This window comes from Thamnophis sirtalis, unplaced genomic scaffold (assembly GCF_051295495.1).
Source record: "Thamnophis sirtalis isolate CommonGarterSnake01/CBP01778 unplaced genomic scaffold, rThaSir2_p1.2 scaffold_6, whole genome shotgun sequence".
NCBI lineage: Eukaryota > Metazoa > Chordata > Lepidosauria > Squamata > Natricidae > Thamnophis > Thamnophis sirtalis.
Genome location: NW_028261386.1, coordinates 130239734 through 130368455, shown reverse-complemented (window position 1 = coordinate 130368455; position 128722 = coordinate 130239734). Strand labels below are relative to the sequence as shown.

Genomic DNA, 128722 nt, shown 5'->3' with positions numbered 1-128722 from the left:
TCTTTTTTTTTTTAATGAGGGAAAATCTCTTTTGCTCATCCTGATTCCAGCTCGGGAAGGATACAGAGATGATTCTCTCGCTTAAATTTTAGGGACTGGTAGAAGAATAATAGAGGAAATGTTCCTTTTTATAAGAATGTTTGAAAGTTTATTTTATTTATATGCCGCCCTTTTCCCCCGAAGGGGACTCAGGGCGGCTCACAACTCAAACCAGGGAAGGGGGATACAAACAAAAAATTAAAACAACACAAAACAATACATAATTTAAAAACACAAATCCAAACTAGATTTTAAGGCATTCAAAAGTACTATTTTGGACTATGCTATGAAAAGAATCAATAGCCGACATTGTCTATATACCAGTGGTGGGATTCAGCCAGTTCGCACCTATTCGGGAGAACCGGTTGGTAACTTTCTAAGCAGTTCAGAGAACCGGTTGTTGGAAGAAATCTCCTTTTGTGTTTTTTTCCACTTTACAGGGCTAATCCTGTAAGGAAGGCAGGAAGGAAACATTCTGGTGTTGTTTCTAGCCTAATCTTTGTTGCCCTGCTTACAGAAATTGTCTCTCCAATTAACCCTTATTACATTGTAACAGCTAAGGCAAAGCGCCCATTGACCTGAGTGACATTGAGTTGGCCACGCCCACCCAGTCACATGACCACCGAGCCCCACCTACCCAGATGCTCATCAGGGCAGAGAACCGGCTGTTAAATTATTTGAATCCCACCACTGCTATATACATTGTAAAATGGGTTAGGGTGAAGCTATAAAGTTGCTTACACAAATAATCCTCAATTTAAGTTCGCAACTTAGTCCAAAGTTTATGTTGCTAAGTGAGAAATTTGTCTAAGTGAGTTTTGCCCCATTTTACAACTTCTCTTGCCAAATTTGTTAAGTGAGACACTGCAGTTCTTAAATGAGTAACACTGTTGTTAAGTGAATCTGGTTTCCCCATTGACTTTGCTCATCAAAAGGTCGCAAATGGATCAATAACATCAATAACAATAGCAATAGCAGTTAGACTTATATACCGCTTCATAGGGCTTTCATCCCTCTCTAAGCGGTTTACAGAGTCAGCATATCGCCCCCAACAACAATCCGGGTCCTCATTTCACCCACCTCGGAAGGACGGAAGGCTGAGTCAACCCTGAGCCGGTGAGATTTGAACAGCCGAACTGCTGAACTGCAGTCAGCTGAAGTAGCCTGCATTTAACCACTGCGCCACCTCGGCTCTACATCACTCGGGGGCACGGCAACCGTAATAAATCTGAGTCAGTTGTCAAGCATGCAAACGCAAACCACGTGACTACGGGGAAGCTGCAACGGTCACACATGTGAAAAATGGTCATAAGTCACTTTTGTCAGTGCTGTTGTAACTTCGAATGGTCACTATATGAACTGTTGTTAAGTCGAGGGTTACCTGTAGACTGTAGTATTTGACCATCACACCATTCAGAGGATCATCTGGAATTTGGTATGTTTCTGTGTAATGAATTTGGTTGCTGTGCCTTTTGAAATGGAAATTTCAGATGGATGGCAAGGATCATAAACTCAGCCATCTTGAATACTGTGGAGTTTTCATCTGAATAAATGAGGCGGGAAAGAAATGTTGTCACCGGAACAAGGATCTGTAGTGTTCAGAAATCATATCATTTCTGAGTATAGAATGTGTTCAAGCTACTTTCAAATGTCTTAGGCAGTTAGATCTACCTTCAAATGTTGGTTTGGTGCCATGATTATTATTTTTTTCTGATCACAAAAATGTTGAGTATTTACAAAAAAAAATGTTTGTACATAATATTTGAACTGCAAATATTTAAGTTGTTCTAGTTGGAGGTTTGCTTTCTGTACATAGGATATTCCTTCTTTGGGGTTGAGATGAATGCGCATCTATTTTTCTTTTTTAAACATAATGTAGGATATGTAGAAAATTATTCATCTGTCTGGCACAACACTGGCACACAACTCATGCTGAAATAAGTAGAAGTGTTTCAATATTAACATTATTTTTCTGTGTATACTAAAAGCTCTTGATACCGTGTTTCTCTGAAAATAAGACAGGGTCTTATTTTCTTTTGAACCTTGAAATAAATGCTTGGCCTTATTTCCGGGGAGATTTTATTATTTTTTGACATGCAGGAGGCAGCGAGATTTGTCACCTCATGGCTGCTACTGTGTGGCAATATTTTCAGGGAGGGCTTATTCGCGGGAGAGGGATTATTTTAGCGCATGCAGTCAAAAGCCTGATTGGGTTTATTATCCGGGGAGGTCTTATTTTTGGGGAAACAGGATAGCACATGGCAAGCAGACTCAAAAAATTCAGCAGTCCCAGAGAGATGTGGATTGACTGAGGAAAATATTTATCCCAGACTGTTGACTGAGCATTTACTATCTGTAGTGGGGAAAAAATCATTTGTTTGGAAAAATCACGCGATGTTTTCAAAAGAAATAAAATGAAACTATATATTGTACAAAACGTTTTTTTATGTGTTGTTATGTCTATTGATTACTGGCTAGAAGAATTGGCCAGCAATTCTCGCATTTGAACTTTGGTATACAGAAGTTATCATTGCTGTAAATCAGCCCAGTGTTTTGCAAAAGTATTCAGAAATGTCCACTATTTTCTTCTTTCCTGCAAGGATTGTTTTTCCTGATGGAATAAAAAAGCAAACTGATTTCTGTGTTTCATGAGCATAGTAATTTAGGACCTTTTCCAAAGCTTCATTGAGGCATTCTCCTAAATACTTCAGGAAGAATCAAGGGCTGAATATTCTCTTCTCTAGTAGAGACACGCATTGCCTCTCCTACTGATCCACAAATTGGACGAAATGCACAAAAAGAGCACAAGCAGAGGCTCTCCCTCAAATCCGAAGCCCCACAACTGGACATCACCTCATAAAAAACTAGATGTGCCACATTCCCATGGGCAGAAGAAAGGTGTGGGTCAGTGGTGGGTTTCAAAAATTGTTCGAACCTACTCTGTGGGTGTGGCCTCCTTTGTGGGAGTGGCTTGCCGCCCATGTGACCGGATGGGAGTGGCTTGCTGCCCATGTGACCGGATATGAAGATGCCGACGACACTTGTCAGAACCACCTTAAATTACCTCAAACACAGCACTGGCATGCATCAGAATATGATGTAAACTTGTTTTTTGAAAGGCATCTTTGGTTTGCGTTAAAACAACTTCAACACACGCAATGTTCTGATTGCACCACAAACGCAGTAGTCATCCTTACCTTTCACAGAGGCACTGAGTTTTATAAATATGAGCATGATAGTGTAGAATAATCATATCCAAGGATCAGTGGTGGGTTTCAAAAAAGTTTGGAACCTCTTCTGTAAGTGTGGCCTGCTTTCCGGGTCCACTGGTGGAACCTCTTCTAACCGGTTCGGTAGATTTGACGAATTGGTTCTACCGAATAGGTCCAAACTGGTAGGAACCCATCTCTGGTGTGGGGAAGACAGGGAATTGCCACAACCCTATAAAGCGCTCCATGGTAGTGGATCTGGCTATTTGAGAGACCGCCTTCTGCCAATTACCTCCCTGCGTCCCATCAGATCGCATAGAGTTGGCCTCCTCCGTATTCCATCCGCCAGTCAGTGGCGACTGGCAACTACTCGGAGGAGAGCCTTCTCTGTTGCGGCTCCGACACTATGGAACAATCTCCCCATGGAGATTCGTACCCTCACCACCGTCCAGGCCTTCCGCACAGCCCTCAAGAACTGGCTAGCCCGTCAGGCCTGGGGATAAGTTTACTTTTGCCCCTCCCAAATGCTGAGTGAATGTTGAGTTTTACTATTTAACCTACTTTTGTGCACATTCCTTTTTGTATTGTCCTACACTCCCTTTCCTTTTTGACTGTAAGCCGCCCTGAGTCCCCTCAGGGAAAAGGGTGGCCTATAAATGTCTAAATAAATAAATAAAATAAATAAATAAACCCTGTTTTTTACACTACTCATGTTTCTATAATGGTAACAGCTGAATAAGAATATTACTTGAATCATGATTTCAGCATTAGATATCTAAAATGGAGGTTTACTATACACAGAATATTTGGAAAATGACTGCATTAGAACAAAAGACAAACGTGTTCCTAGTTTTCAGATTAAAGATTGAGTGTCCAGAATGGGGGGGGGGGACAAAGGAGGCCACACCCACAGAGTAGGTTCGAACAATTTTTGAAACCCACCACTGTACCCAACATAGGGGAAGTTAATCCAAAATACAATTAGGATAAACATTGAAACAACAACGGACTTCAAGAACTGGCGTGTATTCATGGCTGCTCTTTTTACTTGTCCATTTGTAAAGTTTGTCTTTGGACCGAACTGCTTTTTAATAGCTAGGCCAAGTGACACAATTGTGAGAGAAGATGCAATGTAGGGCTTTGTTGTTAAACATAGTAATTCTTGGGCCTAGACCATTGGTTTTAAAATGTGGTCTTGGGATTTCATCTTGTTTAAATATTCAGGGGCAGTGTTTACTCATGCATCAATATAAAGAGCTCCTTTCCTCTGGAATCCTTAAGTGTCCAGCTGGATTTGTTGCTCTTGTTATATTTGAATGATGCTGTGTCTTTTAAAAAGAGCGTTGGCCGTGCCAATAAATAAAATAAAGGAAGTGTAGCAGGGGTGGGTTTCAGGCGGTTCGCGGCGGTCCCCGCGAATCGGTTGGTCGGCGAACCCAGAAGTAACTAACTTCCGGGAACACCGAAGGGTCCACCCGCCCGCCCGCGTTTCTTACCCGGTTTTGACGAGTTCTGCGCTTCCACGCATGCGCAGGACACATACAGCGCCGGCACGATCCTCCAGGAGCAGCTGGAGCATCGCACAGACGCTAGTACGCATGCGTGCACTGCGCGCGTGCACGAGGACACCGCCGGCCCCGTTCCAACTGAACCGTTTGGAACAGGGAGAGAAACCCATCCCTGAAGTGTAGTCTGCAACAAGTAGTTACTCTTTCTTCTGTGTCTTCTCGTCTATACTTTTCTGATGAAAGTGTAAAATACAGATTTTATGTAAGCCTGGAAAAGGGGAAGAAAAGGGGTTCCACCACAAAACCGCGGTAAACTAAAGCGTGTGTGACTAAAGCGCGGTGACAAAACCGCACTGTCAAAACCGTGCGACAACAGCGCGCTGACAACAGCGCGCCGACAACAGCGCGCCGACAGAACCCTAAACCTAACCCTAAACATAACCCTAAAAATAACCTTAAAAATAACCCTAAACCTAACCCTAAACCTACCCTAAATCTACCCTAAACCTAACCCTAAACCTAACCCTAAACCTTACCTTAAGTTAAATCGCACTTCTGTCGGCGCTCTGTTGTCGGCACGCTGTTGTGGGCGCGCTTTTGACATCGCGGTTTTAGCACCGCGGTGTTGTCGGCGCGCTTTAGTCTACCGCGATTATGTCGTGCCATGAGAAAAGGAGAATCAAAATGATCAAAGAGGAGGAACTATACCTCTCAGAATTGAAATTAGCACTTATGAAGATGTTTCATTTTTAATTTAAGGGAAAAAAAGGCATGTAGTGCATGTTTGAGAGGGAAGAAGAGGGATATGATCTGTAAAATGAGATGTGATCTTTGATTTTCGTTTGCACTTGACACTTACGAGGTCCTTCTCCATTTGCACTTAGTGCAACCCATGGATGCTTGTTCTGACCCTCACCTTGTTCGTTCTGAAACAGAAGCCAAATGAAGCCTGCAAAGGAATGTCTTTATCAGTCCCGGCTGCGAGCCCAAAATACTTTTCTCCTTTATTTATTAATAGAACAAAAATGGTATATAAAACAATAGAAAAAATACAGAACAGAAAAAATTTTTTTTTTCATTTTTCATTTTCCCTTTATTTGTATGCCGCCCTTTTCCCTGGGGGGACTCAGGGCGGCTCACAGTTCAAAAAAAGGGGGGGGGAAGGACAAACAATTTCCAACATAAGGACAATACAACATATTAAAAGAAACACAACAGTCACACAATTCGAGTGGGGTCAGAATCTTAACCCCAGGCCAGCCGGGACAGCCAGATCTTTAGGGCGGCGCGGAAGGACTGGAGGGTGGTGAGGGTCCGAATCTCCACGGGGAGTTCGTTCCAGAGGGTCGGAGCAGCCACAGAGAAGGCTCTCCTCCGGGTAGTTGCCAGTCTACACTGGCTGGATGATGGAATTCAGAGGAAGCCTAATCTATGCGATCGTATCGGTCTAGTGGAGGTAATTGGCAGTAGGCGGTCTCTCAAGTACCCAGGTCCAGTACCATGAAGGGCTTTGTAGGTGATAAGTAGCACCTTGAATCGCACCCGGAGATCAACAGGCAGCCAGTGCAGCTCGCGGAGGATAGGTGTTACGTGGGTGAAACGAGGTGCACCCACGATCGCTCGTGTGGCTGCATTCTGGACTAGCTGAAGTTGCCGGATGCTCTTCAAGGGCAGCCCCATGTAGAGCACATTGCAGTATTCCAGCCTAGAGGTCACAAGGGCACGAGTGACTGTTGTGAGGGCCCCCCGGTTCAGGTAGGGATGCAACTGGTGCACCAGGTGAACCTGGGCAAATGCCCCCCTGGTCACAGCTGACAAATGATGTTCGAAATGGGGAAGAAAATGGGGAAGAAAAATATCCGTTGCCAATATGTGGACATGCTCAGAATTTTGAATATATGCCACAAAATGGCTGCCATGTTGCTACAAGTAACATAACAATTACTTACCAGAAATTGAATAGGATGTTTTTCACCTCTGCTACTGGTCTTTGACAAGGAAATCCCTAACACTCTCTCCTCTCCTCGTAAGCAAAACCTTTGAAAATGACTTTGTAAGTGAAGTACTGTACCCCCTAGGCCTTGACTTAATTTCCATAATTTCATATACGTTAAGCTATGCTGTCATATGTAGAGATAGAACTCAAGAAACACGGATACAAAACTTCACCATTAATGGCTTTAGAGTAAGGATTTGCTCGATCGTTTTGTTCCAAATGATCTTAAAAAGACTCCCGGCCATTTGAAGAGACAGCTTGCATTTGTCATCCTCATGATGCCTAAGTTGGTTTTTTTTTTTAAACTTTGTAAATAATGCATTTTATAGCATCTCTGACTAATGGTTAAAGTACAAATATTTTCCCCAACACCAAGAATATTCTTGTGGCAGACGGCTGGCTGAATCTGTGTGGCTTCTTTTTTTAGGAGTTTTGACATCAATGTAGACATAGATAAACACTCCAGACAGTCCTGCTCCGAGTTTCAAAACATCTGAGGCAGCCATCCTGATAGCAATTTGCTGTTATACTCAAGAAAGAATGGGGGCCTGGGATTTAGCTTTATGTTGCTTTGCAATCATGATTTGTACGGAAGAGCTATTTGCCTCCAGAAATAATACCCTACACAAGGACTGTTCTCCAGATTGTTCTGGAAGGAAGAGAGTCAGAAGAATTCCCCTCAGAAGAAGCTACTGCCGGCTGAGAGGCTGTTGCCCAGGCAGAGATGACAACTGCATCTTTCAATACAATGTCAGAAATGCCACATGCTATTGTGATGAATTTTGTACTTCGGAGCCGCCTGATTCTATTGACTGTTGCCCAGACTTCTGGATGGTTTGCCACAAGCATGCTCCAGAGCATTTAAGACCACAGGAACAGCAATGGGGTAAGTGTTCCCACCTCCATTTCTACCAGGCAGAGGAGTTAATGTCCTTCTGGAATGTGACCGACTGAATGCTGTAAAAAGGTTTGGAGTCTTGAAGGAGCCTTGGAATGGCTTGGCTTCAGAAGTTGTGATTCCATTCCATTCCATTTATTAGACTTGTATGCCGCCCTATTCCCCAGAGGGACTCAGGGCGGCAAACAGACATATAGGAAAGGGGACAATACAAAAAATGAATGAAACAAGACAGGATACAGAGACAAATTAAAACTACACAACAGTCAACAATTCGAGTGAGGCTGGGAACTCATTAGCCCCAGGCCTGCTGGAACAGCCAGGTCTTAACGGCTTTGCGGAAAGCCTGAAGGGTGGTGAGGGTCCGAATCTCCACGGGGAGATCGTTCCAAAGGGTCGGAGCAGCCACAGAAAAGGCCCTCCCGCGGAGAGTCGCCATTCGACATTGGCTGGCTGATGGTATCCGGAGGAGGCCTAATCTGTGGGATCTGATTGGTCGAAGGGAGGTAATTGGCAGGAGGCGGTCTCTCAAGTACCCAGGTCCAATAACATGAAGGGCTTTAAAAGTAACGACTAGCACCTTGAAGCGCGTCCGGAGTCCAATAGGCAGCCAGTGCAGCTCGCGGAGGATAGGTGTAACATGGGTGTAGCAGGGTGCACCCACAATCGCTCGTGCGGCTGCATTCTGGACAAGCTGAAGTCTCCGAATGCTCTTCAAGGGCTGCCCCATGTAGAGCGCATTACAGTAGTAATGATTGCTCCATCACTGGAGGTTCTCAAGAGGAAACTGGACAGTTTGACAGACAGTTTGACAGACAGTTTGTCTGAAATGGTATAAGGCCTCCTGCTTGATCAGAGGGCTGGACTAGAAGAGCACAAAGGTCCTTCCAACTCTATTATTCTGTTATGAGTATTCTTTTTTTTTAATTGAAAATTTTGAGAAAGAAACCTTTTGCAAATGTTTACCTCCCTCCCCCTACCCTCTCCACCCAAACCCCACCCCCCCCAGTCTTCCCCCCACTCCCCCAACTTCCCAGAACCAATACAGGGTATAAATCTTTAACAAAGATATTCTAAGATAAACTTAAAAAAAGAAGTTAGTATCATCTTTCATTTGAGCTTTAACTCCTCTTTGCTAGGCTAACTCTAAACAGATTATATCATTCCTTGTTTCTTCAGTCATAAACTATCTGGAATTTCTTAGTCCCGTATTTATTTTGAGTATAGTCAATCCATCTTCTCCATTCCAGTTTATATCTCTCATTTGAGTGATCCTTGAGATATGCTGATATTTTAGCCATCTCTGCTAGGTTTGTTACTTTTAATGTCCATTCTTGAACAGTAGGCAAATCTTCCTTCTTCCAGTATTGGGCCACCAGCAGTCTTGCTGCGTGTTATGAGTATTCTTAAGAGCTTGCAGTAAATGTGTAGAAAGAAGGAAGGGAGAGAGGAAGTTATACTGTAGTTTCCTGCATTTATCTTTTTTTAAAAAAATACTAGTATCATTTATTACAAAATACATCAACCATTTAAAAGAGCCAAGGTGGCGCAGTGGTTAAATGCAGCACTGCAGGCTACTTCAGCTGACTGCAGTTCTGCAGTTCGGCTGTTCAAATCTCACCGGCTCAAGGTTGACTCAGCCTTCCATCCTTCCTAGGTGGGTAAAATGAGGACCCGGATTGTTGTTGGGGGCAATATGCTGACTCTGTAAACCGCTTAGAGAGGGCTGAAAGCCCTATGAAGTGGTATATAAGTCTAACTGCTATTGCTTTATTGCTATTCCTCTTTATTTTTATAAAAGCAGCATTGGGAAAATGGAAGAGGATAAACTGCATTATTAATACAAGCTAATAAAGTGTTTAAAATTCAGTATCACCATGCACGGCTGCTTCATCCGCCATTAGCATACCCTTGAAGCTTTTATTTCAGTTCTTTTAATAAGTTCTGCTCATTTGGGAAGCTGGGTCTTTCTCGCTTTCCTAAAAATAAAAATAAAAACGTGGCTAGCAAGGGCTAAAAAAGAGCTATTCCTCTGAGAGCTCTATCTTCTCAGCTCTACAAGTGACTGAAGGCCAGACAACTGTTCCCAAAATGAATAGATGGAATGACTTTGCTCCTATGTGTGTCAAATTTAACTGTTAAACTGCCCTTTTCCGCTCTCTTCTGTTTTTAACTTAAAAACTAAATATTGCTGGATAGGTTTCCGGCTGGTTTCAAGAGAATCCTTTTGACGGTATGTCAGCTGTTTCGAAATCCAAATAGATAGCAAGATAACAGGATTAGTAACAGCGATATCATCTGACCGCATAGTTGATGTGGCACCTGAAGATTAAAAGGTTGCAGTTTGTCAGCTCTGACATATTTAAACTGAGTCAGGCCATTGGACTGATTTCCTGGGATTTTAAAATTTGTTTTTATTTTATTTTAGAAGAGTTTTAGTGAAGGCTTTTTTTTTTTTTTGGTCTTGATTTACTACCGTAGTTGAATCCGAAATCTTTTGCATGAAAATATCTTCTGTCATGGAGCTCATCTTGTCTTGTCTTGTCTTATCTCCTTTCCTCTCCTCTCCTCTTTTTTTTGTGTGAGCCAACGTTGATTCCTGGCAACTATCTGGACAGGACTCTAGAGTTTCTTAGCGACATTTCAGAAGTGATATGCACTTGCTTGCTTCTTAGGGCTGAGAAAGAGCGACTGGCCCAAGGTCACTCAACTGGCTGTATTTCTCGGGCAGGACTAGAACTCTCAACCTCCCAGTCTCTAACCTGTTGCCTTAACTATTAAACCAAACTGGCTGTCAGCACCTCTTCATTGAGTAATTAGGAAGGAAGACCACGAGACTCCATAGGTAGAAATCAAGTGTACTTTTACTAATTATAAATGATTAGCGGCGTAGCAAAGCGAAGTCTGATCATTTAGGCGCGAAAGCGATTGATATATAGAATAACCCATTCCCCACCCCTTGGCATCCCAGTTACAGTCCAATCATAATTCTCCCAAGTGTCAGGTGTGAGATAACTTCAAAAGGCATCACTAAGATGGAATGTCGGTGCCGTTAGCCTTGGCGGGAACCTCCTCCGCATGCGTAGTCTGACAGGCAGCAGAAACTCCAGAATCTTCCTCCAGCACAATTAGTAAACCCCTCCCAAATACCATGCCCTCCCTCCCCGTTTCAATGGCAGCCGAAGCAGCAGCAAAGCAGAGGCTGACACTGGCTTTTGACATGGAGCTACAGGTTCTCATTCAAATATTGTCTATGTAGCTTCCATAAAGTCTCATACCAACAAATTGCAATTCTAGAAGCTCTTACTGCAAGAAGACCGATTATGGATTTCTACCAAATGAAGGGAGGCAGGTTTCCACGTGTGCCTGCAATCTGAAACCAATTCAAATGAATGGGACATAGCAGGATTTACTTCTAAATAAACTGTAAGAAATGTTGGAGTGAGCAGAACTACACTAACTAGCATTTTAAGCAAGGTATGTTAGTTTTCAGCTATGGTTATGAAATACCACAATTTCCTCACTTCATAGGAGCCATAGTAGTGCAGTAGTTAGAATCCTGTATTGCAGGCTAATTCTGCCCCCCAGCTAGGAGTTCAATTCTGACTGGCTCAAGGTTGACTCAGCCTCAGTTCCGAGGTCGATAAAATGAGGACTGTTGTGGGGAATAGACTGACTCTGTAAACCGCTTAGAGAGGGCTGTGAAGCACTATGAAGGGCTGTGAAGCACTATGAAGCGGTATATAAGTCTAAGGCCTATTTCTATTGCTATAATTCCATTTCAAGAACATCAGATTGGAAAAATCACCGTGAGAATTGCATGAGTACCTTTCTTCCTGCATGTTGAAACTATAAAAACTTGGTCAATATTTGAAAACCTCTACATATCAGATGTTGCTCATGATAAATGGGGGGAGTTTTGATTCAACTACAACAAAAATCTCATGAAAAGCAAAAGCAAAAAAAGAGAGAGTATTTTCTCTCCTCATACATCAAGCTCTATAATCCCTATTGAGTACAAATTGCATTTGGCAGTTTCCCAAAGCATGATAGTCCAACCTCAAGAGCGCATTTTCTTCAAGCTGGCAGTCTGCTGTGCAGTTCTCCTTGCCAAGGGGTTGGAGAGCATTTAATTACTATTAATTGGGGCTGAAGCTCCCTGGTGTGACTTCAAGCATATCAGAAGATTCCTGTCCAGATCTTTGGTAGGTTTAGTAAGTTCAGTGGAAGAAATCTCCTTTTGCTTTTTTCCACTTTCCAGGGCTAATCCTGTAAGGAAGGCAGGAAGGAAACATTCTGGTGTTGTTTCTAGCCTCATCTTTATTGCCCTGCTTACAGAAACTGCCTCTCTGGTTAACCCTCATTACATTGTAACAGCAAAGGCGAAGCGCCCATCAACCTGAGTGATGTTGAGTTGGCCACGCCCACATGGGCACATGACCACCAAGCCACACCTACCCAGCTGGTCATTAGGGCAGAGAACCGGTTGTTAAATTATTTGAATCCCACCACTGGAGTGGCCCAAGGTCATCCAACTGCCTTTGCACTTATGGTGGGATTGGAACTCAAGGGCTCCGAGTCTCTAGCTGGGTGCCCTAACTACTACCCCAAATTGGCTTTTTAAAAGAAGTACAAAGCATAAAATCAGAGAAGGGAAAGTTATTTTCAGAAAACGGTTCTTCAGGAATGAAATAGAAGCAACGTTAATGGAAAGTAGAATGACTGTTGAATTCCATTACAAGGATTGCACAGGTGGGCATCCTTCTGAACACCTTTTACAGAGATTCCTTTTCTTTAAGTCATCCTTTTTCTGCAAGGATGAATTATTAATTCAGCTCGCTGATGCAAAAAAATTAAGCCTTCCACTTGACATGTCTAAAGGTGGGAGCAATTTTCTAACTATTCCCTCCTTTTTCTATGTGTTACGTTGACAGGTTGCTTCAAAGATGGCCAGCATCATGAAGAAGGAACAACATTTAAAGATAACTGCAACAGTTGGTAATGTGAAAGGAATGAAAAATCTTCATTGATACAAGTGATTAAAACGCCCGTCACCCTAAACTCACATTAATTTGAACGAATGCTCCCCTCATTTATGCAAAGCAAAGAGAAAGCATTTTACAAAGGATTAGCTGATTACAAAGGATTATAGGGGGAAAATGTCAGGAACAAACGTAATTTCTAATGTTGGATTTTCCCTCTTGTCAGAGGGAGCCCTCTTGTGGAGTACTGTGAAGCCGTTACCATGGCAACTCTGCTGTGCTGTACAGCAGAAGCCATTTTACAGCAGCACAGTAGAAGCCATTTTAAGGCACCACAGGCTATATGTTAACAAAACACACACCCTGAGGGGTTTTAGGGGTGTCTTACCCCCACAATATTTTTTCCCAGAGAGTAAGTCATCTGTGTGCCAAGTTTATTTGAAATTGCTTGAGGCGTTCCAGAGTTATGCTGGAAAATACACACACACACAGTCATTTTTATATAGATAGATAGAAGAGCCGAGGTGGCGCAGTGGTTAGGGTGCAGTACTGCAGGCCACTTCAGTTGACTGCTATCTGCAGTTCAGCGGTTCAAATCTCACCGGCTCAAGATTGACTTAGCCTTCCATCTTTCCGAGGTGGGTGAAATGAGGACCCAGACTGTGGGGGCGATATGCTGACTCTGTAAACCACTTAGAGAGGGCTGAAAGCCGTATGAAGCGGTATATAAGTCTAACTGCTATTGCTATTGCCAGCCTGCATCAAAACAGCCCATGAATTACTTACGAATATGTTGCTGTACTGCTGGTGCTACAATGTGGATAAACTGGTACTGTAGGAGTACATTTACGGAGTTTGAAGATGGAACTGCCCACCTGATAAATATTTACACTGGAAAAAGAAATGTGGAGATGAATACCAGTAAGGTGCTGTCAGGCACAAACAGCCAAACCCACACACGAAAGAGTTTAAGCTAGCTACTTTATTGTTCTATTACCTATTTCATAGGAATCTGGCAGGTTCTCCTAGATAAAGCTGAAAGGCATTCTGGGGGTGTCAAATCTTGCCCTCTTGTGTTTATGTAATGAGTCTAGGCTAATTCCCTGTTTGATGCCTCCTCCCAACTAGGACAGTTGCTCTCCAAAAGACACCCTAGATTTCCTGGCTAGGTCTTATGTCTATGACATACAAGAGCACAGTACTTAGAGATTAGTACTGCATGGCTAACTCACTGCTCAATCCTGACTGGCTCGAGGTTGACTCAGCCTTCCATCCTTCCAAGATTGGTAAAATGAGGACCTAGATTGTTGGGGGCGATAGGCTGACTCTGTAATCTACTTAGAGAGGGCTGTAAAGCCCTGTGAAATCGTGACCCGTCAAAACCGCGCTCGACTAAGCCACGCCCGATTAAACCGCGTTGCTGACGTCATCAACAGGGCAACAACAGCCAGCACGGAGAAAGAAGGGCGCTTTAAATAGCGCTTTGAAAGCAAGCCGATTCAACTTAAGGTAAGGGTTAGGTTTAGGGTTAGCTTTAGGGTTAGCTTTAGGGTTAGGTTAAGGGTTAGGGTTAGGTTTAGGGTTAGGTTAAGGGTTAGGATTAGGTTTAGGGTTAGGTTAAGGGTTAGTTTTAGGGTTAGGTTAAGGGTTAGGTTTAGGGTTAAGTTTAGGATTAGGTTTAGGGGGGTTAGGTTTAGGGGTTAATTTTAGGTTTAGGGTTTACAGCGTGCTTCTGTCTCCGCGCTGTTGTCGTCCTGTTGATGACGTCAGCAACGCGGTTTAGTCGGGCGCGGTTTAGTCGAGCACGGTTTTGTGGTGGAACCCTGTGAAATGCTATACAATTCCAAGTGCTGTTGCTATCGCTTTGTGAGCATGAAAATTTCACAAGCAGATCACTTGAGAACCATCTACGTGTTTCATCGACAGTGTTTGGTTCTCCATAATTTTGTTTTTTTGTTTTTCATTAAAAACTATTCTCTGTTCCCTTCCTTTCAGCGAGTGTGTAAACAGTCATTGGAGATGCACAGATAAAACGTGCCTCGTTCAGCCCAAATTAATTGAGCAAATCAACAGTGGGACCTATGGGTAAGCATCTTGATTTATGTGACGCTGATGCAGATAGCTTCCCCTTTAGTAACAGAGAAAGTCACCTCAAGGCTGGATTATTGCAATGCACTCTACATGGGGCTACCCTTGAAAAGCGTTCGTAGACTACAGCTAGTCCAGAATGCAGCCGCGCGAGTGATATTGGGTGTACCAAGATACACCCATATTACACCTGTCCTCTGCGAGCTGCACTGGCTGCCAATGGGTCTCTGAACGCAATTCAAAGTGTTGGTCATTACCTTTAAAGCCCTACATGGCTCAGGACCAGTGTATTTGCGAGACCGCCTACTGCCACATACCTCCCAATGGCCGATAAGATCCCACAGGGTGGGCCTCCTTAGGACGCGGTCAGCCGGACAGTGTCGGCTGGCGGGGCCTCGGAGGAGAGCCTTCTCTGTGGCTGCTCCGACCCTGTGGAATCAGCTACCCCCAGAGGTCCGGACCTCACCCACCCTCATGGCCTTCAGAAAAGCTGTTAAGACCTGGCTGTTCCAGCAGGCCTGGGGCTGTTGACTTTACTATGTAGGGTCCAGCCCCAATTAGAACGTATGCGTGTTGGAGAATTTTTAAATTTTTTATTTAATTTTTTTTATTTTGTTTGTTTTCTTTCTTGTTCTGTGTAAGCCTCCGGGATTGGGCAGCCTATAAATCTAATAAATGAATGAATGAATGAAAGTATCAAGTGGATTGTTGCCATCATATACTAATTCTTGTGAATGCTACAAATGAAGTCCTGTATCAAATACAGGCCAGGGGTGGGCCATAGCTAGTGTTATGGCCAGTTCGGAGAACCTCCAAATCCCACCCCTGGCTGGCCTTACCTACCCCAACCTGCCCTACACCTCCCAGCAGTCTCCACATGGCCCATTTTGGATAAGAAGTAAGTGCAGGGCCCACACGGAGGCTCGGGGAGGGGGAGGACGGGCCTCCTGGAAGGCCTCCGGAGCCCGGGGGAAGCACTTTCATTCTCCCAGAGGCTCAAGGAAAACCTCCGGAGTCTTGGAAAGGCGAAAACGCCCCCCCTGACATGAAGCAGGAGGCTGATTAGGCCACACCCACCCTGGCCACACCCACCCTGCAACTGGACAGAGAACCTGTTGCTGAAATTTTTGAAGCCCACTCCGATACAGGTTTTCTAACGTAATTTAATTTTAGAAATAAATCTACAAAATCAGTTAATCACCAAACAGCAACAAAGCTGAACCGTCCAGAGTTTTAAGTTTGCAAATATTAAAACTTTGCAATTTATGACTTCAAAAAGGAACAATTTCCTGTTTCCACAACTCTTATTCCTTATTATTCATTCCATGAGATAGGAATCTATGTGGCCGTCCTAATGTAATGATGGAATGTGCTACACGCATATTGCCAAGATTTCCCACCAACCCACCCTTCTGATCTAATTGATTTCGCAGGAGAGGAAAAAAGCATTGACATTAATCGTAATTTTAGTTTCCTGCTGTGATAACAGCCTTCTTTGATAAGTTTATGCACCATCATCCCCCCAAAAATTATTCTTATCAGAAATTAACAGTTCTTTTGGCTTCACTTTCTAATAATAGTCTGTCCTTGTGAATTTATAATTATTAATTGAGAATAATCATCCATACATCTGAAGAAGTGAGTTCTATTATTTATTAATATGAAAGATTGTACTGGCACCAAGTTTTTAAATAAGGTGCCATCACATCAGGGACTAGAAAAAGTCAAGGTGATAACCACAACCGGTGATCAAATCTCGTTCCTTTTTTATATATGTTAACTAGGGCCTTTCATAGCTAATTGTGGCTGCAATATTGAGACGTTTTTATCACAAGGCAGACCTGTTTCAGACGGTATTCAAAATATGCAATATTGAGTGAGCCACTTTAAATTTTTTTAAAAAAAGCAAAACCCAACAACCCTCATATTAGCTAGGTTCACACAACAGGCCAACTTTGTGACTGAATAACATCATTTTTTTTAATACACACACTATACTGAATCATGAACTAACCAAGCAGGCTTTGTTCCCAGAATGTTCTAAGCCAAACACATACAGGTAGTTCTCCACTTAAAAGCCCAAAACTAGGACCATTAGGTTGTTGTTATTAAGCAAGGCACCTGTGTAGCTCTCCCTATTGCAGTCATTATGCGGAAAATGTGGTGCCATAAGAGGTGGAGAAAGCCCTGGATTGCTGAACTAATGGTTATAAGATGAGGACTACCTGTTCTGACCCCCCTCGTCCCACACCAAAACACTCCGAGCCAAAGATACTTTATGGAATTTATTAACGGACAGACAGGTCCTTGGCAGCAAACTGGCACAGACAAGCCTTGGCAGCAATCCAGCACAGATAAGTCTTGGCAGCAATCCAGCCAGTCAAGCTCACAATACTGTTCTCCAACATTAGTTAATGTGCTGACTTCTGCAAAAGAGGTGTGTGCACAAGCAGTCCTTTTATAGTCTGGAGATGAGCCTAATGACCACCAGCTGAGTGCAATTATCTCCTGTAACTGCATAACTGTTCCTTACGCCTATTAGCTCTCTGGTGCCGCACATCTAGGAACAACTCCCTTGGTTCCTCCCCACTGCTGATGTCTGGATCACACTCCCTTGTCTCCTCCCCACTGGTCCAAGGCTCAGGCGCCTCCTGGTGGCCAACCAGCCTCTCTGCTCCCTGCTCGGAGTTGGAACCCTGTCCAGGGTCCTCCACATCCTCCAGAGCCGACTCATAGGGTCTCTCGCTGTCGGAGTCTGTTGGCAGCTCCAACGGCTCCTGCTGGGCCACAACAACTACCTGTACCCAAAACATCCCTAATAAAAATTCAAATCAACCAAGCTCAACATATGGTGCAAATGAATGCAATTGCTTGAATTTTAATTGATTGGCTAAGCAGATCACTTTAACACAACCTCTGGCTATGATAGGAGTGGAGGAGAAGGCGATCCTGCATTTCATCTCAGCTTTCCCATTTTGCTCCCTATTATTTGAAGAACATTCTCCAGTTGATTAGAATGCGAAAGGATGGGACCATTAAGAATCTTTAGAATTTTTTAGGATCAGTAGAATTTTGAAACTGGCCTTTTAAGGATTCCTGGATGGTCCCATCCCTTCCCTAGGCCACTTTAAAAAAAAAAAAAAAAAAACCTAAGGTCTATGTCAAATCCAAAAACTATCAAATGAAAAATAAAAATGTAAAATCATGGGACAGATTCATATTATCGACTATCGTGCTTCATAAGTTCCAGAATCCTGAAATAATTGATTCCAAGCGCACTGATTGTAGGGGAGAAAATAATCACCTTTGTTGACATTAGCATCAAGTTGAAATGAAATTTGGAAAAAAAGACTTGTAAATGAGAGCACCTCTGGAGCAGGCAGAGTTTAAAACAGCCACATTTTAAACACACCTTTGCATACAAATACAACAGGGACGTGCAGTCACTAGAGGCAAGGGAGGCGGAGCCTCACCAGTCTCCTCAGGAAAAAGAAAGAAATTTAAATATTTTTTTAAAATAATTAAAGCCAAGATAGTTGCTACCAGATTCCCAGTCACAGCAGCTTGGTGTCTGCTTAGTGTTAACCAAAGCAGGAGGTGAGAGAACTCGGGGCCTCCTTTCCATGAGGAATTTTTCGCCTTCTAAAAGTTAAGAAAGAGTTAAAAGGCAAAGAAGTTCAGATGGAAAAGAGGCACTAATTCTCCCGCCTCCTGATCTGGAAGCAGCAAATCATGTCTTCTTGAGCACGCTTACGTTGGGCGGGGCGTGCTTCAGAGGAGAGAGGAGTGGGAGAGAAGGAAGAGGCTGGCTCTTTGCTGCAGACCTGAGCGCTTGGCATGCCCTGCCGCCCGCCCGCCCGCCCGCCCGCCCGCCCGCTGCCCCGGCCTGCTTCTCCAGGCCGGGGCAGCGGGTGGGCAGCAGCATCTGGGGCGGTGGGGCAGTTTGCATCGCGGGAGCCGCCAAGCGCCTTTGCTGCAGACCCGGGCGCTTGGCTGCTCCCGCGATTCAAATCCCCCCCCCGCCGAGGCCGACCTCTGCCCTGCTGAGCTGCTTCGCAAAAGGATGCCCAGCTGAGCCTCACCAGGTATAAACTTCACCGCACGTCACTGAAATACAAAATACGCATACTGTACATACCTGATGCATTCTATCTATTTGTGAGACAGGTGGAAAGCTGATAACTACAGTCAGTTCTGGGGAATGAGCTTGAAAGAAGGTTTCAATTATCGCCTTGGCACATTTTACCCATCGGCTGCCCTGCTGCACATGCGACCTATCACGGTAACTCCGTTTTCTCTCTTTTCTATTCAAAGTGCAAACATCACTTAAGGCAGGGCTGGGATTCTACCGGTTTCGGATTGGTTCGGGTGAACCGGTAGCTCTGATGATCAGCTGGGAGTGAACCGGTTCACCCTGGTGATCAGATGGGCCCAACCGCCCGCCTGCCCTATTTTCCTACCTTCACCTCAGTGGTGGGTTTCAAAAATTTTTGGAACCTACTCTGTGGGTGTGGCCTCCTTTGTGGGAGTGGCTTGCCAGCCATGTGACCTGGTGGGAGTGGCTTGCTGGCCATGTGTGTTCTCTCTCTCTCTCTTTTTTCTTCCTTTTGTCTCTCTGTTCCTTTTTTTCTTTTTTTCTTTCATCTCTCTCTCATTCTTTTTCTTTCTTTTTTCTTTTTTTCTTTATTTATTTCTTCCTTTCTCTTTCTCTCTGGGTCAGTCTGTCTGTCTGTCTGTGTGTGTGGGTGGCAGTGGTGGGTTTCAAATTTTTTTGGAACCTCTTCTGTAGGTGTGGCCTGCTTTCCAGGTCCACTGGTGGAACCTCTTCTAACCGGTTCGGTAGATGTGACGAACCGGTTCTACCGAATAGGTGCGAACTGGTAGGAACCCACCTCTGCTTCACCTTCTCAATTGATTCACGCAGCAGAACACATTGCCCTGTGAATCACCTGTGTGACTCCTCTGAAGAAACCCAGAAGTGAAGATTTCTTCAAACTGCGCATGCACGCCCGCAAATCGCACGATCACTGAACTGATTGTTAAACCGGGAGGATCCTATCACTGCTTAAGGATTGGGCATGTCCCAGCTGTGGCCCACAGGCAGCAGGTGGCCCTGGATCAGTGGTGGGATTCAGCCAGTTCGTACATATTCGGAAGAACCAGTTGGTAACTTTCTAAGCAGTTCGGAGAACCGGTTGTTGGAAGAAATCTTCCCACTTTACAGGGCTAATCCTGTAAGGAAGGCAGGAAGGAAACATTCTGGTGTTGTTTCTAGCCTCATCTTTATTGCCCTGCTTACAGAAACTGCCTCTCCGGTTAACCCTTATTACCATTGTAACAACTAAGGCCCATCAACCTGAGTGACATTGACTTGGCCACGCCCACACGATCAAATGACCACTGAGCCCTTCCTACCCAGCTGCTCATTAGGGCAGACAACTGGTTGGTAAATTATTTCAATCCCACCACTGCCCTGGATAGCTGGTAATGTAGCCCCACAAACATCTACCATTGTTATGTATTTATGTACATTAAGTATATCATATATATTTCTATGTGACGCAAGGCAATTTGGTTCCACCACAAAACCGCGCTCGACTAAACCGCGCCCAACTAAACCGCGTCGCTGACGTCATCAACAGGGCGACCACAGCGCGGAGACAGAAGCACGCTGTAAACCCTAAACCTAAAATTAACCCCTAACCCTAAACCTAACCTCCCTAAACCTAATCCTAAACCTAACCCTAAACCTAACCCTTAACCTAACCCTAAACCTAACCCTAAACCTAACCCTTAACCTAACCCTAAACCTAATCCTAACCCTTAACCTAACCCTAAACTTAACCCTAACCCTTAACCTAACCCTAAAGCTAACCCTAAACCTAACCCTTACCTTAAGTTGAATCGGCTTGCTTTCAAAGCGCTATTTAAAGCGCCCTTCTTTCTCCGCGCTGGCTGTTGTCGCCCTGTTGATGACGTCAGCGGCGCGGTTTAATCGGGCGCGGCTTAGTCGAGCGCGGTTTTGACGGGTCACGAGGCAATTTCACTCAATAAAAGCCCAGGCAAGCCAGATGTTGGGCACTCATGCTATAGAGAAGAGATCTTTTTGTGTGCAACACCCAAAGAATGTATCATTTATAGGCAGTTGATAATCAAGACCACCATCTACGATTGTTTCCCCCACCACAATTGATTTTATTTATTTATTTATTTATTTATTTATTTGTTTGTTTGTTTGTTTGTTTGTTTGTTTGTTTGTTTATTAATTATTTATTTATTTGTCTTGTATGCCGCCCACTCCCGGAGGACTCCGGGCGGCTCACAAAAGACAAGGGAAAGGGGGGGGAACAAGACAAAGACAACATATTAAAAACAAAACCAACATTCACAATTTCTATGGAGGTAGATGCTTCTCAGCTCCCCCCCAGCCTGCTGGAACAGGTGATGGGGGATTATTTTTACTCGGGTAAATATTTGTAACGAAATGCAGACTTTCCTCCATTTCCTCTTTTTAGAGTGCCATTATATCTGCACTTCATTGCAGCCCCTGGATAGCAGTGGGGCAGCCTTGAGTCCTATAATGTTCTGCAGCCAAATGTTTCATTTCTTTAGGAAAACACAGCAGACGTTGCAGACTTCCCTGAATTCTTTGTGGCTTCCTACGAATGGCCAGGCTGGATTCATGATCCTTTGAACCAAAGAAACTGTGCAGCATCTTGGGCGTTTTCCACTGCAAGTAATGTGCTCTTTTGGCTATGTTTGTAGAATTCCTTGAAAGAAATTCAGAGACGAGGTTCGGAGTAGCAGAATAAAGTTTCTTTTATGATCAAAAATCAAGTTTAGTAGAAAAAGACGGTTTGCAAAGCGTGGTGGAACTCAACCATGCACTCACAAGAGTCACAAGGAAGGGCCACACCCCTTACAGAAGCGTAACAGCAATTATACCCTCCCTAACTCCTCCTATACCTACGTCAGCTATACCTGACGTGGCAGGTTACAAACCTTATCAAACAACACAATTGCCCTAACTTTACCATATATGGATATTCTTGGTTCACCGAATGTGGGTGTTCTCTGCTTAGTTTCAAGCACGTACTCATGTTTCTTGCACATGCTCAGTAAGCCTGCTGTTGAATAAGAAAATTTTAAACTTTCTGGAACTTCCCCATTCAGCTACATTGATGTTGGTGCCTAGAACTATGATTGAACAACACCTGCCTTAAACTTACCGTGACTTCTCGCTCGGTGCATTGAAAAGACAGCAATTCCGGTTTATTTTCTGTTTCTTCTTCTTTGTTCTTTCTTTTGAATAAGAATGTCGAGAGTACTTCTCCCCCATCACCCTTCAGAGAAACAAAAATCTAAAATGCTAGCCTCGATCTCAGTAGATTCTTTAAGAGCTGAGGTGGCGCAGTGGTTAAATGCAGCACTACAGGCTACTTCAGCTGACTGCAGTTCTGCCGTTCGGCTGTTCAAATCTCACCGGCTCAGGGTTGACTCAGCCTTCCATCCTTCCGAGGTGGGTAAAATGAGGACCCGGATTGTTGTTGGGGGCGATATGCTGACTCTGTAAACTGCTTAGAGAGGGCTGAAAGCCCTATGAAGCGGTATATAAGTCTAACTGCTATTGCTATTTATGTGCGATCAAAAAATAAAAGTATGCAATCAGATACAAGAAGTAGATGTTCTTTATAAAGAATATTGCAACTATGGATAAGATCTTATAAAAATTAAACGGAACTAACTTCTTAACTCATCCATATTGAAATAACCCAGTTTTAACAATAGGGAATTTGGTTAGATATAGTAAATGTATGGCATTTCTTGTAGGACAACTATATTGGGGCAACATGGGTTTCATTCTTGACTATCCATTGGCCAAAGGTCTTCTGCTTGAGCAGGGAGTTGGACCAGAAGACCCCCCCAAGGTCCTTTCTAACTCTGTCATTCTATAATGACATTCTTTGTATTGGCGACCACCCGGAGGAGGGCCTTCTCTGTGGCTGCTCCGGCCCTCTGGAACGAACTCCCCGCGGAGATTCGGACCCTCACCTCCCTCCAGGCTTTCCGTAAAGCCGTTAAAACCTGGCTGTTCTAGGAGAAAGGGAAAGGCAGAGGAAGAATGGGAGGGAATGTAAGAGTAGGAAAGAGGGGAGGAATCGGAAGAAGGGGGGAAGGTTAAAGGGGAGGAAGAGTAAGGAGAGAAGGGAAAGGAGAGGTGGAAAGAAGGAAGGAGAGAAGAAAGAGAAGAAAGCGGGGTAGGAAGGAAGGAGGGAAGCAGGGAGGGAAGCAAGGAGGGAAGGAGGGAGGGAAGGAAGGAGAGAAGGAGAGAAGAAAGGAAGGAAGAAAGGAGGGAAGAAGGGAATCTAAGAGAAAAGAAAGAAAGGAAGGAGGGAAGGAGGGAAGGAAGCAGGGAATGTATGAGAGAAGGAAGGGGGGAAGGAGAGAGGAAAGGGAGGGGGAAGGAAGGGAAGGAGAAAAGGAGAAAAGAAAGGAGGGAAGGAAGGAGGGAAGGAGAGAAGGAGGGAGGGAAGGAAGGGGAGTGGGAGAGAAGAAACGAGGGAAGGAAAGAGGGAGGGAGGGAAGAAGATGCCTAACTTTTGATGTCTATAACGAATTTGTTATTATGGAAATGTCTCGAAACGTAGTCAAATGTAAAGCAAAACAGTGGTGGATGTTGTATTGTCTTTTGCAATCTATTGGCTGTTGTATTTTTCTTTTACTAATAAAAAACAATAAAAATTAAAAAAAAAAACCTGGCTGTTCTGGCAGGCCTGGGGTTGACGAGTTCCCTTCCCCGCTCGAATTGTGTGACTGTTGATTGTTTTTAAATTTCTCTCTGTATCTTGTTTGTTGTGTTACCTTGTTGTATTACCCCCCCTCCCCTGGGTTTGTTAGCCGCCCTGAGTCCCTCCGGGAATAGGGCGGTATATAAATGCAATAAACCTTTAACCTTTGAAAAGCCAAGGTGGCGCAGTGGTTAAATGCAGCACTGCAGGCTACTGCTAGATCAGCAGGTCAGCGGTTCAAATCTCACCGGCTCAGGGTTGACTCAGCCTTCCATCCTTCCGAGGTGGGTAAAATGAGGACCCAGATTGTTGGGGGCAATATGCTGACTCTCTGTAAACCGCTTAGAGAGGCCTGAAAGGCCTATGAAGCGGTATATAAGTCTACTGCTATTGCTATTGCTATTTGAAAAGCTCTTGTATCTTCACAGTCATCTACAAAAATTAAGGAATGCTAGCTGGTTCCACGTCTTCCATTTCAAAGATTTATTACTACCTCTCACACAGGGAACTTTATAATTGATGCTTTTTCCATTGGACAGGTGTGGCTGCGGATAGAATAGCAATTCATTCCCAAGGCCGTTTCACGGACAACCTTTCCCCTCAGAATCTGGTCTCTTGTGCCATCAAGAATCAGCATGGCTGCGAGGGAGGGAGCCTAAGCAACGCTTGGTCCTATATCAAAAAATATGGGTAAGTAAGATTGTTATTGTTATTCCTAGAAGTAAGAAAGGATCAATATTACGATACACACACACCATCCCTTTTCGAGAGATGAGACATTTCAGGATGGATACCAGCTATTTCTCAAGGGTGCATTTTCATGGGAAAACAGACAGTGTAACTGGTGTTGTTTCTGTGATACTGTTGAAAGAAATGTCCTTCTGGGTTCAGCTCCAAGTGGGGCAAAAGACACTGGAGACATGGAGGCTGCTTGGAAAGATGGTTTATTGTTGGACAGAGCCACATGGCTTGAGCCCTGAACAGAAAAGGAGATCACATGCTTCAACGTTGGTGGAGAAGAAGAGAAGGGCCGAGGGAGGGGCTTGCTAGGCTTTTTATAATCTGTTCAATCCCACCTCTCTGTTTCCTGTTCCTGTGTAAGAAATGTATTCTGACTGGTTGTCAGACTCCCATGGTGCCATGCAGGGGGCTACTCTCTAGGCTGTGATGAGTTCTCAGTTGCCTTGTGGTCAGTTGAGTAATATCCCTTCCCCCTACAGCTGCAGTGAGGAGAAATCTTTATTATGTAAAGTGGGCTAGCTTGGCCATCTTAATGGCCCATTAGCTGGGGATGGGCAGAAAGCTATAGGCAACTATTGTCTTTTAAAACATGTTTCTTTTCACATCCAGAGAAATATTCTGCCTTTTCGATATTTCCTAGGATATTTCCTTTTTCTGGGAGAGGGCTGGATGATAACTTCCAACAATACAAAATGTATTAACCCATGTTGACAGGCTGAGGGCAACTCGTTAAATAGCAGTTAGCAATAGCAGTTAGACTTCTATACCGCTTCATAGGGCTTTCAGCCCTCTCTAAGCGGTTTACAGAGTCAGCATATTGCCCCCAACAACAATCCGGGTCCTCATTTCACCCACCTCGGAAGGATGGAAGGCTGAGTCAACCCTGAGCCGGTGGGATTTGAACAGCCGAACTGCAGAACTGCAGTCAGCTGAAGTAGCCTGCAATGCTGCATTTAACCACTGCTCCTCCTCGGCTCGGTTAAAGGCTTTAAGACTCCAGCTGATTCCTGTTCACCATCAGATGGTGGGAAACAGTCTAGAATCCCAGGAAGGAGGGGCTCCTTCCCAAAGAGACAGTGGAACTTCGAATGTCTTGATAGGCAGGAAGAGAGCTAAGCTGGCCCTTCCCTAGCAGTTCAAAGAGTACAATATATCTCTAGCGATGCAAAAGGTTGCTTTTTTTAAAACTGGCACAGAGAATCATAGCTGCCCCTATATAGTGTTTGTCTGCAAATCACAGTGAGCCTCTGTGATTTGTAAACCACACTTTCTGGGTTTATATGCCGTGTGTAGTCAACAAAATGTGGATATGGAATTTCCTACAGTGATTTGAGGTATTTGGAACGCATAGATCAACCTACAAACACCTATAGAGTGTATCACAGAAGTGAGTACCCCCCCCCTCGCATTTTGTAAATATCTATGTATATCTTTTCATGTGACAATATTGAAGAAATGACATTTGGCTACAATGTAAAGTAATAGCAATAGCAATAGCAGTTAGACTTATATACCGCTTCATAGGGCTTTCAGCCCTCTCTAATAGCAATAGCAATAGCAGTAGACTTATATACCGCTTCATAGGGCTTTCAGCCTTCTCTAAGCGGTTTACAGAGTCAGCATATCGCCCTCCCACAGTCTGGGTCCTCATTTCACCCACCTCGGAAGGATGGAAGGCTGAGTCAACCTTGAGCCGGTGAGATTAGAACCGCTGAACTGCAGATAACAGTCAGCTGAAGTGGCCTGCAGTACTGCACCCTAACCAACTGCGCCACCTCGGCTCTATAAAGTAGTGAGAATACAGCTTGTATAACAGTGTAAATGTGCTGTCCCCTCAATAACGCAACATACAGCCATTAATGTCTAAACTGCTGGCAAGATATACTTAAATATTTACAAAATGTGAGTAGATATAAAAGAGCCGAGGTGGCGCAGTGGTTAAATGCAGTACTGCAGGCTACTTCAGCTGACTGCAGTTCTGCAGTTCGGCTGTTCAAATCTCACCGGCTCAGGGTTGACTCAGCCTTCCATCCTTCCGAGGTGGGTAAAATGAGGACCCGGATTGTTGTTGGGGGCAATATGCTGACTCTGTAAACCGCTTAGAGAGGGCTGAAAGCCCTATGAAGCGGTATATAAGTCTAACTGCTATTGCTATTGCTATCTATCTATCTATCATCTATCTATTTATCTATCTATCGGATTGTTGGGGGCGATATGCTGACTCTGTAAACCGCTTAGAGAGGGCTGAAAGCCCTATGAAGCGGTATATAAGTCTAACTGCTATTGCTATTGCTAAGATATAAGCCTGTAAGCTTATATCCATCCTGGAAAGTAATTACATATTAGCTTTTCTCCAACTGTAACTCATTTCACTACTCTTTATAAATGTTAAATATCCTGAATCCTTTGTGTTGTCCATGTGAAAGTACATACAATAAATATGAGAAAGAAAAATCCAAACAGTAACATAACTAAAATATGATAAAAAAAAGATTTCTTGTAGCACATATTTTGAGTTGATCTAAATAGACAGTAGCTCTGCAACAGGAATAAAACCTCATCAGTGCTTGTAATTATACATGATGGGATGATATGACAGATTATAGGTGAAGAAAATTACAGCTGTCATTCAAAAACAGATCTGAATTCTGCTTGTTTCTTGTAGGCTAAATACTCTATTGCAGCTGTGAATAAAACAGAATAATATGCAATTATGCAACTATTCACAGTGATGGACATAAAAATAGAGTTTATGCCGATGAGATACTTATTTTCAAAATTGGTTTGACAAGGTTCTTGTCAAAGGTTCTTAAGAACATATAACTCATTCTCTCCCATAAAAAGTACAGGCAATATTTATTTTTATACTAATTTTGTTAAATATAATAACTAAAAGTTACAAAGGAATATAAACTAAAATAATAATAGGAAAATTTGTATTTGTATTTGTATTTCATTATTTGTATGCCGCCCTTCTCCGGGAGGACTCAGGGCGGCGAACAATTCAAGGGGGAAAAAGGGGAACATAAAAAGACAAAATACAAATAATAAAAGTAAGCAACAGTCGCACAACCATACATGTCGAGAGGGGAGGGGAACTCATCAACCCCAGGCCTGCCGGCAAAGCCAGGTTTTGACGGCTTTTCGGAAGGCCTGGAGAGAGGTGAGGGTCCGAATCCCTGCGGGGAGTTCATTCCAGAGGGCCGGAACTGCCACAGAGAAGGCCCTCCCCCGGGTAATAGCCAGATGGCATTGGCTGGTAGATGGCACCCGGAGGAGGCCAACCCTGTGAGATCTAATGGGTCTGTGGGAGGTAATTGGCAGCAGGCGGTCTCTCAAGAAAAGTAGAAATGCAGAAAAGATGGAAAAGTAGAAAAGTAAGTTTTAAAAAATATAGTAAAGAAAAAATAAAATATATAAAGATATGACTTCCCCCTTCATCACAATAAGTGTAAACTATTTTAGTAAGTTATCACCTTGTCTTAAAATACAACAAAAATATCTTCCTTCCATGTCTCATATCTTACCTATAAACAAATCCTTAAAGCCTTGTCATTCAGTTCTGGTCAGCAAAAGTCCATTAAGGATTACCCAAGATAACATGGTATCTATGTTAACTTTGATCAAATAAACCAACTATATATTCCTTCCTTTTACTTTTAGCAAACTTGAACTTTAATCCCTTCAAATAATAAAACTCGATTTCTTTTCATTTTTTCTCTGTATCTTCTCACATAGTTCTTTAAAAGTTTAACAAGTCTATTTGGCAAATTCAAGGTAGGAAAGTTTCCAGGTCAGTTTGATTTGTTATTTGTTATTATATCTCTTTCATTATTAAAACATAAGGCAGTTTCATTTATATTTATAGTGTGGCATCTTTTCCATATCATTCTTGTTACCTCTCATGTTTAAATCCACTTTCAGATCAGTCTCACTATTCAGGGGAGGAAGGGAAGGCTTTGCACAAATTTATCAATCATTTCACGGGATCGAGAGTAGGGCAAATTTGACAAGGCCAGCAAGACCAGGTCAAAAATGTTAAGGTAGTGGATGTGAGTACAGGGCAGAAGCTCCACCTCTTTGTACATGCAGGTGATTGCCACACATACAAAAGCGATGAGGCTCAGCAGAGGTAGTATTCAGCAGTTCTGACCAGTTATGGAGAACCCGTAGCGGAAATTTTGAGTAGTTCGGAGAACCAGTAAATACCACCTGTGACTGGCCCCGTCCCCATCTATTCTCTGCCTCCCGAGTCCCAACTGATTGGGAGGAAATGGGGATTTTGCAGTAACCTTCCCCTGGAGTGGAGTGGGAATGGAGATTTTGAAGTATCCTTCCCCTGCAACTCCCACCAAACCATGCTATGCCCACCAAGTGTTGTAGCCCAGCAGGAGGCGTTGGAGCTGCCACCAGACTCCGACAGCGAGGGGCCCTATGAGTCGGCTCTGGAGGATGTGGAGGACCCTGGACAGGGTTCCGACTTCGAGTAGGGTGCAGAGATGCTGGTTGGCCACTAGGAGGCGCCTGAGCCTTGGACTAGGGAGGGGGGAGACAAGGGAGAGTGATTCAGACGCCAGCAGTGAGTTGCTCCTGGATGCTCGGCACCGAAGAGCTAATAGGCGTAAGGAACAGTTGCGCAGTTACAGGAGGTAATTGCACTCAGCTGGTGGTCATTAGGCTCCTCTCCAGACTATAAAAGGACTGCTTGTGCACACGCCCCTCTTGCAGAAGTCAATGCAGGAACGAATGTTGGAGAACATTATTGTGAGCTTGGCAGGCTGGATTGCTGCCAAGCCTTATCTGTGCTGGATTGCTGCCCAAGCTTGTCTGTGCCGGTTTGCTGCCAAGGACCTGTCTGTCTGTTAATTAAATGCTGTAACTTATCTTTGGCTCAGAGTGTCTGTTGGTGTGGGACGAGGGGGGTCAGAACACCAAGCCATGCCCACAGAACCGATAGTAAGAATTTTTGAATCCCTCACTGGGGCTCAGTCATGCAACCATGGCTGCCATCTTGGCTTTTCTGACCCATAACCTCGTCTCCACACGCTCCTCTCGAGCCATTGGCTTATTTGAGTGGAATTGCTTTGCTATTGCTTTCCTTAGTTTTTTTTGATAAAGCTTAACTGCTATTGTTTATATAATTCCTAACTTATAATTTACCTGCAGCATTTGATAATTTATCAAATATATATCAGTTTAAATCTTACAGATTTGTAGTTGTATGGAACAAACATTTAACGTTATTCTGAATGATCAGTTTCCAGCTACAGCCTGCGGTGGGTTGGGGGGGGAATTCTCCGTGTTTCCATGACACTGTGCAACTTTAACCAGAGCAAAATAAACAAAATGACAAGGAAGATGCTTAGGAATGCCTTTCTCAATAGTTATAGTTAGTTTACTTCAAAAGGTGTTTGAAGCTGAAGGAAATCAGAAGCCACCGTATTATTCACCAAAGTGGAACGAAGATACTGAAGATTTTCTCAAAGGATTTTATTTTCTCTTTTCTCAACTTCCCCCTCAAAATTGTTCACAGATAATTGTCGGTGGTTAATTCTGAAAGGAAGAAGAGGAAAAGATATGAATCAGAACTTTCCCACATCTGCGGTTTTAAAAGAACTTTTTCAGAATAATAGCTGCATAACAATAGGAAGCCTTAATCCTTTTGTATCTTGAGTTCTAAATATTTTCAATATTCATTTATGGAAGGAAGACAGGAATCTTGTTAGCACCACTTGACAGAACCCCTTAATTATTTATTTGGGATTATGAAAATGGAATTACTGATTTTGTTTCTTTCTTCAAAGAATCTACCCTCTCATACTGTACGTATATCAGCTTGCACATTGACAGTATAATATAGAATCTGCCATTTAGGGGCTGTAAATAAACTGTAAATATTTCTGAAGACAAAGAATGAAGCTTTGACATGTGCAGGACAAATGTCATAAAATATCCATGCATCTCCACGGGGCTACAAGTCCCTGGGATCACAAAAAGCCTAGTTCTATTGTTAGCTAGAGTGAGATGGTGACTTTGGATATTGGGTGGCATGGAAGCCGTATTATCAACAGCATCTCAGAGATGCTTTTTCAAAAGACAACTGGACTTTGCTTCTTCTTGACGATGTTTCTCTTCTCATTCAAGAAGCTTCTTCAGTTCTGAGGATGCTTCTTGAATAAAAAGTGAAACATCTTCAAGAAAAAACAAAGTCGCCTTTTTGACAAAACATCATTGAGAGCACCATGACCCTGGATGACCCAGAATCTCCATAAAAATTTATCAACAGCATAATGAACATCAGTCTCTGTTTGAAGGTCGAACTCTCTGTTCCAGAAAGTTTAGCCCTTGTCCCTGAGATCATCAATAGGTGCCCTTAACATGAGATCCAGGATGCTGTACCATCGCTAAAATAAAAGCCAACTCTTAGTCTAGACCAACTTCTGCTGTGTAAATAGTCTGAGATGTTATCCTGCCCTTTGCCTTAGGCCTTAAATCCTTTATAGTGCTTGAAGAATGATCTAAATACAAGAAGAAGCTAAGATCAATATAGAGATGTTATTAACCCTTTTTTTTAATTTCTTATTTCTCAATATATTTTAGACTGTGTTTGTTAAAAATCTATACCGTGTACGGGCTCTGGGAAGTCGGGGGGGAGGGAGGTGGGGTGTTGGGGGGGAGGGTGGTGGGAGGGAGGGATATATACTAGGTTAGATACGATGGTTTAGATCTCAATGTAATGCGATTTCACATGTATACTGTTTTTCTTTAATTTCTCTGTAAAAATAGGATAAGTTAAGTACATTGACATACAGTGGAGGTACACCAAGGGGAGGAGGAGAGGGATAGAAGAAAGATGGGTAGAGAGGGCGGGAGAGAGGATGGGAGGGAGGGTGAGAAGGAAGGGAGGGAGGGGATCGGGAGAGAGGAGTGGTAGAGGGAAGTAGGGTATGGGGGATGATGGAGGGAAGATAGAAAGTTGGAGGGGGTGGAAGAAAGAGGTGTACGGAGAGTGGAAGAGGTATATTGGCTTTCTATTTTGGGGGGTATTGTTGACAAGAGGAATTGCTGCGATTATTGTTTAATGTTGTATGGCCCCAGCTATGCACATTATATATGTGAGTGTATGAAAATGAAAATGGAAAATAAAAAAAAATGCAAAAAAGAAGAAGATCTAATCAGTGTTTAAAGTCAACGTCAGTGACTTTAAAATGTTGAGCTTCAACTTCAACTCCCAGATTCCTCAACCAACACTTTCTAGGCATCGCAGTCTACTTCCTTCAGTTGCAATCAGCATAGCTAAAAGTCAGGGATGATAGGAACTGCTAGACTAAACCTCTTGTCCCAGGGACTGACCCAGATTAGATCCTGCAACATTATCCCGGGACACAGGTACGTATATTTGCCTTCACTCATGATAGGAGCTGTATGACAAAACATCTTGAAGCATTGAAGAAGGCATCTCTTAAGACGAGAGTGCAGACTTCAAAAGTATAAGATCTACATTTTTGTGCGTCCTATTTAACTAAGATTAAGATCCACAAAATATTAAGTCAGGAAATGTAATTCAATTACTTCCTGTACTGCTTCAGCCATACACTAGCATGACTCATATATTAGTAGAACTCTTATCACTGGATAAAAGAACGCGGTGGCTTAGTGGCTTAAGGCGCTGAGCTTGTCGATCAGAAAGGTCGGCAGTTTGGCGGGTCAAATCCTTAGCGTCGCGTAACGGAGTGATCTCCCGTTACTTGTCCCAGCTTCTGCCAACCTAGCAGTTTTAAAGCATGCAAAAATACAAGTAGAAAAATAGGAACCACCTTTGGTGGGAAGGTAACAGCGTTTCGGCATTTAGTCATGCCGGCCACATGACCACAGAGAAGTCTTCAGAAAGTGCTGGCTCTTCGGCTTTGAAATGGAGGTGAGCAACGCCCCCTAGAGTCAGGAACGACTAGCACATATGTTCGAAGGAAACATATGTTATCACTGAATTATTACAGATCACAGAATCAATGCACTATTTAAGAAGAGGTTTTTTTATTGCCATTGTTAAGAAAACACAGAAAAATAGAACACGTTGGTTTCCTCCATAAAACATTTAATATCAGACCCATAGGTAGCCTTCTATTATAACCCTTTCCAAATGGGATCTCAGGAATCCTGCCAGCTGTATGGAAGGTCTGCGTCAGACCTCACAATGTAGCTGCCTTATCTTGGCTCAAGCAAAGTAGCCAACAAAACCTAATAAAATAGCTTGTTAGGAAATAACTTTCTTGAACAGAATTCCAGAGCTGTTGCTTTGCAGAACAATCCCATCTGACACGGTGGCGGAAAGGAGTCGGTTTCTTTAAGATAAAAAGGATTCCTAGGGTGTACATTTTGAACTATGGGATATAAAAGCTTTCCTGGCTTCTGAGTGATTCAGAAAAAAAAGAATAAGTAATGCGATAAATGCTTTCAAGTTAAGAGTAGGGGAAAAAATGAATATAATAAGGTATAGACTACCTTCTTTTTTGAAAGATACCGGCTTGATCATATCCTCTTACTAACTTATTGCTTAGATCAGATTTTTTTAAGTTTTTTTATTTTATCAATTTCATATATACATTCACAATTATATAATCTCATAACTGTTATTAATAATATGTATTTATAACAATTTTCCCCTACTGTTGACAATATACTTGAAGATTGCTTTTTTAACATCCCATAGATCCATCTTATCTTACAACAGTCCTACTTCTTCTTCCCTCCCTCCCTCTTTCCTTCCCTCGTTTCTTCTCTCCTACTCCCCTTCCTTCCCTCCCTCCTTCCCCTTCCCTCCTTCTCTCCTTCCCTCCTTCCTTCCCTCCCTCCTTCCTTCCCTCCTTTCTTTTCTCCTTCTCTCCTTCCTTTCCCTCTTCCTTTCCTCCTTCCTTCCCCCCTTCCTTCTCTCCTACGTTCCCTCCTTCCTTCCCTCCTTTCTTCTCTCCTTCCTTCCCTCCTTCCTTCCCTCCTTTCTTTTCTCCTTCTCTCCTTCCTTCCCTCCTTCCTTCCCTCCTTCCTTCCCTCCTTACTTCCCTCCCTCCTTCCCTCCCTCCTTCTTACCCCCAGATTTTTTTTTTCATTTTGATATATCTCACCTAGTATGGCATATTTCATAGGTACCAGAAAAATGATTGCAGAGCCAGGGACAAACACAACGTGGCCTCAGTCACCAGGATTCACTTTTTGAGAGATGCAAATAGGATTTAGCACCTGGTTTCCAACAGGGCTTAGATTCTGGCAGTAAGAAGGCGCTTAACCTCCTTTTTGCACAGCGCTGATCAAGATGGGCTCATATTTAATTCCAGGCAGCTACGCTGTAAGTTGAAAAATAGTTTTCCTTCAAGTTATAAGGTATAAATTAATTTGAAAGGCCTTCGCTTGAACAGGAATCGAATCTATATTCTAACACAGGAATGTATGCAACCAATGACATGGAAGGAGAATGCAAATCTCTAGCCTCTCAATATATATGTGTGTGTGTGTGTGTGTGTGTGTGTGTGTGTCACAATCCCTGGAATGCCCAAATATGGGAGGAAGCAGACTGCTTCCATTCTCTGTCTATCGGCTCGTCACAAGAGACCATCACGACAGAAAGCCATTATTTTTACTGTTGCCTTTGTTACATTTGTGTTGCATTTGTGCTGATAAATAAATAAGGTGGCGCAGTGGTTAAATGCAGCACTGCTGGCTACTGCTAGATCAGCAGGTCAGCGGTTCAAATCTCACCGGCTCAGGGTTGACTCAGCCTTCCATCCTTCCGAGGTGGGTAAAATGAGGACCCAGATTGTTGGGGGCAATATGCTGACTCTCTGTAAACCGCTTAGAGAGGCCTGAAAGGCCTATGAAGCGGTATATAAGTCTACTGCTATTGCTATTGCTATTAAATAAAGGGAGACTAGTATAGATCTATTTCAAGCTATTCAGCTCTCATCAGCTAGCCATACCCTTACACAGGTTGCACAGGTTCAAATCCCAGTAAGGGTATGGCTAGCTGATGAGAGCTAAATAGCTTGAAATAGATCTATACTAGTCTCCCTTTATTTATTTATTTATCAGCACAAATGCAACACACACACACACACACACACACACACACACACACACACACACACACACACACACACACACATATATATATATATATATATATATATATATATATATATATATATATATATATATACACATACACATACATACATACATACACACTGCGCCACCTCGGCTCTAATCTTAATTGGGTTTGTTTTTAGGATATTCTAATTTTTTAAAAACTTTGTAATATGTGTTTTTAAATGTTGTACGCTGCCCTGAGTCCTTGGGAGAAGGGCGGCATATAAATCCAATAAACCAAACCAAACCAAACCAAACCAATTCCTTGGATAAAATCAGGAATCCTGTCTATTTAAAACACTTTTTAAAAAAATATATCTATTTGTATTTTAATCTAAATAGGCTGGTATCCCATGCCTGCTACCCTCTGTTCTGGAACCAGCTTCACCCAATGACTTGCGCCATTACAAGCCTGTTTGATGCTGAGGGGAAAAGACAGGCTACAAAGCCATGTCCAAATCAGTTTGAAACATCAAACCGCATTTATCAGTGTGGCTCTCCCTACCGAATCTCTTCAAAGGTAAGCGCTCAGCGCGAGTAAATTTCAACTCCTGCGATTTACATTTGTCACTTCAAACGCTGGCAGTTTCCTGGTTCTTCTCAAAGTCCATCGATGCAGATATTTGCACGTGCAGAAGTTTCTTTCTCAAAATGGATTCATCACCGGGTAAGGGTATCAAATGAAATCCTTTCTCCAAGGAGAACGTGGTAAAATCAGATCAAACTGTGTGCTATACTTAATAAATGCAGTGTGCCCTTTTTCTCTAAATAACATGTCCAATTCAGAAACATAAATACGATGTCAGATCTGCAAGCCATCTTTTCTTTTTGGATTTCATGCCTGCCACACTTTTTACTGTGGGAAAATGGGAGGGGGGATTATATAGCAATAGCAATAGCAGTTAGACTTATATACCGCTTCATAGGGCTTTCAGCCCTCTCTAAGCGGTTTACAGAGTCAGCATATCACCCCCAACAATCCGATAGATAGATAGATAGATAGATAGATAGATAGATAGATAGATAGATAGATAGATAGATAGATAGATGATAGATAGCAATAGCAATAGCAATAGCAATAGCAATAGCAATAGCAGTTAGACTTATATACCGCTTCATAGGGCTTTCAGCCCTCTCTAAGCGGTTTACAGAGTCAGCATATCGCCCCCAACAATCCGATAGATAGATAGATAGATAGATAGATAGATAGATAGATAGATAGATAGATAGATAGATAGATAGATGATAGATAGCAATAGCAATAGCAATAGCAGTTAGACTTATATACCGTTCATAGGGCTTTCAGCTAAGGGCTTTAGAGAGCTAAGCGGTTTACAAAGTCAGCATATCGCCCCCAACAACAATCCGGGTCCTCATTTTACCCACCTCGGAAGGATGGAAGGCTGAGTCAACCTTGAGCCGGTGAGATTTGAACAGCCGAACTGCAGAACTGCAGTCAGCTGAAGTAGCCTGCAGTGCTGCCCTCTAACCACTGCACCACCTCGGCTCTTATATGGAGTTGGGTGATATGTAGCCATAACAACATTCTTCTTAGAAAGTCAAGGTCACTTTTGTCTCTGCACCTGGCCGGATGTGGATGAGAGGGATTTGTCTTCATGGCAGTGAAAGATTGGACCATGTGATGAACGTGTGTGTGTTGGGGCAGCATCTTGAACTTTCTTGAACTTTCAACAGGGTGGGATCTTGAACTTTCAACAGGGTGGGAAAACCTGGAAGTTTCAGATTTGGGTTTTCCCAGATGTGCCAATATGGCATCCCTAATAAAATAGAACTTTGAGGAAACACGAGCCTTGCAGTTTTATTTCATTGGGGGGTGTTTTTTTGGAACCCCTGACATGAGGGCAAAAATAAATATACCATTTTTTTTTGTGTTCCAATTCTAGGAGGCCGATATAATGAGAGAAATCAGAGAAAATGGTCCAGTGCAAGGTAAAGGAAAGCTTGATTTGAAATAAATTAATAAGCATGGCATGCATAAAAGCAAACTCTTACCACAGACCATTCTTAAGAATATTCGTTGTCTGTGTTATTATTTTTTGGGGAGGGAATAACAAAAATAACACTCATTCTTCCGAAGGTTCCGCATATGACTCAGTTTCAATTTGCGTAGTATTTGCTTTAGATGATTTATCACAATCCTAAACCAAGATGGCAAAATAGCAAAGCTTGATTTATAGTGTACTCCTCCACGTGTCCCTTCAGAAGCTAGTGCCATAGGTTCAGTGAAACTCATCGTTCATAACTATATCACTCCAAAACAAGGAACGTGGATTAATGATGTCTAGATCTATATTTATGGGTATTAAATGTGGAGGGAAGAAGCTTCAATACCATCATATTAGATAGGAGTGGGCAATATTTGAAGAATCAGGAGTCCCGGCTCCTGATCTGTGTTGGAAACCATCAATCAGCACAAGAGAGACTGATAATTTTTTGCCTCTTCTATTGGTCAGCTGGAAAGCGCTGGCTGGTTCTTGACATCTTCAGCATTCTGAGACCAGCAGGAGCAGAGGTGGTATTCAGCAGGTTCTGACCAGTTCTGGTGTCAGGTGCTGCTTCATTTAATAATCAGGAAAGCAACCACTCAACTCCATTTGTTTGAAATTAAGTGTACTTTTACTAATTACAAACGAATAGTAGCAAAGTAAAGCTGAATCTGGTTAATTAGGCGCAAAAGCAAAGAATATCATGTATAATTCAATCCCCTCCCCTTGGCACCCCAGTCCATAGTCCAATTATAATTCACCCAACTTTCAGGTGGGAGATATCTTCAAAAAACATCATCAGGGTGGAATGCTGGACAGTTAACTTTGGCGGTAAACTCCCTTCCTCCACATGCGCAATGAGATGGTCAGGACAGCGTCTAGAATATTCCTCCAGCACATAATGATTCCCCTCCCAAATACCATGCCCTCCCTCCCCGTTTCAATATGCAGCCGAAGCAGCAGCAAAGCAGAAAACCGGCAATGAAAATTTTGAGAACCGGTAAATACCACCTCTGACTGCCCCCCTCCTGAATCTATTCTCTGCCTTCTGAGTTCCAGCTGATTGGGAGGAAATGGGGATTTTGCAGTAACCTTTCCCAGGAGTGTGGAGGGAATGGAGATTTTACAGTATCCTTCCCCTGCCACGCCCACCAAGCTACGCCCACAGAACCGGTAGTAAAAAAATTGGAATCCCACCACTGAGCAGGAGCTACAAAAGAGGTCATGCAGGTTGGGTTCAAATAGCGTTGGAGAAGTGGTGGAATAGAAATGGTGTGTTATTGTATCAGGTAACAGCTAAGGAGTCCTCTTTGGTTTTGAACTGGGCATGGGAAACCCCACCAGTTTCTCAGAGGGATTTTAAATTCTGAAATTGAGGGATAGAACTAGAAGGATGCCACCTTAGCTTGGCGAACAACCTGATGGGAGGGAAAAATCAACCAACCACTTCATGCTTGGGTTCCTGTTGTGGCCTGGCAGGAGCCGTTGGAGCTGCCACCAGACTCCGACAGCGAGGGGCCCTATGAGTCGGCCCTGGAGGATGTGGAGGACCCTGGACAGGGTTCCGACTCCGAGCAGGGCGCAGAGAGACTGGTTGGCCACCAGGTGGCGCCTGAGCCTTGGATCAGTGGGGAGGAGACAAGGGAGTGTGATCCAGAAACCAACAGTGAGTTGTTCCTGGATGCACGCCGTCGAAGGGCTACTCAGCATCAAGAACAACTACATAATTACAGGAGGTAATTATGCTCAGCTGATGGTCATTAAGCTCCTCTTCAGACTATAAAAGAGACTGCTTGTGCCACGCCCTTCTTGCAGAAGTCAACGCTTGGACTAAAGAGAAACGAACTTGGCAGGCTGGATTGCTGCCAGAGTTTGTTTGCATTGCTGCCAAAGTTTGTCGGACTTGCTGCCAAGGTCCTTATCGGTTTGTTTATTTGGCTTTCAGCCACTGAGAGTCTGGACTTGCTATTAAAGGACATTCTCATTAAGCATGTCTCGGCTTTCGTTACTGGACGGAGGAGGGGGGGGGTCAGAGCAGGTTCCTCAGAAAGGGAGATTTAAGAAGTGACACTTTAAAAATACTAAACCTGAGGAGCCTCATGGACACCTCTGACCATTGCATCTTTAGATGGATATTAGAGACTTGGAGAAAAGGAGAAAAAGAGGATTCAAAATTACTGGGGTGGAAAGGCTGTTTTACAAAGAAAGGTTAGGATAGCTGAGGCTTTTTAGCTTGGATGAAGTTGAGTCAGAGGTCGAGTGATGAAGGCATATGACATCATTCGTGGCAAACACAAAAGGGGCATCCATAACAATTATGCTCAAACAATGACATCTGTGCATGAGTCATTCTACAAATGCCAAGTATGTACTTGCATCACAATGTCTCACGCATACCTACCTGATCAGATTCCTTGATGAGCGAGCAGTCTTAGAAATTTACTAAATACAGCTTCTGCATGTAGCTGTTGCCATCTCCTTGTCCGCCCACGGACACCTGTGCAAATATTTCTCTCCCTCTCCCACACATTAGCATATAAGTTCTTAAAATGAAGGGAGATTCTGAAACAATAAACGTGCTTTTTCACATTGTTAAACTTTGGAATTCCCTATCATTGAAGGGCAGATAATGGCAGCCGGGTTGGATGATTGCAAAATGGGTCTGGAGGAGTTCTTGAAGGATGAGGAAATTTACAATGTCTAATGCTAATGTTTACATGGATTACAGGCAGCATGACTTAAATACTGACTGGTGGGAAGGAAACTAGGTTATGTTTAGCCTAATGAAGAGAAGGCCCAGGGGAGAGATGGTAGCTGTTTTTCTAATACTTGAAGGGCTATCACAGGGAAGAAGGCATCTGATTATTCTCCAAAGCACCTGACGGGAGGAGAAGAAACAATGGGTGGAAGCTTGTCAGAGAGAGATCCAACCTGAGAAGATTAGACTAGAACAGTGTTTCTCAACCTTGGTGACTTTAAGTCCTGTGGATTTCAACTCCCAGAATTCCCCAGCTGGAGAAGGAACAATGGGTGGAAGCTTGTCAGAGAGAGATCCAACCTGAAAAGATTAGACTAGAACAGTGTTTCTCAACCTTGGTGACTTCAAGTCCTGTGGACTTCAACTCCCAGAATTCCCCAGCTGGAAGAACACTTGGGTTTCTTCCAGCCTTCAGATTCTATGATATGATTCTATTACAAGGAACAGGGATAATAACTGTCCAGTCTAGGCACCCAGGAGCTTTTTCGATGATGGCTGAATGACATATAATACAAGACTAGACAGACCGAAGTCTTCTCTTACATTCTAATGATTTTCAATAGGAATCCTAACATGAAAGAAATGAAAGAGATTCTAACACGAGAGATACGAGGGAATGGTAAGGAAGAACAGATTGTAGGTGTGAGAGGGATTGGGGGAGACAGAGTCAGATGTTTCCAAAAGGGATGTAGCTGAGGTGGCGCAGGGGTTAAATGCAGCACTGCATGCTACTTCAGCTGACTGCAGTTCTGCAGTTCGGCTGTTCAAATCTCACCGGCTCAGGGTTGACTCAGCCTTCCATCCTTCCGAGGTGGGTGAAATGAGGACCCAGATTGTTGTTGGGGGCGATATGCTGACTCTGTAAACCGCTTAGAGAGGGCTGAAAGCCCTATGAAGCGGTATATAAGTCTAACTGCTATTGCTATTGCTAAAAGCCAAGATATAAAAACAAGGTGAAGTAAACACTCCATTTTGACCAGATAGAAATTAAGGAAGAAAATGAAGGAAAAGAAACAAATAATCTGTTTTCTCAAATTGATTGAATGATGCTTTGTTATGGTGCGGTAGCCCAGGGGTGATGCTCTCGCCTCACAACGAGTTTGATCCAAGGTAGAGGCAGATATTTCTCTCATTGGACACAATGAGAATATATCTGCTCAACAAAACTCCGCATTGGCAACAGGAAGGGCATCTGGCCATTAAACACACTGCTAGCTCCATTCAGTTGCCCAGACTCCATCCCGCAAGGGCTCGTTAAAAGATGATGATGATGATGATGATGACGATGACGATGATGATGATGATGACTGAATGATGCTTTATTGGCTGTCTGAAAGCAGTGCAAGTTTTCCTTTCCTTATATGCTTGCATCAGGCTGCGGTGTACAGACAGTGACATTTCAGTATCAAGTTTGATATGAAGTTAATGACACCTGTGTTAGGAATATAATTCTAACGGTTGGGTTGGCAATATATAAATCATGTAGCAATGCTGTAGCTGTTTCTTTAAAGCATACTGTAAAATGTGATTGGTTGCTGTTTTCCTCAATCGGCCATAAGAGGGAGCCAGAATGTCTGTTAGCTCTCTGTTTTATTAGATGCTGGGCTGATCTGATCTGAGTGTTTTGGAAGCTGGCTGTTAGAAAGTGCCGTGAGCTATTGTATGTTTTGCAACTGTTAGGAAACTTTGTGTACCAGACTGATTATATGATACTGGACTATATTATTTGGATTATCCCTTAACTGAAAGGCATTGATGACTGGCTGTCTTATCCGTGTATGACTTGGACTGTTTGATGGACTCTGATATCTCTATTTCCACGAAAGTAAAAGCCTATTGAAACTGCAGTGTCTCTGTAATGCTGGTTCGTGTGTTCTCCAACACAACTCTCCCAACGCTTCTCTGAACGTACTCGCTCTCCCAACGGGGGAGCTTACATAACAACCTGTTTTGTGCCATTATCACACAAAACAAGCAACTTACTCTACTCGTGTCATGATGTCCGATGGACCTACATCAACCACATCATTTGTGTCATGGCATCAGATGGACGAATCATCATTTCTCTTCTTCCCGCAACAGATTTTTTCTTTTTAATCACACACCCTTTTATCTATCAGTCAGAATAGGAGTCTCACTGCTTTCTGTGTTTTAAGTGAAAACGTCAGAACAGTCTGAACAAGGTAACCTAAGATGTGGAAGAAATCAATTGATCAAACTCATGTTCCTGCATAAAATATTTAAATTTGGGGAAAGCAGGCTGGAATTCACCTGGGATTTTTACTGTTGATTTTCTGCTAACACCGAGGTCTCCTGCGAATTATTTGTTTATATTTAAAGCTTTTAGGCTTAGGAAGGATTGCGAAATAATTTCCATCTATTAAAACGATTACAGATGTCTCTGTAATGAAAACTAGTTGAAATTAGAATTACAGCTATCTTTTTTTTTTTTTTTTTTTTGCCCTTTTCCACTCACTGCTCCCCTTCAGCCGTCATGAAAGTATACGATGATTTCTTCCTTTATAAGAGCGGGATTTATAGGCACACCAGTGGAAAACCACAGCGTGAGCGCCAGGAGGGACTCCATTCTGTCAAATTAGTCGGGTAAGTGAATCCATGGCTGTTTCTCCTTGTCGTTTCCGATAATGCAGGCATTGCTCAACTTACAACCTTTCATTTTAGCGACTGTTTGAAGTTGCAGTGGCTCTGACAAATGTGACTTACGGCCATTGTTTCACACTTAAGATTGGTGCGGCATCCTCCCTGGTCATGTGATCAAAATTGGCATCTGGCATGTATTTATAAGAGCCAAGGTGGCGCAGTGGTTAAATGCAGCACTGCAGGCTACTGCTAGATCAGCAGGTCAGCGGTTCAAATCTCACCGGCTCAGGGTTGACTCAGCCTTCCATCCTTCCGAGGTGGGTAAAATGAGGACCCAGATTGTTGGGGGCAATATGCTGACTCTCTGTAAAACCGCTTAGAGAGGCCTGAAAGGCCTATGAAGCGGTATATAAGTCTAACTGCTATTGCTATTTATGACAATTGTGGTGTCCTGGGATCATGTGATCCCCTTTTGTGACCTTCTGACAAGCAATCAACGGGGAAGTCAGATTCACTTAACAAACATGTTACTAAGTTAGTAACGACAGTAATTCACTTAACAACCATGGCAAGGAAAGTCATTAAATATGGTAAGACCCACTTAACAACTGTCTCACTTAGCAATAGAAATTTTGATCGTTAGTTGAGGACTACCTGTATATAGCAATAGCAATAGCAGTTAGACTTATATACCGCTTCATAGGGCTTTCAGCCCTCTCTAAGCAGTTTACAGAGTCAGCATATCGCCCCCACAGTCTGGGTCCTCATTTCACCCACCTCGGAAGGATGGAAGGCTGAGTCAACCTTTGAGCCGGTGAGATTAGAACCGCTGAACTGCAGATAACAGTCAGCTGAAGCGGCCTGCAGTACTGCACTCTAACCACTGCGCCACCTCGGCTCTTTTGAGGCACATAACAGGCAGACAATGAATTTTGCATAGGAACATGGAACATCCTTCTCTTGATGCTTGAAAGTTAGGGTTAAGCTGAGAGAAGCTTTCTTAAGAGGCTAAAATTGACCACAGCTACAGAATAGTGACAGTGGTTTATGTAAATGGGATACATGCTGGACAACTGGATTTCAGCCAATGCAACATGTTGTTTTCTGCACTTTTCTTTCTATTGCAATTCAGCTGTCAAATTTCATCTCCACGACGCCATCTCATAATAGGATGGGTGGATTCTTATACATGAAGCTACAGTGTGCAGATTGTGAAAAGTAACTGATGAGATGCATTAAGGCATAGCACATTAAGATGCCACATGCTAAATTGTACCACTTAAACAGGGACTAAGATGAGGAGTAGCTTATCAAGAACTGGGCTGCTTGCATACTGAGCCAGCTCCTGGTTGATAATCTGTGCTTTATACTTCCTTCTAGTACCATTTCAGGTTGACCAAATTGGTCATTGCTATTATTGGTATATGTGCTTGTATAGTTGATCCTTCTTCAGCAGTGGTGGGTTTCAAAAATTGTTCCAACCTACTCTGTGGGTGCGGCCTCCTTCTTCCACATAGTTCCCTTCTGAGCACTCAAGAAAGGTTATGGGCTAATTTGAAATTTTCTCTGCTTGTAGCTTCAAAATCAGACTTTTGAGTACTTTATTTGAGGGTTTTAATTCTATGCTAAACGCGGAACATTCTAACCTGTATCAATTTCATCAGAAATATTTCTTTTATCCCCTTGGTTCCCTTTTTATGTTCTATTTTATTTTGCATTACACTTCAGGGGATGAGTTTTAGCTTTTGAAAATGAAATCAAATTTTCATCCAGACCTTCTCCTTAAGATTCTCCTTAAGTATTTGAGAGACCGCCTGCTGCCAATTACCTCCACTAGACCGATACGATCGCATAGATTAGGCCTCCTCCGAATTCCATCATCCAGCCAGTGTAGACTGGCAACTACCCGGAGGAGAGCCTTCTCGGTGGCTGCTCCGACCCTCTGGAACGAACTCCCCGTGGAGATTCGGACCCTCACCACCCTCCAGGCCTTCTGCGCCGCCTTAAAGATCTGGCTGTCCCGGCTGGCCTGGGGTTAAGACCCTAACCCCACTCGAATTGTGTGACTGTTGTGTTTTTAAATGATGTAGTGTCTTTATGTTGTAAAATGTTTGTTCTCCCCCCCCCCCTTTTTTGAACTGTGAGCCGCCCTGAGTCCCCCCAGGGAAAAGGGCGGCATACAAATAAAGGGAAAATGAAATGAAAAAATGATTCCTTCCTGTTCTTCCCCTTGGGCAAGTGAGAGGGTGATCCCTCTTTTCTGAGGGACGAAACTAGCATTGTTGCTCAAGTATTCTCAGTCCACAGCCAGTTGTGTGTGTTTTCCAACTGTGTTGTGAGGTGGCAGTGATGGATTACTTATCTTCTTCACCAGCAGAAAATTTAAATACAGTGGAAAGAATGTGCTGGGATAGATGTTCTCGTGTGAAAGGAAAATAAAGATAAGCCCGATTTAGAAAACATTGTGGTGATATGTCTGTGGAGATTGATCATGGTTGTCAAGAGACAAGTGGTTTTTCGTTGATAACGTTTCATTTCTCTGCTTAGAGCTGAAGAAGCTTCTTGGATGAGAAGCGAAACGTCTTCGAAGAAAAACCAGAAAGTCCACTTGCCTCTTGAAAAAGCACTTTTGGAACTGGTGATATGAAATCCTGAGTTACTTAAGTCCATCTATAAATTAGAGATCACAGTCTTTTATCTTTCTTTTTTTTAAATATATTTTTATTCTATTCATCACTGTTTTAGCAGTTTAGAGATGCAGCCATTTTAGTGCACTGTGAAGGAAGACTACTGGAGACCATAAATTCCCATCCCATCCTGTTTTGAAATTGTCCTTCTGTCTATATATGCCTTGTCTTGTTTGTGTGAATGTTGAGGATGGAGTTAATGGCGCAGAAGAGGGAGCTGCGAAGAGCAGGGCTTGTAGGACATTCTTTATACAGGAAGGTCAGGTTTTCTTTGTTCTGTTGGATATCGCACATCTCTATTTCTATTTTCAATTTCAATTTCCACTTAGAAATTGAGTTGAAATGGAAATACTATTGTAGGATTCGATCCTACATGTTGCATTATCCTACATGAGCTACAACTATAGAAATGGAAATATATTTTTTATTCAGTCAAGCGTTTGGTTTACTGAGTTTAATACTGTTAGCGCTGACAAGGGTAATTACTCATTTTGTCTCAGAATAACTGATTTGGAAGGGGCCTTGGAGGTTGTCTAGTCCAACCCCCTGCTTGAGCAGGAGTCCCTAGACCATTCCAGACAAGCGGATTTCTTAAAAGCTTCCAGTGATGGGGCACCCACAACTTCTGAAGACAAGCCATTCGACTGATGAATTTCTCCTTAGTTCTGGGTTGCTTCTCCCCTTGATTAGTTTCCATCCTTGCCTTCTATGGCAAGACAAGGCGGCTTGTCATCTTTGAAAAATAAGTCACCCCCATCTTCTTTGTGTCACCTCCTTAGATATCTTAGACACTGCTATCATATCACCCAGTCCTTCTTTGACAGTGGATAGGACAGTGGATAGGACAGTGATAGCAAACCTTTTTCGCCTCAGGTGCCAAACCCCCATAATTTAATGCCCCCTGTGCCATGCCCCCTGCGCATGTACACAGGACCTCCCTCTGCCCCATGCATGTCCGCACAGCTTTCTTGGAGCCTGGGGAGGGTGAAAATGGCCTCCCCCCCCAAGAGGCACACCGGAGGCTGAAAACAGCCTGTTTCCCGACTTCTGGTGCGCTCAGAAGACCCGAAAATCAGCTATCTGATGCGCGCATGTTCACCGGAGCTGAGCTCATGTGCCCACCGATATGGCTCTGCGTCCTGTTCGCCATCACGGCAATAGGATATCCTGTTGCCCTCGATCCTGTGTTCTGCCTCTGAAATTAATCCTTGGAGCAGATGTCTGTGTTAAAAAAATAGTATCCTTATGAACTGGTCTGTGTCTCTTTTTTTTAATAAAAGGTTGAAATATTAGTTATTAGGTTTTGCAATAGATCAGTTTCAGCACAAAGCAAGGCACTCCATGATTTATTTTGTTGCTGTCTTTTATTGTTGTTAATTCAAGCTGGGTAGATGCAGTTGTGGAGTTGACTGAGAATAGAAATAAGGCCAAGGTTATGCATTCTGATTTCTGTACAGATAGTGCAATATGAAATAAGTCATTGGAAACCACAGCTGCACTCACACGGAGCAAAAATCCTTCAGCCTAATAGATTAAATGGAATTACTTGAGCACCCTACATAGTGCTTGGCTACAACACAAGGTCACCTATTTCTCAAAGAAGTGTAACACAAAGTGTTATTTGCCCATAAACCACAGAATGATGGCAACATATTCACTCTTGGGAACAAAATAAAAAAAGGATTTGAATTGTAACATTAAAGTTGCCCCCAGGCATATATACATATATATATATATGCTTCAGTGGTGGGTTTCAAAATTTTTAGAACCTCTTCTGTAGGTGTGGCCTGCTTTGTGGGAGTGGCTTGATAGCCATGTGACTGGGTGGGAGTGGCTTGGCAGTTATGTGACCCGTTGTGGCCGTGTCCACCTTGTAAAATGTGGTGAAACTCATTTAACAACGCTCTTGCTCAGCAACCAAAATGTTGGCTCAGAAACTCTGGTATTTGAAGCACACAAGACTTAAAGCTGTCAAGTTACAAGACCCTTGCACCCCTAACCCTTTAGAAAAAAAATCCAGGGGTGTTCAAACGTGACAGCTTTAAGACTTGTGGACTTCAACTCCCAGAATTCCTCCTCTTGCTCTTCATCTTGATCATGTGCGGATGGACGGAGGGAGGGAGCTGGAACCGGTTCAAAACGGCACTGTAGATTTGTGGAACCTCTTCTATAGAAGAGGTTAGAACTGGCAGGAACCCACCCCTGATATGCTTTCTCTTTGAATAGGTGGGGTATGCTAGAAGATGCCGAAGGACAATGGCAAAAATATTGGGTAAGTGCTTAGGAGAAAACCTCTAATCCAAATACAGTTTATTTGTGCTGGTTTGCTTTTGAAATCAGCAGGAAAAGTACTTGTAATTAAGAAACACACACAGTTTTCAGCAAAACATATACCGACTCCATAATCAAGGAGTGGACCAACCTAGAAATCAGGAGAATATACCGCTTCATAGGGCTTTCAGCCCTCTCTAAGCGGTTTACAGAGTCACCGTATCGCCCCCAACAACAATCCGGGTCCTCATTTTACCCACCTAGGAAGGATGGAAGGCTGAGTCAACCCTGAGCCGGTGAGATTTGAACCACCGAACTGCAGCTAACAGTCAGCTGAAGTGGCCTGCAGTACTGCACCCTAACCACTGCGCCACCTCAAAGCAGATTACATATTCTGAAAAACAGTACATGCGTCGGTTCCACCACAAAACCGCGGTAGACTAAAGCACGCTCGACGAAAGCGCGTACGTGACATCATCACAGTGCGACGAAAACAGCATGCTGTGAGCGGTAAACTTAAAATTAATGCGTAAATCTAAACCTAACCCCCCCAAACCTAACCCTAACCCTAAGCCTAACCCTTAACCTAACCCTAAACCTAACCCTATACCTAACCCTTAACCTAACGCTAAACCTAACCCTAACCCTTAACCTAACCCTAACCCTTAACCTAACCCTAACCCTAAACCTAACCCTTACCTTTACGTGAATCGCCTTGCTTTAAAAGCGCTTTTTAAAGCGCCCTTTTTTCTCCGCAGTCGTATTTGTCGTGCTGCTGATGACATCAGGTACGCGCTTTAATCGGGCGCGCTTTAGTGGACCGTGGTTTTGACGGGTCACGCATGCATCAACCCTAATCTCTGTCATTGCCTTGCTTGGTTGCTGATAAGGTTTTAGGACATTTTAAAAACGTTATTTATTATTCTTATTATTCTTAACACAAAACAGGGGGAGGGGAAACAAGCACAAAAGAAAAAAAAATGGTCAGGTAACTCCAGTTTCAAAAAAAGATATCATGAACTGATCACAGTTTTGTCCAACAGCAGCTAACCTCTTCAGGAAGATTCGCTTTAGGAATATAATTTTAGAAGTCTCGGATTAGATTTTGTCATTTAATCAACTCCAAGGTTCTTGGAAACTTTGATGTCTCTGCTGTCATGCTGGCTGGGGAATTCTGGGAGTTGAAGTCTACCGTCTTAAAATTGCCAAGTTTGGAGACCCTTCCTTAAAGCAGTGTTGTTTTTTTTCAAACTTGGCATCTTTAAGATGTGCGCTCTTCAACAAGTAATTGCCCTAAGCTTGAAAAACATCGCTGGAGAGTTATCTTGCAGTATTTCCTTTTTGCAACGTCTTATCTCTCAAAGAACGAGGTAACATGGGACATGTAGTGGCCACTCCAAATCAGCACACGCTCTATATGAAAGTAACCCCTTTGGAGAAGGATGTGTCTTTAATAACACCTTTTCTTGTCTCATAAGGTTCTGGAGAGTGTCAGAAGAAGAAGTCTATATTTATTAGGCTCTCGGTTGAGAAGGGGAAATTTAAACTGTCTCTTAACACACACAAATACCCAATTTACTGCAATACAGATGAAGATGATCTACTTGGCATTATAAAAAAAAAGGACCATTAATTTCTAATTATTCATCAGCCTGAGAGAGAGTTACGAGAGGTTTTTAAGTAGCTCTTTAAAAGAAATATTTGGAAGTGACAATCTAACTGGAGGAGGAGAGGGCAGGACAGTGAATATCCCAGCTCCTCTTTTGCATTCTTTTTCTTCACATTTATCATAATTTGACTGCGTTTGCTATAATAAAATATCTTCTCTTCTCCACCCCTAGATTGCTGCAAATTCCTGGGGAATTTCCTGGGGAGAAAACGGTTACTTCAGGATTTTACGAGGACAAAATGAATGCGATATTGAAAAACTGATCCTAGCTACCAAATGCCACCTTTAAGAGATTTTCATTATGACCGCTCTTTTGTTCTACATATTTTTGTACAAATGGAATATGTAACCTCTAACCTCAATATGGGCATACTTATAGTTGTTATTTCCTCTTCTCCAAATATGCCGCATTTCTATGTCAGACGTAAGATTTTTGGTGGACATTTAAATGTGAGTCCAGCATGGACTTAGCTTCACTTCTCTTGGTATTTAGATGATCATATTCATTATTGGAACAGTCCAAATGCAATAAACACGGAATGAGAAGAATTGGGTTGGTCTCTTTCTTTTTTTCTGAATTGTGATCAATCTTAAGTCTTGTGAGATTGTGTATTTTTAACCACTAGAGTCCCTGAGGGAAATGCATTAAAAAAGAAAAAGAAAAACAGAACTGGCTTGCTTCAAAAAAAGCAGATGAATATCATTATTTAACTTTATTTATAATCACATACCTTTGTATCCTGTCTTTTGTTGAACATATTTCTTTGCATGACTGTTCTGACCCCCCTCGTCCCACACCAACATACACTCCGACCCAAAGATACGTTACGGCATTTAATTAACAGACAGACAGGTCCTTGGCAGCAAACAGGCAGAGACAAGCTTGGGCAGCAATAAACACAGATAAGGCTTGGCAGCAATCCAGCCTGCCAAGCTGACAGTAATGTTCTCCAACATTCATTCCTGCGTTGACTTCTGCAAAGAGGGGTATGTGCACAAGTAGCCTTTTTATAGTCTGGAGAGGAGCCGAATGACCACCAGCTGAGTGCAATTACCTCCTGTAATTGCGTAATTGTTCCTGACGCCGAGTAGCTCTTCAGTGCCGGGCATCCAGGAACAACTCACTGGTTTCTGGATCACTCTCCCTTGTCTCCTCCCCACTGGTCATGTGACTGGGTGGGCATGGACAACTCAAGGTCACTCAGGTAGATGGGCGCTTCGCCTTAGCTGTTACAATGTCATAAGGGTTAACCAGAAAGGCAGTTTCTGTAAGCAGGGTGATAAAGATTACACTAGAAACAACACCAGAATGTTTCCTTCCTGCCTTCCTTCCTTACAGGATTAGCCCTGTAAAGTGGAAAAAAACAAAATGAGATTTCTTCCAACAACCGCTTCTCTGACCTGCTTAGAAAGTTAACAACTGGTTCTCCCGAATAGGTGCGAACCGGCTGAATCCCACCACTGGAACGCTGCAATGGTCACTTGTGAAAACGGTCACTTTTTTTCAGTGCCGTTTGTAACTTTGAATGGCCACTAAATGAACTATTGTAAGTCGACAACTACCTGTATTGACCCCTTCCCCAGGTATAAAGCAAAGAAAAAGAAAACTATAAAATAATAAATAATAAAAGAAAGAAAGCTAAAGAAAAGAAACAAAAACATACAGGGCATATATTCGCAGGCACATATACACGCGTTAAGATTTTACAATAAACGTTTCAATAAATGGAAGCTATAATTTATTAGAGCCATCCAGAGTTAGTCTATACCAGTGTTTCTCAACCTTGGCAACTTGAAGATGTCCGGACTTCAACTCCCAGAATCCCCCAGCCAGCGAATGCTGGCTGGGGAATTCTGGGAGTTGAAGTCCAGACATCTTCAAGTTGCCAAGGTTGAGAAACACTGTCCTAGTCACTGCCTGCAATGGAGAGGTGGCTGGGAGTTTCTGGCAGTTGAAGTCCAGACATCTTCAAGTTGCCAAGGTTGAGAAACACTGGTCTATACTGATAACTTAGTCATTCATAAATTGCTGGTGACATCAATTCGGCAGTGTATTGGATATCTGGAGCCATATGTTTCCATTCCCAATGCTGAAAGAAGAATGTTGGAAAACCCCTTTCTCTGTCCAGATGTCAGCCTCCATGTGGTAGGAATAAACTTCAGAAGCATGTGAACATCTGAAAATATTGAAACACTGACAATTGAAGTCATTCATGTGATCCCTTATTTCCCCAAATGGGAACAATTTGTTGGACACTTCATTCAATGAAACAATTTTATTGCATCTTCAGCAACATGATTTGAGGTCCTACTAGCTGCAGGGAGAGTCATGAGGGGCTTCCACAAAAGTGTTTTTGATTCAGAACTGCAGCTACACTTTCTGGTTCTAATAAAGTTTCCTCCTTCAAGTGGCTGCCCCGGGTTGCAGAAAACCTGGCACGGCCGCCTTCCCATTAGCAAAATAAAGTATATTCAATTGAGAGAAACAATAAATGTATTAAGATTAAATTGCATCCAGAGGCAAAATTATATATATATATATATATAGGCATGAATGCAGCACAAATTCCTGTTCTCTAAAAAACAAAAACCCATTTCCTTTTACAACCGTATTAGCAATTGCACTAAAGTGATTTCTAAGCAAACCCGTCAATAAATTTTCCCTTAAATTAATCCAGGACACTTTGGTTAAACCGAAAGATTCAAAGATATTTTCCCCATCAACTTTGCACAGACGGAACCATACAAGCATTTATTTCCTCGCTGCACGTAAAGATGTCACACACACACACACACACACACACCGCCTTTCCGACGTATACATATCTCCCCCATCCGGGCCTTCCCAGGAACAGAGGCAAAAAAGCTTTTTCCTTGAGGATTTAGGATTCTGCTATTTTAGACCCATCCTGGAGCAGTTTTAAGCATTATTGCCAGAATTACTGGCAGGCATCGAAGTACTAAGGCCAGGAAGAATGGGCCTTAGATGTCCCAAAGGTGGTTTTTTTTAATGTTTCCCTTCTCATCTAAGAAGCTTGAAGAGTGTTCGAAGACTCCAATTAGTCCAGAATGCAGCCGCGCGAGCAATTGTGGGTGCACCAAGGTACACCCACGTTACACCTATCCTCCGCGAGCTGCACTGGCTACCTATTAGTCTCCGAATCCGCTTCAAGGTGCTGGTCGCTACCTATAAAGCCCTACATGGCATCGGACCTGGGTACCTGAGAGACCGCCTCCTGCCGATTACCTCTCTCAGACCAATTAGATCGCACAGGTTGGGTCTCCTCCGGATTCCATCTGCCAGCCAATGTCGGCTGGCGACTCCCCGGGGGAGAGAGCCTTCTCTGTTGCAGCTCCAGCCCTCTGGAATGATCTCCCTGTTGAGATCCGGACCCTTACTACCCTCCCGGCCTTCCGCAAAGCCACCAAGTCCTGGCTGCTCCAGCAGGCCTGGGGCTGATGAGTTCCCAGCCCCACTTGAATTGTTGTGACGGTTGTGTTGTTTTTAATCTATGTTTTTTGTATTGTTTTTGTCTTTGTTTGTTGTTGTATTCCCCCCCCCCACCCACCTTGTTTGTTAGCCGCCCTGAGTCCCTCGGGAATAGGGCAGCATCGTGGCACGACATAACCGCGAACATCAAAAGCGCGCCAACAACACCGCGGCGCTAAAACCACGATGTCAAAAGCGCGCCGACAGAAGCACGATTTAACTTAAGGTAAGGTTTAGGGTTAGGTTTAGGGTTAGGTTTAGGGTTAGGTTTAGGGTTAGGTTTAGGGTTAGGTTTAGGGTTAGGTTTAGGGTTAGGTTTAGGGTTAGGTTTAGCGTTAGGTTTAGCGTTAGGTTTAGGGTAGGTTTAGCGTTAGGTTTAGGGTTAGGTTTAGGGTTATTTTTAGGGTTATGTTACAGCGCGCTTCTGTCGGCGCGCTGTTGTCGGCGTGCTGTTGTCGCGCGGTTTTGACGGTGCAGTTTTGTCACCGCGCTTTAGTCACACGCGCTTTAGTCTACCACGGTTTTGTGGTGGAACCGGGCAGCATACAAGTGTAATAAAAAAATAAATAAATAAAACCTCCTCCCTGATCCTCCCCCACACCCTTACGCATCTAGACGGATCCTCCCTGACCCTTTCCTGCACCCCTATGCATCCCCTCTCTCCCTCCCCCACCTGGCAGCAGCCTCTTACCTGCAACTTGCGATTTCCTGCAGGCTTCACCATTGACAACTAGGACAGCGGGGATTGCCAACACGCGATGCAGTCGTGCTTTGCAACTGCTATGCCTAATGATGGCAATTCCAGTCCCAATTGCAGTTGTAAATTGAGGATTGCATGTAATCCATGGAAGGTAAGAGAGAACTTGCTCTGTCACTTTCATGCTTAAACAGACTCATCAAGAGCAGGAATAAAAGGGATAAAAGGATAAAAGCCTTCTAATAGCATGGGAGAGAAATTTTGGCTATGAGATTGAAATGGGCAAATGGTGGGATCTATGGAGTAAGACTATTAAACTTACGATATCTACAGCGTTTAAAGAAAACATATACAAGATGGTTTATAGGTGGCACTTCCCCCCAACGAGGTTAGCCAAAATGTTTCCTGGGTTATCTCCACTGTGTTGGAAATGTGGAAGAAGGGATGGCACATTCTACCATATTTGGTGGTCCTGTATTGAGGCCATGAAATGCTGGAGAAGGATTCAAAACTGGCTAAAAGAGGTTACCGGGGCAAGCATGGAATGGAAACCTGAGACTTTTTTTTACTAAGCATAAAACCAGAAAACATGAGTAAATCTATATGGCATTTGAGCCTACATATAATTGTGGCCACAAGAATAACCTATGCGCAATTTGGGAAATCTACTACCATACCATCGGAAGATGCCATAATGAAAAAGATTTATGAGTGTGCAGAAATGGACAGAATGACGGGTTGGCTGAGGGACAAAGGAGAAACGGAACATTATCTTAGCTGGAACCTATGATATAATTGGGCGACAAAGAGAACCGCAGGGACTTAAAGCTGGGAAAGTTAAATAGCAGCTCTTAACAATGGGAACTAAAAGTGAACATGGGTATTGTAATAGATCCCTGAATTTTGTAACGAGAAGATGCTGGTTAGAGACTAAACAATGAGGAAGAAAAAAATGTTGGGCTGTGAATGACTGTCACGGGGGGGGGGGGTGTTTGTATGTGGGTTTTTTTTTCATTAAAAAAAAATATTTTCCATTTTCATAACATATAATCAAATGTATACTATTACATAGCCAATATCCTATTGTATTAAGTAGTAATTACATCAGTTCCTCTTGTCATCAACGCCCAGAAAGATTAAAAAACCCATTATTAGCTCTTCTGCTCTCCATACACCTCTTTCTTCTATCTCTCTACCTCCTTTCTTCCCTCCATCATCCTTTTCTACTCTACTTCCCCTTCCTTTCTCCTTCTCTTCTCTCTTCATTCCACTCCTCCTTATCCTCCTCATCTTCCCCCCTTACCCTCTTTCCTATCCCTCTCTTCCTATCTTTCTTCTCTCCTCTGCTTCCAACTCTTCTACATCCTGTCTTCCCTCCATCATTTTCTACTCTACTTCCCCTTCCTTTCTCCTTCTGCTCTCTCCCCTTACCACTCCTCCTTATACCCCTCATCTTCCCCCCTCACCCTCTCTCCTATCCCTCTCTTCCTATCTTTCTTCTCTCCTCTGCTTCCCACTCTTCTACATCCTGTCTTCCCTCCATCATTTTCTACTCTACTTCCCCTTCCTTTCTCCATCTCCTCTCTCCCCTTACCACTCCTCCTTATACACCTCATCTTCCCCCTTCACGCTCTCTCTCGACCCTCTCTTCCTGTCTTTCTTCTCTCCTCTGTTTCCCACTCTTCCTCTCCTTCACTTGGTGTATTCCAACTTCCGAGCAAACTCCATTCTATGTTGATGGTATTTATGCTTCCATATCAATATACTTAACATATCTTAGTTTTAAAGAAAAAAATAAGAGAAGACAGTACAGGGTTTGTATGTCTAAAGTTGTATTTGTATTTATATGTCTTATTAAAAAAAAATGTATAACCAATAAAGATTATTTTTTTAAATAAAATAAAATAAAAAGAGCAGAAAATGCCAGACCATTTTCTCCCCCTTCAGACAGAAGCAGAAATCTCAAACACTCTGCTATTCATAGATATTTTTCGGTCCTATGAGTAAAGACTATAAGCACAAATTGGGTTATTGACATCATTCAGAGGACCGACTGTAACCACCGTTCATTCAGAGCCAATGCAATTTTGAACAGTCCCGGAACGAATCATTAAAAGTCGGGGACTAGCTGTACATGGCATAGAGTTGAATGGAATTATTCAAGGAACACTTACAAGTCCCTTCTTGGAAAAGAAATGCCTTTCCCTTTTAAAACCTTGGCTGCCAAATCTTGGCAGTGAAGCATGCCCCCCCCCCCTGCACTGCCCCCCCTCTTTCTGGGAAAATGTTCAATAGTGGAAAACTTTCCTGAAGGGGGGAAAAAAAATAGACAAGATAACATCTTCCTGCTGTTGTTTCGGAGACGGCCTTTGATGGCCATACAATGAAAACTGTGTGCCATTAGACATTAAAATACCAAGTACGCATAGCAATTAGCGTATGTATCTGTGTGATGTGTGTCAGGGAGATAGGTACCGCTAGGAAGAGTAATTATAGAGATGCCATAAGTAGCTGCTCTGTGAAATTTGCATACAGCATCTGGCATGGCTGCATCTCTCCCAAAATACGCATTTGCCGTATCGCGGGCGAGCCAACGAGATGTGAGTCTTCAGCATTACGAGCAATTATTTTGTCAAAACGAATCCTAAAAGGTTGAACCCTTAATGCAGTGTGAACTGAAAAGAAGGATATGATCTGACTAAAAGCTGACAAAACTACCTTTTGCTCATCCTTCCTATCTGGGGTTTTTTGGGGGGGTAACAATTACCTTCTCTGTTTGTTCTTTAATGAGAAGAAGCAGGAAGCGTTCCAGTCCGTATCATTTGGAATGGGAATGAGACTTCCCCCCCCCCCCTCCTGTCACAATGAGGTGCTTTGCATTAAGGGCAGAAAGCAAAGGAGAGGAAAAAGGAAAAAGGGAATCTTAGAAAGTTTCTGACTATCCACAGAGACTTTTACTGACTTCAAAGGAAACAACACAATTCAACTATAATATCTAGAGCTGCTTAGGGTGTTTTAAAAAGATGGCATCAGCTATGGCTATAAGTCTAACTGCTATTGCTAACTCCTATAAAATGTTTCCCTGCAGTGTCAAGATATAAATGAAAAAGTAGATTGGACAGGAGAAAGTCAGGCACTTCAAATCTTCTGGGAATTGCTGCATTGAGATTATTGAATATTGAAAACAGGCACACTTTTGCAAGCTCTCCAGTCCACATTTCTCCTGGCTGTTCATTTTGCAAAGTGCTTGATTAGTTTGCCAGCTGATATCTGAGTGTCAGGGCCATGTTGTCCTTTTCTTTTTCAATTCTCAAACTTCTCTCCCATTTTCTTTTCTTTGGTCCATTTTCTCCTCCTGTACTCGTGAATTATAAAGGCTACTTTAATCAAAGCAGTGCAAAAATGACTTTTTGACATGTTGCTATTGCATTATAAAAACAGTGATGCGTTAAATCAGTGTTCAAGTTCTACTGAACTGAGTTTTATTATGAAACACCCATGTTTAAGTTTCTACTTACTGTATGTTCGTTGACTTATAAAAGGAAAAACTGGGGAAATACCTGTTAATTTTCCTTTTTGTAAAAATATTTTTTATTAAAGTTATCAAAATATAAAGTACAAGTGAAAGAAAGATAGCGGGACAATGGGGAAGAGGAAAAGCAGTGTGTAGCAGCTGCCAAAAAAGCTCACACAATTCTAGGCTGCATAAACAGAGGGATAGAATCAAGACCATGTGAAGTGTTAATACCACTTTATATTGCCTTGGTAAGGCCACACTTGGAATACTGCATTCAGTTTTGGTCGCCACGATGTAGAAACGATGTGGAGACTCTAGAAAGAGTGCAGAGAAGAGCAACAAAAATGATTAGGGAACTGGAGACTAAAACATATGAAGAACGGTTGCAGGAATTGGGTATCTCTAGTTTAATGAAAAGAAGGCCCAGGGGAGACATGATAGCCATCTTCCAATATCTCAGGGGTTGCCACAAAGAAGAGGGAGTCAAACTATTCTCCAAGGCACCTGAGGGTAGGACAAGAAGCAATGGGTGGAAACTAATCAAGAAGAGAAGCAACTTCGAACTAAGGAGAAATTTCCTGATAGTTAGAACAATTAATCAGTGGAACAGCTTTCCTCCAGAAGTTGTGACTGCCCCAACACGGGAAGTCTTTAAGAAGATGTTGGATAGCCATTTGTCTGAAACAGTATAGGGTTTCCTGCCTAAGAAGGGGGTTTGACTAGAAGACCTTCAAGGTCCCTTCAAACTCTGTTATTCTATATTCTACAAAGGAGAAGAGAGAGGGGTAAGATAAAAGAAACTGGATGGCGGGGGGGAGAGAAGTATTAACTTTGAATTTCCAGCATAGCAAAAAAAAAGGTAATAACATTACAGCAATTTTTACTTTTACATACTTAGTATATACTAGCCATTTCTGTAACACCAAATTTATATAACCAGCAAATCCCAATGTCAGAATTTCATATATATATATATTTTTCTATCTCAAGCACAAAATCTAGAAGCGGTTTCTAAGAAGAAATGAAATCGGATGCATTCTTTTCTTTGATTAAAGTCTTCAATTTGGCCATTTCTGCCAGCTCCAGCGATTTTTCCAGTGATTCTTCCAACATGGTAAATGTCCACATTTTCCAATTAAGTGTAATATTCATTTGGAATTGTCAGCATTCAAACTCACCCACATGAGCCATACAGTCAGCAAAGTAGCAGTAGTTCTGCTGAGTTATTAGAGGTGAATCATCTTATAGTCACTAGAGGGAGTTACAGTTTACAATAGCAATAGCAATAGCAATAGCAGTAGACTTATATACCGCTTCATAGGCCTTTCAGGCCTCTCTAAGCGGTTTACAGAGAGTCAGCATATTGCCCCCAACAATCTGGGTCCTCATTTTACCCACCTCGGAAGGATGGAAGGCTGAGTCAACCCTGAGCCGGTGAGATTTGAACCGCTGACCTGCTGATCTAGCAGTAGCCTGCAGTGCTGCATTTAACCACTGCGCCACCTTGGCTCTAGTAGACACCCAAATATACATTTGCCCTGAAGGCTGAAGTCAAATAAACATCTTCATGCAAAAAGCTACTTGAAAAGCAAGTGTTTTATAATCCACCTGAAGGCTGTCACTATTGGTGTGAAAATGAAAGCTTCATTGAGGGAGGGAGGGGGGAAGGGAGGAGGAGAGAGACGGAGGGGAGAGAGAAAGAGAGCTATGATTACTCATAGAGTCCCTGCACACATAAATTGAGGGTAACTTCAATATAGTCATTGCTCTAAGCGGTTTACAGAGTCAGCATATTGCCCCCAACAACAATCCGGGTCCTCATTTCACCCACCTCGGAAGGATGGAAGGCTGAGTCAACCCTGAGCCGATGAGATTTGAACAGCCGAACTGCAGAACTGCAGTCAGCTGAAGTAGCCTGCAGTGCTGCATTTAACCACCGTGCCACCTCGGCTCCAATATATCTTCAATATATCTCACAGCATCTTTTTTTTAAAAGGTTTCTATTGAGGTCTACTATCTTGAGAGTGTTAATGGTAAGGTCATATGTAAATAAATGAGTAAGTAATGAAAGAAATAACTGGAGGTTTTCATTTCAAATTATCACATGTCCATCACTTTGGAAAGGATTTCCCTCACTTTTTTGGATCTTATGTGTTGAGTGTGTGGCCGAGTTATATTAAGATTGCTGGAGGCCAGTGAATGGAAATAGGAAGGTTGTTATTATTGTTATTTTTTTTAAAGGCAATCTTTTGAAACTGTAATGAAACTGAAATTGGGGCAAGCCCAACATTACCTAGCCTTACCTGTAGGACATAGAAGAAACAGCTAAGCCTGTTAAACCTGTTCACTTTCCCAGGCTGTTGGCATTTATCTGCTAGGATGAGAACTTGATATCAGGAAGAAACCTGGATGCAGTTAACTCCTGTATTATGAGATAGCAATTGCAAATATATCAAATCAGAGTTATACATCTACGTTCAAAGTATCCCACCTACAGTACTCTCCAGAAATCTCAGTCTTAAACCCTCTACAAGTTGCATAAATAAATTTGAAAGTTACATTAGAAAGACCTCCACAGAATCAGCTTGTGCCAATTCTATGGGGCTGCCCCTGAAGAGTGTTCGAAGACTGCAGTTGGTCCAGAATGCAGCCGCGCGAGCGATAATGGGTGTACCTAGATGGCTACCTGAGAGACCGCCTCCTGCCATTCACCTCCCAATGACCAATAAGATCGCACAGGTTGAGTGTGCGATTAAATTTAATTAATTAAATTTAATTCATTTAATAATGATCTCTAGTTTTAAAATGACACAAGATAGTTAATTACTAGAATTCGTTGTCCTTATCCTCGTCAGCCATTCAGTCATATCTGACCCATTCTATGGATCAGCTCTCTCTCCATGCCCCTCTGTCTCACACCATCTTTTTCAGATATGCCATGGTCATCCCGGTGCCATCCTTTATAGTGTCCAGACAGTGGGTGCTAGAGTGGCCCTTTCTTTAATTCTAATTGGAACAGTGGTGGGATACAAATAATTTAACAACCGGTTCTCTGCCCTAATGACTATCTGGGTAGGTGGGGCTCGGTGGTCATGTGACTGGGTGGGCTTGGCCAACTCAAGGTCACTCAGCCTTAGCTGTTACAATGGTAATAAGGGTGAACCGGAGAGGCAGTTTCTATAAGCAGGTCAATAAAGATTAGGCTAGAAACAACACTAGAATGTTTCCTTCCTGCCTTCCTTACAGGATTAGCCCTGTAAAGTGGGAAAAACCCAAAGGAGATTTCTTCCAACAACTGGTTCACCGAACTGTTTAGAAAGTTACCAACCGGTTCTCCCGAATAGGTGCGAACCGGCTGAATCCCACCACTGAATTAGAACTACAACTTCATTTTGACTTTATTTACTTAATCTTATAGTAGGATGGTTGCAAATCTATTTGCTGCTTTCTTTGTGTCTTTTTTCTTCTTGCTTCTTTTTCGTTCCGCTTTCCTGGGGGGGGGGGGGGAATCAACAAAGGTCAATCCCTTCCATTACCATCATTGTACTTACATAAACAGAAGGATATAGGAAGTAGCCATGCAATAATTTGCACTGAAAACTCAATGATTATAGTAAACGGTTGAACATTCATACTCATAGCTGCTAGTTGCAGAAAAATGATGCCCATTTTCCTTTTTTTTTCTTTTTATCAAGTTTTTATTATAATACAAAATACAAAAAAAGTAATATCTTAAATAGGATCCACAAATAGATAAGAGACAATTTGAAAAGTGGCAGGATGGGAGAAGTAGCTGTTTACCTCAATTTCATAATACTATATAATTACTTTGTTAAATCATGATCTTATTTCTCTAATCCACTTCTTTACATTGCCTCTAGATACCAGAAATAATATGAATACCATCCTTTTCAAATATGTAGCTTGCTCTAACAGTAACATATTTCACAGACAGCTGTACCAAATATGGAGAAGTTAATTCACAATGAAGCAGCTTCGTTAATGAGGATTTCACCCAAATTTGAGCAGCATTGTTGAACATGATTTTTTTTACACTGAATATGTCTATCAGAATATTAAATATAAAGCAAAGAAACTTCTTCAATGCTAAGGACATTGGAGCATTAATATAATTAATGTTTCTGCTATATATATTAAAACACAACTGAACCATGACATTTGAAATTAAAGCATAACTATTTTAAATTAGTAATGCTATAATCTTCCTCATCAATAGAAAGTACACACTATCTAAATCTGCCATTATTTATATTTTATCCTTATTTTCTCTCCTCTCATATTAATATTTTTCACTTCTGTATAGGACTATAAGCCATTTTTAGTGTTCTTTCTAAGCCAAAATGTAGCAAATAATCTGTTAAAACAAGCAAGAAACCTTAAAATTAATGTTTAATTGCCTATAATGCACATTAATTTTCTCTGTTGAGTTCTTAAGATGGATAACTGAAAGTAATTTCTTTGAAGGAAAAGTTTATTAGTACAGTAGGAAGACTCATTTGGATGAATATTGGACCTGGGTACTTGAGAGACCGCCTGCTGCCAATTACCTCCACTAGACCGATTAGATCCCACAGATTAGGCCTCCTCCGAATTCCATCCGCCGGCCAGTGTCGACTGGCGACTACCTGGAGGAGAGCCTTCTCTGTGGCTGCTCTGACCCTTTGGAATGAACTCCCCGTGGAGATTCGAACCCTCACCACCCTCCAGGCCTTCCGCAAAGCTGTTAAAATCTGGCTGTTCCGACAGGCCTGGGGCTAAAGAGCTGTTGCCCCCGTCTCGAATGGTATGACTGTTGTGTGTTTTTAAATTATGTATTGTCATGTTTTGTTTTTTTTTTTTGTCTGTACCCCCCCCCTTCCCAGATTTGAATTGTTAGCCACCCTGAGTCCCCTTTGGGGGAAAAGGGCGGCATATAAATATAATAAATGAAATGAAATGAATATGACACAAACACCTCTCTTTCTCTTTCTCGGAAATTTATCTGCTGAATTTAATGGGACTTATTTCCAAGTCAGTGGATACATGGTGGAATCCTGGTAGCAAATACCAAAGGATGGTAATGTTGATGATTACCATCTCTTTTATTTATTAAACATGAAACTCAGTCAACTGAACGTTTAAAAAGGCATCACAAATATCCTTGACTGGCGCTGATGGTTGATTTGGGTTGCTGCCAGCATCCTAGGTATCAACCAAGTATCTTCTTAAAATTATATTATTATTGTTATTAGAATGAAACAGAGAAAAAGATAAGAAAAAACCAATTTGTTGAGATGATGCAGACAGTGAAATCTCTAGAACTGCCCATTCCCCCTACCATATTTTTGGCAAATGGAAACTGTGACAAGTCAATGTTCGGTGATACATGAGCCTGATTCATGAGTATACAAATCAGGGATTTCTTGCCATTTCCAAAACATATCAGCAGCTATTCAGACATGGGGAAAGTATGATTCTGGGACACTGACTGAGCTTCTCGAGGCTGGTTTGTCTGCGGTGTCTCCAAGGTCCTTCTAGGCACCTCCCAAATGAGAAGTGAGAATAAAGTAGAGCTGGAAGGGACCTTGGAGATCTTCTAGTCCAACCCCCTGGTCAAACAGAAGACCTTTATAGCATTTCAGGCAAGTCCAGTATCTTCTTAGAAACCTCCAATGATGAAGTACCTCCAACTTCTGAAGGCAGGCAGTTTCATTGGTTAATTGTCCTCACTGTCAGGAAGTTTCTCCTTAATTCCAGGTTGCTACTCTCCTTCCTCTTCTCTCCTCTCTCTTCCATCCATTGTTTCTTGTCCTGCCCTCTGGTATTTTGGAAAATAGGTTGACCCCCTTTTCCCCCCTTTAGGATGGTTGCAGTATCCCGGGGGTCACACAATCACCCCTTGCAACACTATAATGCGAACTAAAAATAAGGAAGATCCCTTTACAGTGGTACGCCTGATCCAGTGGTGGGTTTCAAAAAAAATTTGAACCTACTCTGTGGGCGTGGCATCCTTTGTGGGAGTGGCTTGCTGGTCATGTGACCTGCTGGGAGTGGCTTGCCGGCCATGTGTTTTCTTTCTCTCTCTCTCTCTTTCCTTCCTTTTGTCTCTCTGTCCCTGTTTCCTTTTTTTCTTTCATCTCTCACGTTTTCTTTCTTTTTTTCTTTTTTCCTTTCTTTCTCTTTCTCTTTCTCTTTCTCTCTCTCTCTCTGTGAGTCTGTGTGTGTGTGTGTGTGTGTGTGTGTGTGTGTGCGGGTGCGTGCGCGTGTGTGTCAATGGTGGGTTTCAAAAAATTTTGGAACCTCTTCTGTAGGTGTGGCCTGCTTTCCGGGTCCACTGGTGGAACCTCTTCTAACCGGTTCGGTAGATTTGACGAACCGGTTCTACCGAATAGGTGCGAACTGGTAGGAACCCACCTCTGGCCTGATCCATTATCAAAATAACGAGGAGAAAAAGGTGCAAAACAAGAAGGCATGTACAAAAGACTCAGACATGAACCTCCCTAATTCACACTGCATGTAAGTGTAGGAATTGAAACAAAACCAGATTTCCAAGATTCGGTTACTGTAGCCAGTATTAACATGAGTAGTTTGAGTTCTCTTGGGAAGTCAATTTATTGGTCCATATTGTGGCTGACATTTTGCCATGACTGGGTAACCGGCTCAATTCTACACAGGGCAAGAATTGAAATGGCCTCTCTTGGTTCAAAAGGGATGAGGGAAAGATGTAATCAAAACTTGGCAAATAAGCAAGACATTGCCATCTTAGCATCTTCATTATTCGTGAAACACGGCCTGAGAGTGAGAGTTACGGATAATTTTTTTTTTAAAAAAAACCCACAAATGTCATTCCAGAACACGTTTAAATTCGAATAACATAAATATGCCTCTCTTCTTTCCTAAATAAAATAGTAGGTGACTTTTCTCATTTCTACAAGCAGGTTGCCAACCATTGAAGCTTCTGTTTCAAAAAGAAACCGGATGGCTTTTTTTATTCCAGTGGCAAAATTTTGCCAGCTGTGATCAGACTGTAACCCCTTGCCAAATTCTTCCAAGAATATACACCCATAATCCAATTTTCAGAAATGTGATGAGAAAACCCAAACAGACCCAGACAAACATACAATACATATAGTTTCTTATCTGGATAAAGAGATAATGAGAAACTGAGAAATGAAATAGATTAAGTTTATTGAAATAAAAGTGAAGATAGGCAAAATTGTGTCCGTTCCGCTCAGTGTTGGGAACTTTCCATTGAAATATGAGGTTGTTTTTTTTAAATGAGAATTTTGAAAAACAAACTTTTACAACTATTTACTTCCCTCCCCCACCCTCCCCCCAACTCCCCCAACCTTCCCCCCCCCCCGACTTCCCAGAACCAATACAGGGTATAAATCTTAACAAAAACAATCTAAAATACACTTTAAAAGAAAAAAAAGGTAGTTAATAACATCTTTCAATTGAGCTTTAGCTCCTCCTTGCTAGACTAGCTCTAGACAATTTATATCATTCCTGGTCTTTAATCATAAGCTATCTGAAATTTCTTAGTCCCATATTAATTTTGAGTATAATCAATCCATCTTTTCCACTCCAGTTTATATCTCTCATTTGAGTGGTCCTTGAGATATGCAGATATTTTAGCCATCTCAGCTAGGTTTGTTACTTTCAATGTCCATTCTTGAATAGTAGGCAAATCTTCCTTCTTCCAGTATTGCGCGACCAACAATCTAGCTGCAGTTATTAAATGCAAAATCAAATTAATCTCTACAATTGTACAATCAGTAATTATGCCTGTGACTGCCATTTTGATTCTTTTGTCCCTTCCTCACAGACAACCCTGGATCGTAGAAAGTGCCTTCCCTGCCAGTTTGGTTCAGAAATACAGCAGTTGCAAAGCAAGCAAGATACTTGAAGCTGAATGAATCAAGAAATGAATCTCTTGTTTCTGTGATACATTTAGATGCAATTTTATACTGATTTATTTTGCAGTAGTTTTAGCTCTTAACATGGGCACTTGCTCCAAAGGAAATGAAATGTGTTGCTCAATAATAAATCCAATCTCAAAACAGGAACGGAATGACTGGTTTCTACAATTTGCATCTCAGCTTCAGGCAAAGGTAGGAGGGAACTCAAAAAGTTTTACATATACAAATTGATAATGGCCTTTCCTGTTGTTGGCGACATTCATATTTCGAAGCCTCCAAACACTGCCTCCAAACTACCTGCAGAGTAAAGCTATACAAAGAATAGTATAGCAGCATCCAATCCAACTGTGTGATAGAGATTTAGATTATTTGCATTTGTATGCTGCCCACTCCCTTGGGACTCTGGGTGGCTTACAGACAAGGCAAAGGGCTTTTTGGGCTGAAAAAAGCCGACTCGGCTTATACTCGAGTCAGTGAAAAATTTGCCCGAAATGGAGGAGAAAAAGGGGCGGGGCCATGCCGCTGGGTGAGGCTCGTGAATGGCCCAGCGCCCCTGTGAGTTTCCCCTCCCTCTGTGTCAGTTTGCCGCGCAGCGCGCACCGCACCATCCCCCCTCCTCACGTTCTAATATAATGCAGGGCTGTCTTATGATTCCCCTTCCTCCCCCTCCTGCCGCTCTGCAACGATGTCCCACCTCCTCCTTGTTATGGCAAGCAGCCACATAGCTATGTCCCACCTCCTCTGGTACAGTGATCCAATGATAGGAATCACTGTGCCGTGTGTCATAGGAGGCGGGACATCGCTCCCGCGGCTGCATGGGACATCATCATCACAGCGGGACATCAGCATCATGAGGTGAGTGAAGTATTTCATTGAATACACCGCTAGTTTACTGTTTTTCTTTGAAATAAATATTCAAAAACATTATTGGTATCTATTTTTATTTTTGAAATTTACCGGTAGCTGCTGCATTTCCCACCCTAGGCTTATACTCGAGTCAATAACTTTTCCAGTTTTTTGTGGTAAAATTAGGTGCCTCGGCTTATATTCGGGTCGGCCTATACTCGAGTATATACGGTATATAAAAATTAAAATAAGAATACAATTATTAAAATTTCATACCATGTATACTGATTAAAATGGGGCTGGATACAGATCAACAGCCCCAGGCCTGCCGGAACAGCCAGGTCTTAGTAGCTTTACAGAAGGCTGGAAGAGTAGTAAAGGTCTGGATCTCTACGGGGAGATCGTTCCATAGGGCCGGAGCAGCTACAGAGAAGGCCCTCCCCCGGGGAGCCGCCAACCGACATTGACTGGCAGATGGCACCCGGAGGAGGCCCAAGCTGTGTGATCTTATTGGCCTTTAATTTAATTCTGTTTGTCCTGTGTCCAGTTAATTTTTAACTTATAGCAGCAATTGTCAATGTCGGCCTATATACACATTTGAAGCTTACTCCTCCACACCTTTAAAGATTGTTTCATTTCACATGGTCTTCAATTTTAGGTTTATTGGCATTCCATTTGAGGGAAGGCTGATTGGGATAACTAATTTAATACTGCCGTACCTGGATTATTATTATGTTATAATTTGCTGCTGTCGTTGTTTTTACAGTTTAACATATTGTAACCCCACCCACTTTTTGATTGAGTGAATTATAGAAACTGTAAACTAAATAAATAACTTACACCATGCATGTGTGAGACAGATTGTCTTTGTTTTCTCAAAGCTATAAGCATACACTGGGAAGTAAACAGAAAGTATCTTCCAGAAGACAACAGCAAATCATTTCTGTCCTTTGACAAGAAAACAACACAGGTTTGTTCATTTAATCAACAGGAATCAAACTGAACTCAACACATGCAACAATGTAGAATATTTATGAAAAAATAAATATTTTTTTTATATTTGAAAATATATCTATTATCTATATGCTATTAAGCTTCTCATGTCTTAACCTTAACCTGGGCAAAATGGTGCATTATAGGGCCGATTTTTATTTCAACTGAAATACGTCAAGTGGGTTAACACATAGAATACACCTGGAACCCATGACTCCTGTGGAATTGAAATTTGGCAATTTTTTTTTTTTACCTTAAAGGTTTTTCTTTTCCATTTTATCATTTTCATACACTCACATATATACTGTGCATAGCTGGCACCATACAACATTGAACAATAATCGCAGCAATTCCTCTTGTCAACAATACCCCCCAAAATAGAAACCCAATATACCTCTTCCCCTCTCTATACACCTCTTTCTTCCACCCCCCCTCCAACTTTCTATCTTCCCTTCATCCTCCTCCTCTACCCTACTTCCCCTCCCCCTCTACCACTCCTCTCTCCCGATCCCCTCCCTCCCTTCCTTCTCACCCTCCCTCCCATCCTCTCTCCCGTCCCTCTCTACCCGTCTTTCTTCTATCCTACTCCTCCTCCCCTTGGTGTATTTCCACCATATGTCAGTGTACTTAACTTATCCTATTTTTACAGAGAAATTATAGAAAAACAGTATACATGTGAAGTCATATTACACTGAAATCTAACCTAGTATATATCCCTCCCTCCCCCACCTCCCTCCCCCCCCCACTTCCCAGAGTCCGTACATGGTATAGATTTTTAACAAACACAGTCTAAAAATATATTGAGAAAAAAAATAAAAAAGGGGTTAATAACATCTCTACATTTTATCTTAGCTTCTTCTTGCTAAGCTAACTTTTAAACAATTTAAAATCATTCCTGATCTTAATTGTAGGCTATCTGGAATTTCTTAGTCCCGTATTTGTTTTGTATATAGTCAATCCATTTTTTCCAGTCTCGTTTATATCTCTCATTTGAGTGATCTTTAAGATATGCCGATATCTTAGCAAAAATTTAAAATTTGGCAAATTTTATAAACATTTTTTTTTTGCATAAAAATTACCGTACAGCATTTTACGATAATACCAAATGTCACAAAACGTTTCCTGTGGTCACCTCCTGATGTTCAACTGTGCGATACAGTTCAACCCAGGCTACTTTCGAGGCAAATACGTCTTTTAATTTTTAGAATTTTTTTCAGGTGCATTAGAAACTCTGCCACTGTTGAAAACAACTGAGGAATCTGGGAAAGAAATATTTCTGAAATGATGACCCAAAAGGTAACAGTGTCTAGTTTTAAAATTAAATTAATATACCATAACACAACCTCACAAAATAAATTCATGACACCCTTGTAAATTAAAAATAAAATACAAAATCAACATATACACAACTTTCGTATGAAACCGCAGGGAAACTTAACACACCTTTTTTAATGTAAACACCACAGATCTTAGAGGCTGTGTCAATTATGTTGACATTACTGTGTCATTCCAATACCTGCTATCGTTCTTCATTACAATGGATTGTTACCAAGGTTGAGCAACAACATTATTGACATTGCATTTGTGTAAATAAGGAGCACACGTGCCTTGCACATTTCTGAGACTTAAAAACACCCAATTTTGGCAGTTTAGACTGAGTTCAACCAGGTCTCTGCTGCTAATCTGTTCTTGTTTCATTCTCAGGAGCAGATAGGCCTCTGCTGCATTCATAGCTAGTCCGAGTAGTACTGAGAAGTGTGGTAAATTCTAATCTGCCAAAAGAGAAAAATAATTGGATTGATAGATTATAATAAAGTGTCAAGTGCTCTTCTTGCTTTCAGCTAAGCATGAATTGTGGACACAAGCTTTATGACCTGTTCAGCTAACCAAGGTTAAAACAAATAATGGCTTCAGAAGAAGTTTTTTTTTCTGTAAATGTGTTTTTTATTTTCCATTTTCATACAGTCACATATATACTGTGCATAACCGGGGTCATATAACATTAAACAATAAACACAGCCATTCCTCTTGTCAACAAAACCCCCCAAAATAAAGACCCAATGTACCTCTTCGACCCTCCATACACCCTTTCTTTCGCCTCCCCTCCAACTTTCCATCTTCCCTCCATCCTTCCCCTCTACCCTACTTCCCCTCCCCCTCTACGACTCCCCTCTCCCAGTACACTCCCTCCCTTCCTTCTCACCCTCCCTCCAATCCTCTCTCCCACCCTCTCTACCCCTCTTTCTTCTATCCCTCTACTCCTCCCTTCGGTGTATTTCTACTATCTATTAATATATTCAGAAGAAGTTTATAGGATGGGTAAAAAGAGACCAGACATTACAACTGTTAGTCTTGTCTTATTTTCTTTTTAGTACAGGCTTATAGAAATAAGGGAGAATTGGAGAATGCTTTATTATCTCTTTCTCTTTTCTGTGGTCAGGTGCAAGTGAACAAATAAGAAAAGGCAAGAACTTCCTCCTCCTTTTCTCAGTCTCTGAATTAGGGATCCACCTAAAACCACAAACAAATCACCGATCACATTTGTGACCATAGATAAAAATCGAACGTGATTGGGGAGGATACCATTACAATCAGATCCACGTGGATCCTCATGAATTTACACAGATCCCAACATGAAGTATTGGAAGCGTGTTATTTTTGAAGGAAACTGTAGGCAGAATAACCCATGCAAGTTCACAGGAAATGCTAAATCCCGATGGCTTGGATTATTTAGATTAGAATGCAATGTGAACTATCCAATTGTGGCTTACTCACTACCTATGCATTACTCTGTTACTCCTCCCTCACCGTGCCATTTAAGTCTTCGTTAGAGAATCCTAGTGAATCCCAGTCTTGAATACGACGACATTGTATGGACAACTGACAGGTCCTGGTTAAATTCCTAAAGTACCGGTCGTCCTCGATTTGCAACCACAATTGAGGCCAAATTTTTTTGTTGCTAAGCGAGACAGTCGTTAAGCGAGTTCGGCTCCATTTTACAACCTTTCTTGCCACGGCGGTTAAGTCGGTAACACAGCCGTTAAGTGAATCTGGATTCCCCATCGACTTTGCTTATCAGGAGGTTTTAAAAGGTGTTCACACCACCCCTGGGCACTGCAATGATCATAAATAAGAGTTGAACCTTTGATCACGTGACTCTGGGGAAGACTGCAATGGTGGTAACAGCCATAAGTCCCTTTTTTTTTCAGCCCTGCTATAAGTTCAGTCTCTTAAACTAATTGTTGTAAGTGGGGGCCTACCTATCCAACAAAAAAAGAGCTACATTTGTGATGTTGCTGCTCATTGAGAGCCGAGGTGGCGCAGTGGTTAGAGTGCAGTACTGCAGGCCACTTCAGCTGACTGCTATCTGCAGTTCGGCGGTTCAAATCTCACCGGCTCAAGGTTGACTCAGCCTTCCATCCTTCCGAGGTGGGTGAAATGAGGACCCAGACTGTGGGGGGTGATAGGCTGACTCTGTAAACCGCTTAGAGAGGGCTGAAAGCCCTATGAAGCGGTATACAAGTCTAACTGCTATTGCTATCTATCTATCTATCTATCTATCTATCTATCTATCATCTATCTATCTATCTATCATCTATCATCTATCATCTATCTATCTATCTATCTATCTATCTATCTATCTATCTATCTATCTATCTATCTATCTATCGGATTGTTGGGGGCGATATGCTGACTCTGTAAACCGCTTAGAGAGGGCTGAAAGCCCTATGAAGCGGTATATAAGTCTAACTGCTATTGCTATCTATCTATCTATCTATCTATCTATCTATCTATCTATCTATCTATCTATCTATCTATCTATCTATCTATCTATCTATCATCTATCAATCTATCTATCATCTATCTATCTATCTATCATCTATCATCTATCTATCTATCTATCTATCTATCTATCTATCTATCTATCTATCTATCTATCTATCGGATTGTTGGGGGCGATATGCTGACTCCGTAAACCGCTTAGAGAGGGCTGAAAGCCCTATGAAGAGGTATATAAGTCTAACTGCTATTGCTATTGCTATTCATTTTATTTTTTTAAAAAAAGTAGCATGCAAAAAGTAATATCTTAAAAAAAAATACTCAGGCATTCCTCCCCCTCCCAAGCACTTATTTAACGTCGGACGTTAAATGAGCACAAACCTCCATTCTTCATTAAAATCCAGGTTTGTCTTTCTATGTCCTTACCACCCAGCAAGTTACTTGTTCATCCAGATCATTCCCTGGGTGCTTTCTTGGGAAGGAGTAGCTACGTCCTGTCTGGAGATAAGTTTGCTCTCTCCACTTCTAACTTCCCTCCCCCAGCACTTATTTAACATAGGACGTTAAATGAGCATAAACCTCCATTCTTCATTAAAATCCAGGTTTGTCTTTCTATGTCCTTACCACCCAGCAAGTTACTTGTTCATCCAGATCATTCCCAGGGTGCTTTCTTGGGAGGAGTAGCTACGTCCTGTCTGGAGATAAGTTTGCTCTCTCCGCTTCTAACTTCCCTCCCCCAGGACTTATTTAACGTCGGACGTTAAATGAGCACAAACCTCCATTCTTCATTAAAATCCAGGTTTGTCTTTCTATGTCCTTACCACCCAGCAAGTTACTTGTTCATCCAGATCATTCCCAGGGTGCTTTCTTGGGAGAAGTAGCTACTCTCTCCCTTCTAACTTCCCTCCCCCAGCACTTGTTTAACGTCGGACGTTAAATGAGCACAAACCCACATTCTTCATTAAAATCCAGGTTTGTCTTTCTATTTCCTTACTCACCACCCAGCAAGTTACCTGTTCACCCAGATCATTCCCCGGATGCTTTCTTGGGAGGAGTAGCTACGTCCTGTCTGGAGATAAGTTTGCTCTCTCCGCTTCTAACTTCCCTCCCCCAGCACTTATTTAACGTCGGACGTTAAATGAGCACAAACCCACATTCTTCATTAAAATCCAGGTTTGTCTTTCTATTTCCTTACTCACCACCCAGCAAGTTACCTGTTCACCCAGATCATTCCCCGGGTGCTTTCTTGGGAAGAGTAGCTACGTGCTGTCTGGAGTGGAGTTCGCTCTCCTCGCTTCTAACTTTTTCCCGTCGCCGAGACGAAGTCCGGGGCTTCCCACGTCCATCCCGAGCGGCTGGAGCTCCGAAACAGGAGCCGGAGCTGCGGCGGATTGTTTCGGCTTTGGGCTTGAACGGCGGCGCAACAGGACCTGCCTTTCTTTGCGTCCGGGGAAGGGAAAGGAAGGGCTGGGTTCCTCCGGGTTCAAACTTCAAACAGGTTCCTGCTCCGCTGATGTGCAACCCTTTTTCCCCCAACGTGCCGGGACTCGTTTCCACGCCCGTCCCTGCCCACAATCGCTCCCGAGAGAGAGAAAGAGGGAAGGGCGGGAAATACCTGGGAGGAAGACGGAACCGCGTCCCGACTTGAAGCTCTCTGCACTTCCCCCCCCCAACACACCTGGGCGGTTTATCGCAGCCGAGCGGCGGGGAAAAGCTCGGGGGATCCTCGCTTCGCCGGGACTCAGCGAAGTAAGTTTGAGGGTGGGTGGGTGGTTGTGTGTATGGGGCGTCCCGCCGCCTTTCCCTAGCACTTCGGGGGGGAGTGGGTGGGAGGCTTTCGGCCGGCCGGCCGTGGGACTGACTGCCTTGCACGAGCCCCAGCAGACACCCCGTTGTGATGTTGTTGTTGCGGCTGGCTTCGTTTTTAAGCTCGGCGTCGCGGAGAAGGGCTGGAGGGAGGCTTCTTCCCCCGCACGCCCGCCCTCCCTCCCTCTCTTCTAAGGAGGGAAAGGTGGACGGCTCCCATTGCCAGGATTGGGTTGCCAAGCCAGAGCTGGAGTGGGGGGGGGAGAAAGAAAGAAAGAAAGAAAGAAAGAGGAAGGGAGGGAGGGAGGGGGGAGAGAGAGAGAGAGAGAGAGAGAGAGAAAGGAAAGAAAGAAAGAAAGAAAGAAAGAAAGAAAGAAAGAAAGAAAGAAAGAAAGAAAGATGTGTCATATTTGGAGCCAGAGCTGGAGTGGGGGGGAGAAAGAAAGAAAGAGGGAGGGAGGGAGGGAGGGAGGGAGGGGGAGAGAGAGAGAGAGAGAGAGAGAGAGAGAGAGAGAGAAAGAAAGAAAGAAAGAAAGAAAGAAAGAAAGAAAGAGAAAGAAAGAAAGAAAGATTTGTCATATTTGGAGCCAGAGCTGGAGTGGGGGGGAGAAAGAAAGAAAGAGGAAGGAAGGAAGGAAGGAAGGAAGGAAGGAAGAAAGAAAAAAGAAAGAAAGAAAAAGAAAGAAAAAGAGAGAGAGAAATAGAAAGAAAGAAAGAAAGAAAGAAAGAAAGAAAGAAAGAAAGGAAAGAAAGAAGTGTCGTATTTGGAGCCAGAGCTGGAGTGGGGGGGAGAAAGAGGAAGGAAGGAAGGAAGGAAGGAAGGAAGGAAGGAAGGAAGGAAGGAAGGAAGAAAGAAAGAAAGAAAGAAAGAAAGAAAGAAAGAAAGAAAGAAAGAAAGAAAAGAAAGAAAGAAAGAAAGAAAGAAAGAAAGAAAGAAAGAAAGAGTCGTATTTGGAGTTTGGGGTCAAAGCGAGGGAGGGGGGAAAATAAGGCTTGGAATGAAGAAGAGGCAAGGAATGAACAATATGGGGTTTGTATTTGAGGCTGTTCCGAGAGGGGGGAGCTTTGTTGGGCGTCTAAGGGGGGTGTTGGGCTTCTTCAAAGCCGCCGCGTAAACTTTAGGAGAGGGAGAGGGGAAATGGCCCGGCAGCTTAAGAGTTTAAGCGAGCGAAAGGGAAGGAGGAGGAGGAAGGCGACGCGGGGCCCTTAAGAGGCCAAACAAACCGCTCGGGGCTTTTGGGTGGCTGGAAGGGCTCCCCCAGCGAAGCCAACCGCGACTTCAGCCCGAATCGGGACATCCTTTTCATCGCCTCCCAGGAGAGAGTTGAAACTTTTGAAAGAATGTTTCGTCCTGTGCAGCGGCCGCGGGACGTTATAAGGTTTTGTTTCCAATTTCGTTTTGGGAAAGGAGAGTTTTTAAAGCTTTTTCTCTTCGTGCGGCCCTTTTCTCCCCCCCCCCCCGCCACCCCATCCGAGTCTGACTGAGGACGGTTCATGCCTTTGAAAGAAAAGATAAGGGGGAATATCTAAATGGGACCACATCGCGCTTGCTTCCCTGGCTTTCAAAATTGGGCTCATCCCCTGATAGGAGCAGAGTAAGGCTTGAGTCATGCTTCTGCCATGCCATGACTGCCGCTTTGCCCCACGCTGCAACCTCATGGATGAAAGGCAGGGTTTTATTTATTTATTAATTATATTTGCATGCTGCCCATCTCCATCAAGAGACTCTGGTTGGCTTACAACAGTGTTTCTCAACCTTGGCCACTTGAAGATGTCCGGACTTCAACTCCCAGAATTCCCCAGCCAGCGAATGCTGGCTGGGGATTTCTGGGAGTTGAAGTCCGGACATCTTCAAGTTGCCAAGGTTGAGAAACCCTGGCTTACAAGACCATAAATAACAGAATAAAACAACTGCAGGATCGAAACGTTAAAAACACCAGGACATTAAAGTTAAAACATGAAAATATTAAAGTGGATGGAAATCTAGGCAACCTATATGCTCCCAGTACCGCACTATTTCAAAAACGCAACATTTTTTTTAAAAAAACATTGTTTTAAAATCATTTCATGGTCGGATGAGGTTCTGCAATTTATGATCAATATTATTTTCTTTTTTGGGGGGGGGAGAGCGTGCTAGAAAGGATTGCAAGTTAAATTGTGCAGAACCCTGACACGTTGGGCTGTACAAGATGATAATTATAATTTTATTCTACCTTTAATCCATTTTGGCCAACTTGCCTTAGCGTTTCTAGAAATTGCTCCGTTTTATTCTTGTGTCCTGTGTAAGCTATTTTATTGACATAGCTTCAAATGACAAAACCTAGAAAGTGATACTTGAGAAGCTGAACCATCCATTAAAGATTATGAAGGGTTTCTTCCGCCCCCCCCCTCCAACTTTCTATTAAAACAAAAATAAAAAAATAGATAAAATAAAAAAAAAGATTATGAAGGGAATAAACAGATCGAAGTACGTTTTTTTCTCAAGCAACATATTCACTACTTTAGGGAAGAAAACTCAGGATTAAAAAAAAAGACTTTCATTGAGGTTTTCATAATTTAGAATATTGTACACCAATGAGGAAACTAGACAAGATTATTATTTTTTACTCTAATCTCAAATATCTTCTCCATGATGATATAGTCTTCTGCTCCCTTGGAGCCAAATTAATAATATCATTCTTATTAAAAAATTCTTTATTATTCATCTGTGAGAGTTATATGTGGCAGTAATCATCTAAAGGTATATGTGTTTATAAAGCACAAAAATTACAGGAAACTAGAAGAGATCTGTTATTGAACTACAATGCATTAAAGCTTCAGTAGAAGCAAATGTACTCAACAAGAATTTTAATATCTCAAACATGGATAGTGTCAGACCAGGCCAGACACTGCAAGAAATACTAGAACTCTGTTGATATATGCTACCCTGAAGACCTGATAGATTTTGTATTTCCCTTATACCCATGAGATCATCTATCTCATAAATCTCTACAGAAAGTATTCTGTTAAATATCCTTGAATTGTACTTAATGTCACAATTCACAATGAAATACTCTGTTTTACTCAGGTGTAAGGATTTTATATTGCACTAATCGTCAAAAGGGGTTTACCGTATATACTCGAGTATAGGCCGACCCGAATATAAGCCGAGGCACCTAATTTTACCACAAAAAACTGGAAAAGTTATTGACTCGAGTATAAGCCTAGGGTGGGAAATGCAGCAGCTACCGGTAAATTTCAAAAATAAAAATAGATACCAATAATGTTTTTGAATATTTATTTCAAAGAAAAACAGTAAACTAGCGGTGTATTCAATGAAATACTTCACTCACCTCATGATGCTGATGTCCCACTGTGATGATGATGTCCCGTGCAGCCGCGGGAGCGATGTCCCGCCTCCTATGACACACGGCACAGTGATTCCTATCATTGGATCACTGTACCAGAGGAGGTGGGACATTGCTATGTGGCTGCTTGCCATAACAAGGAGGAGGTGGGACATCATTGCAGAGCGGCAGGAGGGGGAGGAAGGGGAATCGTAAGACAGCCCTGCATTACATTAGAACGTGAGGAGGGGGGATGGTGCGGTGCGCGCTGCGCTGCAAACTAACACAGAGGGAGGGGAAACTCACAGGGGCACTGGGCCATTCACGAGTGTCACCCAGCGGCATGGCCCCGCCCCTTTTTCTCCTCCATTTCGGGCAAATTTTTCACTGACTTGAGTATAAGCCGAGGCGGCTTTTTTCAGCCCAAAAAGTGGGCTGAAAAACTAGGCTTATACTCAAGTATATACAGTATGTAGCAGAAAGCAGTAATCCTGTAATCCTCAGAAAAATCTCCCAGAATTCATGAGACATAGCATTTATTTAGCCAATGGAGACCTTCTTGCTAAGGTACAAGATGCACCAGATATAAATGCTGTTCCACCAATATACTAAAATGGGATTGGGAGTAGATCCCAAACTCCATTTTCTTACATTTCTTCTTGTATGGGGGGTGAAGAGAAATATATCAGCCCTGAAGTTTGCATTTTCTCTCCCCTCCCCACCCCGCCCATGGCAAACAGCATAAAAAGGTTGGGGGAAAAAATAGAACAAATTCTAGCACAATGTGGATATCAGGCTTTTTACAATTTGTTTGCTTTAGCAAAAGTTATTCCTCTGTTTGTTTGAGATAGAAATGTTAATACGTTGTATTGAAAGCAGTGCTTTTATTGTGGTTCATTGGGGAAAAAATATCAAAAAGATTAAACTACATTTTAGCAAGATTAATGCATTTGTATTCCATAGCCAAAATTCAAGAAATTAAGAGAATTTTTTTGTTTATTCTGTTGTAACTATTTTGATGTAACGGATACAAGGGCCTAAAATAGCTATAACTGTAAGTAAAAGGATATGCCGTTTGCGTGTCTATGTGTGTGTGAAACTGCTTTGCCAAACTCCCAGCTTCACACCCATTAATTGAAGTAGTCTATTCATGAAGGGTGGAGGTGAGGAAGATAAATGACAGGATTAATTATTGCACATTGCAAAGCAAGATACAGTAATCATCACCAGAGTCATACGCAGTGGATCTTCACAGAACAGAAATCTTTAATTGTAATGAAACATGAAAGGGAAAGGATTTTCTGGGAACGCAGTGTTTCAACAGGCTATTTAATATTTGCATTCATTTAAACATGTCATCCACAAACAATGATTGTAGTATATGTAACGGTTCAAACAGCTAAGGATGAGAAATTGTATTATAAATTGCCTAAAACTGCCAAAAATGTTTATGTCACAGGTGGGATATAAAGTTTTTTTCATTAGCCAGTATATCTTTGTAATTATGTTACAAATATTATTTTCAGCTGCCAGGTTTTGGTTATTTACAATGTAGTTTTACAGACTTTGTCTCAAAAGCTTTGAGGGTAAATTTAAAATCACGTCTCGCAGCTGTTCTTTGAAGAGCCAACCAAATATTTTGCGCATTTTATTTATTAATTTAAATTTGTACGTTGCCCATCTCTCTATCAAGGGATTTTATGTCCTTGGTGAACTTGTGCTTTATTAAATGTATATAAAGTTATGGAGAAATTATGGCATTTCTTACTGTAAATTAGTGATTGCAATCAGTGATATTATTGCTGACTTCAAACATAATTCTAAAATAGGTTATTTTAAAAATATGATTAATTTAACAAACCATAATAACTTGATTATCCTATGTTAAGACAGAGCAGATTTGTTAAAAATTGAGGCCAAACCAAACTAATTTATGCAGTTCCTTTGTGTTGTAAGAGAAAAAGTCCCTTGATCAGATTCGGTACCAGCTGGAGTTCTTAGTGATTTTCATGGAAAGTCCAACATACACATGTTACACTAATTAAATACTGATATTCTGAGATATAAAAGTATGGAGATTTGCTTTTCAAGTTATTCACAACATCGACACTCCTAACTATTGTTACATTAAAGTAACAATACATGTCAGTGGTAGGTTTCAAATTTTTTTTGAACCTACTCTGTGGGTGTGGCCTCTTTTGTGGGAGTGGCTTGCCGGCCATGTGACCTGGTGGGAGTGGCTTGACGGCCATGTGTTTTCTCTCTCTCTCTCTCTCTCTCTCTCTCTCTCTCTTTCCTTCCTTTTGTCTCTCTGTCCCTTTTTCCTTTTTTCTTTTTTTTATCTGTCTCACTTTTTTTCTTCCTTCCTTCCTTCCTTCCTTCCTTCCTTCCTTCCTTCCTTCCTTCCTTCCTCCCTCCCTCCCTCCCTCCCTCCCTCCCTCCCTCTCTCTCTCTCTCTCTCTCTCTCTCTCTCTCTCTGTGTCTCAGTGGTGGGTTTCAAATTTTTTTGGAACCTCTTCTGTAGGTGTGGCCTGCTGCTTTCCGGGTCCACTGGTGGAACCTCTTCTAACCGGTTCGGTAGATTTGACAAACCGGTTCTACTGAATAGGTGCGAACTGGTAGGAACCCACCTCTGTGTGATGTGCACTATCACACACTTTTTAAAATTCATTTCCAACTAATTCACTTGTATTCATATTTGAAAGGTAAGCAGAAAATCTTGAAATCATAATATGAGAGCAACTCCAGATAAAGAGGTGGAGTTGCATTTATCATGACCTCTTTATGGATTATCTTCAGGTAATTTTTTCTATATGTGAGTTAAGGTTTAGGTTAAAGGAACTCTTGAAAGCCCTTGTTGAGGTTCATTAGAATCTCTTTTACCAAATCTGCCACTTACCTGTTTATGCAGACAGGTAGTCCTTGCTTAATGACCAATTGTTTAGCAACTGTTTGAAGTTACAATAGGCACCACAAAAGCTACTTGCGAGCTGGTTGCAGAGTTCCAATAGCGGTATACACACCCTAAGGGTTATATTACTGCATTTCTACAGCCATTTGCAGTATTCTGCATATGATGTGATTTACAACTTTCCCCCCCAGAAACAGGTCTTTCTAGCAGTTTCCAGTAAAAAAATAAAATGCCTATAGTGATACACTGACTCGCTTAATGATCACCACATTTGCTTAACAACCATTGAAAAAAAGTTGGTAAAATTGTGTCAGTCTTACGACTGCTTGACTTACAATAGAAATCTTATAGTCCATTACAGTCATTAGTTGAGAACTACCTGTACTTAAAGGTCTTGAAGTGAATGAGAATTAATAATAATTCTAGTTCCTAGTTTAATTGGATTTTAATTGCCTTAAAACCTTAATGACAATGATATCTGTTAGCTGCCTTAAGCATGGTAAAGATATATATTTGAAGTAATAAAGTATATTTTGCCATAGTGCTTCAATGCCACAATAAAAACAACACCTGTTAGGAATTAGGTCTGTTTGTTAGTTTAGGTTGAACTCCAAAAAGATAATCGGGAGCATGTAGGAATGCTGCAATCTATTAAATCTTTTTTTTCAGAATTTTTCTCTTTTCTTAGGATTATTTCTCTCTCTCTTTACGATTAAGCAGCTGACCAGTAATCCAAGGAAAAATATGCATTGGCTTTTAAGAGGTGTTAATTGTTCATAGCCTTGCGGTGAATTGTTGTTCATACTCTTGCACTTGTTCGGGATCAAATCTGAATCGTTTCAGAACATTATTAGTGGTGTTTTTGCTCTAGAAAAAAAATATTAATTGAGTTTTTATATCTGCCCATCTCACATGCATGTGCTTTTGCACAGCAGCATGGACAAGTAAAACAAAACAAAACAGTATAACTTATAAATTAAAGCAAACAAACAAATAAACACTATAATAATAAAATAGCAATAGCAGTTAGACTTATATACCGCTTCATGGGGCTTTCGGCCCTCTCTAAGCGGTTTACAGAGTCAGCATATCACCTCCACAATCTGGGTCCTCATTTTACCCACCTCGGAAGGATGGAAGGCTGAGTCAACCTTGAGCCGGTGAGATTTGAACCGCTGAACTGCAGATAGCAATCAGTTGAAGTGGCCTGCAGTACTAACACTCTACCGACTGCGCCACCTCGGAAAGAATGCAATCAAACTTATACCAGCTATTTAACGGACTCCATATTTCCATGAGATCCCCAAGACACCATGAGAAAGTCAAATTATGAAGGCCTTCATGGCAAGGCTAACAGGGCTGAGGCCATCTTCACTTGGCAAGATTGATATTCCAAAAGATTGCCAAATAAAGATTGCTCCTTCTGGTCCAGCCAAATGAAGCTCTGGGGCTTATGGGACCCTTAATATATCTTGCCTGCTGGATCTGATGGGATGGCTCAGTATAATTGGGGTGAGGTGATCCCTCAGATAATCTGACTCCATCCATGTAAGGCTTTAAATGTCAATCAAAGCACCAAACCAACTGGTAACCATTTCCGCTCAGAGAGGAGATTCATATCACGTGCCATTCTTGAGGCACAAATAACGGCCTGAATTGCCATGTTTCGTGTGGCTGAACCTTGTGCATGTCTTCAAGGATAGTCACATATCTAGTGTATTACAGTAGTCCATTTGGGAGGTGATTAGGGCATGAGTGACAGTAGAGCCTCCAGGTCCAGAAAGTGGTATATTGGTGTATAGCAGTGGTCGTCAACCTGGTCCCGACCGCCCACCAGTGGGCGTTCCAGCTTTCATGGTGGGCGGTAGGGGTTTGCTGTAACTCTACTTTATAAATTTTATAAAGTAAAGTTACTTCCCTACTTTATAAATCACCTTTATTGTGGAACCGGTGGGCGGTTAGAAAATTAAAAACTAAACTTTTTTTTAGTAAAAAAAAGTTGAATTTCACCACTGATATACATAATTGCTGTCAGGAGCCGAGGTGGCGCAGTGGTTAGAGTGCAGTACTGCAGGCCACTTCAGCTGACTGTTATCTGCAGTTCAGTGGTTCAAATCTCACCGGCTCAAGGTTGACTCAGCCTTCCATCCTTCCGAGGTGGGTGAAATGAGGACCCAGACTGTGGGGGCGATATGCAAACTGCTTAAAGAGGGCTGAAAGCTCTATGAAGCGGTATATAAGTCTAACTGCTATTGCTATTGCTATCTTGATGTTTGCAAGCCAGAACTGAAAAACTAATTTAAGAACTGAATACTGACTGATTTGTAAGCAACTTAGCAAACAATTCGTGGTTACTTGAGATTAAACATTTGATTATTTTTGAAGAGGACAGTTCTGTTAAGGAATGAGAAAACTTTTAATTCAGCACACACTGTATAAAAGAAGGTTCTTAAGCATCAAAGAAAATCAGTTAAAGTCAATTTTATGGTTCAAAACTCTAACGTAGCTTATGAAAGAAGGTATACAGTACTAATTTGTGAGGAAGACTAAAACAACAGGAAATCTGGACCTCAGGTTTCAAACCAGGATATAACACTGCAACTGTATTGGTTGTCCTTTTTGATGGTGTATAGTGGATTCAGGAGTGGAGGAAGTAAATACTACTTGGCTTTCAATTGTTTGGTTGGTTGTACCATCGACAATGGTATTTTGGTGATTATTAACTAGAAATGCCAATATCTTTTAGAGTGTTTTAGATTTTAAATGGTTATTTTGTTAACACTTATTAATAAATTTCTGTTTAGAGATGGTTATAAAGGTAAATCTCTTTCGGGCCTGTGGAGAGGAGAGGTGAGAAAAAATAAATAATCTTTAGCTAACTACAATCATAACAAAGAAATGTTAACGGATAATATTTAATGATACAAGCAGGTGCTATGTACTAGTAAAAGTAAAATGGACAGAAGTGTCAATTTGTGAGAAAGGGAGAGGGAATGTTAGATATCTTTTTAACCAACTTTTTTCTAGAATAAGTTATAAAGATGTAAAGTTATGGCAGATTCATTGAGACTGGAAAAAAAAATGCCAGTAGGTGGCTGTGTCCTTAAAACCCTATTAAATGAAAATGGCGGTACAGTGATAGTAAAATACATAAATTCTAAAATGTACAATTTAAACTGAATGAAATTGTGGAAGGAACGCACGAAATGTACCTGTAACCAATGGATACGCTTTCTACAAGATGTCATGAAAGATGGGGTATTTTTTGGTGTTTTCCTTTAATAGGAACAATAAAAACTTAAAAAAATAAACAATGGCATTTTTCTGGACTAGCTCAAGGGATTGGAAATGGAAAGCACAGTACGGTAGTGCTTCCCCTTTCTCCTGGGTCACTTCCTGTCAGTGGCGGTAGGCTTCTGCTTTGCCAAATGTCTCTCATTCGCGCCACTCTTAGCAATAGCAATAGCAGTTAGACTTATATACCGCTTCATAGGGCTTTCAGCCCTCTCTAAGCGGTTTACAGAGTCAGCATATCACCCCCAACAATCCGGGTCCTCATTTCACCCACCTCGGAAGGATGGAAGGCTGAGTCAACCTTGAGCCGGTGAGATTTGAACCGCTGAACTGCAGATAGCAGTCAGCTGAAGTGGCCTGCAGTACTGCACCACCCTAACCACTGCGCCACCTCGGCTCTTGTTTGAAGTGAAACTCTGGGGTGAAGTCATTTGTGAGCACTGGGTCAAATATCATCACTATGGCATGTATACAGTGTACATCTCTGCCCCTGATGCTATCTTGTTTCTTTCCCATTGTCTAGACAGGAATATGGATAACAAAGAACACATGTAGACTTAACTCTAATAAAACAATAGCAATAGCAATAGCAGTTAGACTTATATACCGCTTCATAGGGCTTTCAGCCCTCTCTAAGCGGTTTACAGAGTCAGCAAATTGCCCCCACAGTCTGGGTCCTCATTTCACCCACCTCGGAAGGATGGAAGGCTGAGTCAACCCTGAGCCGGTGAGATTTGAACAGCCGAACTGCAGAACTGCAGTCAGCTGAAGTAGCCTGCAGTGCTACACTCTAACCACTGCACCACCTCGGCTCAAAAACCAAGTGGCTGTGGGTTTTTTCCAAGGATATGGATCAGAGGATTCTCCCCGTGTGATTTTAAGTGAAGCTGCAGCTACTTGGAGCTGTTGTATCATTTGGAGCTCCTCTTGGCTTCATGGCTACTGTTTGACGTTTATAAGCAGGTAGATCTTTGCACAAATCCCATCTTGTGCAAGAGTTGTACTCACCTTTAGAATGGGAAGCTTTACTCATAGTCAGTCCTGCCATATATGAGCCGAGGTGGCGCAGTGGTTAGAGTGCAGCACTGCAGGCTACTTCAGCTGACTATTATCTGCAGTTCGGCTGTTCAAATCTCACCGGCTCAGGGTTGACTCAGCCTTCCATCCTTCCGAGGTGTTTAAAATGAGGACCCGGATTGTTGTTGGGGGCAATATGCTGACTCTGTAAACCGCTTAGAGAGGGCTGAAAGCCCTAGGAAGCGGTATATAAGTCTAACTGCTATTGCTATTGCTATAGTCAATTCCCAGGTGGACATTTGCAATGTAATTTACATGGAGCTACCTTTGAAGACTGGTATGTTTCAAGGTCCAATTCATGGTGTTGATTATCACCTAAAAAGCTCTAACGACATAGAGATAGATTGTTACAGGACTGTCTCTCTCTAGTTAGCGCTGCTTATTCCACAAAGTTGCACGTGGTCAGAGGAATCTCCTCTTTAAAGTTGTGTCCTATAATGGTCCAGTAGAGATAGGTCTTCTTTGTTCTTGTGTCTGCTTTGTGGAACTACCCCCCCCAATCATCAGTTACAATAATATTAAGTAACAACATCAATAATGTAGAAACAGTTATAAAATATAAAATTGAGGAACAAAGGTTAAGAACTGTTAATTGTGTATACGGGTAAAAACATGAATTAAAAGATTTAGTACAAAGTATGTGAAACCTGTTAATTCGTGTTTTTACTTGTATACCTTTAATACTTCATCTTTCAACATTTAAATTTTGGAGAATCTGTTAAAAGATACATATGCAGCTCTTGTCAGCAACTATTTCCACACTTTGAATAAGATTTTCTTTTTAAATTTCTTACTGGGGATATAGTTTATCAAAGCTATCGAGGATCCACTGTTTCCATTTTATAACATTTTGTGCTATTTTAAAATAACAGGATGGCAGGCATTGCTTTTAGTTGTAGAGATGCAACAATATAATATTGGTTTTGACCAGGATGAATAGAACATTCCATCATTTATGGAATTCAATTTCAAAGTTAGTGAAGATGCTATAAAAATTTGTTTAAACCTGCAAATAGCTTATTGTCTGAGAAATCTGTTTTAAGTTTTAGTTCAGCAAAACACTCTCTTTTGGAAATTTGCACATAGATTATTTTCCTCCATAGAAACATGTAGCAAAAACAGCAATTCTGAATACTTGTCTATGCAGATACACAATTTACTGATATATCTTAGTTGATCTAGCACCATCCAGATGTCTTGTCAAATTTTGCCATAATCCTTTGCTTTTGGATGAAATGATTGGACTCAAGCGAGTTGAAATTTGAAATACCTGGTTAGGCTGCTCATTCTTTGACTAAATGCTTTCAGTTTCTTTTTAGTGGCAAAAAATTTTTTTTCAGTCATACAAATCTTTCACAGTGTATACGTTTTGATTAAAGATAAACCTCAACTCTTAAATTGGTGTTTCAACCTATTAGCAGCTTACTGATTTAATATCTTCCAATGTGAGGGAGAGGAGTAATTCCTAAGGGTTGGTCTTTTAATTAACCGACATATGGAAGTGATTATAAGCTGATGGGGTATGCAAGCAGAAGGTCAGTAGTGGGAAAGAATAAAATAAGCACTCAGATTCTGTATACTGGGTTCACCGGCAAATGCGCGCACGACAAATGCGCGCCGACCAAACCACGGCGAGAAAACCGTGACGTTGAAATTGCGCCCACAACAGCGCACCAACAAAAGCGCGCCTTCAACAAACAACGCGAAAACAACATAATAACCCTAAACCTAACCCTGAGCCTAACCCTAACCCTAACGCTTACCTTAACCCTAATCGCGCTTTTGTGGGTGCGGTTTTGTCGGCGCGCTGTTGTGGGCGCGCTTTCGACGTCACGGTTTTGTCGGCGCACATTTGTCAGGTCACGGTATACTGGAGATAGGTTACATACCTATTTTTAAAGCCCAGTCTTCTCCTAGTTTGGGACTACAATATCTATGAAGAGCATGTTGGTTGAGGAATTTGGGACCTGTGATTTAAAGTCCAAAGGCATTTGGCGGGTTCAGGTTTGAAACCTGAACGCAGTGGTATAATATTTCCATATAAAGGTATGAAAAAGAAGAGCTTGAAGATGCATAGTTGGAATTTCACATGCCCATTTCAATAGATGTAATGTTAAGCAGCTACCAGGATAAACATATGCAACCAATTACAGCACCTAGCAGAACCTGTCTGGACTTGGAAGCTAAGCCAGATCGAGCTTGTTTAACATTTGGATGAGGGAACCACACAGAAATTCCACCATCGGTTGAAAGCTAAGCCAGATCAGGCCTGTCTAATACTTGTGCGAGGGAACCACAAGAAATTTCAGGACTATTAACTAGGCTATGAAGTTGAAAAAAAAAACATTTTTGAAGGAAGCAAGGGCAGACCACTTCTTAGGACAGTGGTTCCCAAACTTGGCAAGTTTAAGACTTGTGGACTTCAACTCCCTGGTGGCTGGAGAATTCTGGGAGTTGAAGTCCACAAGTCTTAAAGTTGCCAAGTTTGAGCTGGCTGGAGAATTCTGGGAGTTGAAGTCCACAAGTCTTAAAGTTGCCAAGTTTGGGAACCACTGTCTTAGGACATAACCAGCAAGACTCAAGCTCAAACTGACTGTCTTTACGATACAGAGACATTCTCCTTTCATAATTACAGGATTACTTGGCAGGGTTAAAGCACTGCTGCATTCACAGGCATCAGATGGTATTTCTATAATTGCAATTCATTGCATTCAAATGTGATTCTGTAACCAAGAACAGGCCACACAAGGATCATGTACAAATGTAGGATACCTTTATTAAGGAAAAGTAAATTCTCAGAATATGTGCTACATCTTCAAAATGGTCCTGAAATTCAGTGAATCATTTGACGATTCCTTTAAAAAAAATGATTTTGGATTATGCCACCAAAACAAATGGGCTATCTAAAACAGGGAGCTTGAAATTTTTCTGTTCTATTAATAGCAATAGCAGTTAGACTTATATACCGCTTCATAGGACTTTCAGCCCTCTAAGCGGTTTACAGAGTCAGCATATCGCCCCCACAGTCTGGGTCCTCATTTCACCCACCTCGGAAGGATGGAAGGCTGAGTCAACCTTGAGCCGGTGAGATTTGAACCGCCGAACTGCAGATAACAGTCAGCTGAAGTGGCCTGCAATACTGCACTCTAACCACTGCGCCACCTCGGCTCTCAAAATGCCCACACTCCCAATCAGTTAAACTCTATTTCTCTGTCCGACATGTAGGCCTGTTTTTGAAATGGAAGACGTGACTCAAGATCACTCAGAAGTATTTAGTATAGTCTGTTTGGTAATCATTGCTTCGATATTTAAAGTTGACCTGACTCAGAGCTCATCTGCATCTAATAACAGTGCTACTACTACTACTGGCTACTGGTTGGGATCAGACGTAGTTCAAAGCCATAGCTAGCTTAGTCATTATTTCCTAAACAACAGTTGTTTGGGTCTATATACTTTGGTAAGCCATAATTCATTGAATGTAAATTATTAGGTGCTTGGACAAAGCTAAACACATCTTTTTATGGCATATGACTTTAGAATTCTGCTGTAATGAGCTATGAGAAGGACCTTGGGAGACAGGGTGAAAAGCTGCAGCCTAGATGTACAAAAGATATCTCAGCCCACAGAAGGAAAGAGGGTGTGGGTAACACCTCAGAGAGGACCTTCCCTAGTTTTCCGGAAAATGTAAGTAAGAGAGGAGATAAGCTTGCAAAATTCTGTTACTAAAAACTTGCATTAATGTTAGCGATAGTATTCATGAATTGTGCTTCTCGTCTAGTCTACCTTGAAGAGTTGGCACCTGTTAGATTAAGATTTAGTTTATTTGTATGCCGCCCTTCTCCGGGAGGGACTCAGGGCGGCGAACAACTCAAAAGGGGAAAAGGGGATACAAACACAATACACGTAATTAAAATACACAAGGGTCATATAGCCATACAAGTCGAGAGGGGAGGGGAACTCATCAACCCCAGGCCTGCCGGCACAGCCAGGTTTTGACGGCTTTCCGGAAGGCCTGGAGAGAGGTGAGGGTCCAAATCTCCGCTCCGTTTTGTAGCCATTGCTAACCTTTGTGCTCCTCCAACCTAATCTAAGAGACTCGTATCTAGCCACTTGGACTGAATAGCTAGAAATAAATAGATACATTTTTGAACCATCATTGAGAGACTGCATACTTTGGTATAATAGTTGGTCGAGTGATTAAAGCATTAGGAGTATTAGGTATTTGCTGCACTGAGTTATTTACAAGAATAATAGAGGCAGAATATCAATAAATAAGTAAAAAAATAGATGTTTAATTTGCTGAGCTTACTGTCAACTACCAAATGGATATGTTGACACACGGGACATCCCGGGACACACGGGACATCCCAGCATGGGACACACATCACACGGGACACACGGGACATCCCGGCATGGCCAGGCCGACGGCATGGTGCAGAGTCCTGAGAAGCATGGCTGAAATCATCTGCACGGCTGCAGGGGTGAACCGCTGATGGGCGGCTGTGTTATGCTGCTGCTGGATGTCCCGTCGCCGCCGTTGCCTCCCTGTTCTTTGCGCCGGTCATGCACCTCTTTGCCTGCCGGTGCCACTCACAACCAGGAGTGCGACCTGCTGATGAGCGGCTGGCCAGTGCTCTCCTGATGTGTCCCGCCGCCATTGGATTCGCCAGCTTCGATGGTTGCTGCTCCATGCTTCCCACCTCCTGGCATGGTGAGCCCCGGATCGGGACTCAACAAGGGACCCTCAGCTGCGAAGTTGCCTGGTGCCGTGACAGGTTTGGGGTTGGCAAGAGTATGCAAGAAACATCTCCGGGCATCCCAAGAGATAGAACAAGAGTTGGCTGCCAATCAGCTCAGCTGATCCACGGGTCGCGATTAATAGCAATAGCAATAGCAGTTAGACTTATATACCGCTTCATAGGGCTTTCAGCCCTCTTTAAGCGGTTTACAGAGTCAGCATATTGCCCCCAACAACAATCCGGGTCCTCATTTTACCCACCTCGGAAGGATGGAAGGCTGAGTCAACCCTGAGCCGGTGAAATTTGAACAGCCGAACTGCAGAACTAGCAGTCAGCTGAAGTGGCCTGCAGTGCTGCATTTAACCACTGTGCCACCTCGGCTCCTTGATCATCTTCCTAATAGTTTCTTTTATTGTAAAAGATTAAGGGGCCCAGCTGTTATTAGCTGACTGGGGAATGGAAGGGCTGCTTCTTGTGTTGGCCATGCCCACCCTTTCACTAGGTCTTATGTTGGGGAAGATCTTCTAGTGCAGTGGTTCCCAAACTTGGCAACTTTAAGACTTGTGGACTTCAACTCCCAGAATTCTCCAGCTAGCTCTTCTGGCTGGAGAACTCTGGGAGTTGAAGTCCACAAGTCTTAAAGTTGCCAAGTTTGGGAAACACTGTTCTAGTGCATGCGCTCAAAAGCATCTTATTTTTGGGATAGATCTTATTTTCCAGGAAACAGTATTGAGAAGCACGAATAGGCTATTGCATAATATATGATCAATCATTGTACTGAAAACATTTTGTATGTCATCGTATTTGCCAAGCTAATTTAATTTCTAATCACTTTAAAACACGCTTAATAAAATATCCTATTCGTTAAAAAGTGATAAATCCAAACCCACATGATGTATTCATTCTAGTTTGAATAATATTGAACAAGCTTTACATTTGCTTGCAAAATTTTAACCGTTCTGAATTCTTCTTTTTCTTTTAGATATATTCCAAGTGTATGCATGGAGGTTTAAGAAGCCTTTGATCCAAAATAACTCTGAAAATGGAAAGCTCATCACTGCTGTCATCTTTGCATGATGAATGCAGATCCGACAACTACCTTGAGCCGCACTACAAGGAATGCTACAGACTTGCCATCGATGTGCTAATTGAAAGTGGTTCAGAGGCTTACCAAGAATTTCTTGCTAAGGAAAGATGTTCTGAGTTCCTGGCAGAAGATGAGATTAATTATATATTAAACACTGTTCAGAAAATCCCCCCAAACATGGTTTATGCTACTGACAACAGTGTTGATGATACCTCTTCCTCGGGAACATACTGGCCTATGGAATCCGATGTGGAAGCACCTAATCTTGACTTGGGTTGGCCTTACGTAATGCCTGGAATTTCTGGTTGTACAAATATTGAACTACTTTTCCACCCACCACGAATACAACCTTTTACAATAAAAGAAACTATTAGGAAGATGATCAAGGAAGCAAGAAAGGTAAATTCATTTCTTCTTTACATACATACATACATACATACATACATACATACATACATACATACATACAATATGTGTGTGTGTGTTTTATTTGTGCTGATAAATAAATAAAGGGAGACTAGTATAGATCTATTTCAAGCTATTTAGCTCTCATCAGCTAGCCATACCCTTACTGGGATTCGAACCTGGGCTATATTATATATTAGGCAGACGTCTTAGCCATTAGGCCACAGGCTCTGATCCGTTATCAGCTGAGCCAGGGAGAAAGGTATATATTTAAAGTCACAACCCCTGGTATGCCCCAATTATGGGAGGAAGCTAACTGTTTCCATTCTCTGTCAATCGGCTCATCACAAGAGTCCATCATGACAGAAACCCAATATTTTTACTGTTGCCTTTGTTATATTTGTGTGTGTGTGTGTGTGTGTGTGTGTGTGTGTGTATGTATGTATGTATGTATGTATGTATGTATGTGTATATATATATATATATATATATATATATATATATATATATATATATATATATATATATATATATATATATATATATATATATATATATATATATATATATATATATATATATATATATATATATATATATATCATGAATATATAACTTTGATTTTGAGTTATTATTCAACCGAAGATTATCAAAATTAAAAATGGGTTTTTTTTTAGTCTACTCAATTGCCCCATAATCTTTCAGGCAACTTAAAAATGTCTCTAAAAATTATGAGAATATAAATATCTTTCTCGGAAAGGTAAAAATGAAAGAAGTAGCAGGAAAAATAGAGATGAAGGAAGAATATTCTTAGTCAAACATACATTTTCTTTTTTCTTTTTTCTTTTTTAAAAAGCAACTGTGGAACTGGGAATGTGGCTGAAATAAGGGAGGGAGATCTAATCTTTTTTTCTGCTATGTGGCTAGTTACAGCTGTTGGTGTTTAAACTAAATAAAGTCCGCTGTATGGAGGAAATAACTAGAGCTTGACAACAGAAGTTGTTAAACTTAAGACCTAATAAACTAAATTGTTAATATTCGCTGAGCCTATCTCAGAGGGTTGACGTGTTGACCTAGTAAGGAAGGGATAAATAACAAGAAGGTCATCCAGATGAGCCTATCAAAGCATTCCAATCAAAATTAAAAAATGGTTTTTTTAGTCTACTCAATTGCCCCACAATCTTTCAGGCAACTTAAAAAATGTCTCTAAAAAATCCGAGAATATAAATATCTTCCTTGAAAAGGTAAAAATGAAAGAAGTAGCAGGAAAAATAGAGATGAAGGAAGAATATTCTTAGTCAAACATACATTTTCTTTTTAAAGCAACTGCGGAACTGGGAATGTGGCTGAAATAAGGGAGAGAGATCTAATCTTTTTTTTTCTGCTATGTGGCTAGTTACAGCTGTTGGTGTTTAAAGTAAATAAAGTCCGCTGTATGGAGGAAATAACTAGAGCTTGAAAACAGAAGTTGTTAAACTTAAGACCTAATGAACTAAATTGTTAATATTCACTGAGCCTATCTCAGAGGGTTGACATGTTGACCTAGTAGGAAGTGATAAATAACAAGAAGATCACCCAGATGTGCTTATCAAAGCATTCCAAGCAAAATTAAAAATGGTTTTTTTAGTCTACTCAATTGCCCCACAATCTTTCAGGCAACTTAAAAATGTCTCTCAAATTTCTGAGAATATAAATATCTTCCTCGAAAAGGTAAAAATGAAAGAAGTAGCAGGAAAAATAGAGATGAAGGAAGAATATTCTTAGTCAAACATACTTTTTTTTTTTAAAGCAACTGCGGAACTGGGAATGTGGCTGGAATAAGGGAGAGAGATCTAATCTTTTTTTCTGCTCTGTGGCTAGTTACAGCTGTTGGTGTTTAAACTAAATAAAGTCCGCTGTATGGAGGAAATAACTAGAGCTTGAAAACAGAAGTTGTTAAACTTAAGACCTAATGAACTAAATTGTTAATATTCACTGAGCCTATCTCAGAGGGTTGACGTGTTGACCTAGTAAGGAAGGGATAAATAACAAGAAGGGTCATCCAGATGAGCTTATCAAAGCATTCCAATAGCATGCTGTAATCTAGACCTTGTCTATCATGTTTTGGAGTGTAGTAGTCCCAAGGATATATAAAACTGATTCTGCTTTGCTCAGAGCTGCCCAACAAGTTTGTAGGTCTCCAGTTTACACTGTATTGTTCATATGCCCAATAAAAATATGTTGTATCTTCGAGGTGATTCAGTTTCTTTAGGTGAGCCAGGTTTTAACAACGACTGTTGCTTCCCCCATTTGCCTCAAATGTAATACTTTAAACATTGGGGCACATGTTTCCTTCTATATTGTTTTATATGCATGTATTTAATTTAATTTAAAACCTGCCAAGAAATCTCCATTTGTTTCAGTGAAGAAAATCGAATTTACAGGGGGTTTATTTGCATATGGTACATAGATTTTTCATGGAAAATAAATGGTAACTTTGTGAGTGCCTTTTTTTTCCTCACATGGAACTCTTGATTGAATCATTAATATTATTTAGCGCCATGCAATTTAAAACAACAGTTGCGTCAGTGCAATTATTTTGGATAATTGTTAGCAAAGGACAGACATGGCACAGCTCAAAAGTTGGCTCAGTATATGCCAGACATCACAACACAGAGTGGCAAAAGTAATTTGATATGGCATTATCATAGATCATTTTGACTATGTAGATGAATTGAGCTAATTAAAAAAAATTATTGATCAGCTTTCAGACATTTATGTGAGTCTGGTATTACAAGACCCAACCAATTATCTTATATTCTGATTTATAGCTCTTTGGAGTTCTAAGTTAGTGAATGCTGTATAAATAAAATGTGTGCTTTTTCTGATCTTTTATTGCCAGAGAGTTTACAAATGAGAGAAATTTCATTGGTGTAACCAAGTTAATAGAATGAGGACAATGCTGTATAATTGTTAATCTTGTTCAGTAATTTTACTCTATATTCTTCATTCTCACTTCCTTGCAGAATTTTGAGGACTTAATAATGCCCTGATATTTATAATTAGCATTTATAAAGTTAATATTTTATATGTGCATTACTTATTTTATTTAAAACATTTAAAACATCCTAATAGAATAGGGTTATTGTTTGTAATGGAAGACATGGTAGAAATCTGAATTTTAGGAAATATGTGTTCCCTTGGGTAGCTGTGTTGAAAATACATTTAAGGAGAATTTGAAAACATTACACTAATTGTATGCCATCTGTGGCTATGAAAGTATTGACTGATTCTAAAATAAGTGGGAGATATTTGACATAAAAGAAGAACAGTATATTCAAAAAAAATTACACAAGTGGAGTTTTATCCAGTCGTGCTTCCTGATAAAAAGCATAATTGTCAGTGATATGAAGATCAAGCCTAACAAGAAGATGATACTTGACAGTTGTTGCAAAAGAAAGCAAAGTGATAGGCACCTTGCAAATCCAAAACAACTGGCGCACCACTTGAACTTAATTGTCATTGACAAATTCACCATCAGTCAATTGCAAAAGGCAGCTTAACTCGGAACATCCTACAACAATACCTGTAACATCATCCAACATTCACACCTTATCCAAATCCTTAGGAAGGGCTGGATATGTGGACAAAAATGCCATATCCAGTTTGAACATCTGACTGACTGTGCAATGAACCATAAAGACCCCCTGGAAAGTCCATTTGACGCTTGGCGGTCAATATTGACCATTATGAGAACCTTGCTCTATAGCCTGTTTTCCTCATTTTAAATAACCAGAACATGGTTATAAACCAGTAGTTCCATTACTATGTAATATGACACTCTTCCCTTTGCTAGAAGTTTAGCTTGTTCATGCTCATGTGCTTTTCTAACATGACCCAACAATTGCGCGATAGACATATGCGTGCCGACAAAATAGCGCCGATTAAAACGCGACGTCAAAATCGTCCCGACAAATTTGCGACGATAAAATCACGACGACAAAAGCACAATGACAAGCACAATAAAATCGAAAAAATTACGGTTGGGGTTAGGGTTAGGGTAGCAATAGCAATAGCAGTTAGACTTATATACCGCTTCATAGGGCTTTCAGCCCTCTCTAAGCGGTTTACAGAGTCAGCATATCGCCCCCACAGTCTGGGTCCTCATTTTACCCACCTCGGAAGGATGGAAGGCTGAGTCAACCTTGAGCCGGTGAGATTTGAACCGCTGAACTGCAGATAACAGTCAGCTGAAGTGGCCTGCAGTAGTGCACCCTAACCACTGCGCCACCTCGGCTCTTGGGTTACTCACTGGCACGATTTTGTCATCGCGCATTTGTCGAAAATCAATTAGCAATTTTGACAGCGCTCACTTGTCCGTCACGGTTTTGTTGGCGCGCATATGTCTATCGCGCATTTGTCGGTGAACCCTTTTCTAATATTTCATAGTCCACTCCATCATCAGGTGTTGTAAGTCGGAACACCTGGAAAAATAAAATTGGCAGTGAAATGTGATCACAGCCAGTTTTACTTTTCCAGCTGTTCATAAATGAGATCTTTACGTTACATCCCGTTTATGCATAAAACAGGCAAGTAAGGTAGCTGGGTGGTTACATGGATTGCTATTGAACTGAACTATTATATGACAAAATCTCTTAGGTACTAATTAGAATGGAACTAAATTTAATCCAAGTTCAGCAGTCCTTGCTTTTGGCCATCACATGAACGGTTTAAAGATTTTTAACCACTGGCACAACTGGGGCCAATTCTACAAACATGTGACATTAAATTTGTGTTTACATTTAACACACATGCTTTATTTGAAACACAATGTATAACTGAGAGTTTTTAATTCTATAGTTGCATCGTTCTGACGCACACAAAAATCTTTTTAAAATTGTTCTTGTTATTAGACAGGAATGACCAACCTGGAATCCACAGATTAAAGGCAATCCCCAACATCTCGACATCAATCACACAATGAAATTTAGCTAAATTTGGTAGTGATTTTCAATAGGAAAATATTGAAATAAGGCAGGAAATATAAGGCCTCACAATAAAATGTTCCATTCCCACGTTTAAAATTTTCGAAAGCACAAAAGAACTGATTTGGGAGAGTTAATGGGAATGCTAATCTAGTGCTGTGTTAGGAAGAATCATCCTACTGTTACTAGGATGCTGTATTTTTTTTTTTTGAAGTAGCGCATGATATATTAAAAGACATTTTAAATATTTTAATTAAACTGGTCACATGTCATGGTTCCCATGAAGTACTTCTACCACTAGGCTCACAGATTAGAGACATCTATGTTTCAGTTTAACATTGAATAATATGTTTGTCTTGTTTTTAGAGCATTTAGATTTGAAAAATTTTAATGGATCTAAACCATGGATCTTCTGTGTTTTGGTGGTCGGTGGCTACATGTGGATTTTTAGGCATGGAAGCACTGATACACAGTACCAATCACAAGCAAATGAAATATTTATAATTGCAACAAAATCCCATTTTTAAAAAAGAAAGACGCATCAGTGAAGCTAGAAATACATTTCTTTGTAAATGTGTTTTTATTTTCCATTTTCATTTTCGTACAGTCACATATATACTGTGCACAACTGGGGCCATATAACATTAAACAATAAACACAGCCATTCCTCTTGTCAATAATACCCCCAAAATAGAAACCCAATGTGCCTCTTCGACCCTCCATACACCCTTTCTTTTGCCCCCCTCCAACTTTCCATCTTCCCTCCATCATTCCCCTCTACCCTACTTCCCCTCCCCCTCTACCACTCCTTAGAAATACATTTCTTTAAGGCCTACTGCTTCTTGCCATGAAGACACAAGTCTCTCTTTTTTACCAGTTTTAAATAAATTATTCTAAAAACAATTCTTCTAAATGTATTTCTTCCAAATAGAAATAACACATGCAAATAATTTTCTCTCAAACCCACAAAATTCTTTTCTCAAACTACATACTATCTTCTGCACCAATGTCTTCTAAAATGATTTTCCACTCATTTCTTCCCTGTGATGAAATAACCAGCTCTCTTCCTCTCTTTTTAGATTTCTCAATTTCCTAACTCTTCCCTTCTCTTCCTTCTTCCTTCTTTAAGTCAAGGGATTTCTACACACTTTTTTTTATCTCCAGTTGAATATGTTTCTCAAAGTGCAAAGGAATTGTTTTTGTATCTATGAGAGACTGTTTGTGCATGTGAATGGCGTGTCAAATTTAGGGTACTTTATGACATGACTAATGTTTTATAAAGCATAATGGTGTTCTTAAGGGTTCCTGTGAAAGTAAATTAATTTTTTGTACAGTTTTGGAAAGTTCACCTTGCAATAAATTTCAAAGCCTACAGATGGAATAATGAAATGCAGCCTAAAGTGAAAAAGAGAATGTATATGCTTCTAAATTTCTCTTAATTCCTTACCACTTATCATTAGCATCATCTTCATTATCTTCTAAGTTTTCACAATGTGAAAATTGGATTCACTCCACTTTCTTCAACAGCTTCAATAGAAATGAAATGCAATCGTTTTAATTAACCTTTGGGAGATGCTGTTTATGAAATTTAAATTGCTGGAGTCTTTGGAAAGAAAATCAGTGACGATTTAAAGAAATGAACTCATTCTGTTCTTTCGTTATGGTCTGGAGCCTCAATCTTTTGTTTTATATATGGACTAATTCTGTATAATATTTAATGGCGCCTTGCAATTTTGAATCACAGCTTTCTTTTTTAAAGATAACTCAGGCCTCTGACACGGAATGAATAAAAAACTTAAATGCATCCTGAAAGACTGTATAAAGCCATGTGTTAATGCTGAGTTATAGCAATAGCAATAGCAATTAGACTTATATACTGCTTCATAGGGCTTTCAGCCCTCTCTAAGCAGTTTACAGAGTCAGCATATTGCCCCCAACAACAATCCGGGTCCTCATTTTACCCACCTCAGAAGGATGGAAGGCTGAGTCAACCCTGAGCCGGTAAGATTTGAACCGCCGAACTGCCGAACTAGCAGTCAGCTGAAGTGGCCTGCAGTACTGCACTCTACCCACTGCACCACCTCCGCTCTATACTTAAAAATGACATGCTTCTAAGTTGTAGGAATCAATTTTCTAGTGGAGGTGTTCTTTTTTATTTTTGATAAATACTGTAGCTTGCCTTTACTATAATCTCTCTTTTTTTTACATACATACGGTATGTATGTAAATGAAGTGAATGATATTAAAAGATTTTATGCATACTGAATGTGTTCATTTTCAAAAGACTTAGGATTTCCTCTTTTTGTGGGTCAATTTTATGAGACAGTTAAGTTCCCATAGAGAGTGAATTAGGAAAAAACTAGAAATTATTCAGCATTTCTCTCCAAAACTGTTTGCTCTAAGAGACACATCTTTGTTGTAAATGTGTTGTGTGAGGGATAGACACAGGAGCCATGGAATCAGAGAGTAAGATGTTTATTAGTAGGTGACAAGTGATTCAGAATGTGTTACAACTGTCACAGTATTTATACTCTCAGGTACCAACTGTCATTTAACTGTCATTACAACCACCAATCACAGGCTGTGCTTTGCCCGACCAATTAGAACGCAGCACAGGCTGTTGCTGGGCTATAACAATCTTGTTTAACAATACAAAATACTTTGCTTAGGGAATATTATATCTCCCTCTCCACCCAGGTAACTAACATGTTGTTCAGGATAGATAAGAGGTTTTGAAAGCAGTGTTTGCAACAATCTCAGACAGAATGGCAGTAGACGGTCTTGGATTTCTGTGCCATATTATGGGATTCTCCAGTCTACCATTGTTCCCGGGTGATCAGGTGGTAGAGGTGGCCAAGAATGCCATTGCTGATTTTCAGCTTCGGTGCCAACTGTCTGACTTTCTAGTCAAGTGGATCATCTCCTGAAGTAGTAATCACACCATGGTTATTGTAACACAGTATGTTGTTGTTTTGCTCTTCAAAACTGTTTGCAAATTGCAAACAGATTAGCTTTTAATTTGTTTTAATGCTTTAACAGCTTGCTTTGCATCTAAAGAGCCACTTTCTACTCTGTGAGAATACCAGAGCTCCAGTAAGATGTAGTGCTTTCTGCTTCCTAGAGGGAAAGGGAGAAGGTGTGTTGAATTTCAGCAACCTGAAGAATTCTTCTATAATGTCTTAAAGACAAGATGAAGTGAAATGCAACATCTTTAGTTGGTTTCAACCATTTTATTTTCAATGCAGATCAAGTGAGTCACAGCATTCTGATCCTTTACATGAAAGAGAAGTATCTTCAATTTTTCACATTTAGCACAGGATGCTTGAATTTCTTACAGGCAATTACAGGTAGTTCTCGACTTACGATCGTAACTGAGCCCAAAAATCTATGTGGTTAAGTGAGTTTTGTCCCATTTTACGACATTTCTTGCCACCGCTAAGTGAATCACTGCAGTTGTGAAGTTAGTAACCTGCTTGTGAAGTGAATCTGGCTTCCCCGTGGACTTTGTTTGCCAGAAGGTCGCAAAAAGGGGATCACATGACCCTTTTGCAGACACTGCAACGGTCATAAATATGAGTCAGTTGCCCAGCGTCTGAATTTTGATCACATGATCATGGGGAAGCTGCAAAGGGCGTAACTGTCAAAAACACAAGTCACTTTTTTCAATGCTGTTGTAACTTTGAATGGTCACTAAGTGAAACATTGTAAGCCGAGGACTATCTGTACAGCCAAGATGTCACACGGCACATTCACTTTTTGTTTTTCTTTCTCCATTTTTTAAATTTTCTGCGAAAAAGGAACTTTTACTATAGGATTCCTAATGGAACCCATTGGAGTGACTGAAAAAAGGGGGTAGGATAGGATAGCAATAGCAATAGCAATAGCAGTTAGACTTATATACCGCTTCATAGGGCTTTCAGCCCTCTCTAAGCGGTTTACAGAGTCAGCATATTGCCCCCACAGTCTGGGTCCTCATTTTACCCACCTCGGAAGGATGGAAGGCTGAGTCAACCTTGAGCCGGTGAGATTTGAACCGCTGAACTGCAGATAACAGTCAGCTGAAGTGGCCTGCAGTACTGCACTCTAACCACTGTGCCACCTAGTATAGGATAGGATAGGATAGGATGGTAAGAGAAGAGAAGAGCTGAGGTGGCGCAGTGGTTAGGGTGCAGCACTGCAGGCTACTTCAGCTGACTGCAGTTCAGCAGTTCGGCTGTTCAAATCCCACCAGGCTCAAGGTTGACTCAGCCTTTCATCCTTCCGAGGTGGGTAAAATGAGGACCCGGATTGTTGTTGGGGGCGATATGCTGACTCTGTAAACCGCTTAGAGAGGGCTGAAAGCCCTATGAAGCGGTATATAAGTCTAACTGCTATTGCTATTGGTAAAAACCCAACAAACATTCCACAATGCATTTACGAGTTAATCCTCATACTGAAAAGCCAGGTGCTGTTTTCGTTCCTTCGTCATTTCAAGTATTATCTTGTTTCCCAAGGATAGTTAAAAGCACAAAGTTAGCAGCTTAACAGTTTTGACTCATGGCTGATATTGAGTGATCAGTGAATACTGATTCAATCCCTGTGAATTACTTGGGTTTGTCTTATTAGCACTTTAATTTTCTTTATTACTCATCTTTTGTGTGACTATATGTGCCTTCAAGTCAATCTTGACTCCGGGCGACTGCCTGGACAAGCCTCTTAATTTTCTTGGCTTAGTGAGAGTGACTGGCCCAAAGTTACCCAGCTGGCTTGATGCGTAAGGTAGGATTAGCATTTAAGGTCTCCTGGTTTTTAGTCTGGCGTCTTTACTCACTATACTAAGCTGGCTTTCTGAAATTGATATAAAGCAGACAACTTCCCAAGGACAGCTATAGCAATAGCAGTTAGACTTATATACCGCTTCATAGGGCTTTCAGCCCTCTCTAAGCGGTTTACAGAGTCAGCATATTGCCCCCAACAACAATCCGGGTCCTCATTTTATCCACCTCGGAAGGATGGAAGGCTGAGTCAACCTTGAGCCGGTGAGATTTGAACAGCCGAACTGCAGAACTGCACTCAGCTGAAGTAGCCTGCAGTGCTGCATTTAACCACTGCGCCACCTTGGCTATTGCTACCATGTAACTGAGCAAAAAATAAAAGTCCTGCCATATTTGAAAGCTTTGTGATTAATGTGCTTTTTGGATGATTGTGCTGATCATGTGATAAAAATTCATCTTTCCTAGATCCCACATACATAATCTTTCTTTATAAAGTTCCTTTGAAGCTTTAAAATATATTCTGTGATGATGCCATAAATGCACCACTATAGAATATTCACTTATAATTTATGAATAAAACAGACCATTTACGTACACCTGAGTAGAACTTTACACACCAGAATATAATTCTGCCACCACAGTTTTAAAAATGTAACTCAGTAATTGTACTTTAATTATCTTTTTTTCTGACAGATTATATAGTTGTTTGTGCTAATAGAAATCAACATTTGAAGAACCTTCATAAAACATATGATAGTTTTTGGAGACTGCTATTTTGGGGGGGTGGGAAGGTATTTTATTGGCTCAAATTTAAATCTGTGAGACAGCAGATTCATTTCCCATTAAATATTTTTTTCCTGTTTTTCTATTCGAATATTTTCCTTTTGGGTTCCATTTCCTTTTCTGAGTTCCATTATCATTATCATGCAATGCTTAACTGAGAGACCGCCTCCTGCCAATTACCTCCCAAAGACCGATTCGATCGCACCGACTTGGCCTCCTCCGGACTCCATTTGCCAGCCAATGCCATCTGGCTACTACCCGGGGGAGGGCCTTCTCTGTTGCAGCTCCAGCCCTCTGGAACGACCTCCCCGTGGAGATCCGGACCCTTACTACCCTCCCGGCCTTCCGTAAAACTACTAAGTTCTGGCTGTTCCGGCAGGCCTGGGGCTGTTGAAGTATCCAGCCCCACTTTAATTGTGAATGTTGTTGTATTTTAAATTTTGTATTGTCTTATTTATCCCCCTTCCCTTTTTATTGTAAGCCGCCCGGAGTCCTTCGGGAGTGGGCGGCATACAAAACCAATAAAACTAAACTAAAACTAACTAACTAAACTTATTTTCATAATCAACTTATTAAAGTTATAGCTGATCTAATCACAGTTAAATGATGTATGTCCCAATACATAGAAATTGGATTAAAAGCAACAACAGCAATAAAATAAAATACTGAGTTCTAATCTATGTATCTTCTGGTTCACCGACAAATGCGCGCTAGACAAATGCGCGCTAGACAAATGCGCATGGACAGATGCGCGCTGACAAAGCCGTGGTGTCAAAATCACACCGACAAATGCACGCCGACAAAAGCGCGCCATCAACAAACAATATAGTGGGACACAAAAACAACGTTATAACCCTAACCCTAATCGCGCTTTTGTCGGCGCGCTTTTGTCGGCGCAATTTTGACGTTGCAGTTTTGTCGCCGCGCTTTTGTCAGCGCGCAATTGTCAGGTCACGGTATCTTCTTATTTATTCACTTTTTTATTTATTTAACTTATATGGTGTCTATCCTGCTGGGGTGCTTGCAGTCACTTAGTCAAAACACTATGTGAATATATCAAAACAATAGAAACATTAAATTTAAATTAAAAATGGCCAAAATTGAAAAGAAGGGAGCGAAATGTGCATGGGGAGGTAGATGCAGATCTCCCCTTAAGGGGCACAATGTTTGTCTATTAAAATATAAAATCAAAATCAAAACAACAGAAACATGCACAGGGGTCTCCAAACATTCTGGCTGGGGAATTCTGGGAGTTAAAATCCACAAGTCTTAAAAGTTGTCAAGTTTGGAGCCCTCCTGAATTGGCAACATGCGGCCTTTCAAAATAGTAAGTTAATGTTAATGTTTAATAAATTTATATACCGCCCAATCCCGAAGGACTCCGGGCGGCTTACATAAAAAACAATTTAAAAGAATACTATTTTTTTTATTAAAAAAAAATAGAGAGACAAGGTAAGTTAAAAAGACACAACATGCACTCAACCTTAGTGGGGCTGGACCTCATTCAAGAGGTCAACAGCCTCAGGCCTTCCAGAAAAGCCAGGTCTTAATAGACTTTCGGAAGGCTGCAAGAGTGGGGAGGGTCCGGATCTCTGGGGGTAGATCGTTCAATAGGGCCAGGGCAGCTACAGAGAAGGCCCTCCCCTGAGGAGCCGCCAAATGACATTGTCTAGTCGACGGCACCCAGAGAAGGCCCATCCTGTGAGATCTTATCGGACGCTGGGAGGTATGTGGCAGAAGACGGTCCCGTAGATATCCAGGCCCTAAGCCATGTAGGGCTTTAAAGGTAATAACCAGCACCTTGAAGCGCGTTCGGAGACTGATCGGGAGCTAGTGCAGCTCGCGGAGGATAGGTGTAACATGGGTGTATCTTGGTACGAATGCTGGCTGGGGAATTCTGGGAATTGAAGTCCAGACATCTTCAAGTTGCCAAGGTTGAGAAACACTGTGTTAATCTAAAGAGCCTTCGGATACTTTGAAACGAACAATTATAGTAATGTTACTCTTTTAAGAATCTATAACATTCTTAGTAACTAAGTATATTGTCCTTGTCATCTGGCTAAGCTTATACTGCAATCCATGTACATGAACATCAGTTGGCTGCTAAATTAATGATAACAAAGCTAAGTGCTCGAAAGAATTAATTCTATTGAATTAAAAAAGTACACTTGATGTTTTCATGCAAGAATTCAGAAATCATCTCACAGTCGTTCTCCTGTGATTATTTAAGGAAAAAAGTGATTATTTAATAAAAGGGCAATCCCTTATGGCCCATTTAAAGTTGGTCGTGGCAGATATTTAAACAGGTTTTAAAGACTCATTTATTTCAGTTGCACCTTTTATGAATTAGATATTTTATATTTGCACTTTTAAAATTAATGAGCCATAGGAACAGTTGGTATTTTATTTGTATGTCTTTTAACTGCTCTAAACTTCAGATTGTTTGATTTGTTAAGAGAACCAAACTTTGGCTTGATTCTTGACAGGCACCTTATAATATCTAATGAGGATGTTATATTAAGATAGTATAATGCAACTTAGATAAAACAGAAATGGTTCCTTTAGAGATGACATTTTGATGAAATAACAGATTGAGACATGATTGCATTATATAACTTTCTGTTAAAGCATTGGAGATCACACTATGTCAGGTTGAGGGCCATTGTCCATTATTAGCTAAAAAGAAGATTCGTGCTTTGTTATTTACAGATGATAATGTTCTTCTTTCACCTATTAAATTGGACCTGAAATATTATATTGGCAAGAAAATGTACTGCAAATTAACGATGATAAAACTAAGATTTTGTTTTTTGAGGGGGGGAAAAGTAAAGAAGTTTATTTAGAAAATTCAAGATCATATAATAACACAAGTAGAAAATTTTACTTATCTGGGCATTTTATTTAACCTTGCTCTAACTTGGCAAATAGCATTGTAAGGCAGAACATTTGAAAGCAGAAATCTACTACGATGGCCTTGCTTCAGTATTTTTACTCAAAAGAAGGGAAATTGTTCCTGCAGCAATAAACATTTTAAATGCCAGAATGATGTCTCAAATTTTATATGGAGTTCACATGTACTAATACCATAGCACAGCTGCAGGTGAATTTTTAAATTTATTTTTTTAAGTGACCCAAGCCGTGATCCGAATTCTGTTAATCTCATGGAAACTGGGCAGTACCATTTGATAACAAAGGTTTGGTGAAGCACTGCTGAGTTTTGATTACAAGTAATATGTTTCTAAGAACAAGGAAGGATTGCTTCAGGAAATCCCACATGAATTCTTTGTAGGTTTATGGTTTAAACAGGTGACTGAAACAATTAGTCATTGGCATTGTTCCTTAATATTTATTCTCCAGGGTATGTCATCAGCGATTCATAGTATCAGACAAAGACTATGAGATAATTCAGGACAGGAATTAATGGACAAAGTCAAAATATTGTGTACACCTGCAACATTTGGAATTAATCATATGATATATTTTTCAACTCCCTAAATATTTGAATAGCTTATATTTAAGTAAATACAGAATAGCTTTTTCAAAACCAGATTAAACGTGTCACCATCAAATAGGCTATGTAGTAGATATCAAAAAATTTTTACTTCTCCAAGATTTTATCCCTGGAATGGTACTGATCCTGGAACAGTGGCTCATATTTTGTTGCATTGTGAATTTTATAAGATTCTTAAGCAAAATGTTGTCTGGCTTATTTTAAAATCAAAACTAGGAAAAGATTCTTTGGGGTATATAAAAAGTGTTCTTGCAAATGAAAATCCTAAGATTACAGTGGCAACAGCCAGATTTTAACCATAAAACAAGGCTTTTAGTAACAAATCAATGAGCTCAAGTTTAATATGTCTGTTATATAATATCTATTAAATATTTTACTTGATAAACAGTGTTTTATCCACTGCCGAGTTTCGACTTTTTGGCCATAAATAAAATTGGTTATTTTATTATGCTCTTTTATTTAAATTTTATCATAGTTTTTTGTTGCTTATTTTTGCTTGAAGTGCCTAAAGATTATTTACAGGTATATATAGCAATAGCAGTTAGACTTATATACCGCTTCATAGGGCTTTCAGCCCTTTCTAAACAGTTTACAGAGTAAGCATAATGCCCCCACAGTCCGGCTCCTCATTTCACCCACCTCGGAAGGATGGAAGGCTGAGTCAACCTTGAGCCGGTGAGATTAGAACCGCTGAATTGCAGATAACAGTCAGCTAAAGTGGCCTGCAGTACTGCACCCTAACCACTGCGCCACCTCGGCTCTCTAATATGTAAGGCTTCATATTAATAAATAGTATCATCCTCTATGCATTATAAATAGAGTCACCCTGTGTGCAGTATCAGAATGGTGTATTACAAGAAGCTGTAATATTTTAAAATATTTTAAATATTTTAGTTATGGTTAACATGCAAAGAGGTACAATTCTCTCTTTCTTCCCTCATCTAGGTTATTGCCATAGTTATGGATATATTTACAGATGTAGATATTTTCAAAGAAATTGTGGAAGCATCCACCAGAGGAGTTTCAGTCTATCTTCTGCTTGACGAATCAAACTTCAGTCATTTTCTTAAGATGACGGAAAAACAAGGTTGCCAAGTGCAAAGGCTCAGGGTAAGTGTAATGTTTCATGTATCGGGAATTCAAACGAATGAATGAAAATTTTACATTCTCTTGCTTTATAATGTAGAGTTTACTAGAATGTCAAAGATGCACATTTCATGTTTACACTGTAATTACAAACTCCAGCTCAAAACACTTATGAAATAGTTTCATTTTTTCCCCCTCAACCAGTAAATATTTCCTTCTCCCATCATTTCTTTCTTCCACTCTGAATCCAATTTCCTCACTTATTTTCAGCTGAACAATATGCAACTTTAATGTACTGTTTTGGTAGACTGTGTGAAAACTTGTTTCAGTTTGAAAAGATGCTTTAGCACATGTGGCAGTGCATGCATAGCCCCTTTCTGCAATACCGTAAAGCAGAGCATCCTTCCACGATACCACATATTTGTTACTTTGAATTTTGAATTTGAATTTAATAAAATTTATATGCAGCCCAATCCCGTAGGACTCCGGGCGGCTTACAAATACAAGAATAAAATAAAAACTAAAATATAGAAAAAAGAAAAGATAGATTTAAAAGCAACACACCATACACTCAGTCCTAGATGGGGCTGGACCTCATTATGGGGTCAACAGCCCCAGGCCTGCTGGAACAGCCAGGTTTTAGTGGCTTTTCGGAAGGCCGAGAGAGTGGGAAGGGTCCAGATCTCCGCGGGCAGATCGTTCCACAGGGCTGGAGCAGCTACAGAGAAAGACCTCCCCCGAGTGGTCGTCAGCCGGCATTGCCCGGTCGACGGCACCCGGAGGAGGCCCAGCCTGTGAGATCTTATGGGTCGTTGGGAGGTATGTGGCAGGTGGAGGTCCCGCAGATATCCAGGTCCTAGGCCATGTAGGGCTTTAAAGGTAACGACCAGCACCTTGAAGCACGTCAGGAGACCGATGGGAAGCCAGTGCAGCTCGCGGAGGATAGGTGTAACATGGGTGTATCTCGGTACACCCGATATCGCTCGCGCGGCTGCATTCTGGACTAACTGTAGTCTCCGAACACTCTTCAGGGGCAGCCCCATGTAGAGCGCATTGCAGTAATCAAGCCTTGAGGTGACGGCAATGTGGATAGGCGCTATTTTACATTCCGACAGACTGGGATGCAAGATTGAATCTGAAGCACTGGACAGCCTAAAATTTTGGATGAAAGTTCGCTTACTGAAAAAATTGCAAACCTTTCTTTTTCCACTTTAAGATAGTACAAATTATGATTTGCCACGTATTAAAAGCAGTGAAAAACCTAAGCTTAACAAGAAGGAGGACATAATGGGAACAAGGCTTGTTAACAGCTACCATGGGACTAAGACTTCTGGAGAGGATGCTTCAATGTGGTTTACTTTCTAAAAAAAAAAGTGCTAAAACAGTTTGTTTACAAAATGTTTCCCAATTAAGCTGATGAATCTGACAATTCAAATATTTAGGCAAGTAGTGACATGCTAGTTTTAACCTCTGCACTAGTTGCTTAATAATAATGAACGCCTCATGCAGAGATAATGAAGTTTCAGATATATGAGATGTTTTATTACATTATAGATTATTTTTTTATATATATATATATAAAAAATTTATAGGCCGCCCTTTTCCCTGAGGGGACTCAGGGCGGCTTACAATCAAAAAGGAAAGGGAGTGTAGGACAATACAAAAAGAAATGTGCACAAAAGTAAATTAAACAGTAAAACTCAACATTCACTCAGCATTCGGGAGGGGCAAAAATAAACTTATCCCCAGGCCTGATGGGCTAGCCAGTTCTTGAGGGCTGTGCGGAAGGCCTGGACGGTGGTGAGGGTATGAATCTCCACGGGGAGATTGTTCCATAGTGTCGGAGCCGCAACAGAGAAGGCTCTCCTCCGAGTAGTCGCCAGTCGGCACTGACTGGCGGATGGAATACGGAGGAGGCCAACTCTATGCGATCTGATGGGACGCAGGGAGGTAATTGGCAGAAGGCGGTCTCTCAAATAGCCAGATCCACTACCATGGAGCGCTTTATAGGTGGTGAGTAGGACCTTGAAGTGCACCCGGAGATCGACAGGTAGCCAGTGCAGCTCACGGAGGATCGGTGTTATGTGGGCGAACCGTGGTGTGCCCACGATCACTCGCGCGGCCGCATTCTGGACTAGCTGAAGTCTCCAGATGCTCTTCAAGGGCAGCCCCATGTAGAGCACATTACAGTATTCCAGCCTGGAGATCACAAGGGCTCGAGTAGATTATATTGATGAGATGATTACTACTGGAAATTGTGTGCTGTTATTAATTTCTAGCATTTTTCCTACTGACAAGATTATACAGTCTGATCCTACGCACCATTAGAAAGGAAGAATAATACTGCTGCTATTATTACTGTTAGTAGTAATAACAACAATAATTGCATTTCGAAAGTAAATTTTATTGATGTCAGTGAGGTTCTGTAGGGTACCTGTTATGGCCCAGCAGGTGCCGTTGGAGCTGCCACCAGACTCCAACAGCGAGGGGCCCTGAGTCGGCTCTGGAGGATGTGGAGGACCCTGGACAGGGTTCCGAATCTGAGCAGGGCGCAGAGAGGCTGGTTGGCCACCAGGAGGCGCCTGAGCTTTGGACCAGTGGGGAGGAGACAAGGGGGAGTGATCCAGAAGCCAGCAGTGAGTTGTTCCTGGATGCCCGGCACCGAAGAGCTAATAGGCGTCAGGAACAGTTGCGCAAGTACAGGAGGTAATTGCACTCTGCTGGTGGTCATTAGGCCCTTCTCCAGACTATAAAAAGACTGCTTGTGCACACGCCCCTCTTGCAGAAGTCAACGCAGGAACTAATGTGAGCTTGGAATTGTGAGCTTGGCAGGTTGGATTGCTGCCACGACTTATCTTGCCGGCTTGCTGCCAAGGACCTGTCTGTCTGTTAATAAATTCCGGAAAGTATCTTTGACTCGTAGTGTGTGTTGGTGTGGGAAGAGGGGGGTCAGAACAGGTACCAATGTTAATATTTCACACTTTCAGTTACAGCTCATTTTATTTTATGCCAAACCAAAGTTGATAACACATATCCTGTGTTATATAATTAAATTATTTAATAGCAGAATCTGCAAAATATTCCAAAAGGAAACATTCCAGTTCATGTTACATATTGAATGTGTAGTGGTTTTCCAAAGTATGGTAAGAAGATGATTAAAAGAGATCGACAGGACATAATTTATATTCTACTTTGGAGTATTCATTCCGTGGACAGGTGGTTCACAGGTGTGAGAGTGATGGCTGAACAAACCTATCAGATTACAGAACATTTCAAAAGTCCATTATATACTGAGATGTAAATTCTTCTACTATGAGCCATTGTTTATATTCTATTACAAGTCAGTTTTATCCCTGGAGGAAAACAAAGAGTAGATTCAACCGAAGACTCATAAAGGTAAAGGTAAAAGTTCCCCTCACACATATGTGCTAGTCGTTTCTGACTCTTGGGAGCGGTGCTCATCTCCGTTACAAAGCCGAAGAGCCAGCGCTGTCCGAAGACGTCTCCGTGGTCATGTGACTGGCATGACTAAATGCCAAAGGCGCATGGAATTCCCACCAAAGGTGGTTCCTATTTTTTCTACTTGCATTTTTACATGCTTTCGAACTGCTAGGCAGAAGCTGGGACAAGTAACGGGAGCTCACTCCATTAAGCAGCACTAGGGATTCGAACCACCCAACTGCCAACCTTTCTAATCGACAAGCTCAGCATCTTAGCCGCTGAGCCACCAAGTCCCATACATAGGACACATAGGAGCTTTTATTAAGGAGTACTTTGTGGCAATAAAAGCAGCGGCAGAAATTTCCATTTCCATTTTCATTGCAACTGCAGATCATTGATCATTGCCTTCTTTAAGGCAATGTGATTCCTCTTAGATAAGGGCAATCTTTGCAATGTCACTATGAGAATTAAACTGTTGTATAAAGTCACTCAGAGTTAGATTCTGGCTGTTCAGATCCCATGGAGTTGTCTGAGATATGAACTTGCTTGGCTAGCTGGGAAGAGCTTGATCTTGTCAGTTCTTGGGACAGACACCTTGGCACCTCCGAGTTCTGCCACCTGTGTCCTAGATCTTTGTTCCTCTGGGTTGACTAGGCCTCCCAGAAGATGACATGTGGGTAGATGCATATGGTGGTGAATGCTTCTTTGAACTGAGGGGATGTTCCACCTGCTTTGAAGAAGGTGACGATTTGCCCTCTCAATAATCTCTGTGATCTTTGTGGCCAATTCCAGTTGATGTCGACAGGGTGTAAGTGAGGTTGAACTAACAATTCCTTAATTATGGAGTACTTCAAGGCTCGATGCTCTTACCTTGTGCTTGACATCTACATGAAACCACTATGTGAGGTCATCTGTCAGTTTGGGTTCAAGTATCAACATGAAACCCAATTATGCATCTCGGTCCTGGGCTTCTCAAGTGATGCTATCTAAGTCTTGTCCCCATGCCTAGAGGCTGTGCAGGTCAGGAGCCTGGAGGAGGCTGATTATTTAGGTTCTTCTCAGTCAGGTTTTAAGATGGATTATAGGTTTAGGTTTAGGTTTATTGGTTTTGTATGCCGCCCACTCGCGAAGGACTCCGGGCGGCTCACAATAAAACAGGGAAAAGGGGATAACTAGGACAATACAACAATTTAAAAAATACACAACATTCACAATTGAAGCGGGGCTGGATACTTCAACAGCCCCCGGCCTGTCGGAACAGCCAGGACTTAGTAGCTTTACGGAAGGCCAGGAGGATAGTAAGGGTCTGGATCTCAACGGGGAGCTCGTTCCAGAGGGCCAGAGCAGCAACAGAGAAGGCTCTCCCCCGGGGGATCACCAGCCAACATTGGCTGGCAGATGGAACCCGGAGAAGGCCAAGCCTGTGCGATCGAATTGGTCTTTGGGAGGTAATTGGCAGGAGGCGGTCTCTCAGGTACCCAGGTCCGATGCCATGTAGGGCTTTATAAGTAACAACTAGCACCTTGAAGCGAGTCCGGAGACCAATGGGCAGCCAGTGCAGCTCGCAGAGGATAGGTGTAACGTGGGTGTACCTAGGTGCACCCACAATCGCTCGCGCGGCTGCATTATAGTAGTGAGATGGCATTGATCGTACTTGTTGATGACCGATGGGCCTTGAAATGGGGATCATTTGTATCTTTATATCCATCTGTATAGAATGAGCATCATTCCTCACAGATGGAAAATTAAATAAAAGTTAGGGTTAGAATCACAGTTGATCTATGCTACCAGCATTACTATGTAATGCCGTGGCTGCTATAGATGTAGCTCTACATGGGGCTACCCCTGAAAAGTGTCCGGAGACTACAATTAGTCCAGAATGCAGCCACCCGAGCGGTACTGGATATACCTAGGTACACCCACATTACACCTATCCTCTGCGAGCTGCACTGGCTTCCCATTGGTCTCCGAGCACGATTCAAGGTGCTGGTTATCACCTTTCAAGCCCTACATGGCTTAGGACCCGGATATCTTAGAGACCATCTTCTGCCGCACACCTCCGTAAGACCGATAAGATCGCACAGGATGGGCCTTCTCCAGGTGCCATCAGCTGGACAATGCCGGCTGGCGACGCCTCGGAGTAGGGCCCTCTCTGTTGCTGCTCCAGCCCTATGGAATGAGCTACTCCCAGAGATCCGGACCCTACCCACTCTCATGGCCTTCCAAAAAGCTATTAAGACCTGGCTATTCCGGCAGGCCTGGGGCTGTTGACCTCTGGATTGAGGTCCAGCCCCGCTTAGATTGGGTGCATGTTGTGTCTTTTTAAATTTGTCGTGTTTTATCTGTTTTTTTAATTTCTCTTAATCTCTGTTTCTGTAAGCTGCCCGGAGTCCTTCGGGATTTGGCGGCCTATAAATTTAATAAACAGTTAAACAGATGTCTCACATCTGTCTGAAAGATTATATATGGAAGCCGTTTTCTGCGTGCACGTACCGCTGGCTAAATGAATATTGAAATAATTTGTGCACGTAATGAAAGAACTTAAAATAATCTGTATTCCTAAACTTGCTCACTAGGCAATATGTTTTACTGACCTCATTTAAAGTTTGTCTCGGAGAAAGAAAATACATGACTACGTGTGTGGTGTATAATGTATGCTTAAAATGCAATTGTATGCAAACCTGCTTAGTGTTAAGCCTCTGGGGAGTTACTTCTAAGTAAATACACTTGGGATGCAGCTTCAATAATGCAACATTCTAGTTTTAGCAATATAGCAATAGCAGTAGACTTATATACCGCTTCATAGGGCTTTCAGCCCTCTCTAAGCGGTTTACAGAGAGTCCGCATATTGCCCCCAACAATCTGGGTCCTCATTTTACCCACCTCGGAAGGATGGAAGGCTGAGTCAACCCTGAGCCGGTGAGATTTGAACCGCTGAACTGCTGATCTAGCAGTAGCCTGCAGTGCTGCATTTAACCACTGCGCCACCTTGGCTCATACTATCTTTTGCCTTCAAATATTTGGGATCAACTTTTTACATTTGATGTTGCAAAGACTCATAGACATTTGATTTATTCATAAATAGAATAGCTTCTCTGAAATAGCATTTCATCAAATCCATGTAGCTACATGCAGAGGAATACATTGAGTCTAAATTATCACTCACTTATTTTCCCTGATCCATGTGATATGAATTTTTAATATTTTTCTCTCTCTAAATCAGTAATACTTTCCTTTACGTTTGCACTATTTTCAGCTTTTAAATATGAGGTGCAAGGATTGAGAGAATCACAATACGGGACACATGCTTTAGTCTTTGGAATAGGAGTCAGAGGATCAGATACTAGTAGTTTTTTATGTTATGCTTTGCCTTGTTTTATAGAACATGAGAGTACGTACGGTAAAAGGACAAGATTATTTCTCCAAGTCGGGGGCAAAATTTCATGGAAAAATGGAGCAAAAGTTTCTTCTTATTGACTGTAAGAAAGTTATGTATGGTACCTACAGGTAAGAATTTATACACTTATTTATTTTGAGTATGAATGAAAATACCACATTTCTTTCTGGTTTTTTGCATGAGGATAATACAACTTCTGTGAGTTAAAAGTTACCCAAACTGTAGTGAGGGCGAGGCAGGGCTGGGTTCCTGCCAGTTCTAAGCTCTTCTATAGAAGAGGTTCCACAAATCTACAGTGCCGTTTAGAACCGGTTCCAGCTCCCTCCCCCCGCCCGTCCGCACATCATCAAGATGAAGAGCGAGAGGAGGAATTCTGGGAGTTAAAGTCCACAAGTCTTAAAGCTGTCAAGTTTGAACACCCCTGAGGTTTTTTTCTAAAGGGTTAGGGGTGCAAGAGTCGTAACTTGACAGCTTTAAGATTTGCACACTTCAATGCCAGAGTTCCTGAGCCAACATGACTGGAGGAGGAATTCTGGGAGTTAAAGTCCACAAGTCTTAAAGCTGTCAAGTTTGAACACCCCTGAGTTTTTTTCTCTAAAGGGTTAGGGGTGCGAGGGTCTTGTAAGTTGACAGCTTTAAGACTTGCGTACTTCAAATGCCAGAGTTTCTGAGCGAACATTTTGGTTGCTAAGCAAGAGCGTTGTTAAGTGAGTTTCAGCACATTTTACAAGTTGGCCACGCCCACTAAGTCACATGTCTGGCAAGCCACTCCCACCCGGTTACATGCCAGCAAGCCACTCCCACCTGGTCACATGGCTGACAAGCCACTCCCACAAAGCAGGCCACACCTACAGAAGAGGTTCTAAAAAAATTTGAAACCCCCCACTGGGACGAGGGCAGGATTTATTTGAGATGTAGGTTTCAGGGCTTAAAAACTAAAATGAGTGAACCATTGGCTTTTTTTGAGCGGGAAGCCAAGTCAGATTGTGAGATCTTTGGTGCTCTCTGACCTGGGTTGTTTTCTTGCAAATGTTTCGTTACCCCCAAAGTACCATAAGGGCGTGAAGGTTCCTCTCTGATTATATACAGATACCTTGCCTGGTCAATGTTGGTGGGAGTGTTCCAGAACCTTCTAGACTGATGATGGTACCTAGCTGAAAATAGAAATGTAAGAAAACAACCAAGCTCAGAGATCACCAAGGACCCCACAGTCAGGGCCGGATTTAGATGAAAAGAGGCCCTAGGCTATTCCACTTATGAGGCCCTTTCACCTCCCATTTTTAAGTTTGTAAATTACATGAGAGACAATAAAATACATCATTACTGTGATATATCAATATATATAGCTGGCCTCCCGACGGAGGGCGGCTCTGCTCTGCGGCAAAGGCAGCAAGGCCAGCCGCCTCCCCTGCTGCGCTCAGCTGCCCGGCTCGGCCCCCTCGCCCTCACCTGCCTGGCTGCTGGTGGGCTCTGCGTGGATGGGGCGGCTACTACTGGGAGCGGCCGCGCCTCTCGCCCGACCGCCGGTGCCGGGAACGTGGGCGGGCTCCCCAACTGCCGCGGCGCTGGAACGATCGTAACCAATACATTTTTATGTTTGTTTATTAGTCATCTGCGTAGAATTTCTCCTTATTTTCGGTTCAGTGTTTTAGTGTTCACTGTTTTTAGAATAGTGTAATTTTAATTTTGCTAACAATTTGAATGTAGGCCCCTCTTGATCTTGAGGCCCTAGGCTGAAGCCTAGTTAGCCTATTCCTTCCTAGGCCTAAGAGAAAGGACAGGGCCAAAGTCATCCAGACAGGGTGGGAATATTACAGTCTGGTCTTTAGAGTGATTCCTAGCGTGGCACGACAAAACCGCGCTCGACTGAAGCATGCCCAATTAAACCGTGTCGCTGACATCATCAACAGGGCAACAACAGCGAGTGCAGAGAAAGAAGGGTGCTTTAAATAGCGCTTTGAAAGCAAGCCGATTCAACTTAAGGTAAGGGTTAGGTTTAGGTTTAGGTTTAGGGTTAGGGTTAGGGTTAGGGTTAGGGTTAGGTTTAGTGTTAGGTTTAGGGTTAGGTTAAGGGTTAGGATTAGGTTTAGGGTTAGGTTAAGGGTTAGGTTTAGGATTAGGTTTAGGATTAGGTTTAGGTTAAGGGTTAGGTTTAGGGTTAGGTTTAGGATTAGGTTTAGGGGGGGTTAGGTTTAGGTTTAGGGGTTAATTTTAGGTTTAGCGTTTACAGCATGCTTCTGTCTCTGCGCTGTTGTCGCCCTGTGATGATGTCAGTTATGCGGTTTCGTCGAGCGCCCTTTAGTCGAACGCAGTTTTGTGGTGGAACCGATTCCTAGAACATTGCACTAATTAACCAAAATTAAAAGTGTCCCTCCCTCCCCCCCTCAGGATCCTAATCTAATGAGAAAAAGGAATAAAAAAGATAAAAAGAAAACAATAAAAAAACAGCCCTTCCTGTTATTTAATCCCATTGTTCCATGTCCCACGTTCTGAAACCGAACACATTTTAATTCTTGCATCTATGTGGCACACATGTACGAAATGGTGAGGCTTCAGTTTTGACTTTTATTACTCCCCATGCTGTTTCGGAGAAGAGAAAGTGAACAAGATTGCAACCTTCAAAAATTGATTTGCAAGTAGTGCTTCAGATTTCAAGTTGTCAGCCTAAGGTTAAAATAGCTAAAATGTCTTTTTCAGGCATTGTTTAAGGAGTGAACATCTTATACAGGAGCCCTCCCTTTAAGACTTTTTTAGGCTGATGTAGAATTTGACAGTTTGAATTAGTAATAAAGAGATAGACTTCTAGGCAGGTCATACTAAGGGCATATTGCCTAGTTGATGCATAAGAACTGGATTGCAAAAAAAGAAGAAGACAATTTTTGATTTGCAGTGCTAAGTATATTAAGTAGTTAGGCTAAAATCATTATTTTTAAAATTCTGTCTCACAACTAAATTATAGAAGTAATATAAAGTTGGAGCAACTTATACACTTGTTAAATAATTCAGGCAAATTAATTGCAGAACAGGTTCTGTTTAATTAGATGAAATCTAACAAAATGCGGATATTTTACAGATAATAGAGCTTCTGTTTGGGAAATATAGCTGAGGTTTTGGTGATAACTATAATCACCTATCCCATTTACTCTGGATAGTTCTTTAGAGTACTTGAAATATATTATCTCTGAGTGATCCTTGTATCCATCGTACATTCCATATTTTTATCAACATGATTTTTTAATGTTAGCAATAGCAATAGCAGTTAGACTTATATACCGCTTCATAGGGCTTTCAGCCCTCTCTAAGCGGTTTACAGAGTCAGCATATCGCCCCCAACAACAATCCGGGTCCTCATTTCACCCACCTCGGAAGCATGGAAGGCTGAGTCAACCTTGAGCCGGTGAGATTTGAACAGCCGAACTGCAGAACTGCAGTCAGCTGAAGAAGCCTGCAGTGCTGCATTAAACCACTGCACCACCTCAGCTATATTTTAGCCTCTTGTTTTATCAGGAATATCTTTTTTTCCCCAGGGAGATTTTCAGATTGCTGTTTTGGGTTCTTTCATAACTTTCCTTTGGAGATTTTGCCCTCTGAATGTCATAGTTACAACACAAAACCCTGTCACAAATATATCACATTTAATCTATTCCTGATTTAAATGGTTAATTATCTTCTTCTTCTTTTTTAACTTTCAGCTTTATGTGGTCATTTGAAAAAGCCAATCTCAGTATGGTCCAGATAATCACAGGGCAGCTTGTTGAATCCTTTGACGAAGAATTTAGGACGCTGTATGCCCGGTCTTCTGTTCCGAGTTCATTTGCTCCAGAATTAGTTAGAATCAATAGCTGCCGAACACTCTGGGAAAACGAAGCCTATCAGCATTCACGCTCCTCGTTAGCTTCCATTTCTAGTCAGCGTAACCTTTCCGGATGGCAAGACAAGATTCATAATCTAGACCCCACCGTTCTGAAGACACGAGGTATTGCTAGATATGGAATCAATGAAAACGACCAGTTCAATCCTCGAAATCATTTACTTCACAAGCCCCAGTTTGCTCCAGGTTTCCATATGCAGAATAGGATACAGCAATACCAACCTAATGATGCCAACGAACATTGGAAAAGGCACAGCTATGCAGGGGAGAAGCCAGAAAGGACTCCTTATTTGATGCTCAATAATAGAACAACGAACCGAGCAAATAACCCATCAAACCTTTGGAAAGTGCCCTCTGATAGCCTCAGTATTGTATCTTCGTTGCACGGGAGCCATACCAACCACAAGGTGCCTCAACAGAGCTTAGCTGATCGATTTCCACCACCGAAGCTCAACATTGCAGACAGGAACTCGATCGTACGGAGATCTTTCAACGGGACCGACAGCCATATCCGTTTCCTCCAGCAGAGAATGCCAACCCTTGAGCGCACCACAAAGTCTTTCCTACGCAACTGGCGCATTGAATCATATTTAAACGATCAGTCGGATTTCCCGGAGGATTCAAATGGCTCAGGGTTAGGAGACAGGGCCGAGAGTTACGATCCAGCTGATAATATCAAAGCCCATGCCCTGTATGCCCATTCTCGGCTTCGCTCCTCCTTTGTTTTCAAGCCCACGTTGCCAGAGCAGAAAGAAGTAAACAGCTGTGCAAGTTCTTCCAATTCAACGATCATTGGGTCAGAGGGCAGCGAAACACCCAAATCAACCCCCAATCATATCCTTAAAGAGAAAGATGAAGCTGATGGCACTAAGGCCGAACCGAGCCCTAACGTCCCACTGGAGCCTGATATAGTAAACAATCATGCCTTGCACCCGATTTCAGAAGATGTAAAACCAAGCGCAGCCTTGCCTGTTCCTAAGGAGAAACCTCCTTATATGTATTCCTCTCTAAACAGAGCCAAGCCAAGAGAATTTCAGAAGAACCATCAAAATGAAAATATATTGAAAAGGCGAAGCTTTCCCATATTTGACCAGTCGAATTCCATTATGGATCACGGGGACAGCAAAGAGGCCTCCAGTTACATCTACAGCACGTTAAATAGGAATAGATTTAAGCACCCGAAGCCGCCTCTAGAAGAGAGCTGTAAAAACTCAAAAAGTTTGCACAGTATGGCAAATCACGTGTCGGACAAGGATAAGAGCCGCGAAGTCGAACCGAAGGAGCCGCCTTCTGCCAAGGCTGTTTCTATAGCTGTGCTAGTTGAATCTAGCAGAGAAGACGCCAATAAGGATGCCTCGCCGAAGAAAGAAAATAAGAATTCCCCGAATTTCCTGAAAAAGGGGTCGCAGAAACTAAGATCCTTGTTGAACCTTACCCCAGAAAAGAAAGAAAATTTGTCCAAAAACAAAACTGCAGCTTTTTATAGAATGTGTAGCAGTTCTGACACTTTGACGTCCGAGTGCGATGAAAATCAAAAACCCAAAACCTCTGAAACTAAGACGGATTGTTCTCCAAGGCGAAGGAGAACCTCCTCATCAAATTCCCAAGGGAGCCTGCATAAGAGTAAAGAAGATATTGCCATCCGGCCTAAACCACCCAAATCTCCCAAGCCTCCCAAATCTCCCAGGCCCCCAAAATCTCCCAAGCCCCCGAAGTCTCCCAGATCTCCCAATCCTCCATCCGATGAAACTACTAAAAGAGGCCCAGCCGCGAAACCCTTGGAGAGCATCTTGTTGGAGGTGCCTCCTGGTGATCCGTCGGCCCCCAGATTCAACACGGAACAAATTCAGTACCAAGATGCCAGAGAGTTGCGTGCCAATGCCAACCGGGAGCGAGTACCCCTGCCTGCTCCCCGAGCGATCTCTCCTCAAAGGGTGGGTGGCCCAAGCTCTCGCCTGCCCAGCCCAAAGCCTCACGAGGAGCTCGTAAGGCCTCGCTTCACCGAGAGGCGGGTGTACAGTCGCTTTGAACCATTCTGCAAGCTGGAAAACTCGGCTCAGCCAATGAGCAACACATCCAAAGCCAGCGGTCATTTGCCAGAAGGAAGCAGCAAGACCGCCCATAATAATTATGGGAGGAGCAATCAGGTGCTTACTTACAATCATGGTTTATACCACCCGCTACATCCAAACGAAAACAAATTTCGAGGAATTATGCAAAAATTTGGGAATTTTTTGTATAAAAACAAGTGAAACCTGGGTAAGGAGGGGGGGGGGCTTTTAAAAAAACCTTTCAGTGTTGTAAATACCTAACAAATTAGACTGGCGGGCAGCTTTCATAAAGCTTAATGGTATAGTTATTGCAGAACACTGCCAAATATATGTATATAATAATCATTCCAAAGCATTGGCTGTATGGAAGTTTTGGAATTGGATTTTTATGTATTTCTACATTAAATTTGAGATTTGCTCAAATTCACTTTTGGTGCTTCATATTTTAATAATAATAACAATAAAAAAAATATGACATAGCAAGCCAAGGAAAACATTTGAACTCGAGTCACAAAAAGACCACTTATTTCACAATATTTATCCCTTTTTCATAATAAATCCTCATTTGTTCATCACACAGTCTATCTCCTTTTTAGTTTTTCCTTCTCTAAAGGAAATATGTATATATTGGAAATGCAGAATTCTCTATTTAACTCCAATTTTCAATAGTAACCAGAGGTATATCATGTGCAAACTCACCAATTATGAGTTAGTTTTATGTATGAATCAAGCCACCATGACTTTTCCCACAAATCGTTAATATCAGTGGTGGGTTTCAAAAATTGTTCGAACCTACTCTGTGGGTGTGGCCTCCTTTGTGGGAGTGGCTTGCCGCCCATGTGACCGGATGGGAGTGGCTTGCCGCCCATGTGACCGGATATGAAGATGCCGACGACACTTGTCAGAACCACCTTAAATTACCTCACACACAGCACTGGCGTGCATAAGAATAGGATGTAAACTTGTTTTTTGAAAGGCATCTTTGGTTTGCGTTAAAACAACTTCAACACACGCAATGTTCTGATTGCACCACAAACGCAGTAGTCATCCTTACCTTTCACAGAGGCACTGAGTTTTATAAATATGAGCATGATAGTGTAGAATAATCAAGGACCAGTGGTGGGTTTCAAAAAATTTTGGAACCTCTTCTGTAGGTGTGGCCTGCTTTCCGGGTCCACTGGTGGAACCTCTTCTAACTGGTTCGGTAGATTTGACGAACCGGTTCTACCAAATAGGTGCGAACTGGTAGGAACCCACCTCTGGTGTCTCTGTCTCTGAATGAGAATGACAAGTTCAGTATTCATATCGGAGTATATCTTATATATGTAGATCAGCAATGTGTGCAGATGGATGATTTATAGCAAAGATTGTAAGCACAAGGTCCACCGATGAGTTAATTGAAACAAAAAAAACCTTAATTTTTAAAATGGCATGTTACACTTTTGCAGAGCCATTAAATACAAGGCCTTCAATTACCTCAGAACTTAAACATTAACAACTTACAAATTGCTTGCATGTTTACATTAAAATGTTTTGTAATTAAAGTATTTTCCTTAATCCAATACTACATCAATATTGATACTGTTCCCCTGAAGTTCTAAAGCGCAGAAAAACCATCATATAAGTTCCTGATAAAAATAGCCAGATTTTTTGGACGGGTGTACCTCGGTGCACCCAATATCGCTCGTGCGGCCACATTCTGGGCTAACTGCAGTCTCCAAACGCCTTTCAAGGGTAGCCCCATGTAGAGCGCGTTGCAATAATCCAGACTTGAGGTGACAAGGACATGAGTAACCGTTTGAAGTGCCTCCTGATCCAAATAGGGTCGCAATTGGTGCACCAGACGAACCTGGGCAAAGGCCCGCCTGGTCACAGCCGATAGATGATGTTCCAGTTTCAGCTGCGAATCCAGGAGGACCCCCAAATTGCGGACCCTCTCTGAGAGGCCTACATTTTCACCCCCCAGGGTTAAGGATGGGCTGTCTAAGCTGTCCTGCGGGGGGCAGCATCCAAAGCCACTCAGTCTTATCGGGATTAAGCACAAGTTTGTTCACCCCCATCCAGATCCTAACAGCCTCCAGGCATCGGCACATCACGTCCGCCGCTACACTGAGCTGGCACGGGGCAGAAAGATACAGTTGAGTATAATCTGCATATTGATGGTACTTCACCTCGTGCTGTCGCATGATCAGGAAATCAACATTTGGATTTTATTATTTTAAGTAATTACTTAATTTCAAGTAATACTGATTTTTCTATTGTATGCTTACACTAAGTTCTGTAAGTACCTGGAGTAAGTTAGGTTTCTAGAAGGCTGTAGAGGTATTCATAGATCATAATAAAAAAGATGAATAAGTTATAGTACTAGGATTTGGTGACAGAAATTACCCCCTCCCCCCCCAATTATACTGTTGTATGAAGGAGAGAATTAGGACGTGAATGAATCTGTTTGATTTATACAATGATTTGGAGTCGTGGGAGAAATGCTGCTATTATTATGGTGGGTTGCATAGTTAGCCAGTTGTTTATGCCTTACAGGAGGAGTTGCATCTGCTGGCTTCCACAGATGTTTGATATCCAGAGATTAGACCACTCTTCTATTGAGTTATTGCTGCCTAAGAAACATTTTTCACCAAGGCATGCATGTTTGCAAGCATAACTTAACTCCGTGCACACAGAGCTCTGTTTTATTATTCCATTATCAGAACTCCCAAGGTGAAAAATAAAAGGTTAATAAAACCAGTTGTCTTCCATCTGATTCAGCATTTTTCCTGACTCATAAACTCAGGAAAGGTTAGGAATACGCCTGCTAGCTTCAGAAACCATGACGTAGAGCATAAGATCAACTGTCAGTGAGTGAGCCAAGCTTTAACTTCAACCTCCAAGTCAGAAATGCTCTTAAGAAAAATATGCATGAATGTTCTCTGTTCTTGACATCTCTCTTCCCAGAAATCTCTTTACAGATCATCCTTGACTTATAACCATTTGTTTAGTGACATTGTAAGTTATAATGGCACGGAAAGCAGTGACTTAAAGCCATTTTTCACACTTACAGGGCTATTATTTGCCTAGGCCTAACTTCGTAACAATCTGAAAATGACACTAAAACCTTTCCCTCTGAAGGAAGGCAGAGGAATGCCCAGGGCATTGCTTATTCCACTGATATAATGCCTCTATCAGGGTATCAGCAGAATAATGCCTGATCCTGATTGATGCTGCAAATGCCTGTATATAATTTTGCAGGAATTGCGCCAAACAATTGCTTGTTTTATCTTCTGTGAGATTCACCTAAATACCCACTTAAAACATACATAGTAAGTAAAAAGCGTGACCCGACAAAAGCGTGCCGATAAAACCGCGTCGCTAAAACCACAACGTCATCAACGCGCCAACCACAGCACGCTGACAACAGCGCGTCGACAGAAGGGCGATTTAAGAGCGATTTAAGTTAAGGTAAGGGTTAGGTTTAGGGTTAGGATTAACGTTACGTTTAGGGTTAGGTTTAGGGTTAGGATTAGCGTTACATTTAGGGTTAGGGTTAGCGTTACGTTTAGGGTTAGCGTTAGATTTAGGTTTAGGTTTACAGTGCACTTCTGTCGCCGTGCTGTTGGCGCAATTCAGCGTTCATTCGTCGTTTAGGTTTCAGGTTTCAGGTTTTGTTTTATTTATATGCCGCCCTATTCCCAGCAGGACTCAGGGCGGCTCACAAACCCAAGAGTGGGCGGGAAACACAAGAGCTACAAATACAAGCATTTAAAATAACCAACAGACACACAATTGAGAGGGGAAGGGAACTCATCAACCGCAGGCCTGCCGACACAGCCAGGTTTTAATGGCTTTTCAGAAGGCCAGGAGAGAGGTGAGGGTCCGTTTAGAACTCGCAGTTTTGTCACTGTGGTTTAGTCGGGCGCGGTTTTGTCGGTGAACTGTAAAAAGGAACAGCATTTCTCTTTCTGAAATGCTTCTGATGTCAAAATGCCTGTTGCAAAGCAGCTTCTAGCAAATGACATAAGCTCCCAGGGCAATAGGGATGTCTACATTTATTTATTGATTTGAAACTTATGGGCCACCCAACTCCGAATGGATATCCCACACTGAATGAATGGGTTTCCCATATAAAGCAATTCGAATGCAATCCATAGGTTTAAGTGTTATGCTTTTCTACACTATGCTCTGCCTAATGAGCAGCAACGATACAGGCTGGGCCAGAAATTCAGAAATTTCCCCCCAATGAAAGGCAGAAGAATCCGGGAAAGGGTTTTTTTTTTTTTTAAGGTTGAAATTTAAATTTGAAATTTAATAAAATTTGTATGCCGCCCAATCCCATAGGACTCTGGGCGGCTTACAGAGACAAGATTAAAAATTAAAAATTAGGAATAAAAATACAGTTTTTAAAAATAACACACCATCCATTCTGTGTCTAGATGGGGCTGGACATTGTTCAGCAGCCCCCAGGCCTGCTGGAATAACCAGGTTTTAGTGGCTGTTCGGAAGGCCGAGAGAGTGGGAAGGGTCCAGATCTCTGCGGGTAGATCGTTCCACAGGGTCGGAGCAGCTACAGAGAAGGCCCTCCCCCAAGGGGTCACCAGCCAGCATTATCCGGCCGACGGCACCCGGAGGAGGCCCAACCTGTGAGATCTTATTGGTCGTTGGGAGGTATGTGGCAGGAGGCGGTCTCTCAGATAGTCAGGTCCTAAGCCATGTAGGGCTTTAAAAGTAATGACTAGCACTTTGAAGCGCGTTCAGAGACCAATAGGGAGCCAGTGCAGCTTGCGGAGGATGGGTGTAACGTGGGTGTATCTAGGTACACCCGATATCGCTCGCGCGGCTGCATTCTGGACCAACTGTAGTCTCCGAACACTCTTCAGGGGCAGCCCCATGTAGAGCGCATTACAGTAATCAAGCCTTGAGGTGACGAGGGCATGAGTGACCATTCGAAGTGCCTCCCGGTCCAGGTAGGTCCGCAGCTGGTGCACCAGGCGAACCTGGGCAAAAGCCCCCCTGGTCACAGCCGACAGGTGGTGTTCTAACGTCAGCTGCGAGTCCAGAAGGACACCCAGGTTGCAGATTTCCATATCAGTTATTTTCAGAAGAAACAAAGGAAGTACAGTTATGTGTATGCCATGGCATATACCTTTCTACAGCATATGTGGAGCGTCAACTAGTGTGTGAGAGAATAGTTTCTATGTACAGGGGAATTCAAGTTTATAAATGAGCAACTTATTTTATGGTATCTAATTTCAGTCCAAAAGAGGAAGTATTGCTTCCTCTTCCTGATCTTCTTAAGAATATGGCTTCTAGAAACTATAGCAATAGCAATAGCAATAGCAGTTAGACTTATATACCGTTTCATAGGGCTTTCAGCCCTCTCTAAGCAGTTTACAGAGTCAGCATATTGCCCCCAACAATCCGATAGATAGATAGATAGATAGATAGATAGATAGATAGAGAGAGAGAGAGAGAGAGAGAGAGAGAGAGAGAGACAGACAGACAGACAGACAGACAGACAGACAGACAGAGATATAGAGATAGATAGATAGATAGATAGATAGATAGATAGATAGATAGATAGATAGATAGATAGATAGATAGATAGATAGATAGATAGCAATAGCAGTTAGACTTATATACCGCTTCATAGGGCTTTCAGCCCTCTCTAAGCGGTTTACAGAGTCAGCATATTGCCCCAACAATCCGATATATAGATAGATAGATAGACAGACAGACAGAGATATAGAGATAGATAGATAGATAGATAGATAGATAGATAGATAGATAGATAGATAGATAGATAGCAATAGCAGTTAGACTTATCTACTGCTTCATAGGGCTTTCAGCCCTCTCTAAGCGGTTTACAGAGTCAGCACATTGCCCCCACAGTCTGGGTCCTCATTTCACCCACCTCGGAAGGATGGAAGGCTGAGTCAACCCTGAGCCGGTGAGATTAGAACCGCTGAACTGCAGATAACAGTCAGCTGAAGTGGCCTGCAGTACTGCACCCTAACCACTGCGCCACCTCGGCTCTATAAAGAAACTATATAAACAAACATGTCTATATAGAAGCTCAAAGAGGAAACATTCACTGGGTTGGTAATCAAATACAAGGAAGGTAATCATTGACCAGAGTTTCAGTTCCTCTCTCCCTCCTCCTCCTCTCCTGCCTCCCCCTCCCTTTTTATGGTAGGAATAAATAAATATAGATGGTTTTCTGGTAAATAGAGGACAGCCATAGACTTACAAATGAAAGGTGGCGCAGTGGTTAAATGCAGCACTGGAGGCTACTTCAGCTGACTGCAGTTCAGCAGTTCGGCTGTTCAAATCTCACCGGCTCAAGGTTGACTCAGCCTTCCATCCTTCCGAGGTGGGTAAAATGAGAACCCGGATTGTTGTTGGGGGCAATATGCTGACTCTGTAAACCGCTTAGAGAGGGCTGAAAGCCCTATGAAGCGGTATATAAGTCTAACTGCTATTGCTATTGCTATTGGCATCCTCATTTCATATGACCAACAGTGAAACGGGCATTGTTAAAAAAAAGAACACCCCTCGAGAGATCTCATTCAATGCTTGCACTTCAAAGGTCGAAGTTATTTTTTGCAAAACCTCCATCACGCCAAGCGAGGGAAATATAGAAAACTGCTTTCCTTGCAGCTGCCGAGTTCCCCACCCTGTTTCTAGCCAAGGAAAAGATTTTGTAATGCCACACCCACCCAAGACAGTGGCGAACCTGTTTATTGGCATGACTATATCCAGGTAAGGAAACTCCCTGCTGAGTCATCAAAACTGCAACTTGCACAGTTCAAGAGGGTTCTTCAGTCGCAAGAATGTTACGCCAGCTCCCCAAAAGCCTTCCATTATACAATAAACGTCTTCCGTATCTTGCTGGAAAGTGCTGGAAATTTACAGCTCTGTCTGGGGAGCTGACTTAGATAACTGCAGGAGAACTGGGTGCATGTCAGTGCAAAGCTTACCACACCTTGCCTTGGCACTCTCAACATGTAAAGACTGTTGAGAGAAATACAAATATTTGAAAGCCATTTCTGTGAAAGCCTCAGAATCCATAATTGCTCAATGGGGAGTAAACCTGGAGGATTGACCCTTGATCTTCTCTGCTCAGATCTAATTGAGCTGAATGATGAGATCAGGCCTGAAGGAAATATAATCCCTTTTCATCTTAAAAGACATTTTCTCACCACTATAGCTGGCCGTGCTGACTGATAATTACGGGAAAACGCTTGCCTGAAGGATGGAGGGATTGCATTTTTACATTGCCACAATTTCAAGTTACTTTCAACCAGAAGAGCAGACGAAAAACATAAATAAAGTAAGATTTGAATTCTAGGTGTCATATGACTGTGGTTATTCTGCTTTAATATGCAACTGTTGAGAGTCACGGAGATTAGCGAGGTGGCGCAGTGGTTAGGGTGCAGTACTGCAGGCCAATTCAGCTGACTGTTATCTGCAGTTCAGCGGTTCAAATCTCACCGGCTCAAAGGTTGACTCAGCCTTCCATCCTTCCGAGGTGGGTGAAATGAGGACCCGGATTGTTGTTGGGGGCGATATGCTGACTCTGTAAACCGCTTAGAGAGGGCTGAAAGCCCTATGAAGCGGTATATAAGTCTAACTGCTATTGCTATTGCTATTATCTTTGGTAAGAAATGAAGTAGTTACCAAAAAGAAAATAAAAGAATTTAGAAAGAAACTTAAACCAACTACATGTAATCCTCAACTTTTAACAATTTGTTTAATGAAGTTACAAAGGCACTGAAAAAAGTAACTTTCGACCATTTTCCACACTTTGGACTGTTGCAGTATCCCCAGGGTCATGTGATAAAAATTTGGATGCTTGGCAAGTGACCCATGAAGGATGCAGTGTCTTGGGGTCAGGTGACCAATTTTTGTGACCTTTCCCCAAGCAAAGTCAATGGGAAGCCAGATTCACTTCGCAACATGTTACTAGCTTAACAACCACAGTGAATTACTTAACAACGGTGGCAAGAAAGCTTGTAAAATGCGGCAAAACTCACTTAAGGACTGTCTTGCCTAGCAACAGAAATTTGGGGCTCAATTGCGGTCATAAGTCAAGGACTACCTGTGTACCGTAATTGGTATAATTGGGGGAGGTAAAATGTCATCTTTTCAAGTTTCTGCTACTGTAGTCTACAGGGGTTCACCGACAAATGCACGCTCGACAAAAGCGCGCCGATGAAACCACGGGAAAAAAACCATGAGTTTGAAATCGCGCCGACGAATGAGCGCAGAAGCGCGCCGACAACAGCGTGCCGACAGAAGCACTCTCTAACCCTAACCCTAACCCTAACCCTAAACCTAACCCTAAACCTAACTCTAAACCTAACCCCAAACCTAACCCTAAACCTAACCCTAACCCTTACCCTTACCTTAACCGTAATCGCACTTCTGTCGCCGCGGTTTTGTCAGCGCGCTGTTGTCGGGCGCACATTTCTCGGGTCATAGTCTACAGGTAGTTCTTGATTTACAACTGATCATGCAGTGAAAAGGTTCCCAATCTCAGAACCGGGACCTACCTTCATTTTTATTCATTGTGAAATATTCCCACCAAGCAATAGGAAGTGTGTTGGAGGGGTTGGGAATATAGCAATAGCAGTAGCAGTAGACTTATATACCGCTTCATAGGGCTTTCAGCCCTCTCTAAGCGGTTTACAGAGAGTCAGCATATTGCCCCCAACAATCCGGGTCCTCATTTTACCCACCTCGGAAGGATGGAAGGCTGAGTCAACCCTGAGCCGGTGAGATTTGAACCGCTGAACTGCTGATCTAGCAGTAGCCTGCAGTGCTGCATTTAACCACTGCGCCACCTTGGCTCATGCCAAGGTAAGTAATAGTAAGCTATGCATACTATAAATATACATATATTGATTTGGAATAATAGTTTGTTTATAGCACCACAAAAAAAAAACTTTTAAAACTTTTACGGTAATATATTTTATTTATACCATATCTCTTGTTAATTCCGCCTTTGAAAACAAAGGCAATCGGGATTTTTACATGGAAAAGTACCATTAAAAAGAATCCTTTTCTAAATTATACTGAGGAAGTTTTACTTACTTGTGCTGGATATATTTTTCTCGTACTCGAGTATTTTAAGCCTTTTTGAGAAATACGGCTGAAAATGGAGGCAACTTAGCAGTCTTATCAATTTAGCTCACATGGTTAATACATTTGGAACCAAAACCAGATTCGGAAAAATGAAAGAACGATGAAAGAAGAGACAATTTGCTCACCTTATTTTTGCTTCCTTCTTTGCATTACGAAGAAGAAGAAGGCAATCGTAATGCCGGCCTTCATTTAAAGCCGGTGATTTGACAAGAGTTACTAGATCAGCTAATACACTAATACACAAATACATTTGTTCAAGAAATACAGTATAAAATTAAAGAGGTGTTGTTGTGTTTTTGGGTCTCTCAAGCTGCCTCCCAGACTATTTGCAGACTACCCCTTAACTCTCGTGGTTATTGTTTAATTTCCTTGAATGTTGGTTATCGGTCACAAAGAATCCAAGTAAAGTTCTTTGTCTTTGCGAAAACAAAAGAGTTTGTTCTCCTGCCTCTTGCTGAGACCAGATGTGATCTTTGCCTTCTGGTATTTCTCTTCACGCTGTCCAGATATACACGGTTATCTGATAATAGCTTTGTGGCATGATTGCAGATTCCATGGGCTATTTTATGGCTTCAACCAAGTGCTGTAAAGCATCTGCCTTCTGTTTATACAGCCATCAACAGGCCACATAGTCAGAACACGTATTTATCATACTTCAGTTATCTTTTTGATTGAGCCCCGAAACCTGACGCAGACACTGTTTTATTAGCCTTTTCAGTACTTTCTTTTTCTAAATGCGTGCCAACGTTTTAAAACTCAGCACCAAATTTCATGCCAGTGGCCTGGCAGGATCGCTCACGAAGCATGGCATTGTGGGCTAATTACAGAGACAAAATTCACAGTGTAATTATTTCTCTCGTAGTCAAAGTCTGTTTGATTTGGGTTTGGTTTGGTTTATTGGATTTATATGCCGCCTTTCTCCCAAAGGACTCAGGGCGGCGTACAACATTAAAAAAAACAACACATATTACAAAAGTTAAAAAAAAAATAGAATATCCAACACAAACCCAATTAAGATTAACAATAACATTTCTTTTTTAAAAAATTGATTAAAATTAACAATAATCAATAATTTATTTTGTTTTGTTCAGGCCAGGCTGGCTTGCTGGAAAAGCCAACTTTTTAGGGCGTGTCGGAAGGACCGGAGGTCGGGGATTATGCGAAGCTCCGGGGGCAGTTAATTCCAGAGGGAAGGCGCTCCCACGGAGAAGGCTCTCCCCCTAGGAGTCACCAGTCGACACTGTCTGGCCGACGGCACCCTGAGGAGGCCAAACTCTGTGGGATCGCACTGGACGGTGGGAGGCTACCGGTGGCAGTAGGTGGTCTCGCAGGTACCCTGGGCCTAAGCCATGGAGCGCTTTAAAGGTCATAATTAGTACCTTGAATTGCATCCAGAAGACAACCGGCAACCAGTGCAGGCCGCCTAAAAGGGGTGTAACATGGGAGCACTTAAGTGGCCCCATGATAACCCGCGCAGCCGCATTCTGGACCAGTTGAAGCCTCCGGGTGCTCTTCAAGGGCAGCCCCACGTGGAGAGCGTTACAGTAGTCCAGGCGAGAAAGGACGAGGGCATGAGTGACTGTGCACAGAGCATCCCGATCCAGGAAGGGGCGCAACTGACGTACCAGGTGAACTTTATTTCTTGAATAAGGTTGGGGAATCAATCCTGGAAATCGCTCCTCCTTCAACAGTCACCTGTTACAATGTCCTTGGTTCCCACAGGAAAACTTCTGTTTTGACTGTAGCCAGGATATCTACTCCCCCCTCACTTCCTCCTCTCAGGCTTCGTGGCAACTATGAGGTAGCACAAGATTAAAAGAGAATTTGACTAGACAAATGGAAATTTGCCTGATCTGCTAGTTTTGGAACAAAGTGATGGTTGATTACCTGTAGAGCATTTTATCGATAGTTTGCTTCTGGGTTCTTATGATCCAGAGGGTTTTTTTTTTATAAAAAAAAGTGTTCCACTTTTTGTTCTCTAATTATGAGTTCTAGTCTTGCCTTAAGCATAGAGCCAGGCTGGTAATTTTTGGCCTAGTAACTAACCTTTGGCCAGTCATTCTCTCAGCCCTAAGAAGAAGATAAATGCAAAACACTTCTGAAAATCTTGCCAAGAAATCTATTTTGGCACTGCTCTCCTCAACCTTTCCTCCCCCAAATCTTGTCAAGAATCAAGACCTGCTTTGACGCATCCCCCCCCTCCAGCAAATGTTAAAAATGGTTACGTTTCCCAGATTCACCTGGAGTTGGCGGCCTCTAAATTGTATAAAATAAATCATAGGTGCATAAGACAATTACCCTGTAAGATGAGTGGAAATTAGCCTGACCTCAATACTTATTAAGGTTAATTTAACGTATTAATAAAATAGAGACTTTTGCAGGCTATGAATTAACTAGCTAGATTAGCTATGTCTTTGCCTGAAAAAAGTAACATTCCTTTTGACATCTAGCAATAGCAATAGCAGTTAGACTTATATACCGCTTCGTAGGGCTTTCAGCCCTCTCTAAGCGGTTTACAGAGTCAGCATATTGCCCCCACAGTCTGGGTCCTCATTTCACCCACCTCGGAAGGATGGAAGGCTGAGTCAACTTTGAGCCGGTGAGATTTGAACCGCTGAACTGCAGATAGCAGTCAGCTGAAGTGGCCTGCAGTGCTGCACTCTAACCACTGCGCCACCTCGGCTCTGCCAACCAAAGCCAGAGAGTTTGACCACAATGATAATAACTGTGCTTCAGTGGTGAGATTCACTTAGGTTCCCTACCAAATGTGAGTGCATGCGCTGTGCCTGCACCTGTGCACCTCGAATCTTGTGTCTTTTCCTTCAAATGAAACTTCCATTTGAAACTTCCACTGCGCCGAGGTGGCGCAGTGGTTAGAGTGCAGCACTGCAGGCTACTTCAGCTGACTGCAGTTCGGCAGTTCGGCTGTTCAAATCTCACCGGCTCAGGGTTGACTCAGCCTTTGATCCTTCCGAGGTGGGTGAAATGAGGACCCGGATTGTTGTTGGGGGCAATAGGCTGACTCTGTAAACTACTTAGAGAGGGCTAGAGTGTTGCCCCTGCATGGGCCCATGGGAGTCTGACAACCAATCAGAATACATTTCTTACACAGGAACAGGAAACAGAGAGGTGGGACTGAACAGGTTATAAAAAGCCTAGCAAGCCCCTCCCTCAACCCTTCTCTTCTTCTCCACCAACGTTGAAGCATGTGATCACCTTTTCTGTTCAGGAGCTCAAGCCATGTGGTCCTGTCCAAGATTAAAACCATCTTTCCCAGCAGCCTCCATGTCTCCAGTGGCTTTTCCCCCACTTGGAGCCAAACGCAGAAGGACATTTCTCCCAACAGATGTAAAACCACTTTTATTAGAATAGCTCTAGTAAGAGAATCCTGCAAGTCTGAATGGGTTTTCTTCTCTTTCATGTTATCTTCAGGTGAATTAAGGAGGGTCTGTCTGAGGTA

At 42.0% G+C, this 128722-nt stretch overlaps 2 protein-coding genes across 2 annotated transcripts; both read left to right on the top strand.

The window, feature by feature from the left end:
* Nucleotides 1–7313: 7313 nt before the first annotated feature.
* On the top strand, nt 7314–48889 carry TINAG (tubulointerstitial nephritis antigen). The gene is made up of 11 exons (XM_087718957.1): nt 7314–7638; nt 12585–12648; nt 14628–14717; nt 18888–19002; nt 21333–21456; nt 24049–24199; nt 34730–34907; nt 36292–36337; nt 41641–41755; nt 46666–46711; nt 48552–48889. The coding sequence occupies exons 1-11, from the start codon at nt 7332–7334 to the stop codon at nt 48666–48668; spliced, it is 1353 nt and encodes a 450-aa protein (XP_087575083.1). The 5' UTR covers nt 7314–7331; the 3' UTR covers nt 48669–48889.
* A 22240-nt stretch (nt 48890–71129) lies between these two features.
* Nucleotides 71130–116550, top strand: SACK1B (scaffolding CK1 anchoring protein B). Its single transcript, XM_087718952.1, has 5 exons — nt 71130–71373; nt 87760–88263; nt 103227–103391; nt 110191–110315; nt 113898–116550. Exons 2-5 carry the CDS (start codon nt 87820–87822, stop codon nt 116326–116328), a joined length of 3165 nt encoding a protein of 1054 aa, XP_087575078.1. The 5' UTR covers nt 71130–71373; nt 87760–87819; the 3' UTR covers nt 116329–116550.
* Nucleotides 116551–128722: the final 12172 nt, after the last annotated feature.

Bases quoted from the DNA above. Each gene is read 5' to 3' on its own strand.
- SACK1B (XM_087718952.1), top strand. From the start codon at position 87,820: ATGGAAAGCTCATCACTGCTGTCATCTTTGCATGATGAATGCAGATCC. The intron at 103,392-110,190 runs GTAAGTGTAATG...CTTGTTTTATAG, and splicing joins GCCAAGTGCAAAGGCTCAGG to AACATGAGAGTACGTACGGT. The intron at 110,316-113,897 runs GTAAGAATTTAT...TTTAACTTTCAG, and splicing joins GTTATGTATGGTACCTACAG to CTTTATGTGGTCATTTGAAA.
- TINAG (XM_087718957.1), top strand. From the start codon at position 7,332: ATGATTTGTACGGAAGAGCTATTTGCCTCCAGAAATAATACCCTACAC. The intron at 14,718-18,887 runs GTAAGCATCTTG...TTTGTGAGACAG, and splicing joins ATCAACAGTGGGACCTATGG to GTGGAAAGCTGATAACTACA. The intron at 34,908-36,291 runs GTAAGCGCTCAG...TTCCAATTCTAG, and splicing joins CCTACCGAATCTCTTCAAAG to GAGGCCGATATAATGAGAGA.